The sequence below is a fragment of the Haemorhous mexicanus genome, chromosome 3, assembly GCF_027477595.1.
Source record: "Haemorhous mexicanus isolate bHaeMex1 chromosome 3, bHaeMex1.pri, whole genome shotgun sequence".
Taxonomy (NCBI): Eukaryota; Metazoa; Chordata; class Aves; order Passeriformes; family Fringillidae; genus Haemorhous; species Haemorhous mexicanus.
The window spans coordinates 94,697,205-94,812,160 of NC_082343.1; the positions used below are offsets into that span (position 1 = coordinate 94,697,205).

Sequence of the window (114,956 nt, forward strand, 5' to 3'; positions counted from 1 at the left end):
CTCAGCTCACCTACCAGAAATAAGAGCTTTATGAAAATAAAATTTTAAAAAAATCTGTAGCTTTGTAGTTATTTAAGTGCATTTCTTCCTTTAAAATAAATGGCATCTCAATGCTTCAGTGCCTTTCTAAGTCTAACACCTTTCTGTATATTTAGAAAGGTTCTCTCTGAAAGGCCTTCTGTTAATTTATCAAGTTGCTTTGTTCCCCACAGCACTTGGGGTTGGAAGGGAGTGTGAGACCAGCTCTTGGTGTGCTGGGCTATTAGGGACTTGAGACATCTTTCATGCAAATGCACTTTTGCTCAGTAGAATAGTGATGAGTTTGTGAGAAAGACCAGGAAATGCATCCCATGCATATAGATGGCATAACTATTATAATCTAACTATTATCAGCTGTGCTTCCTTTTAAAATTGTTTGCACAGATTTTTTCAAATCATCATGAAAAAGACTCTTCTGTTCTCAGAAGTTTTAATAATAAGGTAAGAAGAAGTCTTTACATCTGACTCTGGTTTCCATGCTAAGTAGATGTGAAGAATTGCTGACTAGTCCTACTGTATAAAGCTGTACAAGTAAATTTTTAAATGAGTGGGAACTCCTGAAACCAGACCAGGCAATTTGCTGGTGGATGCTCTGCTTGGTTTCCTGGTATTTTTTCAATATGCAGTAGTTGCCAAAAGTTCCTTGCAACATAGGAAAATAGGAATAATTAACAACTAACTCTCTCTCAGAAAGGAGCAACATACAAGGTTTCAGAAACCTCCAAAACTATGGGGCCAACTACTTGGCTCCATCCATCCAGAGCACTTAGAAAAAAATTATAGTCAATGTGTGATTTTACTTTTTGAAGTAAAAGTAAAAAAGTCCCAAAAACAACTAGACAAATACCCACCCCCACCCGCTCACAACCAAACCCCATTCATCTCACCTCGCAAGGATAATACTAAAAATAAACAAACAAACAAAAAACCACAACTATGTTCAGTTTTGTCTTCTGGCCTGGAAATTGGAGAGAGTAGATCTAAACAGCATCTGCAGAGGTGTTTTGTCTCTTAGGCAGATGATTTTAAGGAAGTTCAAGAATGGTGTAAGCAAGCACTGGGGTTTTAAACCTAATTCTCCAACAGTCAGGACTGGTTAAACCCAGGGCTGATGTCAGCCTGGCTGGCTGAGAGGGGGAAGTGGAGGAGGTGGCATCGGGACCCGGTAAGTACGGGAGCATCCAGGGCCAGAAGGGGTGTGGGGGATGCCCGGGGGATGCGCTGTGAGCCGATGCCCTCTCCTGGCGGCACCTGAGAGGGGACAGCTGGGGACACGCTGCTGCTCCTGTACCCGGAATCAGGAGACTTTCATAGCAAGATGTAGCTGACACCAGTGACAAATAGGCCAGCATTTAGTACAGGCAAGGATGGCAGATCACTATCTCTATAGACAGACAGAGATTTCACAGCCAGAGACTTTTTCCTTGCGACTACACTGTAGTGTGTTCTTCAAAGATCATGTTTAGCCCCTTCTTAAAAGAGGAGGGCTGGGCAGAGAGGTAAGTGTTAAATAAACAGAGCTCCTGACCTGTATTGGAAACATCTACACAGTAGTTCCTGGTAGTAGTACAGATGATCAGATTGCTTTTGAATACCACATACAAGAATAAACCACTGTGTTGTCTTTTATTTCACAGTTGCAAAGACTTTGTAATCAAGAGCATTTCCTAGTGTGGAAACAGGGGTCATAAAGGGAGAGGAAATTAAAAGCAAGCATATCCTACATAATGGCCTTTATAATGCACCTGACCTTGATTGCACAAATAACCTTGGGAGCTTTGGCTTCATGGAAAAGCAGGAAGTGTTTTGTTTTGAATTATCAGAATACTGATCTGTGCATCCTGATACCCAGGAATATTTCAGAGCATTTTATATGTAGAGGTGAATTTATGTATTTAAGCAGGGAAGAAAAAAAGAACAAATTCATTAAACTCAGGCCAAATCTCAAATCAAATGTACTTTCTCTTTAAAGCTTACCCTGTAATGGTTATTAACATAATACATCACCAGCTGTCCTGTACATACAAGTGCCTGGTAATTATTTAAGAGCACTCAGTATTTATCATGCTTTATAGTAGATAAATTTAGGTGAGCAAACCCCAAAATGTCTGGCCTTGTAGGAAGACCATTGAAGGCTGGTGCTAGGACAGCAGCTCCTCTGCATTACAGAAGACAGCATCCTCCCAGCTCTGACACCTCAGTAACAGAAGGCTAGTTTGGAAAAAAATGAGGAAAGGAAAACATATACACGAAGCAGAAAACACACAAAATGCCAGGGAAAAAAGCTAATGGGGAGAGAGGCTCTACCAGGCAAGGAAGAAGAATGTCCTCATGGCAGTTTTGAGAAGAGGGACAGGAAGAGAAAGTGAAGAATATGAGCTGAATTGCTCTCATTTTCAGCAAGGTGAGGGAGATTGTGCAGAGATGAGAATGTGACACCAGATCAGTTTTCTGACTGGCCGCAGTTCCTGTCTCTCTCAGCAGTAGGTGTTTGAGGAATACCCAGGGAATATCACATCCATTGCCTGAACACCAGGTGTCACTGAGGCCCATTTCCTTGCTTTTAATTTCAGATGGTATTTTTCAGTTATTTTGTTGAAAATATCATGCTTTTTTTCCCTATGAAAAAAACACGTCTCCATTTCTGTCAAAGTGATTTATATAAAAATACAACACAAAAAATACTCTCCACAAGCAGTTCTGAAACATAACTTGAAAGAGAGCACACAGCCTTCAGTGTCCAGAAGTCTGCTTGATATTTGTCATACTAAAGCAGCCATCTATAAAAGCAAGCCTTGTCCCAGCAGCTGCTGAAAGAGCAATTCACTTCTGTGGAGCAACTTTTTCTCAGAATAACAATCAGAAATATATTTATGATTGGACCAGAAGTGCACTTTTGTTGCAGAAATGTAATAAATTTTTTGACTATTGAGATGCAGGATCCTCTCAAGGGAAAGGTTATACATTAATCATTTAAAGTATTACATGAAGAAATGAGGTCATAAGGAGACTGAACATGTTCTAAAAATAATCTGGTGGAGAAATGAAGAAGTCTGCAAGATGCAAAATTAGAGGACACTCTGACTTGACTCTTTTGTCCTTTGAAACTTGAAGATCCCAGATCAAATCCTGACTGGGTATTTAGGAGTACAAGAACTGAATATGTAAAGGTAGCATCCCAAGTGTAACTTTTAATTGAGTAAGGCTGTGTACCCTGCCCACCAATGTTCAGTAAGGATGACCTTTTTTACTAACTCCACTGGGCTTTTAGGCAAAATGAGATATTTGGAAGTGACTTGTCTATACCTAAGATATCTGAAGTCTTTCAATTGTCCTCACTTCTGGCAAAGCACCTGTGTTTCTGGGTCCTTTGTCTGCCAAAGAGCACTGAGATTCAGGGAGCTGCAGAGTAAAGAGGGAGACACCTCACTGCTGTTGTCAGCTGCCTGAGGGTTATAAGGAGGAGGATGGGCAGAGTCTTCTTGGCAGGGCACAGAAGAAGAGCAAGAGGTGCAAAGGAAGGACAAATGCATAAGTTGCAGCAAAGGAAATTATGATTAAATGTATGGAAAAAAAAATCCTTCACAATGAGAGCAGTCAAAGACTGGCACAGGCTTTCCAGGAAGGCTGATCTCCATCCCTGGAGATGTTCAATGGGTCAGGACCCGAGCATCCTACTATAACTTTGAAATTAGCTTTGCTGTGAGGTGGGTGCTCTCCAGAGGGACCGTTTATCCCAAATTACTCTGTGATTGTGTCCGTGCAGAGAGACAGAGACGGACATCTGAGATTTAGTTTACAGGGGGGAAGCAACTTTGATAAAATCACTACTCTAAAAAAAGTGGAAACGCAATGCCTTGGACTCAGCCCAAGCTAGGCATGCCTGAACAGAAGTGGAAGGCTGGTGACAGCTTTGTAGCATATGAACTTTGCATAGATGAACTCTGAGAGTGACTGAGAAAGAGCTTGGTTTGTAACCAGCACTACTGAACTGCCCATTAGTAACCCAGTGGTGCCTATTTGTTCCTCCCTCCTATAAGGATTCAGTCAAATAGAAGAACAAGACTTAAAGAAAGGCAAGTTATAAAGATAAAAGAGCAAAGCTGGAAGAGAAATATGTTGCACACTTGGGGATAAGGAGAGACAATAACGCCAAGGGCTTGCAGCTGATGTTTTCTGGAATTTGTTTCACCAAGGGAACAGCCTGGGCTCTCCTATTGACAGAAATAAAGGCATTTATCAAAGATATGTTGGTCTTCTTCATCGGTGTTCTCTTGGATTGCATCTGGGAGATGGTGCTGCTCTCTGTGACAGAATGGTGGCTGATGGCACCTACAATTCCCTCTGTTACTGATTACACGGTGTGCTAAAGCATGCATGTCAGCTACCCTTACACTGGCATGCCTCTCAGTGTCCTGACTGTCAGTGCTCGCTGGCTCCAGGCTTTCAGTGGTGCGGAAGACAGCTTTGTTCCTGCCCTGGGACACTTTGTTCTCCTGCTCTGCCAGAGCCCCACAGGAACATTGCTGACTCCTTCCTGTAACTACCTTCACGTGGCAAAGACTCCCAAGATTAGGGTGCCCAAATCATGTTTGGTGCGGTTTTGCTTTTTTTTTTTTTTTCTTTCCCCCCTCTTTTTTGGTCTGTGTTCTCATTTTGTACACGGACAGTAAAAGACACAGATCTCTATCAGCTCGATACTGTTAGGAGAGTAAGAGCACATGAAGGAGGAGAAGGAGAGGAGAAAGCCGGGGGAGGGGCGGGTTGGGTGCGGTGCGAGCTCACCCGTGAGCGGGCAGTGACTCACTGATAGGCAGCGCTGAGCCTCTCCAACATTTCCAGCTAGCCACATCATTTATTGTAGTGAAATGATTCAGTGACCTTAAGAAGCAGCCAGAGGCTTTCTCTGGAGACTGCTGGAGAGGCAAAGTAATCTAATAGATGGGAAACTGCACTGAATACATTTTTTCTTGGTCTTGTTAATGATCTCAGTATGCACATCTCATTTCAGTACTCTGAAAATGGTTGGCAAGTTGTTCCTGAGATTTTCCAATCATTTTAGGGGTGGTATTCAGTTACTGCTGAAGATTATAAGAGATCTTGTGGCTGTGTAGTGTTAGCTTCCCAAAGTGATTTTTGAGACCTTTTGTAACATAGGTGTCCATCTCATACTTACCAAGGTCACTACAGAGCACTTTCTTCTAACAAAATAAAAATCAAAATCTGCCCTAAGGCATCATTTGGGTGCAAACTGCACACAGCTTGGAGCAGAAAGAAACAATTCAGACAAGCAGTGGGTTTAGGTGACTCTTGAAATTTGTTACTCCCAACTTTACAATTCTGGAACATTTTTTTAATTTCATGCAACTGTGCTAAATATGAAGGCACAGTACATTAAATAGGAGCTAGTAACATACAGGACAAAGAGACAGTGTCTGTCCAGAGAACAATTTCAGCACCTTATACATGTTCCTTTCGAACTTGTGCTTAGGAATGGTTGCCTCAAGTTCCCACATGATTCAAATGGGAACTTGCCCTTTGAGGAGCTCAGGTGACATAGTGATTCCTGGAGTTATACTGGAGCACCCACAGCATAGTGGTGATGGTTCTCTGTTCCATATCTGTAGAAACTGCTGATTTCTCAATAACCTGAAAGTCAGGCCAAGTCTTCTGCTGTCTGTAGACTATAGCAAAGCTCTGGTTTCTTACCAACAAGGAGCCAGTAGCAGGAAACGAACGCAGGAAAACTGACACAGGCAGCTGACTGCCCTATAGCCTTTCACCTGGGGATACTTTGGGGCTGTTCAACCAAGGAAGGGTTGGAAAGTGGCTGGAAGTCTCTTCACTTTGTGAATTATTTCCCTAGTTTGTCAAAGACAGGGACAGAAAATGGATGAGAGCAATGTGTAAGGGCATTGTGCATCCTGCACCTGCACAAAGCCCTTTCCCATCTTGTCCTCTGTTTTCCCTCTGTGTTTCATTACATGGTCGGTATGATATAAACAATAGATGTTTATCCCAAATCCAGCCATTTTTAAAATCATTTTCCCTTAGAAGTTGTTTGTTCTGAATAAGATGACTAATTCAACTTTTTTTTTCTTTGAAGAGTTTGTTGAATAGGAGTGAAAGAGGCAGCTTAAACTTTGTATTCCAAGTAGTTTCATGTTTCTACTTTTATTTTCTGCTGTTATGTGACTAATAGATGTTGTCATGGTTGCTATAGTCATGGCTGAAAAGTCCCTTTGCACAAGTTCTTTGTATATAGATAAGTAAATTTTATGGCTTAAAAAAAAAAAAAAAGCCTTGGTGAGTTCAGCTATTGCTGTCAGCAGCAGTCTCCACCTCTGGGACGGTCACTCATTAAAGTGATACTCAATTCTCACTTTTCCATATGTCTCAGAGAAACTGCATGACCAAGTCTTAATGCCAGTAGCCAGTATTGCCCCTTTTGTTGATGTTGCTTTTCTCTATTTTCCTGTGCAAAATCTTCTAAGGATTAATTTCTGTGATTTGGCTGCCTAAAGGGATCAATAGATACTAGTAATTTTGTGCAGCCAAATATGCACAATAGCAGGACAGGTAGAAGATACCTTTTTTATGTCCAAGGTCATTTATAAGAGCATCTCTTGCTTATACTTACTTAAAACTTACATTGTTCAAATATTTTACATTTTAAATGAGGAGGAGGAACAGCAAAATTAAACAGCAGCTATGAATGGAAATCATCATTGCAAAGCCAGAGGACTAAACCATAGTTGATACATGTGGAAAGGAGAGAAGGCTCACCAGGTGAAGAGGAGATAGTAGGAATTTGTTTCTGAGCAGAGTGCAGGCAGTGAGCTTTTGAAGAAGGCATGAAAACTGCTGCCAGTTAGAGCACTGGGACACTATTTTAGAAGCCCTCTTCAAGTTGTAGTTCTTCATATGGACCTTTCCAGATCAATTTGCTGCCTTTGTCAAGGTGGAGTCATGCACATACTGTGGAAGGAATGGACAAGAACATTCCGACTTTCTTTGTCTTTCTCACTTTGCAAGAACTGCTTAGCAGCTTTGAAGGTAATTGGAAAGGTTGTAAAAACCAATTTTAACTTGTTTATCAACAACAATTAAAACCAGACATTTTTGCCACAAAATTAGATGATTCCCAGAGAAGCAAGGAGCTAAAAGGCAGGTAGAAAAAAAGGTAATTCAGAAAACAGCAGTAAAATTATTCTGGTCTCAGTGCTTTGAAGTGAGTTGTACAGCACCACGGGTCCATTGTTTCCAGAAGGTTAAGATGTATAAGTAACACCATAAAATAAGTAGGAGTTCCTGCCATGGGTTGCGGGGGTCCCTGCAGGATTCTGCCCAAACACACGGGTTCCCTGTCTGCTGCTGCCTCTCATTTGTTGCCTTCCTGTTTCTGGCGGCCCCACAAAAACAAGGTCTGGGTTTTCAGGACAGACAACTTGCTTCTAGTTAATGGACACCGTGCTGTAACTTCTGTCCTTGGTCTCTGCTTTCCCATGTTGATGCCAGTAGCAAGGTCCCTGGTCTGTGGCACCAGGACCACATTGCACAGTGCCCTCCCTCGCTGCTGTGACAGATCCAAGTCCAGAGACTTCAGTGCAGTGCAGTGCAAAAAAGCTGCTGGGCTTCTTCTTCATGAAGGACAAATGGACAAGAAAAATGAAGAGAAAAAAAAAGACAGGCTTGTCCTTCTGTGCTGAGAGGAACACGAGGTGTAAGGAAACCCAGTGGTGCTTGCAGACTCCTGCTGCAGTTTGTGCCACAGCACGACAGCAGATACGTAGGCAGTCACTGGAGTGTGTCATCAGGTTACCTGAACATTGCTGCACCGTGTTATTAGATATGCTGAAAACTGTACTGTATCTAGTTTCAAATGCACAGTCCATCTCCTGAGAGGGCAGTGGTTTCTTTGGAGCAGTCTCAGAACAACCTGCAATACCATGCCACTCATGTGGTTGGGCTTTTGCAGCAAGGCTATAAAAACTAGAGCCAGCAGAGCTAAGTAACCTCGGCAGAGCAGCTGGTAATGCTGCTGCACAGCTTCCAGTACCTGACCAGCTACCTTGTTTTGTGGAGACATACCCACTTTTGGTGGAGTGGGGGATCAGGTTGCAGGAGTACCTGGCAGGTCAGTCAGTCATTCTGCAAACATGATTCAATCAAGGCAAGAGCGGAGGTCAGTCTCAGAGCTAAAGAACAAACCAGGCATGCTGGGCTACTAGTTTTGCTGCCTAATATTCTGTACTAAAAAAACTACTTAAAAAATTTGTAGGTATTGTTGATTGTAGATCATTGTAGTGCACTTTACTGTGCACTCTCCAGATAGCTGGGGAATAGGTGAGTTGGAATGGAGAAATAAAGTGAGGCAAGGAACATGACGTGGAGAACAACAATGCTGTTGTCATCACTTCTAGGAAATTATTCTGTTAGCATGTGAGGACCTTAGCTGCAGTAGAGAGTCCACCATATTTTCAGAGAACTAGGTGTTGTCTTGTGCCATTGGATTGCATTACTGGAGTTACAGGTATCCTAATATGAATCCATGCTGCCAGTGAGACAAGGTCTGCAACGTGGCTACCACAGATAGAACCAGGAGAAAATACAGGGAGGGTGCACAGGAAAAAGTGGTGGTGAAGTCCTACCTACAGGGGTATTGTAGGTGTCAGACCAGCTCACAAGCCTGAGAAACTCAGTTGTGTTCCTTCTCCTGGAAGAGATACAATAGCAGAGACAGGCAAAACTTATGAGAGATTTTTCTCAAGCCAGTCTCGAGAAAGAAATAGCTTAGATGTGATATCTATCACTAGTGTGATAGATAGGCACCAAATGAGAAAAGGGCATGCTGACCATGATATTGACAAAGAAAGATGAAATAATTATCAGCTGATCAGTAAAAGCAGGGACTGCCCATGTGGGTGGACACATCTGTCTGGATTTGGCTTCTTACCAGTTTCCGTAAGGCAGAAGTGCAGCTGGCCTTTACAAGTTTTGTGAAGGATCTACAGAAATAGTTGCTGGGAACTGCTATGAAGGCCAAGAAGAAAATTTTTATAGAATATAATAGAGGGTATTGGAGCAGCTTTTGTTGGGCTGCAGCAGGTGAGAACAGTGGCATGGAGGGAGCTGAGAAATTCCAGGGTGTGACAATGTCAGGAAGCTATACCAGACTGGCAAACCTAGGCTTATAGCTGGGATTCTTCTCTCCTAAAACCAACAGAGATAGAACCTGGAACTAAATAGATAATCAAGTATAATCTGGCACTCCTCAAATTGAAAAAGATCTGATCTTGTGTCTCTGTTAACATTTCCACCAGCCTGCTGCATACTGAACCCAGCCCGATAGGAAGAGTAGCTGTGATTTCTCAGGAGTAAAGAAAGCTGTGCTGTGTTGCAAAGCAAGTGACCAAAACAAAGCTCAGTTTTCCCCACACAGTACTCCTTCCAGTGCTCAGGCTGTGGAAAAGTTCCTCTCATTCTTGAAAGTATGGCAGACCAAATTAGTTAAACTTTTACAGTTCTGCCTGAACAGTTGAATCTGTGAGATAACATGGTCAGTAGAAAGAGGAACACACACAGGATCTCCACAGCAGCTGATTATACCAGAATCTGGATATTTGAAGCTAGGGCATGGTTAACTGATAGGAATTTATTTTGGAATTACCTGCAGCTGAGGATGGATTTGGTAGATATGATACTCTACCTGACCATGGAGAAAAGCAGAGCATGCTGTCAGAGATATCAGAAATTAGTCAGCTCCAACAACTCAAAAATTAGAATGCATATTGCAGCAACAGAGTGGGAACAAGGACAACAGCAATCATAGTGACATACCAAATTCCTGTTCTGAAGCAGAGGGACATGAAAGGCAACTCATTTAGCAATTACACATTCTCTAAATCCCAAAAGGGAAAATCACAGAATTCTAAGGAAAAGAAAAGCACTGCATTCAGTAAGTGAGCGTCAATCCATGAAATGAGATTTTGCATGCCGGTGGTGTTCATGCCAGGCAGAACTGCAAAATTAAATGTATTTATACCAGATACAGAGGCAAGATAAGAAATGGAATATCAGATCAAGAGACAAAAGGACTGAATGCCTTAGTCTTTGAAACTAGCAAAATAAGAATTCAGAATGTCCATGAACTAAGGTAATTTTAAATTGCATCATAATGCTGTCATAATACAGTCAAGAGATTGTAATTGTAATTTTTAAACATGACCCACAAAAAGCATTCCAACTAAAATTTTAGATCCATAGAAACCAGTTATTCCAGCTAAAGCATGTGAATTTATGATCTTAGTGAAAAAAACCCACAAAAACAAACAGACAAACCCCACAAAAGAGGACAGGTAGTTTATATGGTCAGAAAAATTAACAAGTTAAACCAAAATTTTACCCAGACCTACATTTTTTACAGCATCAAAACATTAATTCTGATATATTGCCCAGGTGGTTTTGCATCTGTGGCATAGCTACCATGAATTTTGCCCCAGTAAGTTAATATGATGTCTAGAGCATCACACATTTTGCAGAATGTCTGATATGTTAAGACAGAAAAATTAAAGAGGTCAATAAAGTAAATAAAAACCTAGACTTCACCGCCAAAGAATTATAGGTCACACCTTTAATAAAGAGATACCAAGAAATAAAATGAAATATGTATTTTTATATACTCAAGCATTACAAACACTGATTAAAAAAAGCTCAGGCCTCAAATCTTTCACTTGGAGCTATGTTCTTCACATGGCAGAAAAAGACACATTCCTAGAATTTGATAGTAAAACACTGTCCTGGAGAAAAAGAATAAAAAATTAACGGAGTATTGATACTATCCTGTTCAATAGTAAGCATTCAGCTACCAGGCTCTCAGCTGAGAACACAGCTTGGAAGCTAATTCAAATGTGGATGGATATAAGTTTCCTCAAAAAGAGGGATTGAGAGGCCTGGCAAAAATATTTACCCTATGCAATACAAGTGTTTGGACATGAACCTCATGTGACTGAGCCTCTGAAATATCATGCCCCCATCTGCATCTCTCTGCTGGAAATAGCCAGAAAAGTAAAATAGAAAATGGAAAATGAGAATATTGCAGCCAAATGACTGTTAAATTGACACAGAGGAAAAACTAAGATGGTTGCAGGCAGTTGAGTAAGAGCTTTTCAAGAAATTACCATCCCAAGAGCAGGATTTGAATATCCCCTCAGAAGATGGTCCATGTGTCCATCCTTGGTCTGTGCAGTACAGGCAGGAACACACAGCACCTCCCAAGTGCTCTGGCAGAGACACCATGAGTGTCTGTACTGAGCAGTGGCCTGAGCCCATGAGGGCAGGAGTGATGTAAGAAAAAAAAGGCGAAGACATGAATCAGTGTTTGAGCTTTGAGATGAAGTCTGTGCTAATTTGTCTGGTTTACAATCTGTGGTGTAGATATGTCTGTGTTACGTGATGCGACAACCAGAGAAACCTGCAGACTATGTCACCTGAGACAGTGCTCTAGGAAGAGAATGTTTGGAAAAGGTAGGAAACCAAACTTTCTTTTAAAAGGCATTTTTAAAAAATTGTTCGCTGAATGTGACTGAAGCAGCAAAGCCAGGAGGACTACAACTGACTTTTTATCCTGAGCAGTCCAGAATTCAGAAGTATGATAACTGAACAAAAATATGAGCTCATTAGCTGTTACAGATCTCAAGGGCCATTAAAATAACAGTTTTGAGAAAAGAATTAAAGAGAAACAAAGTATAAACAAAACCAACCAAGGACTTAAAAGTATTTGTATCTCAAAATATGTCCATCTTCCTTCTAAGACCTAGATCACAGGGAAGAAGCTTCCACTTTTGGATACTGAACGGTGAAGATAGCATAAGCATTTCAAATTATGTTGAATATAGTGGCAGCCAACTTGAGGATATGTCAGGACAATCTGAAAACAAAAGTTTGTCTCATTGCTTATTGAAAATACATAGCATCCCCAGTGCATTTTTCCACAGGCAGAAACTGTCTTCTCATTATAAATGACACATCTATTTGCAGTGAGTTTATGTTCTGCATCTGGGGATAATTGTATTGCTTCATCCTGCTGCTGCAGTTATCAAACAGAAAGGCTGAACTGGAAGATAAACTTGTTGTTATTTTTAAGTTAACAGAATGTATTTGAAAAAAAATTTAAAAAAAGGCAGGGCAGTCTGGAGCAATATTCCTCAAGGAGTATCAGTAGCATCTTGGTATAAACATGCACATTCCTTGGTTCCTGTGGAGCAGCACCATGAAACTGCAGTAATAGAAGTGGGACAAGAAGCATGCAGAGGCAAACAGCAGCAGTGGAGCAGAGGCAGGAGAGCTCCCACAGCAGGGTGAAACTTTTAGTGTCAGGGGAAATCATGAACTTGAGGCAAGGCACAAAGGCAGCCATGGAAGACAGTGCAACATAGGCTGCTGGTGGGACAGGTAGCTCAACCCAGGTAAAGCTCCACTGACTGCACCTGACGTCACTTAAAGGTTGTCATCACTGAAAGATGACACCAAAGAGCAAAAGGGAGACTGGTGGAAGCACTGACTAAAGAACCCTCTTTGTGTGCCAGTGAAATGATGCAAGAAAGGAGCCTGACCTGGAGACTGCCCTGTGACAGGTGACATCCACGTGTTCCTGCTGCCAGCCAGCGCCCTGCGGCAGAGCCTGGCAGCTGGACAGCAGTGGGCAGCCCCTGCAGGGACAGCTGCTTTCCTCAGGTGCTGCTCTGCCGGGTTTGCACAGCCCTCTCCAGAGCAGGAGCCTGAGTGTGAGAAGCCTTTTACAGCTCCAGGCCTTTTCCAGTCCTCAGTCACTTGTTGTAGACGGTTGCTGAAGAGCTGCTGAAATCAATCTGTGCTTATGGTCTGCCAGACTGTTCTTCGCAGATGATATTGAATTAATTTAACCTATAGGCTCGTGAGAATTGGTCATATACATAATTTATTTTAAAAATTCATAATCCTTTTTCCTAAGTGGTCAACACCAAGTACTTGTAGGGAAAATAGAGGAAATTTTCCAAATCCTTGCTAGTTAAGTCATAAAATATATGGCTTAAATTTCTTTCTAAATGTATTGTACCCTATCTCAGATGTATATAGAAATAAGAATTAAATAACAGATCTTCAAATATTATTTCTTTCCTATGTTTTTGACTTTGTCTTGCCCAGTGTTCAACTTCCATGACATATCACAGCAACAATAGTAGTAATGCTGTAGCACAAGAGTCTAGAGAAATAAGTAGTGGAAGACTTTGCCTGCAAGTAAGTTAAATATGTATGATTCTCTTGAACTTCATTTTTTATGTGCATTATGATGAAATTATCTGTCTTTTGTTAATCTTTAAGGTAGTATTTCATTATTGTTTTAGCCCTATTAATACAGTATAAAGAAGAAATATTCCATTTTCTCTAATGAAGAAAATTAAAAATCAATTTCCAAGCCATCTCATTTAGAAAAGTAATTTTAAAAGCAATGAGAGTATAATTTTGAATTGTGTAACAAATCAATTCATGTTTTAGAGCACACAGTAGTCAAGGGTGATTTGTTTAGCAAATTCAACTCAGTTTTCTAATGCAGCTCATCATTTGTTTGTCCTGACCTTACTATCTCCACTTTCATTGTAGCACAGTAGGAAAATACACGGAGACCTAATGTTTCTTACAGAGGTTTTTATTTCTGATTTACTGTGTTCCCTTCTCCTCTGTACTAACATCTCATTTGAACCTGTTGGTTGCCCTCCCAGTACAGTGCCCTCAGTTCAGATCCCTGAGTCTGGTGCTGACTACCAGGCCCCCTCTTGCAGTTTGTTTCCATGGAGGATGTTTTGCTTCTTTTCCCCCCACAATTTGAATCACAACATGGGGCAATGGTGCTCTGACTATGCTGCCAGAGAACCACACAGCCAAACATCTCAAGTGCTCTGCAAAAATCCACAGAGTCTTCCTTTAGAGGTGATAATATAACACGAGAAAATAAGATCACAGGTATTTTATAAATAAGTAAACTAAGGGTGTGGAGGCTAAATCACTTTCTGAGGGCCATACATATATGCAGAGCCAGAAATAATAATGAACTACATGATGCTTTTGAAAGCCTATGTACTAGACTATCAGGTAGACTTTACTTCTCTCACCACTCAGTAGTCTTTAATAAATCCTTAATTGGCATAACTATAGTGACCTTCCTGAAAGCACGGAAACTTCCCAGCCTCCAGAAAGAAAACTGATTCACCTTTTCTCTCCTTAGCAAAGGCAACAAAGTTTTTCATGCATGGGATCCCTGAGGATCAAACTCAAAAACATCTCTACATTATCAACCCTGTGTTCAGAACAAATCCAAACCCACCCTATATCAGCCGCTGTGAAGAAAATTAGCTCTACCCCAGACAAAACCAACACAATATTTTATTAAGCTTGGCTGGTACTGAAATTCAGAGTAGGGCAGCCACATACTTTAAAAAATGTCAGGGAAAAAATGTTGGTTTTAACAAACATACCTTGGTGGGGTTTTTTTTCAGTCTGCCATTGAAATAGGAAAATGCAGATAGCCCAAACACCTTTTCTATACTTCCTTGGTGCAACTGGTAAGCTCTCAGAGATACCAGCAATATTTGAAATGGTAGAGCACCATTTCTTCTGAAGTGGTGGAGCAGACCCCTCTCTTGCCTCCTTTGCCACATGCAGAGTGAGAAATATCTAATAGGTAAGGAGCGATTCAAAGACCCCTCAACAGCTGCTGAGCTGTTCAGTCAGATCAGTTCAGTCAGGTTGGCTCTGGGAATACAGAGCCAGTGTTGGATCAGATGTATGAAGAGCCTGTGAGCAGAGTTACATGGCTAGAAACCTGGCACGAGAGGAGATTGAGCAAAGCAAACCAGATGCCACAAGCACGATTTGCTTGCTGCTAATGATGTCTCTGTAACATCACAGGCTATCTCTAAGCTATATTTTCCACTGCCTTGCTGGCTTGCAAAACTTTTAATGGAACAAGTTTTTCTGGCAGAAGAACACTGATTTTTATCTTTAATGAGCAGCCTCTCTATCATTTAGCTTCAGGAAACAGCTTCCTGGTTGTAAACTCCTTGAGACTGCTGACAGCCAGGCAACTTCAAAAGCAGCCAGGAGCAACTTTCTTGCTAACTTTGGGAAGGAATTCAAAAATGCTGAAAGGTGCAGATGATTCTGTTATGGAGCAGGAGGACTCTGCTTCCCAACATGGAGAAATGATGAGCTGGGATATCAATGACATCAAACTTCCTCAGGTATGTGCCTCTGTTGTAGAAATTTATTTAGTTCTACCAGTCATCTCCACCACTGATCTTAAATGCTTTCTCAGTCATCTATGACTCATTGCCTTTATTCTCATTGTCACCTTGAGGTATGGGGGAGTTTTGCTAGAAAATATTGAGAAAATATTGACATTTCCATGCGCTTCTCCTTAAATGTATTATTGGAAGACCTGTTGATGGATGAAATATAGCAACGCTGCAAAGGCATTAGTTTTCACGGGTGGATTAGGTGCAGAGAAAGCAGAGGAAAAAGAGGTGCCTCCTGCTGTGGGCACTTAATTAGAGCTGTCCAGGACTTGCTTTTTGCCCTGGGTAGTGTTTTTTGAGAAGGGAGCACAGCACTCACCACTGCCTTGCTACTGTGGGTATTCAGCCTCGTTGAAGATTGGGCTCCAGCTCCAGAGCTGTCTTCCCACATAGAGGCAAGTCTTTTCACGTGCACCTAGGGAAACCTTGCTTCATGTTTGCAGAGGTTTGCTGGGACACACAAGAGTGATCTTCCCCTCCCTCTGTCCTTTTCTATTTCTCTAAGCTAAAAGTTTCAACCATGCTCTCCACTGAAAGCCCACACACCATGCACACCAATGTCACCTCCCTGTCCCTCAGCTCTGCATATTTCTGCCAGATTTCTCCTGCTGCAGTGCTTCAGCATCCAGTTCTGCCTTTCAGCTCCCAGCCCTGCCTTCTTCCTGGATCCCAGCCTCCTCCCTACTATAACAGTGCTGTTTGCTCAAAGCCTCCTTGTTCCATGATGTCCCCTTCCCTGTCCTTCAGCCCAAGGTCACCTTCACCTGCACTTCAGTCTGGAGGTGTCATGGACACCCTTCCCTACACTATCCAGTGGTTACCAGGGGAGCATGGGAATTTTTCTCTTCTTGGTTGATGTTCTTACTGCTATCATGGCTCTCAGTTCTGGGAGTAGCAATTTAAAGGAAATTTCTACTAAGCTTTTGTATCCCTTACAATAACTTTTCTCTCAAAATCATAATCAGGTAAGGTAGATGCTTCACAGTTTACTGCATTTTACTGTATTGACTGTACCCACTGATGTACACTGATGTGATGTGTACATCACATCACATTTGTAATGGTCTTTGATCACATCACATCACATTTGATTTGGGTCTTTGGAGTTTTTTTCCCAGTTTCATTTTTATTGCTCCTTACTCTGTTATCCTTGAGGCATGGTGTTTGTTTAGAGGTGGTTTTTTGTGTTTTTTATTCTGGTTGGTTGGTTGGGTGAATGAGAACAAGCCCCTGGCCAGGCCTTCCCGATGCTCTGGGGCCTGCGGGGAGCCACAAAGATCTGTGTTTTTCCTGCTTTTTCTCCACTTCTCCCTCCTGACAACCAGCATCACCTGCTGGGGTGCTGGAGTAACCTAGGCTACAGGAAACCCAGCAGAGGACCAACTCTGCTCAGCTCCCAGACAAGCTTTTCTCTTCCCCAGCCTAAAATGTTGCTTGCTTTGCTTTTTCCACAGCATGTGAGCCAGACAGACTGGTTTCAAGAATGGCCAGATTCCTATGTAAAACATATCTATAGCTCAGAGGATAAAAACGCTCAGAGGCACCACAGCAGCTGGGCAATGAGAAACACCAACAACCACAACTCTCGCATCTTAAAAAAGTCCTGCCTTGGGGTGGTGGTTTGTGATAACAACTGCTCTACCTTGGATGGGAGGAAGATCTACCTAAGACCAGCCATATGTGATAAAGCCAGGCAAAAACAACAGCGTGAGTACAAACATAGCTATTCATTGTATGGCAGTTCATAAGTGAACACAACATAGCAGAAATCCAAGTATAGGATACCCAGCCTTCCTTCTGCCATTCCTTATATTCCAATGGAATTCTTCATTTGGAACACTGCATTTTACACTTGTTATTGTTGGGGCGTAGTCATCTGCTTGTTTATTTTCCTTTTTTATCTAATCATTTTTTGATCTCTGTTTCTGCTGGTTAGGGATTGGTTCCCAGCCTTCTCAGGCCCATGAGTGAGGGTACTGAGAAAGCTGTGCAGTGCAGGCAGTTCCTGTACTGCCCTGCTGTTCTTGCCCACCAGAGTGTTGACTTCATTATTGCACTGGCCCAAGAGTAACTCAGGAGGGAAGTATTGCAGGAAAGAAGTTGCTCATAAACTGTGATGACTGGAAAATAGGCCCCACAGTTGCGTCACTGGAGCCAGACAATGCAAACAGAGAACATGATCTGCACACACATTTTTAACAAGACCATTCCAAACAATTGTGATTGCTCAGTAGAGCCAGCACATACTGATTTCTGGATCTGATGTACATTTTAGCTAAAGAAAGGTATTACTCAGGTGCTCACTGAGGCCAGAACAATGTTCTCTAAAAACACATATGACATTCCAAACACTGACAAGAGAAAAAATAAAACTGACCATGATAATATATGATAAAATTGTAATAACATTGTAATAGAAATAATTTTTGAAGGTTATATTTAATAACGGACAGAATAAAGGCAATGATCAGTTTATTTATATTGATTTTTGCTCATGTTTGGAAGTTTTTCACATAGTTTTTCTCAGTGTAATTTCTAAGCACCAAACCAGAAGTGGCAATCTGCCACCAATGAACCATTGAATCACATGGGATTCATCTAACTGGTGTTGTATAGAAAATGTTTCCCTCTACCCTTGCTCCAGGAAAATGCTGTCCAAACTGCAATGGACCACTGCGGCTCCTTTCCTGCCGAGGCCATGGTGGTTATCCAGTTACCAACTTCTGGAGGCATGAAGGCCAATTCATATTTTTCCAGGTTGGTATAAAATTACTTAACATTATGCAAGTTAATTTTAAGGACTGGTATTTTAAGTTTTATTTCGCAATTTTTTTTTCCCCAACAAATAGGGGTTATTGAATATGACAAGGTCAAATGACTGTAAGGAGAAAAAATTTTCACAAGGTCCTAAGCAACCTGATCTAACTCTGAAGCTGGTCCTGCCTTTGCAGGAGGTTGAGCTAGAGGGCCCTTCCAGCCTAAATTAGCCTATGCTACTATGATTTAACAGCACAGTGCATTTTTTATATAGGCTTCTGTGAAAACTTGTTGATTTTGAAGTGTTTTGCCTCAGGTACATAGGAACAAACAAATCCTCAGAAATACCATATTATGTCTTCTCCAAGGCACTACACGTAATCATGAGGGAATCTTGGAAGAGGAAATGGTTGTACCCAAGGGACTGTCTATGGAAAATACCATCTATGTATTATTTGTAACTTATATCTGGAACACTGTGTATGCAAGTGTTTAAATCATGGGCACTACTTCTGGAACCTGTAGTCCTGGTTTAGTAACATTACCTCTTTCCTGCTTTCCACTCTTTCACTTATGTGCAGGCTAAATAAAATTAATTCTCTGTGGAAGCTTATAGAAATTAATGTTCAGATAAATATGTCTAAACTGTAAGAAGAACTGAAGTGACTGCAGGGACACTGTAGCCAAGCTGCAGAAGACCCCTGGCTTCAGCTGGGGCTCTGTTGGGGGGACTGTCTTCTACAAATAAATGTGGTGCACTGATTTTATTATTTCAAAGGGTTTCTACCCCATCCCACTTCATATGGGATATGCTTACTATTTGAGCTCACAGTAACTAAATCCTATTAAATACAAAGAATTAAATTAGGCCATAATATGTGATTTTGTATAAATTCTATTCCCTTAAGATTATTAACAAGGTTGCTTCTACCTTTACTATACCATAATTACTTTCTAAAGTCCAAAGGAGCTCACGACCACCCACGTCCAGAAACAAAATTAGAAGCAGAAGCAAGAAGATCAATCCAAAAAGCAAAGACAGCGTTTTCTCCATCTTCTCTAAGACTAAAAAGAATCCAGGAGATTGAGGTAACTCTTGCTATTGGTAGATGAAGTTTTGGTCAAGCGATCTGTGGTTCAAGGCATGGTGGAGGCTATCTGGGCTTTGGGTCTGGGTGGGAGCAGGCTTTACATCTCCACATTCTGCATGCCCATGATCAGGCCAAGAAGGACCAGGGCAGTCCTGAGCATCCTGCTCTCTCTCCTTAGCGGTGTCATCCACTGCCAGCACCTCCTCTCCAGAGGAAATTTGCACCTGGTGGCAGCAGGAGATTGCATCTATGCTGATAAACAAAGCAGGGCTGTAGGGCAGGCTAAGTTTCACCACCATTCATGTGGAACCTCCTGTGCATAAGTTTCTGCCCGTTGCCTCTTGTCCTATTTCTTGGCATTTCCGAGAAAGGTGAAGGCATGCTCCACCTCTGCTTGTTCCCCTTGAGTTTTGGCAAAGAAGGGGAAGGTGTACCTGGTTTGCCTGGTTTGAAGGCAGAAGAGCGCTTTGAAGGACTTTGTGAAGCATTGATGTTCAAACGTCTGCTCTGATGGGTGTGGAAACACTTGTGAAAGTATCTCCAGAGATCCTTGTGACTGCCGCATGACTGATGAAGGGAATCCCAGTGACTTTCATTGCAAAGGCTGTGTTAAACTCAGTTGTCATCACCAGTATTCACATGTAGTTTGTCTTTTGATATGTTAGGGGTGGTGCATTCCCCCAACCTGGTATTAGAGATAGTAATCCATGCCCTTTCAGCCAGAGACAGAAGGGATGATTTGCTCTGGGTAGGGACAGATTTCTTGAGTGGACATGGAGAAGCAAGGGGATCTGGGAACCCAAGAAGCAGAGAAAATGTGCACAAAGGAAGTTAACCCATTTGAATAGAATGTGAATTTAGAAGCTGCAGCTATTTCTACTGGAAATACTCAGGAGGACACTAAAAACCAGAACCTCTTGACACAAGTTCCTGGGAACAAAAGAATAAGAAAAAACAGCTGATCTGTCTAATTGTCTAACAAATACAGCAACAATGCTATTCTACCACTGATTTAGTTCTGTCTCCATGAACACTGAAATAGTTTAAACCTAGGAAATATGACTGAGCCACGGTGGCTTTCTTTCTTTTATAACTGAGCCTACTGGTCAGCCTACTTGCTTAGGTCAAGTTTCCTGTAGACACGCCTGCATCTTTCCCTTCCTAAAATGTCTTCCTGAGGCTTTCACTTTCAATTGTGTGTGATTAGAAACAGACTAAATATGTCACAAATGTATAATAGTAGAGCCTGCTTTTCGGCTGTTCTGACTCCGTACAGTCAGACCACTTATCCTCATTGGTCTTCCAGTTCATGGCTTTCCATGGGAATACCCCATCATATTCGTGTTTTGCCAAACTAGCTATGGTACAACTAACTCAGGAGTCCGATTTGTCACATAGAACTTGTGTCGCTCAATCTGCAAAAATATATTCTGAAAAGATTCAGTTTTAATGTGTCCAGTCTGGAAAATGTATTCTGAAAAGATTCAGTTTTAATGTGTTTACAAGAAATCAGGGAGGAGAACTTCAGAAAAAGGTATGAGCCCAAAACAGAGCAAGAGATTTATAGGATGGTCTCTCTATGGCATCTATGGCAGGTCTGTAGCTGAAGATGGGCTGGGTCCTACACCAGATTGTTGGAATTTTTTCTCATGGTGAGTGGAGAACAACTGAAAGGCGCTTTGCTGCTCCAGCAGTCTGCAAAATCACTATAATTAAATTGATGAAAAAGCAGAATTATAAAGAAGAAAGACCTGCAAGCACTCATTAGAAATGAGCGCTCTGAAAGAAATTAAAGTTTGCATAATTATAATCCAATAATTGGAGCAATTAAAGAAGTTGTGAAATATCCAGAACAGAAGACTCAGAAGAATAATTCTTGTGTGCTGATCCCTACCTGAATGAAATTTCTGTTTGTGGGGTAAAAAAAATGTAAAGATAGGAAAATTTATTAGTATGAAATAGACTCTAGTAAAGCTGAAGAAGAATATTTTTGTAGTGAAAAGATCCCTTCAAAGCAATCAGCATTAAAAAAATCATATTTAGCTTTTCCAATCTCCATAAAAAAAAAATCTGTGGTGTCAAATGTATTAGCATAATTTAATTTTTAGGCCCTTCTTTAGTATATTCTGGCAGTGGACGCTAAGGGCTGTGAATGCAAGGTCTAAACAACTCTTTCAGTGTTAAACAGGCTTTGGGCCAAAACTGGTGAAACAAACGCAGAGCCAAGAGCTGGGAGCTGTTCAGTTTGACCCCACAGCCCATGGGCACCCCCCCTATGGTGGGGGAGGCTCTGCTATGCCATCTGCTTTGTTACCTCTGTTCACAGAACCACAGAATGGTCAAGGTTGGAAGAGACACCTAAAGCCATCAAACCCAACCATCGTGTTAGTAGAGTGGCTTTGTAAGCAGCTCACAGAGGAGAGGGGCTACGCCACACCTTGTTTTACTAACCCATGCCTTGCTTTCCCAAGTCTCTGACAGGTGCAGTGCCGACACAGGAGCCTTTGCTTCTTCCCATCCGGGATGTTCACATGCCACCTGCTATTTTAAGGGGCATGCTTTTAAGCAAAAGCTCCCAGAAGCCAATGCTGAGCAGCTGCTCTGGACATCTTCCATACCTGAGGACAGCTGGGGAGGACGGGGCCTCCAGAGAGGCACCCACCTGGAGCCGAAGCCTGTCCCTCAGGGGGACCCCCAGAGCCGAGAGGCTGCGCAGTGTCCCTGCCCTGCCCAGCACAGCCCCTTCTCCCCAGCAGTGCACCCACCTCAGCACCCAGCACGTCCTGCCCATGGCAGAGGGTGGCCATGACCCCTTCAGGTCCGACACAGGCCCTTTGGGAGATGGATCCTGTGGGAAGCAATCCCCGCTGGCCTACAGAGACGCCTGCCTCTGTGTGCCGCCCCAGGCCGCGCCTCAGGGAGGGCCCTGCCCCATGGCCAGTGGGGCACAGCCTCACACACAGCTCTCGCTGCCTCCAAGGGGAAGCCAAGGAGACAGGGGTGGGGGAGGGCACCAAGTCTGTCTCAAGTACTGCAACAACGATGTGTTTTTTAACCTGAACCTGTTACAGTGACTGGATTCAAACTTCCCTGCTCGCCCCTCCTCTGGCAATGGGTCTAGTTCTCCACCCCTGTGGCAACACAGACATGAAAGTGCTACCACAACAGGTCTCACTTTAGCTCCTCTTGCAGGCCCCAGAAGGCGCTTTCATACCTGAAGTCTTGTCTTTGTTCCTTTTTATTTAACGGTCTTATTTCCAGCCACTGTTTCATGGATCTAATAAAAGCTATCAGCTCCTCTTACAGACTGCCTCACTACCATTCTGGTTTGGTAGCATTTCAACCCTCCTCGATACACAGCTTGTTCAAGCCTGTGGGATGTGGAAGGCGTGGATGGATGATCTCAAGGACCACAACTGTCATGTGCAACCTACTGCACTCTTCCAGCTTCTTCAGGCAGTCCCTCTTCAGACCTAAGTGCCTGCACTGTACCAGCCTTGGACACGTGTTATATAGAGCTGGACACAGGACTTCATATGGGATCTCATGAGAATGGAGTAGATGAGGAGAATCCTCCTCTTCCACCTGTGGCCATATTTGATGCAGCCCAGGATACATTTGGGCTTCTGAGCTGCATATGCACATTGCCAGATCATGTCCAATACACCAACTGCCCTAAGTCCTTGTCTGCCGGGCTGGACCCAGTTTCATGTATGTATATATTCAAGGTGCCTTGCTGCTTTTTCCAGGCACTTTTAATTTCTTTCATTGCAGACTGTAAAGATCCCTTCAGCATCGTTCCATACATCATCTCTTTGTTTTCCCATAACTGACATCTGCATGGCTTTGCTGCATGACTGGCCTTTGCTGCTCTCTGGACTGGGTTTCAGGGACCACCAACCTCCCCTGCAGAGGCAGGCACTGACACACAGCCCTGCTGCCACCTCTGCAAGAAAGAGCTGAGGGATGTCATCTACGACATATGGAGCCACATTGTCTAGGAGGGTAGTATTACAAAACAAGTGGCAATAAAAACTTCACAATAACTCAGAATGGGATGTATAACGTGTTCATCAGATAGGTTCAGTCTTAGCTTTTTTTTTTCCGCCCCTAGTTTTTATATTAGTTGCTAGGGTAACCACTCTCCTGGTGACGGGTGTAGTTCAGAGACATTTACAAGACAAGAATGAATTGTATTTATAGAGTGTTTCAAAATGTTTATTGGAATTTGTGAAATAAATGCGCAGCAATTTAAGTGGAAAAAGATCTAAATGTAGATCACAAAATAACAGTGTACTATTATACATGAAGGTCAACTCACCAAACTTTTTTTTTTTTAGTCATTGAGTTACTCCCACACTAATTCCAAACATGGCATGTTTTATGATTTTTCAGATCATTAACTCAAAGAAGGAAACTTTGATCAACATTTATAACAACCTCTAAGACACAAAAAGAGAAATTAATAGGAGCCATGAACACTTGTGCTTCAGGAGGTGAACTGCAGGATTGGGGACAGGCAAGGCTGCCAGGGCTGGTGTCCCATTGCTGGGATTCCTCAATCCAGTCACAGAGGTGAGGGACTGCACAGGGCATGACCCCTGCCACAGCCATCTGGCTCTGTCTCATCTCTCCTCTGAATTCCTCGCCTCTCCACTGCAATGCTGCCAGCATCACCTCTCAGCAGTAGTGCCATTCAGATGCGTGGCTGGGAGGCTCCTTGTTTCCAAACCAAAGTTCTGTCAGTTCCCCTTACACTCACCAACCACTTCCTCTATTTTTAGAAACTTCCAGCAAAGGGGTTTTGATAACCAATCCTCTTCCATGGCTTCTCTGTTCTAATCCCAGCTGTTAGCATTTTTTCACTCATCTGATTTTCTTTCCTGCAAATCAACCATTTCTTCAAGTCTTTTAAGATGAGTAGAATCCAGTTAATAAGTTTCACAGGCTTCCTAAAGGTCTATTACAACCAAACCTCCCTAAAAGATAATTACTACCAACCTTTCTCCCTGCCTGAGAAAGAAGAGCCTTTTTGTTGGCTTGTCTTTGAGTCTGAATCAAAAGGTTTCCAAAATGAAACCTATTCCAGTGATCTCAGCTCCCCTGAGTAGCTCCCTGCCAGAGAAAAGCCATGCCTTCTTGCAGCTTCCATGATTGTAATCCTGCATAGGCAGGACTGTCCTGCAGTTTGAGGGGACCTAAAATTCATGCAGCATTCATGCAGTGTTTGTCATGCCTAGCCTCTTTCCAACAGAAACACATTTCAGGCTCAAAGAGGACAGGTTATTAATTTTTAAAAAGGAGGAACTAAGCCTTTTTGATTTTTCTAAGGTTAGACACAGTAAGTCTTTCCAGATTTATAATCTGCCAGCGTCATTTCCAAGCTCTTGAAGCAACTTCTGTGCTGCCAGCAACTCCCTCCACTTCAGGTACATTCAGCACGGTGGGTCAATATAGCACCAAATTTATTTCTGTTTACAAAGATACCAATCCCATCTCTGACCTTCACAAAAATTAATTTTCAAAGGGGATTTAAATTAATTTTTCAATTTGGGATATGTGAAAAGAAACATATATATATCATTGCTTTAAGCCTCTTTTACCAGTTCTAAGGTACTTTGCCCAGCTGGGCAGTGATAAGAATAGTCAAATCATAGAATGGTTTGTGTGGGAAGACACCTTAAAGGTCATTTAGCTCCAAACCCCACTGCCATAGGCCAGGACACCTTCCACTAGAGCAGATTACTTCGAGGCTCATCCAGGCCCACTCTAGGTACTGAAAGGTGCTATAATGTCATCCCAGAGCTTCCTCTCCTCCAGGCTGAACAGCCTCAGCTCTCTGAGCTTGTCTTCATAGAAAAGGGGTTCCAGCCCTGTGATCAACTTAGTGGCCTCCTATGGACTCATTCCAACAGGTCCATCTTTCTTGTGTTGGGAGCCCTAGACCTGGAAGCAGCACTCCATTCTAGGTGAAGTCTCATGGGAGCATAGTAGAAGAGAGAATCAGAAGTGAAAGGGTACTGGAGGCATGATCCTCTGATCCTATATTTAAGAAAATATAATGAACACTCAGGTTATTCAGATTAACTTAATGCAGAATCGCCAGTTGATCTGTGAGGATCCACCCATAGGTAACCCTGTGACCTTGCTGTCTCCTGCAGAAAATGGTTTTCTGCTATGCCCAGGTGCAGCAAAGCATTAGAAAGACAGCAGAGATGCAAGGAGGTCAGGATATGGATGATTACAAAGGCAAAATTATTTTTTCTGGCTTATTGCTGTTTCTGATGGCTGTAGCTACTGCCAAAGCTAACACAAATCCCCATACATGGCATGGATGATCTACACTGCATTCCTGAGGTCTTAGCTCTGAAAGCATTGGCCTAAGTATCTAAGGGCTATTTCTTTGGGTGCAATCTCCGTGCTTGCGCTGAAGCAAGATTTTTATATATAAGGGCTCTTTTGAGGCCCTCAGAGCATTACAATGTTCCTCAGAATCCTACATTAGCCAGGCTGTATCTTACAGAAACCTAACTTTGATGTTTGGAGAATTTTGACTCCTGCAGCATTTAAAGGTGAAATAGACATATAATGATAAGGAACCACCTAAATAGAACAAGGCAGCAACTGCACACCTGAATTTATTAGTGCATTTATCCTGAAAACATCAGATTAGGAAAGGGTAATGTTTTTGTATCAGTCACAGCAAAGGGGAAATTACTATTTTCTACAATATGGTCCTAAATGCATACTCTATATTTTTAAATGAAACAAGGTTGTCAAATTTCTGGTGGTAGAAAAACCTCCCACTGAGGAAGCTTTAGGAGATACATCTCCATTCATTGTAGAGAGCTTTTCTTTCCTTGCGGTCTTTGGGATATTTAATAATCTCTGTGTCTGGTATTCCTGGCAATTTTGCTCTGCTTTCCCTCAGGGTAGTAATTTGGGGCTTTTTAATAACCATGGTCAAGGAGTCAATGTTTTACTTCATTGCAAGCAATATGTAGAAGTCACCCATCTGGTGGATCTCAGCAGGGATATGACTGGGAAAAGACACTGTAATGGATCAGGATCAGTCAGCATAGATTGCATGAGTCAGGTTCAACTGCTTCAGGTGTTTAGATGTGCAATTCCAATTGCTATTCATGCTCTGCTTTGATTACTGATTGCATCTATTTTACCCTCACCCAAGCTGACTTCCTTAATTTTTCTTTTTAAATGAACTGCATCATTTTCCCATCCTCCTCTGCCTCTCCTGGGTCCCCATGCCATGTAAATCCTCTTCCTCCCTGAGCTGCTGCAGTCTCCAGGCACTGAGGGGTTTTTGTCATTCACAAGGTGAACTTCCCCAACATTCTTCATCTCCTGAACCAGGAGGACTCACCATCAATGCAGGGGAAGCAGGTTAGGGAACACTTAAACAAACCCAACATATATAAGTCCATGGGCCCTGATGGGTTGCACCCATGAGCACAGAGGAAGCTGGCAGGTGTTATTGTGAGGTCACTCTCAATAATCATTAAAAAGTCATGGTGATTGGGAGGGTCTGAAGACTGGAAGAAAGCAATGTAACTTTTGTCTTCAAGGAGAACAAGAAGGAGCATCTGGGAAACTACACACTGCCCAGCTACACCCTGAAATGTGCAAAGGTAATGAAAGAAATCCTCTTAATAACTTTCCAAACACACAGAAGATTAACAAGTGATTATAGCCCGTCAGCCTGGATTTATGAAAGGGAAATTGAGCTTAACCAACCTCAGAAAAGTCTACAGTGACAGGACTGGCTTGGTGGATGAGGAGAAAGCAGTGGATATTTTTTATCCTGTCGTTAGCCTGCCTTTCAGCACAGTCTTCAAAAACATCCTCAGAAACAAGCTGATCAAGTATGGGACTGTTAAGTGGACAGTGAGGTGGACCGAAACCTCTGCTATTTTGTGATTCTGGTAACACTTGGGATCAGCCATAGCTCTTCTCATACCAGAGAGCTGCAGTCTCCAGAGTTTCTGTTTGAATTATCCATGTGGAGTGTGGCATATCCAGAAAGTATCTGAAATATGGCGTATGAAAGACACCCTGGGGCAGACTTTGTGGCCCTGAAGACAGCAGCAGCAGCAATGTGGTTGCCACAAGCATGCTTTGCTCTCCTTGTTGGATCATTTGATTTCTGTGAGCAATGTGAGATGATCTGTACAGCACAGATAATCTCTTGAGGGACAAGACAAGCAAGGAAGGTCTTTGGCCAGCCTTTCACTCTGAGATCATTTCTGCTGTTTCCAGTTAGTAAGTGAGGAAGCAGATCTGCCTTGGGGGGCATGTCCCAGATGAGTGTTTTTCATTTTGACAAATCAGTTGTGTCAAGATTTAAACTTCACATCTTTTGGCAATTGTGTCATCAGTGATGTGGCTTAAGTATTTTGTTTCCAAGGGCTGCCCCATCTGTTTGTTCTTCTGAAGACAGACAGCATAGAGAATTCAAACCACAGCACAAGAGTGTCCTCTTTGCTCAGTGCTTTCTGTGACTGGTGGAAACTGTTAAGCAAAGGTCAAAGCCACATGGCAACGGGGCATCCACCTCCTTTTTGCTTCTAGTGGAGATAGCAATTTCCTGTGGCAGAATCAGGTCCCTCACTCCTTCACCCCCAGCAGAATGTCCCTGCCAGGACATGGCATGGACCAGTTGGTGGGGCCTTCTGCCCCAAACACCAGGTGAGCAGTGGAGGCACAAGGACATGCTGCTGACCTCATGTTTACAGCCTTTCCTCTGGCACCTGCAGGAGGTGGCAGCCTTACACTGGACTCTGGCACCTACAGCAATGAGTAATGACTGCCACAAGAACAGCTGTGACCAACCTAATATCTGTGGATGCTATAAACATTAAGTGTCATGAAAAGCTGTTTGCCAAACATCCAGATTTTCTCTGCTCAAGTCACAGCAAGGACAGGAGGTAACAACCGTGATCTTCAGCGCAGACCAGCAGTGGCTGTGGGCACAGCAGGATCCCTGGGGGCAGGGCCCTCCGAGCTGACAGCAAAAGCAGCAGCACATTTCAGGGTGGAGAACGGCTGGTTCATGTTCATTGCCGATAGACTTCCCTGATTCCCCACAGAGAGGAGTGGGATTCCCTGCCTGAGAGGCTGGAGATGGTAGGACAAGGGGTACACGTGGCATGACTAGAGACTCACTGACTCCTGTACTCAGAGGAAAATCCAGGGGTAGGAGGAGAGCAAGAGAAAAAAGAATGAATGTCTGGTCTTAGGATGGGTGAATACTGGATAAACAAACAGACCTTGTCCAAAGTGAGTTAAAATAAAAAGTAAATGGATGGTGTCTTGCCAGTTTACTCTACAGGAGTCAATGATACACATTGGTCTCTGTATGCACAGAAGAAAACTTCAGGTCAGTCTGTAATCCTGCTCTGACTCTCCTGCACTTTAATGTATTTAATCACTCCACCAAGAAGGACAAAACTTTCCAGAAGCCCCAGATACTTGCCAAGAGTCAGCCCCGGAGAAATGAAACCCAAAACCTGTTCCTCTTTGCACAGATGAGTTACTGCTTGGGACTCCAAGGCAGGGAAGCAGTGGACATCCTCAGCCAGCAGAGCAGGTATGGCAGCCCCTGCTGATGGGGGATTCCTGCAGAGTGCAGGGTTACCAGCACAGACCACCATCACACCACCAGCATTATGGCGAGTGACAGATCAAAGCAGTGAAACACGCAAAGCTCACCTGAGGAGCATCACTCAGCAGGTTACTCTGCTCCCCTCTCTTCCTCTTGCACAACACACAATGCCCCACTGGGAATGGGCAGAGGGAAATTTTTTCCTCCAGTTCAAGCAAGGTGTGTTCTGGGGTTTCATTGTTTTATAGCTTAATAGTTAATAATAGTTGTCTAGCTAATTTAACAGGGCTTCTGGTGTTACTTGACTTGCTCTAACTTAACTGAAGCACTTAGTCTGAGTACTTCATTGAAATAATACTAAAACTCTCGTCATGGACAAGCCTCCTCTTGTGAACTTCCAGAAAATGCTCCTTCAAAGATAATGAATTATTTACAGATTAGCCCTGCTCCCTCCCAGTGCCTTGTGGAGCCCTTCCTTGGGGACCAGAGGAGTCTGCCTCACTAGTTAAATTCGCTGTTAACAGTGACCATTAATGCCTTTATGCACAGCAGTACTGACAAAGGTGAGAAAGAAAGGTTGGTGTCCAGCCAGAGGGAACTAATCTCCATAACAACGATTTGCACGAGGAGATCATTCACAAGCATGTCAGTGTCCTTCCTGCAGCATGGCAGTGTGTCCCAGAGCCACAGCACTGGCTCCCAGCACTGGCAGCAGGAGGAGAGTGCTGCTCCACGGCACCCAGCAGCTGGGCTGGGGTGGCCTCGGCAGCTTGGTGAGGTTGCAGACTCTCCACACAGCAGATCTTGCCTGACCCCACGAAAAAGGTCTGGTTTGCTCTTTCCTGTAAAACTAATGCTTTCTCAGAAGGTCCTTTCTAGATGCCCAAGGGAATGCTTCAGTGTTTTTAAAAAGTTGGTCTTTTGAGGGCCCTATTCTTGTAAGAGAAAAAAAATCTCATTATTCAGAAAGAAGCTTAAAGTTTTTCTAAGTAGATCTTTCCATCTTGTCAGTGGGTTTTTCTTGGCCACCCACACCCTCTCAAAAAACATATAGCTGTTCTTCTCCAAGACCTGAAGAAAACTTCAGGTCAGTCTGTAATCCTGCTCTGACCCTCCTGCACTTTAATGTATTTAATCACTCCACCAAGAAGAACAAAACTTTCCAGAAGCCCCAGATACCTGCCAAGAGTCAGCCCCGGAGAAATGAAACCCAAAACCTGTTCCACTCCTTCATACTGGAAGCCTGGTGTCCGGAACTCCAGACAGCCTTCTCCCTCTCTCCTGTCATTGCACAGAGTCGATTTATGGTTTTCCACACTTATTCTTGAAGTTTAATTTCACTTGTAGAAGCCCATGCAAAATTTTACCTGCTTGATTAAAATCTTGGTCTTACATAGCAGAAATTGTGAAGCTGGGTTTGGCTTCCTCTACCAAACTCTCCCTTGTGAATTCTTTGGGTTCTAGTAATGGAACTGTATTAAAGTATTATAAAGATCATTTGTGATTATATAAATAAGACCTGAAAATAGATGCTGTATAACAGGCTTTCTTCCCATGCAGAGACCATAAATGTGTCTCTTTTCCCCCATTGCCTACTTTCATCATAGGAACTTGGTGCAACTGAATCTTTGGTCCATCTGTCAAATTTATTTCAAAATTGGTCAGCAAGTTCAAAAGCTTTTGGTGGAATCTGTCAGGTATGACAAAATGACTGGTTAACATTAGTTTTGTTAGAGAACTGTATAAAAGGCTCTACAGAGGCATCTGGACAGGCTGAATTGATGGCCCAAGACCAGTTGTCTGAGGCTCAACAAGGCCAAGTGCTGGGTCCTGCACTGGGGTCACAACCACCCCGTGCAGAGCTACAGGCTGGGGGCAGAGTGGCTGGTTCTGTTGGGTCTTTTGGAAAATTTTAACTTAGGCTTACTGTAAACCTGGGGTCACCTCTTCTCTGTTCAGGTGCCATAAATTTAAACTTCGTTTAGGTTACAATTTTCTGTAGCAAACCATCCTCAAGCTTGAAGAGAAGCTGAACGGCAATTTTAGGATGAGATGATCAGGAATGCTGCTGTGCTGAAGCTCAGTGATCACCAGTTGATAACAGTGCGCTTCATTGTTATTTTTAAAAATTCCTGGGGACATTAGTAATGACATGCTGACAATACACTATATGATTATGGTTTCATAAAAAACTCTTGAGTCCTTCAAGAAGAAAGAAGAAAAACTTGATTCACTGTGTTGCACACACCCAGGCAAATATTCATCTTATCATCAGACTACTTTTCGTGGTAGTTTTTCAGGTTCTACAGACTTTGGTGAGCTGTTATGGGAAATGTTTAAAAAGGCACACATTTTAAAGAGGGAGTAGGTTTCAAACAAAATTGCTGGCAACTGTGTTAGCCCCCCACAATCTTCCCCCTCTATTACCATTGGGAAATGTGGCTGACTTTAATATCTCTAAGTTTATTTTTCTCAGACCTTGCCAGATCACCCTCTGTCTAGACACTGTCAATTACTAATATGTGTACTCAAGGCAAGTGTAAGGGTACTCAGTATTTTCTTTCTAAATATTTTTATGATTAAATTTACAGGGAGAACGGATCTAACCCACTATATTCATGTTTGTCATTTAAGGCAAATGCCAAATTGTCTAAAAGAAATTGAAGACCTTTGCATTGATTCAAAGTACAGAAGTTGTGATAAGTACTCTGAACCTCACAGGTCTTCCTGAAGTTTGTATAATAGGAACAATATTTTCCTTGGGTATCCCCTGTACTCCCCATAAAAATCAGTGCGGTGTGGGATGGCCATACCCATTTGGATAAATCAGCTAGTAAAAAAACCCTGAAGCCCCTGATATATATATACTCTTAATGATAACTGGTTGTAACTGATTAGTACTTTCATACATATTTGTCAGTTTTCCTTTATATGAAGACATTTGTGTATTTTACTCTACACTAAGCCACTGAATCCTATTCCTCAACCCTCAGATGCCTGCTCCTCCAGTTGTCTTGAAAGCAAAAGTTAGTTCTTTGTGTGAACACTGAGTCAGGAGGCAACAGAAAATGGGTTCTAGGGAAAAAGGAGAAAAAAAAATATTTGTAGGATTTTTTCTTTGAAATATGCAACTGAGAGCTAATAAAACATAATGCCCCTATAAAATATCTTAACTGGCCATCCCAGGTTAATAAACTCTGAAGTGTGAAATACTAGACCTAAACCAAATCTCTATCCAGCGTAGATAAAAAGGTGCTGCCTGAACGCTGACTGCCTTGCAGTAAGAAATCCCTACAGTATCCTCTTAAAAATATGAGAAAGGATTGCTCCTTTTTGCTCCCCAAAGACAGCAGGTGATGCAATATCAAACTTTGGTGGAGATACACACCTTCAGCTCAGGGGTTCACCTCTCTGCTGTCACTGAGGCACCTCATTTATATCCATGTTTACCAGTTTTACAGGGTTTCTGGGGAGATATTTGTTATTCCTTATTAAAGCTGTTCTATAACAAGTAGATTACTTGCACATACTGCAGAGCAGGATGTCCAAAACCCCCAAAAGCATGTCTGCTTGACCTTGGCTGGGGCCACCAACCTTGCCCCAGAAAACTTTGACTGACCAGAAATGTTTAGAGCAGGGCAGGGACTAAAATGATGACTCCTGCTTAGGGAATGTACACTCTCTAAGCGGCACTTCTTTTCAGTGCATCACCCTTCATCATACAACTTTTCATATTGGCTGCCTCAGATCCCATTTGGAAGCCATGATTCTGTGATTCAGATAATTAAAATCCTTTCTAAGAACTGGCCTTCCTGTTTATTTCCCATTCAGTTGTGTTATTGTGAATGTCTTCCTAGTGCAGAAACATCAGGAGATGAAGGCTTCCCAGGCTAAATGTAATGTGTACCGATTGCTTGGTCCATTTCCTCTATTTTTCCTGGAATGTTCTCAAACTTTAAGTTGTAGGGGAAAATAAATATACTTAGTTTATGAAGTACAAAGGAAAGCTTCACACTGTGGCAGACCACCTCATGGCACAACAGCAACAGTGCACACCACCCAGGAAACACAGGAAACTGCATCCAAAGCTCTTGCTTACTACTAATCTGCAAGAACCTGCAGGGGCAGCACTACTTTGGGAATTAAATTAAATTTAAAAGAGGAAAAAATCAAGCTGGTAAATTCCTTTGCAAAAAAATACAAAAAAAACCCCCAAAACTTTGCAAACTAAATCTGGCAGATTTGTTTTAGCAACTTCAGCAATCTCTTACCCTCATGGGAGTAGAATTAAAAGAGGTTTACTTAGTGTGTAAATTTAGTATGGAAACACAGGGGTCACGGTGCTCGTACGTAAGGGCAAATTCATTCCTTCAGAAATAAAATGTGTGGAAAAAACGTCTACTCATCTTGGCCTTTCACATTAAAGAAGTATTTAATTTGGCAGGATTTAATAGTCTTAGTTTCCTTACCTCTGCATCATATCCAGCTGCTCCTCACAGAGCATTCTGAGGCTAAATTAATAAACATCCGACAAGTATCTTCAAAAGATGCCAAAAAACTTGCAGTTGCCAAGGAAGGATGCCAATCCCCAAAGATGCAGGAATGTTGTCTTCAGAAGCAGTCATGTCCCATGATTTTTTTCCTATTCATACTCTGAACATGTGTTCCATGGAGTTGCTGTGCACTGTAAAGTTAACACTTGTCTTTTACAGCCTTGAATGATAGGTACACACCAGCACGGTGCACCTTTCAAATGGGCTACACGACCAGAGCTGAAAGCCGTTCTAGCTAAAAGAGAATGCCACTTTTATAATGGACCTTCCTCAGAAGGTCCATTTGATAAGAGTCCTGTTTTTCTTCCCAGTCCTTTGTTTCAGTCAGTTTTAGATAGGACTTCTGGCTCTAACAGTTATTTTAAGGACTCAGGAACTAGAGCAAGGCAAAGGTGTGAACTGTTCCTTTTAAGCAAACAATTAGGCAAATCATTTTAAGAAGCAAGCTGCTAGTCTTAGCATAAAGGACAAAGCTTGAATCCAGACTGACCAACAATTAAATGGAAATCTTTGATTTCTCTACAGGTGTTAGTAATACTAAGTAGCATAGGTAACAGTAATTTCTGAAATCCAAATTTCACAAATATATAGCAGCTTTGATGTTTTTCTCATATTGGACTGTAGAAAAAATGGTGACGCACCTCAGTACATCAGCCATTTTAAAGCCAACAAAAGTTTCCAAATACCCTGGCACACATTCCAAGGGAATTCTTTTGAATTAAAAAAAAACCCCAAACAAAACAGATTCTATTGTTCTCTTCCATTAAAGAACCTCATGTAAACACATGTTTTTTATATCCTGACCAGACCGGCTCAGGGCTATCAGTGACTCAGGAGCTGAACTAGCAGCTGGACAATGTCTACCTGCTGGTCCCTTGCTCAGGGCACTGAATTAGAGTCTCTTTACACAGAAGGTTTAACTGATGCTAATCTCCAATCAGACTGAGACAAATCAGTTTAACACTTGATCACCTCAGCATCTTCTCTACACGAAACAGTGCACCCTGCTGTCTTTAATTCAATGCATACAAGAGATCTACAGCTCCAAGAATTGCTTCTGTCACCTTTTGTAGTCCCCCTTCAATTTTTGTAAGTTAACTTGTCTCAATGCCTTCAGTAAACTCTTGAAAAAAAGGGCTGTATAGGTGCACACCTTATTCTTTTAGTCAAGTTACTAAAACAATTAGTAAAGAACAATTTCACAGCAGTAAACTAGTTATACCAACTAATGTCATTATATGGTAATTACAAGGACAATAAAACTAAATTATAAAAACATAGAGCCTCTAGTAGTTAGAGCCTTGGACTACTGGAAAACACTATACAGAATGAAGGAAAAGCAACTAGTCACCAATTCTTTGCTGAAGCAGGTGCTATTTTAATAGCTGCACAAGAACAAACAGTAATAGTATCTGCTCATTAACCATTTCAAAACACAAAACTAGCTTGACTCTTAAATTGCTTAATGCAAGCATATTCATCACATCTTAGTCTCACAGATAGAAGGCTCACATAATTTTCTTGAAGGAATATTTAATATAATCTCAAAATAATCATTGCTTGAGACTTCTGTTGAATCAACATCTTTGTTTGTAACTAGCTATCTTTTCCTTACGCCCAGACTACTACATGGCCAAAGCAAGGAAAAAAAAGGTGAGAAGAAGCAACTAAGTCTTGGTATGAAAAGAGCTCTGAGTTAAAAGGCTCCTCTATTATATCCAACTTACTTACTGGACAAGACTGTACCTAAACTAATAATCACTATCATCAGCTGACTCTTGTGGCAAAACTTTGACACTTCTCAGCAGGCAGAATCAGACCTTTACCTTTCACCCTCAACAAAATGTGTAGCTAATTAACAGATTTTCCTGTTTACAAACTTTGCAATATTTCAGAACCTCAAGCAGATATTCTAAGCAGTTGCTTTTCCTTGGAGCAACACAACAGACTCCTTATTAACATTCTGTTTATAAAGTGGTAAGTGAAACTGCAGTCTAAGGACACAGACCAAAGTCTTGTAGGCAGAGTCTTAGAGTAGCTAGAAACATCATCAACTTTCAGATATACATATCCTTATTGAGAACTCATGCACCTGAAAACATCTATTTTTCTCAGATAATCTGTAAGCAGTGTAATAAAAAGTCATTAAGAGGTTAATTCTACCTGTCAATCTTGCCTGGCATGTAGTTTACGCATGGATGCTCATAACTAATCACCATTAACTGTATGACAATAAGAATTTCTTGGGAAAATAAGAAATTGCAAGGGATTGCATGTTCAAAATCATAATTTATTGATGTATTTTTTAATCACGTAGCTCCTTGCAAAGATACAGTTTATAAATTATAGAACAAGTATAGTTCTTTCCACAGCTTCCATATTTTAGTCCCCAAGTCCAGGTCAGTATTTTGAAACAAGACGGTCAAAGGTAAATTATGCAAAATGGCTTAAAAAAAAACCTACAGTAAAAAGCTTCAGTTCTTCCAGGATCCAAGATACACACATAATAAGCAGCATTACAATGTCTGCACTACACCCCCAAGCGATATATGCAGGAGAAGCAGCGTACAGTACCTGTACCAGATCTCAAGGAACACTTCATGATTAGCAGTACACAGCACCTGAACATCTACAGCAGCCTCAAAATTTATTTAGTTAAACAAATGCTCAAAGGGTTTACAGCATGTGTGGCAAGGTTAGAGGATGGGTGGTAGCAGGTGACAATCGTGTCCAAGTGAGCCCTGCCTAGCTGTGTACTCACACCAGGCCAGTGCACAAGCAGTACACATCACCATTTCACCCCTGCACTGTGACACTGCCCAAGCAGGGCCATGTACCTGCAAACTCATCCTACAGTACAAGGGAACAACTCACTGCCTGTACCTCTCTCCCCTCCATGCACATCCTGCGGAGAAGGCAGGCTCCACTGAACTTCTACCAAGATCAAATTACACTGACGACCAACTGACACCACTGCATTGGTGGGAATGTACCTCTGCAGTTAAATTTTATATTTTGTGCTTGCTCGCCATTGACGGTTTTTCCTTAAGGTTGATGTCAACAAAATGCCAGATCTTAAAGGCAAACAAAATAAGTTTAATTTAAAGAAAACATTTATTTGAAGTTCTTTTAAGTCACAGATGACAACTTTCTCCCTTTTCACATTTCAAGTCTTCAGGAGAGACCATACACACTGTCCCATGGACAGTGAGATTTCCTTTTGATTCCTTTTGAACGAACTGGTGTCTAGGCAGATGAAGAGACATTTTAAGCAAACTGATTTAAAAATATTTTTTTAAAAAAACCCAACACAACAAAACTTTGTTTATCAAATTCTTAGCACAGATAAAAGGTGTTTAACACTCATAAACTTCTCAAAACAAAAATCAAAACAAAATCTCAAAACAAAATCCCAGCAATTCACAATCAAATAGAACATACTGCCTTCAAGACATTTCCCAGAAATTTAAAATGCTCCAAATATATACACATTTATAACTTAAGTGCTTATTAGCTACAACCTTTTACTCATGCAAAAGTTGTGAGAGGAGAAGGTGTTTCTTAGAGCGGCTTTTCTGAATATGCAGTAAAACTCTTCACTCGTGCAAAGAACAAAGGGGTGTACATTTTGTCAATGTCGAAAGTAGTAACAGCTGTCTCACCAGTCGATCTGCAAAGAGCATTGTAAAAGTTAAATGAGACACAAGTTGCTGTTTGAGTCCCTCATGCAATCATCTTCCATAGTACAGTGTGTGCATCAAACTACAGTTGGAATAAAGTGTCTTTTGTAATGCCTTGTTCTGAAAGCATTTGACTTTTAGCTGAATCACACTATACAGAATCCACTTTTACATTCATACCTAAGAAACCACTTTCCTTTTCCACTCTTATTATGAGCTCCAAGACCTGAGCAGTACAGAAACTTCATACTGAGATGAATATCTGCAATATAAATTAGGTATGACAACACTAGCTTTTACAAAAGCAATTTTTCTGTTTATGGAAGTTACCTATACTCCCAATCCCCAAGAAGTTTATTTCCTGCATTTTATATTCTCACAGCTCAATAGCTGAGCTACATTCGTATAAAAACACTGAATATTAAGAACACTGAAAGACAAGGACTAAATCCACCCTAACTGCCAACATCCAGCATCTGGAAAGCCAACTTGACAGTAATTTGAAGTGTCAGGTGCAAGAACAGTGGCCATGGCTCCTGCCTGGCAAGTGATCAGAACAGCTGGTCACATGCCCATATTCTGCATTGCTGAATTATATAGTTAGTAACATTGCTGAATTATATAGTTAGTAACACTAAGAGTTCTCACATGAAAAGTACAGACATCTTTAGTCTGCACATCCCCAGTGGAAAAGATATATATCTTAATGAATACCCACTTTCCATACGCCCTCACTAACACCACATTAAGTCACTCAACCCTGATTCAGTTCTGAAATCAAACACTATGCATAAATCTTTAAAAAAGTTAAAAAACTATAATTAGACTACTTAGGAAACTTCCTATTATCATTAAAACAGGTTTAAAAAATATTGGGATTTCTTTACATAAAAGTTCATTCTGTATTTCAAGTCAGGACCAGTTACCATTTTCATTACATTCTGTTAAAGCCACCTAAGTCTCAGACTCTTCACATTTTCTGTACTTAGTACTGGACAAATTAACATCACCTTTAATTCTACAGTTTAGTATCTTTCTTGGCTCTTGTTCTCCCTTTACTCACCTGCAAGTGATGTGACAAGAATGATGTATCCACACAAGTTTGTTGAACCTCTGGCGCCCACTGGAGCACAACTGTAGTCCTACATGGAAACTGTGATCCGTTTCTTGAGCAGGAACTCGGCGGAAATACCTGTATTTGTGGTAATCAACTGGTTTCTGTACAGAGAAATAAGAAGTTTCATGACCTACAAAGAACACACTGTGCAACTATTTATCCTAAGTAACTGTGAGACCAGATTGGTAAAGCTCTATATTTAAAAACAAGTACTACTGTTCCTTCAAAATACATAAATGTGTATGCTAACAATGGAAGAAGTTTTCACAGAAAGCAAAAGAAGCATGGAGGACACCACGAACTGTGCACAGTCACTGTAACACTTCTTACTCTTCACAAGTTTCTCTTGACTAGCACTTTGGTCATCAGAAGAATTTGTAAGTAAGTTGATCAAATCATTCAGAGTTCAAGTAACAAATACTGCTTATCTAGTTTTATTAAATGCTGTGGAAAGTAACTGCACACAGTCAAATCTGTTCTCAGAAAATGACCTGTTTGTCCTTCTTTCCTGTTAACGATGTTGACACCAAATAGCACCATAAATAAAAACTAGGGGTGAGAACAACTGTTTCAATTTGAACCAGGTATTTATTTGCCTTAATAAATTATTACAGATTTGGGGACAAATGTAAGTGACATCACCATGCTTATTTATTTATATTTTATTTTTAAACAGTTTAAAAATTAATTTGACTTTTAAATCTTTTGGTGTAAGGCAAATCTTTGGGTCCCTTTAAACACTTAGTCTGAGTAAAATCTTGTAAATCTATTTCTTCTCTATTCTGTTTTTCTACCTACCTCTTCCTTTTTCTTCATTATTACAGCAAATACTTTGGTTTGATTGTCTGTTTCCTGGGAAAGGCGATAATGGCCAAGCAAGATTGCATCCGTTCTGGAAGGTTAAAAGGAGGATAATGTCAAGGACATGAAAATATTCTGTGTCTCAAAAGTGTGCTGTTCTTTTAATACAAGCATCAGCAATGAAACAAAGACTGACTACACAGCATTATGATACAAACTATTTCTTACTTGCAGGCAATAAAGCCTAATCATTTATATTAAATGGTGAAAACGTTTCAGAAACTTGCTTCTAATTTTCCCAAACAGGACAGTAAATGTAAGCTGGTTGGTTCTACCTAGCCTACTGCTAAATATTTATAGATTTCTGGTGAACAGCTCAAACCTGTTTTGAAGTTCCAAACAATTTTCTATGTATTTATGTCCAAATATCAGAAAGTACTAATTGCAACATATCTCACTGAAATCTTCACTTTCCTTCAAGTTAAGGAAGTGTGAGAAGGCAGGCAGTAACAAAATAGTATCTTTAAAAGGACTGTTCTGTTTACTTGCCTTAAACATTTCAAATCATGTAACCCATAAAGAAAATCTAATTACAATATCAGGACCCTAAAATTAAAGATATCTTTGAATAAAGATCAAAATTTTTTGTAGTTCTTAGGAGACAATTATAAACATCTATAACACAATATAAATAACACTGTTTTGCTAAGACAGGATATAGAATCTGAGACAAAAGTAAATAGAAATTGCTAGGTAAAAGCAAAATGAAAACTGTAGAGCCAGATACTTTATTTCAATAACCTTGTGTTTTTAGTCCGTAAGCGAGGAACTATAGATTGAGGATCTTCAGGAGTTGTCAGCATCATAACTTGACCATCTGGAAAGAATCTCAAATACCTGCAAAAACATAATTACACAATGCAAACCTAGAAAATATATCCTTTTCCTGTTTTTTTTCCCTGTTTGCTGGCTTTTAAAATCACAGGATGTTACCCGGAAGGATTTAGAACTTAATAGGTAATAGCATTTGAAAACACATATCTTCACACATAACAGAAAAAAAGATCAGAAATCAGAAGAGAGTTATGAATATTGAAAGAGGAAGTTATGAAGAGTTATGAAGTTTTGTCACCTCTACCAAAGCAAGGTGGCTACTCTGCGATCAAAACTGACCTCAAGTTTCTCCATTCCTATCCACTGATACCAATGCAACAAAATCTAAATTACAGTATCAGTACAAAAGTAGTAATGTCATACGGACTTTTTCAGGTTCTGGAACCTGATTTTTACAGTACTCAAGTTCTGTGCTAATGTTTGAGAGCACAGCAACAGCCATCAGGTTCAATGCTTTCTATGAACAGTTTCCAGCCTCAGAAGAGACAGCAGAATGAAACAATAAATGCTGGGAGCAGCAAGATGAACAACAGCAAAAAATCAGGCTGAGGAAACAAATGGCAAGGCATTTACAGCAAGATGAGAAAGCTCAGTCTCTTGATTTTTACAACTGATTACACATATGCTAAATGACTGATCTTGCATAATCACATGTATTCTCTTTGCTGAATTGTATCATGTGTTGTATCAGACATGGAGAGCAAATGTCATTTAGGGAAAGAAATCTGTAGGTAAGTATTAATTGTTATAAGCCTTCAAGCTTTCGCCACATGACACGGTTTAAGTAAGGATGAAACGTGTTTCTAAGCTACTTTCTAATTATCATAGAATTATATTATTAGATCTATTATTAGATTGTATTTCAAAAACCTATTCTCAAAAATACATATTGCTTTACACACACACTGCAGCAGTCCCATTCACTTTTACAGAATGATTATTGTCTGTGGTGGCCGGGGCGGATTTAAAGAACTTAAGAGAGAGAAACATTTCACTCACTCATTGTACTACAGCTCTACCTGTAATATTCCACTTGGTGCCATGCTCTATAGAAACCATCAAGAGACTGTTCTCCTTGACGTATGTATTTTGTCTTGCTGACATATACACCTACAGAAAAGGAAAAAATATGAACAAAAACTAAGAATGTAAAATATTTACCATGAAAAAGCCAATTATCTAAAACTTCTGATTATGGTTTTGTTACTTAAATACATGGAAGTTTTTATTTTCATCCCTTGCACCTTTCCCTTCTCTTTGCAGATATTCTACAAATTGCAATGCACAAACAAATTCAGATTAGGTCTACCAACATCACAAACATCAAACCCACCAGACTGTTTTTGTCACACAGTTACAATTATTTCCAAAAGTACAGCTTACCATCAAATCGAACGCGAGGCCTTTCCAAAAACATGTCCCTCCAAGACGCATATGGAACAAGTTTATTGCAGCTCCTGCCCCATATTTTCAAACAGACTTGATGCCAGATTTCAGGATCTCTAGTGAAAACAAGAAAAAAACAAACCCCATAACTTCCCTACAAACCCTGTTTAGCTTTTATATATCAAAGTAACGCTCTCTTACTTAGCTTGGATGCAATTAAAAGAAACTTTCTTGGACAAAAATAGCTCATAATTTAAAACCCTTGACAAATTTACTTAATCCTGGATTGTTTGAAAGCCTTTTCCTCTTCCCAGTGAAACTGAAGAACAGAGTGTCATTTTCATCCAAGTACAGAACCACAACACTGCAGCTCCCTTGCACATCTCTGTGTGGCTACTTGAGCATGACAACATTATTCTGGAGACCTTAAACGCTAATTTACAAACAAGGCAGAACAAGTAATACTTTCTGCTAGATTTTTATTGCAGTAAAGTCATCTATCTCACATTTCATTTAGTAGTGTATTCAGAAGCTGATTAGCACTGTGAGGAGCTCATCGTGAAAATGTCCATGGGAAGGAAAAGCAGGACATACTAGTGCAAAAAAAGAAGTTTCACTCTAGATAAATTAGTTACAATACCTGGCACAAATGTAAAATCCTCGACAAACAAGAGATAATTGCTCCAATGATCTCAGATCCAAGTCACTTGAAACCACCCATCGGAAAATGTACATTAGTACTTCCATAGGCAACGCTAGAAAGAGACAAGAAATCCTTGTTAGATGCAACCTGTAAATCAACAGGTTATTCATAATCCCAGGTTTGGCTTTTGACTTTCCATTAAAAAATCCTACATTTCACATTGTAGCCCAATGCCAGAGAACAAAAAAAAAAAAAAAAAAAAAAAAAAAAAAAAAATTTAAAAGGTCACTATAGATAAGATGTGATGTCCATAAAGGATCCTTTCAATCCTTTTTGGCTTACTAACTTCTGAAGCTGATGTGATTTTTTAAAAGTTTTCCTTCTGCCATAAAGAAAGTCAGAAAAAAGATACTAGAACACAGGACTGGCTGGAAAGTAGAATATTAATCTAGAAAGACCAACACTGCTGCTCCAAGGACACATCTCCTGAGATCATTTTAGAGTAACGTCTGCAACATCTTGTCTTTACTGGTAAAAAAAGGAAATACATTTTCCCAAGTGTACAATGCACCAGTTATTAAAATAAAATAATGCTTAAAACCCTGTTTTCTTTATGTTCTGATTTGCTTCACTTACTTTATTTTCTTTTCTTGACCACAACAAAGGATATAAGGCCAAGATTTCAAAGTGCAACTGATAATTTAGGATGCAGAACTAAGCCATCTGTTTTTAAGAGAGATCATAGCTCATATACACTCTCTACAATTTAGATCTCATAAGAAAGTCTCAAGATAACTGTCCTAGAACTGAAGCACTGAAAGTCATTAACCTTCAAAAGACTTTCTAGCTTTGTTATACAGTCTTTCTGACTCTGAAAACACACTTGTTGAAAAATCTTACACACAGTCAGATAAAATCAAGAAATATAAAGATGCATAGTCTATAAAACAATTGTCTCTTACTCACACTTAAATATTGTAGTAATAACTGTATTTGCAAACCAAACCAAAAGAACTGGAAGGAAAACTGGAATATACTTACTTCAGCAAGTCCATTCCTAGAAGTTGCTACTTTTAAGTATGCCTCTGATCCTGAAAATTCTGCTCAGAAATACTACATGGAAAAAGCTTGTGTGATAAAGACAAGATCTGGTATGAGAAGAAGATCTGTTTACCTAGCTGATAATTTTTTCTCCTTTGTATCTAACTACAGAAGTAAATAAAGAGACAATGTATGCACTTCTTCAAAGATGGCTTTTGAATGAAGGAGACAAATGTTTTAATAAAGTGGAACGTCAATATAAATTCTTCCTCTCAACTCTTACAGCGTATCTTAACTCTTACCTGAGATGTGTGTCTGGCTGACATAAACTTCAGGCTGACAAAGTTTGACTGAAGATTCCTGAAGAGTTAACTGCTGCTGGAAATCCGTCAGGAGATCTGCCATTTTGTCATCCTCTTTGCTATCCTCAACGCTAGAAAAGGGGCAATGCCAACACTGTTGGTATGTTTTGTATTGGACAAAACATACCAACAGATGTCCTCATCTTGGCATCAATCCACTGCCATACTCCTATTCAAAAGAGTTGTTTCCTGTACATTTTTAAAGCAATCACATTTCATCATACAATAAAACAACTACTGAAATATGATCAACATCATTAAGACACTGTTGGAATGCCTCTTACAGTAACAACTGGGGCTTTTTCATTAAATTCCCACCCCAGTTTTTATTTAATTTACTGAAGAATTTCTTGACCTCATGAAAAGAAAAATCTCATCTTTTACTTTGTCTAAGATATGGCATATGCGGGAAATAAAGTGTTGTTAAATTAAGTTGTATTTTGTAATTCCACTCATGATGTAAGATACTGGAAACAATATAGGATTATTTTTCATGCTCATGTTACTCATTAAAGAGTGATCCTTGGTGGGTGTATTCAACAGTAATGAAGGAAAACTATTTTTGTACCTATTCTGTAAATAGGCAGAAATAATCAATTTCAGGAGCCAGAAGAAGATAGCAGAATGGAAACAACAAGCTTGCTACTCATCAGTAAGTCTGAAGGATTACTAAGTAATAAAAGAACATTACCACATTAATAAAAGAAATCTAAATTTAAATTGTATATCATGATATGATTTTTTGATAGCTGCCTACTTGCTTGCCCCAAATAACCAGAAACGCCACAGAACTCCTTGAGCACATCACAAACCACCTTTTCTTCCCTGATTTGGTATACAGGCTAATTAAGAAATCTTATAGTACTTTTTAATACTGTTCAATTCTACTCTAAACAAGGTACTAGAATGAGTTGAGAATATAAGCAAGCAACTGGTAGACCTACCAATGGGTTTTGAAGTATCATACAGAAGACAATTATGTTTGGGCCTATCCTAACTAAGACTACAGTAAGAAGTTGCACTGAACATACCTTCCTTTATTTTGATGAGTATGATGGTCAGTCCCAATACCTACAGGCCACACTGTAAACTGTTTTTTCAAATCTAATTGTGTAATTTGTTTTTTCTCATCAAGATTGTATGAAACACCTACAACAGTAATTCAGAAAGCACAAACTGAAACCTCTTCCAAGAAATACATCTCTATAAATACTGCTTTTAAACAGTAGAGTAACAGCTGAGACTACTCATTGTTTTTCCCTCACTGCCACAAAGTGCTTGGAACAGTACAGCAACATTTAAAAAAACAAATAAAAATCCACGCAATTGTAGAATTACTTAGGTTGGAAAAAACCTCTGAGATCATCAGGCCCAACCATTCACACGGCACTAAACCAAGTCCCTAACTGCCACATGTCACATCTTTTAAATACCTCCAGGCATGATGACTCAACCTCTTCTCTGTGCACCCTGCTCAAGCACTTGACAACCCTCTCTGTGAAGACTTTTTCCCAATATTCACTCCAAAGCACACCCCGAGGCCATTTCTTCTTGTCCTGTCGCTTTTTATTTGGGAGAAGAGACCAACCCCTACCTGAATACAAACTCCTTTCAGTTAGTTGTAGAGAACTTAAGATGTCCCCTGAGCCTCCTTCTCCCCAGGCTAAACACCCCCAGCTCCCTCAGCTGCTCCTCACAGCACTTGGGCTCCAGACCCTTCACCAGCTCCACTGCCCTTCCCTAGACTGGCTTCAGCCCCTCAGTGTCTTTCTCACAGCGAGGGGCCCAGAACCGGAGCTGTGGCCTCAGCAGTGCTGAGTGCAGGGGGACAATCCCTGCCTGCTCCTGATGGCCACACTATTGCTGGTACAGGCCAGGATGCCACTGGCCTTCATGGGCACCTGGGCACACACTGGCTCATGCTCAGCCAACTATCAACCAGGACCCCACAATCCTTTTCCAACAGGCAGCTTTCCAGCCACACTGCCCCCAGCCTGGAGCTCTGTATGGGGTTGTTGTGATTCAAGCACAGGATCCAGTACTTGGCCTTGCTGAAATTCACACAATTGGCATTGACTCATTGATCCAGCATGTCCAGATCTCTCTGCAGAGCCTTCTCACCCTCCAGAAGGGCCACTCCTGCCCAACTTCAGGTCAGAGAGTCTTAATGGAGTGGAGAAAATGATGCTGAAGTAAGAAAATAATCCTATAAAAACCAAGGTTTTTACATGATTATAGTGCATGATCCAGCAGTTTTCCTAGTGCACAAATGCACAGCAAAGATGTCATGCCAGCAACACATTCAGATATAAACCTAATGGATGGAAATAAAGCACTTAGACCATCCTGCACTCTTTTATATTAAGTCAACAGCTGCATTGGAGCTGTACTGTCCTGGGGCAACAAGACTGAGCTAGTAATACCACAGTGACACGGTTGTGCTTTCCTTTTTCATAAAAATCTGGATTTTTTGATGCAGCTATCAGGAGCACCAAGAGCTGCTATGAGTAAGCAAGAATTTGGGAAGCTGTTCCATAAGCTTGTCTGTGTTAGGCTGCAGGGGCTGGAACAGAAGTTTTGGCCCTCCTTAGACATGAGTCTTGGGCTCAAGTTACGGCAGCCCTAAGTCACTGCACATCTTCTGCACTGAGGTTAGGTATTCTGATGTGTATCCTGATGAAAGACTAGATCACTCAGACTGCAGTCTCTGAGCTTCTAAATGTATTGCTCTACTGAAAATGCTCTCGTTTGGCAGTGTTGGCGCAAGAAGAGATTATTCCTTTGCTTAATTAAGATGCTTATTTTATTAGTATGAAGCTTTAACTAATTCTTTTTTTTGCCATCTACAACTTTGTATATCATCCTAGATCTGAAAAACAAAAATCAAAATAGTGACTGATGCTTTTTTAAAATTAAGTAACAGCATAACTATTTGTAATCCTTCCCCCTGAAATTAGCTAGCTCCAAACAAGCCTGTTACTGTCTTTGGAAAATATAGTCTACTCCAGTGAGAGTAGGTAAGTTTTGCAGATACTAAGAGACAACTGCATATTACAGCCGAATATTGATATCCTTCAGGAAAAAAAAATAGTCATATTTCAGTACTCCTATGCACTTAATTTGTAAAATTTCATACTCACCACCTCTTTCCAACTCCATCACCGTCTGCAGACCGTGTATAGGTGATCTTAAACTCTATATCAGGTACAAGCTGCATGGCTAGACGATAAAACTTGATGGCTGAAAATAAAGGTTTGATGTTCAAACATATCCGATGTCCATACTAGCTTATCAAAGCAAAGACTGTTTTCAGAGATAGTTTCACCTAAAAACACTAAAAACATGGAAAGTGCCCTTGCCTAGGAAAGCTTGTTTAGTTTAAACTGCAGGTTTCAATTCAATGCAGAAGAGAGGAACATTAAAGACCTGTTTTCGAAACTAAAAAACTCATGTATTTTTTCAGAACAAACAGTTAGCTCAGATGTGTTTCAGCTTTTACAGATTTACCTTAATTACCACAAATTCAGCTATGGAGTAGAAAATTTTACACTAGAACATTACAAACTCCTGATGTTGTTTGGTGCCTGGCACTGGCAAAGATTTCCCAGAGAAAGAGGTTCAGGAACATCACTGTGGCAACAAACTGTTATTTAAGCTGCAGTATGTTTTCCTCCTGAGTCAGCTCTGTGAATGCTTCTTAATTTAAATTAATTCAATGTATGCACATTCTATCTATTAATACCAGCAGTAAAATCATGTATGCATGTATATGTTTCTTTGTATTCCACCATAGTGATACCAAGATCAGAGGACAATTCTTCTTCAGCTTGGACTCTTAAAACCAAAACTCAAATAAAACATCAGTGAGTGTGGAGCTCAGAACCTGACTGATGAGTCTGAGAAACTTGAGTTTGGGACTAGTAAATGTTCCTATTTCCTTGAGTTCATGTCAGGGCCAGTGACTGACAAATAGTATCCTCTGGCTGTTGAGGATTGAAAATACCAGGAACCAGCTAAATAGAGATCAGTCTCAACTTTAGCATTTAATCTTACAGACAAGGCCTCTACTATACTTAAGCAAGAACAAGCTGCAGCACATAACTGTCTCACAAACATCAGGTATCAGCAGATTTCAGAAGCAGGCTTGGATTCTGGTGACCTGGGCCAGGTCAGCAAATAAAAGCCTGGTCTGAAAACAGATGTCCCAGCATATGCTCAGTAATATATCTGTGTCTGGCATAGGACTGTGCCTCTAAGGTCTCATACAGATCTATGTGTAGAAATAGTTCAGTTTAGTTTCTCTAAGTTCCAAATCAAATTCAATTGAGGAAGATGAATTCACATTTATGCAATCCAGATGTCTGAAATGCTTTTGTGAATGAACTGTTTGATATTAGTATTTCTTTCCTGCTATGTTTAACATACAAGGAGAGCACTGAAGCAGATGAAGCCACAGCTTTCATTTTATACACACAATGTTTAAATAGACTGCTTTCCTCACCTTTTTTTTTAATTTATTCAGAAATAACCTTCACAATCTACTGCATTATTTCCTAAATATGTACCAGGTTTTTACTGACATATTTTTTATATTTTTTACTGTGCACTTAATCCTTTACCAAACATTCATCATATCTTAGCCTAAAATAATTTTGCTCTGTAAAAACAGGTAACTAATTAGAAACTGAGATAACTGATTCTATTAACTACAAGGGACTCATATTTCTCTCAGTTAATATGAGATATGAAACAACAACCAGAAATCCCTTGAAAATGAAGGAAAAATTCCCATGGTGAAGTGAAAATTTTGTATTCAGCAGGTGGCTGAGTTCAGGAGCTTCTAGAATTCTCCCAGATTTCTGTATTTTATCTTATTTTGCACCTGCACTATAAACACAGTGGCCAAGCCCTCTGGTGGATGAGCAGGATGGCACATACATTCTGCTTTGCATTCTTTCACACATGAAAGAAAGAGAAAATTAGTATCTCCACTACTGACCTACAGGACTTGGAAGTTAGAATAGCCTTCTTACTCTCTAGATTCTGAAAACTAAATATAAGGAAAAAAACTTTGAATTTCCATTTTTACTACTGCTGATAGCAAGAGTGCAGGTAAGCAGGCAAAGCACCTTAAATATTTTATGACACACCTCAAAGACTACCAGATTTGAATGTTCATTGCAGGAATTCTTGAAAAAGCTATTTAGCATGCTGCGTTAATCAAAAAAACAAACAAAAACCCCCAAACCCAAAGAGCCCTCTCCAAAAAAAGAAAAAAAAAGCACCAAAAATCTCCCACAACCAAACAAAAAAGCACTAAAGCAGTAGATTTGTTTACAGTAGAATGATGAGAACTGTGAGCACAGGAAATAGTTTATTGCCTTGATTAATTATTATGCTAATTTCAAGTTGCAGAAGTCACATAAAGAGGCATTCTAAGATACTGTTATATTGCCTGAAAGTCAGAAATTCCTTCCTTGATGTCATTTTAACTTTACCTCAACCTTAGAACTGATATGATGGTTCCTTCTATAGCATGTCTGTTTGCTTCTCTGAATGACACAGCTCTCAAACCACCGTTAGCCCATAGTTTATGTTCACTGGCACCATGAATATTTGCCCATAAATCACAGGTGTTAAATTTCTCTACAATAAGGGTGTCCATTGTAGACTTTCATTTTACCTTCATAAAGGGCCCCATTTTGTTCTTCTTCCACTGCCTTCAGGAAAAGTTCTTTTGCCTGCACAATAAATTACACAGAGCAGTTCTTTAATTCCTTATAAATACAAGTGCAATGACACTTGACTTAGAATTATTTTTGATCTTACCTACTGTACCTATGACAGAGATACCAAAATAAGTCCATAGAGAAGACATACCCATGTGCTACAAGACATAAGATGACTGAAATTCCCAGTTAACAAACTATCTGTATTCCTGCGGCTCACCCCTTACATACAGCCTTTCAGAAAGCAGATTGTGAAGGTGACACCAAGGCAAACATAAAGACTAGAAAAATCACTGCAGTATTATGCAGACATTAGTATGGAGATAACGAGATAATAACCTCTGTTGTTTCTCCAGATATAATTCAGCATTGCTTTTAGAAAAGTTATAGTGGAACAGTAATACAGACAAATAAAACCTCAATATTATGCATATTTTTCTGTACCTTTTCCTCTTTTGCTATCTCCTGTTTTCCCCTGGCATCGACAGACTTTAGTCCAGGTTCTCTTGACGACGCCCTGCATGGCAGAGGTTCCAACCCACTAGAACTCACACCTGGGGCAAGCTCAAACATCCACTGAGCTCTGAACATCTGGAGCTCTGCCTAAAAAACATGATTAATTCTACATAGTATCACATATTCAGACAGTGTATCATCTGAGGAGAAATTATAAAGTACAAACACAAAAAAGAATTTCAAAACTATGCTTTACGTTTCCAAGTCTTAGATGGCTTCAGTAAATTTAGGCACAGAGAGCTAGCAATTGTTTAGTGGTAAATTAAAACAAAAAAGTGCACAAGTACTTGTTCAGTCTCATTCAATAACAAAAGTGCTTTTTTCTGGACTGTTCACCTCAGAAGAAAAACTGATGTTTCAAGAAGTGCTTGTTAGTATTATGGCTATGACTTAAGATTCCACAGAAAAGTGATCTTTCCAGACGTGATCATGTTTGTTCTTGTTCATGCAGAATTTTCATAAGCAATAAATCAATTAGCTCTTAATATTCAAATTTAGAAAATCCAGGTTTTTGTTCACAAGCATTCTAAGTTATCTAACATTCAAGATGGCAATTTATAAAATATACAAATAAGACCTTACTCCTTTCTCTTTTAAAAGTATGGACTATGCTCTGTGAAATAATACAAGTTGCAATTCCTGTCATGCCTTTTTTTAGAGCATCTTGGAAGTTACACTTTACAGGTCTCTTGCAATCATCAGAACTTCTGGGGAGCAACTAAACAGAAATCTAGTCTTGTAGGAGAACACACTTTTCTACTACACTGCTTTTATCAGCTTTCTGGTCCAGTAGAAAGCGACAAGTTAAACTGGAATTTGATCACAGAAACTGCTGTCCAAGTTTTACAGCTCTTCAAAGAAATTCCAGATCTGTCACAAGCTTTCTTTTCATCTACACCGATAGCTAAAGACTGAATCTGACACTTGGAACACAATGTAAAATTTATCTCACTTTTGGAGGGGCAGGAAGATTAAGCATTTGTCAGATCAACAAATGTGTGGTAAATAAATGAAGATAAGTGATGCAGTTTAAATAACAGCAGTACTATGTTTGTAAAAACCCACTAGCATGAGAGACATACCTGAAGATTTGCTTCACCAGATCTTTCACTGTCATCGGTTCTTACCAAATCAGCGTGACAATCATCTTCAGCTTCTGCCTAGTAGAGAGCAGTCAAATGTGATTATAGGGTCTGCATAAGTCCCTACAGCACAGTCACAAAGAGCAACTGTCACAGACACATATTAAAATAAAAATTAGGCATACTTCCCTTTTGATGATAAAAATTAATTTTCAAACTAATGAGATCAGTTGTACTTCCATATTAATGAAGTTCATATTCAATGAAGATGGGTTTTGCATTTTAATCCAACACAGATTAGTTGTGTATCACTTGAAGGCTTCCATGCTGCAATACACCAGCATACCTGACTAAATACACTGTGTCTGTGCCAAAGCACAGAGCAAAAGCTTCAGTATTAAACAATAATGTCCTTTGTCCAACAAATTAAAATTTAATCACTATCTTCCCATTGTGAAGATAACCAGTAGTTTTGATTTGTTTAATATTTGCAAGACCACAAAAGTGCTTTGAATTAACAATAGATACTTTACATATACATGTGAAACTAAAAAAGAATGTACTGGAAAATAAAGTAAAAAGCTAGCATGAGAGCTTGACAGTTGGTTTTATTTACAGTACAGCTGTGAGACAGGTTAAACAAATAAAACCTGAAATAAGACCTTTGACTAAACCTAACATGGCTCTACATAGAAAATTAAACTGGCTAGTTTAAGAGAAAACTTTAAAATAAGCAAATTAATTATTATAGTGAAATATACTGAGATTTATGGAGTCTGTACTAAAACAAAGGAAAACTCATTCTGAGCATTAGTCAGAAGCCACTACAATACCAACAACAGGAAGATGCCAGTAAGGGGGGAAAAAACACCCCAAAATCTCAACTAAGACATTTGTTTAAGGTTCTTCCTGCAGCTGAAGCAAACCAGTTTTTCTGCCATTCTGCACTGAAATTCACATCTATAGTTCGGCAAGTAGATAATGCAAAGTGAGATTACAAGCAGGCAAACCTAACATTATCACAACTACTTAAAAAGTTTTATTTCCCACTCCTTCCTATTGTACTCAGTACTCGGAGACTTGAAGTGACATTCTGTCAGCGAGATTCTACCAAGCTCTCAAAGAGAAATCTCTACCTCCTGCATAATCAAAGTGCAGAAATCAAAGCATTCTTGTACTCAGAAAACTTATACCATTTTTAGAGCACCTGGAAGTTCTGATCTAACTACAGAATACTAGCAAGCGTGATAGGAAGGCAACCTGTAATGTCTCTTCTTGGTGACAAGCACCTCCTTGGAATTAGCACATGTCTTCATATTCCCCAACAACCATAAACATAAGTGGGTTGCCAGCTGTAAAAGTGTTTTCACTGAGGTTTCAGATAATTTATCATTAACATTTGATAGACATGGTTGGTTGGCTGAAGATAAACAGATATTGCATCTATTTCTACATTCTCATTTTTAATTTCCCAGTAGAGGAAACAGGTGAGCCAGAACACTATAAAACAGTAGTGGCTTTAAATCTCAGCAAGAAGTAAATAACTTGGAAATTTCATGGGCTTTGATTCCAGAATTTAATTGCAGGCAGTTAATGCCCTATGAGTACGACAGTCTTACCACATTATTAGCACTCAGGAATATTTTGTTGGCCAAGCAGAGCTAGCCTAGGAATGAGCTAGCTCTGAAATGGGTGTCTGAAAGTGCATTATTATGGCAGTGGGTGACAGAAATAAGGCCTAATTCTGTCTGTGCAGAGTGCAAGTCTTCTGGTTTGCAGCTGAATTATGTCCAGGCAGCTCTCCAGTCTGGGCAGAATAAGCCTGGTTTTATCTGCAAAATGCAGAAATTAGCAATTTCTAAACTAAATCAACACACTATCATCTTGTGCATAAAGCCACGCCCATTAAAACCTTTAACTCCTGAAGTCTGTAAACAAACTCATTTATGCTCTGAAACTACTTAGAAGGTTAGGAAGCTGGATGAAGTTTACCTCATTCAAAAACTTTATATTTCACTAATCTGTTCAACTCTTGATTTTCAACCCCTCCTTTCCATCCACCTGCCCTACTTCTTCATTTCTGAGTCACAGTCAGACATCGTAGTGGACCAACTGCATCCAAAATGTTATGTGAGGCTCTTTGAAACTTAAATATGCTCTCAACTCAAACCAAAAGTAATATGAAAACCTGGCCTACAGTCTAAAAGTTGTCAAAAACCATCATGAATTTGATTACAACCGAAGTGTTGTCATTACCTTCTCTATACCGTAGGCATGTGTGATGTGCAATCTCTCATATGAAAGGCCTGTCTTGTGGCAGCAGTAGCAGCCTAAGAGCCCAGCCCTCTGAACTTACCGGTAAAGTAATTAATTCATTGCTACTGCATAGGAATGAACTGGAAAACTGATGTCTATTAACAACCTTCAGCTATTTATCTGACCTGCTGAAACCCAATGGTTTTGCTGGGACAAGTGAGTAAACACAGGTACTGTGAAGCAAGGACCTTTACCAGCAGACAGCTCATGAGATCACACCTAAAGCACTTCCCAACATGCACAAATGGGCCCCTTGCCCCCACTCCGAGAATGCTTGTGTCGTACTTACAGTACACTGTAAGTACACAGTGAAAATTCACTAAAATTCACAGAACACTGTGCTCTAACTGCTACTTTGGGGATAAATCTAGATAGTTCATCATTGTGCTGCTGGCCTTTCTCCTGATAAAAGTCAGCTGTCACATGGAACAGTGACTTCATCCTGATTGAAAGGAAGACATCGTATTGTGTACTGGCTGACTGGCTTGATTAATTTTCCATGAGGAAAGTAGTAGTCTATCAAGCCACCAAAAGGTAACATGTCAAAAGTAAATATCTGATTTAGGCAGCAACTCATAAAAAAAGAAGTCAGCTGAGTAGATTCAATTCTGATTTGCTTGCAAAGCTTTAGAAACCATTTGCCAAATGCAGAACTAGTTTATTTGCATAGTTCAGTTTTGTCTTGCAATCAATAATTGCATGCTGATTTCCCCAGAGTACATTAACCGCTCACTAAACTATCTGGAACGTCAGGACCTTTAATAGCTCTGATCTGTGTTTCAGCAAAATAAAACCAAGATCAGAAACAGTTCGAAGCTTAGTGTCACCAGTTGAACAGGGCTGCGTTATGTGTGAACCATACAGAACTCAGGGAGGAGCAAGCATGGCAAAGCAAAACAGTGACTGCCAGCTAACATTCCTCTTGGTTTTATTAAAAAAAAATGAGAAAGCCACCCTGTTTTTCTGTAAATGTGGTAGAAACAACACTGCGTTCAAAACCAAGGGTTTTTACAACCGTGGTGAGACATTTTAACAGCTCCTGTGTGACAGAAATGGTTTAACTTTGAATGATCGAGTTCTCATCATGGATACTTGAATCCATATTGAGGCGCAGTCAATAAAGCAATGCCGAACCAGAGTATTTCTGATATGTTAAACGACAAACTCAACTCGAGTCCCTGGCCCACAGAGTCCTTTAAATTACTGAGTGACTTTATGCCACCACATTTTTGAGGGAATAGAGGGAAAGGAAGGGCACGCGCCCCTGTAATGACACAGGAATTTTGTTCACGCGTTCCTACGGAGGGCTACATCGCTCCAGAACCAAGCAGCCCCACTCATCAAAATCCTCTGCGGGAGGCGGCCGTGTCAAGCCGCGGTTGGGCGGGATCACGGCACGTTTCCCACAAGCATCGCTCGGTGCCCGGAGGTGGGCAGGGCAGGGCTGCCTGCCAGCAATTCGGCCAGGGGGCCGCTCCCACACACACACCCCTTGTCTCGGTCCGGCCCGGCCGTCCCTGCACGGCAGCTGAGCCCCCGCCGCCCGGGCCCGCTCACCATGCTGCCGACGCTCGGGCGGCGCTGTCCCGTCCCGGGGGCTCTGCTCCCCCGGTTGGTCCGTGTGTCCTCCCTGCCCGCGAGGGGCACTTAGCAGAGTTCTCGGTCAGAGAAGCGCACCACGCAGCGGGAGTCCCTGCGGGCCCTGCGGACGGCAGCCATCTTCCCGGCGAGCAGGGCCGGCGGCGGGAGCGGCGGGACACGGCCCGGGCAAACCCGCCAGGTCAGAGCGCCGCCTCCCGCGCGGGCCGCTACGACGCGCGACCGCACATACTCCGCGTCCCAGTGCGCACCGCGGCCCGTGCCGCTTCTGCCGCCCGCGGCGGCGCGGTGCAAGGCCTGCTGGGGAACGTAGTCCGCGGCGGCACACCAGGGGAAGGGTGGCAGAGCAAAGGCTGCTGGGAACTGTAGTGAGTGGGAATCCCGGGAGGAGCGATTCCAGGAGTGGGAACCGAGGTAAAGTAGCGATGTCCGGGAGCCGCGATTTTCGCTGCGACTGCGGTCAGGCCGGGACCTTGGCACAGGCAAATTGCCGATGAGGTAACGGGAGAGCGCTCGGTGCCGCGCTGTAGAGATAACAGCGGTGCCGAGGCCATTGAATCTCGTGGCCATGGTAATTTGCCCGTCCAGTTCAGTGAGCACAGTTATCCCCTGCTGTCAGTACACGCCTTGTCAGGTTTTCTAAAACTGGACGAAACCTGTTTTTTTAAAGCGTATCACAGTCTTTTTGTTCCAGAAGAAAACCACGTGTATGGATCTGTGAACCTTTGTGCACGTCTCCTGCCCTGAGCGGTTTCAGGAGGAGGATGAGGAGGCGTGTGTCTTCTCTGGAGGGGCAGGTGAGTGCTCAGGCTTGCGCAGCGGGGGCGGGAAATGGGGCTGCATGGGCTGTGGGAGCCGGCATCCACTGTGGGTTTCAGATCCAGATGACTGTAGAGCTGCTCTGTGGAGAGGAGAGAGTGAGAGGCAAGGGAGCTGCCGATTCCTGGCCGGCAGCCGAGCGTGGTGGGGGAGCGGGGGGACTGGGTGCTGGTGGTGGGCTGTGTGAGCAGTTGAGATGGCACAGCATGGCCACCTGAGGTTTTGAGATTGGGTGCTCGTGGCTACAACTGGTTATCATTAGAGCCGCTTCTCGTTTGGACTCAAATTTGATTTTCTCCCACCTGGGTGTGCCTCTTCTTAGATATTAAACGTTACATATTAGTAAAAAATCCTTTACTGTGAGGACCGTGGGCACTTACGTGTGAGGCACTGGCACAGGTTGCGCTGAGAAGCTGTGGATCTCCCATCCCCGGCAGTGTTCACGGCCAGTTTGGGTGGGGGTCAGAGCGGCCTGGTGTAGTGAAAGGGGCAGGGGGCTTGAAACTAGATGATATTTAAGGTCACTTCAAATCCAAGTAATTCTATTAGTCTACTGGGAATGAAAAAGCCTTGCCTGTAACAACAGCAAAACGGCATCCTGTGGCAGTTGCAGGGCTGAGTGCAAATACGTGATTTGCACGTGGGATGTAATATAGGTGGCTTAAAGAAGAGATCTCATATAAGTGTACACTGCTCCTCCTGGCTTCACTGAGAATCATGCCCTGTGTGTTGGAGGGAATTTGAGTCTTTATGATATATTCGTGTAAATATAAAGATTAGCCTCCGACTAGATGGGGTGGGGGAGGCACCCAGAGCTTTGTTTTTCCCCACACCTGTTTTTTAGCAAGGTCTTGTCCTACACTGTATTTCTGAATTACAGCACTAGCTCATCCTGTCTTTCCAAACCCTGGGAATTAACTCTATGATTTACTTTTAAAAACTAAAGGATGAAGTGTAAAAAGAAGCTGACATTTCCTGAATCACTATTACAGTCCTTATAATCAATTGTTTTAGAACAATTTTTTGTTCCTCCTTTTCCTTTTACTGCTCTTCCCATTATATCTTAGGCTGACTCTGTCCGAGCCAGGGTGAGCTGCTGGTGCTTGGGTGAGGAAGGCACAGGCCCCCACTTAAAATGTCAATATTCTTCCCACTTGTTCACAGTTTGGTATTTCCGCATTCTAGTTTTGTTGTTTAAACTCTTCTCTGAGATGTGAGAGGCTGTGATGACTGTGTTCATCTTTGTTCGGCTGGGTTTTGTTTTCACAAGAATCACAGAACTGTTAGGCTTGGTTAGGTCCTCTGGAAGTCATCTAGACCAACCCCCCTGCCAAGGCAGGGTCACCTAGAGCTCGTTACACAGGGATGCGCTCAGGGTGGGTTTTCAGTGTCTCTGGAGAGGGACTCTAGACTTCCCTGTGCAGCCTGTCCCAGTGCTCTGCTACCCTCAGTGTAAAAAAGTTCTTCCTCACGGTTGATGGAAGCTCATGTGTTTCAGTTTATGTCTATTGCTCTCGTCTTGTCACTGGGCACCCCGGAAAAGAGTCTGGCATCATCTTTCTTGGTACCCACCTCTGAGATAAATCTACGCATTAACGAAATCCCCTCCCAGTCTTCTCCAGACTGAACAGGCTCAGCTCCCGCAGTCTCTCATAAGAGTGCTGCTCCAGAGATGGTTTGGTTTGTTTTTTTCTCGTTAACACTCAGCTCAGCGCCCTCTCTGCGGGGGGCCCGGCGCGGCTGCCCCGGCCGCGGTCGTGGGGCGCTGTCCCCCCGCGGGGAGCCCTGGCGGGCCGGGCCGGGCCGGGCCGGAGGCGCGGGGGGCCGGGCCGGGCCGGGGCCGGGGCCGCGCCATGGGCCGAGCGAGGCCGGCGCGGGGCCGCTCTGGGCCGCAGCTGCTCCGCGGGGCGGCGGGGCCGCGGCGCCGCCATTCCGGGCCTGTCCGCAGGCCGGGCCCGAGCCGGGGAGACGCGTCCGCGGTGAGTCCTGCCGGGCACGGGCACGGGCACGGCGGGCCGGGGGACCCGCGGTCCCGTACAGTGAGGAACGGGAGCGGGGGCACTCGAGTGTACCGGGGCCGAGGCTGGGCGGGCGCGGAGGCCGGGCAGGAGCCGGGACCTGGCCTGAGCGGCGGACCCGCCATCGCACGTCCGTCCCTGCTAGGCTGTGCAGCTGATGGGGCACCCTCACAGCTCTCTGACAAACGCGGAAGCCGCTGGGACCGCACCCATGGACACCCACGGCTTTGAACCGCGGCTTTCTCACTGCTTCCTGCTAGTAATACCTTCGAGTATTTGCCACAGCGCAGGACAAGTTTAAAAAGGCACATGCTGTTTGTTTACTGTCTGCGTTTCTCAGCTGTGGCAGAACGAGCCAGTTTCGCTTTCAGTTCTCAGTGCTTCGGCACTTCAAACAGGAGTGGATACGTATTTAAAGGGTTCATGAGCGACAACAGTAGATTTGAGTTGTACTTAGTTAGAAAGCACTCTCGATGTATTGAATTAGGCTTGGTATTAAAGGCGTTTTGCTGTCCGATTTCTGCGGAGAAAAAAGTATAGGTGAGGTAGAGTTTGTACACGGTGTTAAAACATGGTGGAAATAAGGGGTTTACGTTTTACTCTTTAGTAACAACACACGTTTTGCTCTAAGATATTTTTGCAGTTTATATTTACATCCTCTGACGACGTGACTTTTTGTGGATTGTACTTTAAGATTAGATGATACGTATTGTACCTCTGCAGACTGCTTGTCGGAGACTCATGCTCTTTTCAGTAATTTGAGTGGGACTCAGGTGAAACAGTCTGAAGGCCGAGTAAAGTAGATTTTTAAAACAACCTCATTGTTAACAGGAAGAAACGGTGCTGATCGAGTTAACAGGAGAAGACTTCATTGAGGTTTTGTCAGTGGGTTTTCATACAGGTGGATTTGTGCTTCCAGGAGACCTGGGTTAACTGTGCATCCTGGCATGTTTTTTAGCGTTAATTCCTCACTGAAATATGTGTTTTCTGACTGGATTGGGTTTTTTTGTTGTTTCTGATTTCATTGGGGTTGTTTGTTTGTTTGTTTTGTGGTTTTTTTGTTGTTGATTGGGGGTTTGGGGGTTTTTTGTTTGTTTTTGGGGGGCTTTATTTCGTTTGGGTGGGGGTTAGTTTTTTTGTGTTTTAGTTTTTTGGTTTTGGATTTGGGGGGTTTTGAGGTTTTTTTGATTTTTTTATGTTTGGGGTTTTTGTTGTTTTTGGGGGTTTTTGTTTGGTTGGTTTTGTTGTTTTTTTTTCTCTACTCACTTATTCCTCAAAAATACTTCAGTTAGTCTGTTTTGGTCACATTTGACGATTGCAAAGATAATTTCATATACGTTTTTTGAAAACTGGTGGCTGTGGGAAGGAGAGGCAATTTAGTATCTTCAGTAAGCAATAAATAGGCTCACCACTTGTATCTGTTCAAGAGACATCAAACGACCAATCTATTCAGCCATTGGTGATTTTTGCTAGTAATGTTAAACATCTTTAGTTTTGCTGTGGTTATTAAATATGAGGCAAGGGTGCTCCTCCACTCTTCAGTCACAGTTCTTTGAAAGGGATATGTGAATGGTAAATCAGGGACAGCATGGGAGTCTGAATTTTAAGACATCACAGCTGTTAGAACTCTGTCAGAACTCTATCATCAGGGCAGTATGTGCAGAAGAGTCCCAGCTGTGTTGATTTGAAATTACTGTATAAAATTTCTTGGATATTAGTAAATTTTAGATTTTCAGACTAGGAAAACGTGTAAGACAATGTCTTTGTTTGAAATCTTGTTGCCAAGGTTATGAATGAAGGCTTCTGAGCTGCCATGCAGTCAACGACCAGTTGGAGTAAGCAGGTTAAAGCTTTTTAACTTGGATGCAGACCACTAAACATAGCTTTGTGCTATTCACGTGCACAATCTGAAAACAGCCAAAAAGGAACTGGTACTTGAAACTGCTGTTGTTAGAGACAGGCTCTGTGTTCCTTGGCAAGTAATACAAAATGTGGGATTAGGTCTCTAATGTAAGGTGCTCCGTCCTGGTTCTCTGTAGTAGTGAGTGTGTGGAAAGAAACAGGTACTGCTAGAGGGCAGTTCCTCCTGCCTGTCTGAGACACTGACCAGTGTCTGAGATAGATTTAGAGACTTTCTGCACAAAGGGTAGATTGCCAAAAGGTCTTCTGACTTAAAACCTCCTGGTCTTTAATCCTGTACCAGTATTAGTAGGGCTAGTAGGCTTAGACAATAGAAAATAAAGGATGTTCACAACATCCTGCATCTGTTCACAACATCCTGCATCTGCAGGATTGTGGCTCTGCATTGATGTCAGTTCAGAGTTCCAGTAACATAATCCCATTACCTCTAAAATTGTAATACAGCTTTGTGAAATAAGGGAGATAAAATGCTACTACAGAAAAAAATTGTGAAAATGTAGTTAAAATACACGTTACTGAAGGCAAAAGTCATTAGCCATGAATAATGTTGTCTTTTTAAGAGGTGAAGAATAAGAGAATGCAAGTGACCAAAACTTCATTGCAGGGAAATTATGTTTTATTTCAAATGTATGATTAGTTTACATAGAATAGATTACATTTTTTCTAAACTGCAGTTGAGGAAATACCAGCAACAATTACATTAAACTAGAAACAATATGTTTTTTGCTTTATTATCCAGCAGAGTTTCTGTGGATGCCCCATCCCTGGAAGGATTCAAGGCCAGACTGGGTCAGGCTTTGAGCAGCCTGGGTACTGGAAGGTGTCTCAGCCCACGGCACAGGGGTTGGAACTAGGTTATTTTTAAGGTGCCTTGCAATTCAAACTGTTCTGTGGGGTTTTTTTGCTCATGCAATGTTACAGCAAAATGCTGGGAAGATAAGCTGATGTTGCCACTACTTCTAGAGACTGATTCATGCTTAGAGTTACTGTAGTGAAATATATTTGGTCTTACCTGACATGAATGTCATATTCCTCCTCTGCACACTTTGTTTAAAGGAATGCGTACGTGTGTGCTCTCTCACATAGGATCATATGGAAATTCAGGATATTGTTTTAACTGATGGCAGTGTAACTTGTAAGATGGTGACTTACATGCCTAAAAATTTGGCTAGAACAGATCACCTTCTATTGTATTGTAAAACTTCATTTTTTCTGGTAGCAGACTGTTTTCTCCAGGCTGTGAGACTTTATCTGTGACTTTAGTAATAGTGTCTCCCATCAGGGCTGCCTGCAAGCTTTCTCTAAGATACCTTTAGCTTTAGCATGGGACTGGCTTTAGGGATTTTACCCAGTTATATCCAGATACAGGCTGGCCCTGTGCTGGTGAGGCACCAGCACAGCTGTTCGTATATGGCTGACAGGGACTGTTCTCTTGAAGGAGAGTGCAGTCCGCGAACAAGCAATCTCAGAAGGGTACAGAAATCAATTGGATTATGTTCTGTGCTTTCAGACCAAAGGCTAAGTCTTGAAAACATGATTCCTGCAACTGTTCACACTGTCCTGAGTGCTCTATATTTATGCTGCCGCAGAAAGAACTGGTTACACTCGAAGGAGAAAAAACACGGGAAACGCCAAGGACTGAAATGCGCTTGCAGCTGAAGTATCCTCATCATGAATAGGTACAAAACTATCAGACAGCTTGGTGATGGGACCTACGGCTCTGTTCTCCTAGGGAGAAGCATTGAATCTGGAGAGCTAATAGCCATTAAAAAGTAAGTGTTCTCATACATTACTTAATAATGCCTAGTCCAGGTTTTTCCTTTCTAGGTCCGCATCAACTTGGTCATGCTGGTTTGAGTACTTCACATTCCATGCAGCTTTTTAATATGGAGTTGTATTTGGGCAGTATGAAAAAGTTCCTTGTATTCTCCAAAGCCTCATCAGGGAATAAAGAGGGTGAGATACATAGGCTTATTGTGTAACAGCACTCTGCTGCTATGTGCAGTCAAACGTGTTTTACGTATTACTTAGAGTATTCTGCAATGCTGCTTTGGAATCTACAGCCCTTTTGGTGCTGCATATATGGAACATATCTTTTGTAGTCTAATTTTCAATAGAATATTAATACTGCAGTGATAATTAACACAACTGATCTCTTTGTCCATTATCTGTATCTTTTATGCTATGACATATTGGTCTTTTCAGCTTAAGATTTTCTTGAAATCCTTTGAGAAGTTGGCTTGATTTTCTCTTCTGCTTCAGTAGCCACTTTAGTTTGTAAATGGCTTATTTGTCCTAGCTATGGTAAGAGACAGCTGTAAAGCATTGCAAGCACCTTCCTGAAAAAGTGACCATGACAAGGGACAGACTTGTCAAAAGAGCTTTTAGTACAATGCTGTTTTGTATGAGGAGTCAATAGCTGGCTTTATCAACTTTCTAAATCCCCTTTGCTGAGGGTATTTTGTCTGTATCAGACCTTGCTTAGAAGGTCTTGCTTTAATTTTCAATTTGCAATATGGGAAAAACTCAGAAAAATCAGACCAAGCCAGAAGTATTCTCTTAGCTTAGGTGTTAATGCTCTTCCTTTGTTAAAAACAGAAGTGGCCTGCTAAATGAGTGCACAAGAGACTAACTGCAAAAACACTGCTAAGACCCCTTCATGACATGAAGGGCTTGTAGTTCTTAAACTGCTCTAATTGTGAGAGCCAATTTCAAACTGGAAACTTGCTACAATAATGAGTAGTACTGAATTATCATTAAAGGCAAAGGCTCAGATCTTCAGAGAGTGCCTAACTCGCTCTGAAATCCAGACTGTACACAGTTGAGTATTTTTGTAAGTTTTAGTCTGTGATCTTCTGTGTGCATGTTTGTGTGAGCCTTCATCCTTTTGGTCCTGAAGCATAGAGGTACATCTCAAAGAACTGAATGGTAATCAAAATGTGTATGAACACACAGGACCATACATTACACACAAATATTGTGTTCAGAGTTACAGTCTGGCTTGGGAGAAACTGCCACACAGTTTGTTTCTGTTAGAGCAGAGTTGCTTATAAGCTCGAAGGGGAAAGCAGAATTCGAAAGGCAGTTGGCATGATAGATGCACCTTTCAAGGGAAGGAGAAACATGGGGAGTAGTGGACGAAGGAAAATGTAGAAATACAGCAAAATACTAAAATCACAGAGAAATCAAAAATAGAGAAGATGGGCAAGGAGTATATGATAAAATTGGAGACCCAGTGAAGTGATTGGATCTTCATTTGATTTGTGTCAAAACTGTTAAAACTACCCTTGTTCTTTTCACAGTTAGACTCTATTCCACTGCATTATAAGACCAGAAAGAAAAATAGCATGCCTGAGCTTGTTGAAGGCTCTGAATTATTTTCAGCAATATATATATATACAGAAAAATGCAGTCCTGTGTAAGAGTAACTGTTATTTGACTGTAATTCTATTTGAGTGTGTACTCTAGTAAATCAACTTGACTATACCTTGTCTAGAGATGTAAAGTTTTTTGACAAAGGAGCTGGCATCTTACATTTTCATGAAAGAACTGAATTGTTAAGATGCAGTGAGGCTTTTGGTTCTAAGAACAGCTGATGTTTTCAATGCATTATTAGTTATTCTTTTCCCCTCTACTTTTGTAGAATGAAGAGAAAGTTTTATTCCTGGGAGGAGTGCATGAACCTTCGAGAGGTTAAGGTACTTGTTTTGTTCAATGGTTGACTTCAAATTAAGTGATCACTGTCACATATGGGGGTTACATCAAATTATTTACAACTCTTGTGTCAAAACACTACTCCCTAAGTGAACTGTAGCATATGATATTTCGGTTCTGTTTCCTGACTGTGCATTGGAAGGGACTGTCAGTCATCTTAAAAAACCACTTACTGAAATTCTGTAGTCTTACAGAAATTATTTGGTTGTAGAGAGCTGCTTCCTCCCTGCAGTGAGGCGTGTGTGAGTGAGAGCTTTCCTGTCACAACACCTGGAGTTGATTGGTGTTTGTTTTTCAGAGCTTGAGAATACATACCCTTTGTGCAGCGTTAACTTTTGTACGTGCAGTTGTTTCTCTATAGTTGGCTTGGGGACAGACAGTATGAAATTCTGATGCTGATGAAACTTTGGGGGTAGGCTCTAGGGGCCTCCTTAATTTATAGTCAGCGCAGAAAACATGCAGAAAACCTAGGTCATTTTTCTTATGGTACCCTGTAAAAATGGGCATTGAATACACTGAAAATCTAAAAAAAAAAGGAAGACCCAAGTTTACTAGTTTTAGCTAGGGTGGAGTTAGTTTTCTTCGTAGCAGCTTCTGGGGCTCTGTGTTTTTTATTTCTGACCGAAACAGTCTTGACAACACAGGTATGTTTTAGTTAGTGTTGAGCAGTGCTTTCACAACCTCAGGCCCTCTCTGTTTTTTGTGCTTCCCTGTCAGTGGGTAGGCTCAAGGTGGGCAAAAGGCTGGGAGGGAACATAGCTAAGACCGCTGACCAAAGGGACGTGCCATGTGACATTGTGCTGAGCAACAAAAGGTGGGAAAAGGAGGAGGAAGCAGGAGACCTTCAGAGTGATGGCATTTGATTCCCAAGTAACCATTATATGTGATGGAGCCCTGCTGTACTGGATGTGGCTGAGCGCCTACCTGCCCATGGGAGGCAGTGAATCCCTTAGTTTGCTTTGCTTGCATGCTTGACTTTTGCTTTACCCACTGAACTCTGTATCTCAGCCTATGAGTTGTCTCACTTTCTGCCCTTCTGATTATTTCCCCCATCTCACCTGGGGGGCTGAACAAGCTCAGCTGCCTGCAAAAGTTAATCCACAGTACCAAGGAAGACTTTCCAGGGTTTTTTTTGGTCTTGACTCTAACCCGACTGTTGCTAGTGCAGGTGTAAGAAGAGTGTGAATTCTGCCATTAGAAAGTTTCTTACAGAGAAAATGCAATTGTTTTGGTGCTTACAGTGATAGCAGATAGCTGCCTTTTGAATGAGCAGCACTTTAAATTGCTGTATAGACTGTATATGCATGTGTTAATACTTGGAGATCTGGTCTTGGTTCTCAGAGCTGTCTGATTATTTAAGACAGCTAGGAGTTTTTGAAGTTAATCCTTCTGCAACAGTGAAATAATTTGGGTTGGTTCTTTTTCCTTCTTCACTATATTAAGACCCTTGTAAAATCCTGTTTGTATTTTCTGTTTCTAGTCTTTGAAGAAATTAAACCATGCCAATGTGGTAAAGCTGAAAGAAGTTATCAGGGAAAATGATCATCTGTATTTTGTGTTTGAATACATGAAGGAAAATCTTTATCAGTTAATGAAAGAGAGGTATGTAACAGCATCACCCATCCTGATATAAATTAATTACTTTGCTTTTTGTAATGTGCTTTGCTTTGTAATGTGCTTTTAACACCACTGATACTGTTCAAAGGACTTCCTATTATTTGTTTAGGCTTGGATCACTATAGCTTAAAGCTGTAGGCTTCAGCAGGACCTGTGACTGTCTCCTTTGAGCATATCTCAGCCAGTCTAGTGAGAGTTTCCAGTGTCTTGTCCCACATTAGTGTGGTAGGGTGTTCTTTTCAGAGGTAGGAACTATGGGTTTTAATAGTCCTTACACTGAGGAGACATTGGACCTAGAACTTCTGATTTCTATGTAAGTACTCCAGTGGTGCTTTTTAATAAGAGATTGGTTTCACCATCTCTTCTTTTATGGCTTCCTCAAATAAATGAATAAATAAAAAGTAGTTGGAACAGTAATCAAGAGGTGTCAAATTTTGGATTGCTTCCAATAATTATTTTTCCTTGCTGTTTGAACTGACATGATCAAAGACTGCTTATTTCATTTGTCAGCATTCTGAATAAAATGTAGCTTTTTGGTATTTGCTGGAGCATTAAGAAAGTCATAATTTTAGCCTTTGAGCCATGGTAACATCCACCAGAGGATAACTGACAGCAAAATTTTGTGCTTTGAATTGTTTTTTTCTATGGACCATAGTGTCAGCCTGGCAGATGACAAGAATCTTCCTTGATTTAACAAAGTAAGGTTATTATTATAATAGATCTATGTGAATGCCACATTAAATACCTTTTTAAGCATAAAACCACTATTTGTGCACTGGTATAAAAAACTGTAATTTAATTGGGCACATACATATGGATATATTTTATATGAAATAATAAACTTTGAAGAAATGGTTCAAGTCCATAACAGAAATCAATTATCCTTGGGAATTTCACGGAAATGCTTGATATCCTGCCTTCTTATGAAAACAAAAAGCCCAGATGTCTCTAAAAGTATGCTTTGCATCATACTCTACAGTTTAGCTAGGCCATGGACTTGTTAAGCATTGTGTAAGTCAGACCTTTAAGAATGTGAATTATTTCCTTAATTCGTAGTTAATTGCCAGTTTTGTGCCAAGGGACCATAGAATAAGAATTAAGAATTTCTTCTGTAACAAGAAAAGAAAGTAGGCAAATATAAAAAGCTGACTAGCAGTTTTATTTGTCATTGCTACCTTTTATCTTTGATTCATTAGATAGCATAAGCTAATGTATGAATTTAGTCATTAATATTTATTTCTTCCCTTTTATTCCACAGAAACAAACTGTTCCCTGAGTCTACAGTTAGGAATATTATGTATCAGATCCTGCAAGGGCTTGCATTTATTCATAAGCATGGTAGGTTATGTTTTAGCTATAAACCTTCTGAATTAGAAACAGATAGTGTTTGTGTAAGTTTTTTGATTAATGGAAAAGCAATTACATTACGAACTTGAGCAGAAAGAATGATCAAAAGAGTGGCTGTGTATGAGAGATTCAGATGATTGAAAACACCTGTATTTTATAGTTGCCTAATACTTCGTTCTGGAGGTTTTCTCAGTTGTTTCTCTGTAGATTTTCACTTTCTCAGTCTGGCAGCTGGCCATTCAGACTTGCTGGGTGTTAATGAACACATTTCTTGATAGTTTTAAAGGTCTCCTGAGACTGAAATAAAGAAGAAATTACTCTTTTCTCCAGGTACACACAGATACCTGAATAAAACACACATTTTCTATAGGATACATTTGAAGTAATAAAGTCTGAGTGATAAACAACTAATAAAAAAAGCTCAAAACAAACACCTTATTTTAACAAAAGCTTCCACACCTGCTGACCTCTGCAATTCTGTCTGCTAGATACACTGAAGGGTCTGTTGCTGGGCAGCTCTCTGGGTTATCAGAAGAGAACTGACATCGCTGGCCAGAGTGCTGGAAGCTAAATGCTTGTAAGGACCAGCATTGCAGTTCACTTGAAGAACACATTTAACTGTGGTTTGCAAAATACTTTCCAGCTAATGACTTTATTCACTCTTCTAATGGGGCTTGGATACTCATCTGAAACCTAGCGATAAATTCCAGTCTGTTTCAGTGACATAGATAATACGTAAACACAGAAAAATATCATGCTTGATTTGCAAAAATCTAAGCCAGCTTTTTTCAATGAATTGTCAAATGGATCACAGCCTTTCAGAACAGCTTTTATTGGTATTTAACTTACTGTAGCTGTTAAGGCTGAACAATTCTATGTCGAAACTGCCTTCTTCACTGACTTGCTGCCACACTAGACTTGTGTTTCTGCCAAGATGTTTCAAATCTGTAGTTAAGAACACCTGGAAATATTTGGCAAATGCAAGAGGATGATTGTGATGATATTGTGGCTCACAGTGTAAGAATGAGTGTCCCAAGATTCCTTCCACAACAGTTTTGGAAAAAATCTCATGACCATTTTTTTCCCCTCTCTTTCTCCATTCTGCTCCTGTGTGGCATAGAAATGCTTGTCAAGTAAACTTCTTACATTCTTTGTCCATCCAAAGTCTTAAGCATCTTTTTTTATTTGAGTACACGACGGATTGCTCTTTCTACAAGTTTTGTCATGAAATAAATTGCCTCACGAGCATTCTGTTGGTGCATGTCTGTGCAGCAGAATACAGAAGTGATTGTACTAAATGCTAAGAACAGCCTTGATTGTTTTGCCTGGTACCTTTCACAAAGAAGCAGTAATTCAGGCTAGTACTAGAATATCGACTCAACATCCCTAGGAAGGATGCAGTCTCCTGGTTAGTAGATACCTACAGCACTATGTCTTCAGGCTGTTATACATTAATCTAATGAACAAAAGCTAATCTAGTTATACTGGACAATGTAGACATATCCTGTGTCAATGTTTAGTTCATTCTCTGTGGGAACATATTCATAGCCATGGAAGAAGTAAGCATATTGAATGAAGTCTCTGGAAAGGAGCTGGGAGAGCTTCAGTTAGGTACTGCAGAGGGAGCTGTATCTCGGAATGGTGGTTCAGGTGCTTGCAGGAAAGAAGCAAAAGGACAAGATTTCTGGGCTAATGGTGGAAACAAATTTCAGACAGTAGTCAGTGATACACCAGCCCTCTTCTCTAATTTGTATTAAAAGAGCTCTTGCCTAGCACTCATTCATGATCAGTTTTTGCTGAATGCAGGGAACACTAAAAAGATACACTGAGATCCTCTTACGTGGTGTTGAGTAGCTCAGTGCTTGCAGATTATGTTCTCAGATTTAAAAAGAAGTTTGAAGAGCAAAAAACTTCCTCATTTAAATTTATATTCTGTTTAAAATAACATTTTATATTGATAACTTCATTGGTCAGTTTCCAGTTAGAAGGAAACTAGCATTAAAATGGCAGAATTTTATTTGTTAGAGAAGTGTCACTTGAAAGAGAGCTGTCTGAATAAATGCTCTGAATTGTTACAAGATAGCCAACTTGTGTATACTGTTCTTCACAACAACACTGTACTGATCAGCTCTGCTGATCACATAGGACTTTGATGTCTGTGTGGTGCTATTCCAGCTTCAATGCTAATAACTAAAGCGAAACTATCAGTTGGGAAGTAAAGGATACAGCTCTGAGTGACATTGCAATCCACATCAATATTTCATTTGAATTTCAGGGTTCTTTCACAGGGACTTGAAACCTGAAAACCTGCTTTGCATGGGACCAGAACTTGTGAAAATTGCAGATTTTGGCTTAGCCCGAGAAATCAGATCTCGACCTCCTTACACAGATTATGTATCCACGAGGTGGTAAGTGCTAGTACTCACTTACATTGTAGGAAGTTGCAATCAACACTTGAAAGTAGTACAGTACTGAATTCATGCTGATTGTTATGCTACTTTTGATACCTTCTCATTATGAAACTTTTATTTAAGCTTGGTGTAATTTGAAAAGCTTCAGTTAGTGCAAGATAGTTTACAGATGGCAACAGCACAGGAGCAGAGTGGGAGTGTAGTAAGTCAGGTGGGAATGTGCTAGGATTGCTGTGTGCCAGGTGTGAGCGTTTACAGAAGATTTTGTAGTTTTAATCAAAAAAAGAAAAAGTCTGTGTACAGGAGAGGAGAGGAGGTTTTAAAAGAATGTTTGCTCTTAATAGCAAAGAATAAAGAGGTGAGCAATTTCATGTATGTTTGAATTGTGTTGATTGTTGGGATTTCCTTTTCTTTCTTTCCTCTACAGGTACAGGGCTCCTGAAGTACTTCTGAGATCCACCTGCTATAGCTCTCCCATAGATATTTGGGCTGTTGGGTGCATAATGGCAGAAGTTTACACGCTGAGGCCTCTCTTCCCAGGCGCCAGTGAAATTGATACTATATTCAAAATTTGCCAAGTCTTAGGGACGCCAAAAAAGGTAACTGAAGTGATATTCCAGACTGCAGTAATCCTGGAGCTCTTCTACAATACACAATGGCACAGTAGAAGTAAAAATAAAAATAGTAATTTTTCCTCCTTACTGTTAATTTATGGTATTAATCTCAGATATAATAAACTAAATTAAGACTTATTTTCTGTGCAGTAATTATGCTATACCTGACACATAGTGGAGGAAAAATAGACCCCTACACAGCAAACAAAGTCCTTAGACTGTGATTTCATTAGGTGGGAATTTAATTTTCTCTTGTACATTGCATAAAAACCTATGGTTTAAGAGGTTAGAAACTGGGATCATGGCAAGATTCCTACTTCCTCATTCCATTTGTGCCCTTGACTCTGTCAGATGTGCAGCAGGACTCACCTCTCACCAGGTGTTTGGGGTGAAGATTTGTAGTGAAATTTTCAATGCAAGACCATAGTAAGCTGGACACGGTCTGTTACTGGTAGAATATGTGCTAGTGTGCTTAGGCACTGATACTTGTTTGAAAATCTCATCCTTGCAGAACGACTGGCCTGAAGGCTACCAGCTTTCAGCTTCCATGAATTTTCGCTGGCCTCAGTGTGTACCTAACAACCTAAAAACTCTCATACCTAATGCTAGCAGTGAAGCAGTGCAGCTCATGAGAGACATGCTGCAGTGGGACCCCAAAAAGCGACCAACAGCTAGTCAGGTTTGATTTTATTTTCTTTTTGTCTGCTTGTGATTTTTTCCTTTTACTGCAAGGAACAATCATTTAGCAGTTGCTCAAGGGTGGGGTTCTTAGAAGGGAGGAAAATCCAAGAACAGTTTGAAAGACAAAGGAGGGTAATTGAGAGTAATTAATCTTTTGCATGAAACATCAACTGCTTGGGGGATGTGCTTAATAATCAAATGTGTAAATACACTTGAATTAAGTGTAATCCAATCACTGTGAATAGCAGCAGAGTGAAGGTAGGATGTGTGGCTGAAGGCTGTGATGCTCTTCTTTCATTGTGGTATGCCACAGAATGACTGGAATCTGGTTCAGTCACCTTGCCCTAGGCAGCCTGTGCTAGTGCTCAGTTACTCTGAGAGTAAAAAACTGTTTCTTGATGTTCAGAAGGAGCTTCCCGTGTTTCAGTTTGTGCCCGCTGTCACTGGGCACACCTGAAAAGAGACTCATTCAGTCTCCTTTGCACTTTCCCTTCTGTTTTTTTGCATACTTTGATAAGGTCCTCAAGAACCTTCTCTTCTCCAGGCTGAACAGTCCCTGCTCACTATCTTTGCTCATATGTGAGATGCTCCAGTCCCTTAATCACCTTTGTGGCCCTTTGCTGGACTCTCTCTGCTATGTCCATGTCTCTCTTCTTCTGGGGAGGCCAAAACTGGACACAGCAGTCCAGGCATGGCGTCACCCATGCTGAAGAGAGGGGAAGGATCACTGCTCTTGACCTGCTGGCAACACTCCTGCTCAGGCAGCCCAGGACTTAGTCTTACTTGCAGCAAGGGCGTATTTGGTAGCTGTTCCATGTTCAGCTCAGTGTCTACCAGGTCCTCCCCTGCAAAGCTACTTTCCAGGTGGTTGACCCCAGCATGGACTGGTGCATGTGGTTATTCCTTCCCAGGACTTGGTATTTGTCCTTGTTAAATTGTTGAGGTTCCTGTGAGCCCGTTTCATCAGCCTGTGGAAATCCTGCAGGGTGGCAGCACAACCAACCAGTGTGTCAGCCCCTCCTACTTGTGTCATCAGCAGACTTGCTGAGGATGCACTCTGCACCACCAGCAACATCATAAATGGAGGTTTTGGAACAGTATTTGTCCAGTAATGACCTCTGGGGAACACAGATACTTCCTGGCCTCCAGCCAAGACTTTGTTGCACTGACTGCTGCCCTTTGGGCTTGACCTTTCAGCCAGCTGTTAGTCCACCTTGCTCTCTGTTCCTCCAGCCAAGTGTTGCCTGGATAAGGCATGCTTTTGCTGGGCAGTCTCAGCTCAAGTGCATTGCAGTTATGTTCCGACATCCTGTACGTAAGCATTCCCCAAGTCATCAGTATTGCACGTACAGGTGGTGGTAGCTGCTGGTTTTGGGTAGTACTCAACTAATACAATGAGCAGGGCACCTTTTGGAAAACAGATGGGATTCTTGACACTTGACTTCAAGGGCCATAGCTGAACCTTTGTGATTTAATTAGACTTTCAGTACAAAGTGCAATTAAAATCTTGAAATTTAATGAAAACTGTTAAAAAGTGAAATAGATTATGAACTCTCAAAGAACAAAAGAATGAAGAACAAAAAATCACCGTAACAGTATTAAAAATATTAACAAATGTTTTACAGTAAAGTACAAATAGAGTGAGGAATCTGAGCTTTTAGAAGCTTTTTGCAGTAAGAAGTCTTTGGGAAGGGAAGATGAGTGTGCCTGAAACAGCAGGATAGATTAATTGCCTTTACTGACAACTTCCTAATTACTTGTAAGGCAGATAAAAGTATTTTTACTAACTAACTTTACTAACTTTTCAGAAAAGGTAGATGCTAATTTCCATAAGGGTTGTATTTCTTTCACTTAATTCAGTCTCAGAAATGGAGAATCGAGGAGATATCTCTGGGGTCATTAAGTTTTGCTGGCTGAATATGTAATGATGAGGGGGATGTGTTTCACACACACACACATGGAGAGACAGCATGCAATGAAACATGCCTTTAGCTGCCATACACCTGGGTAACTATCTCAATTCTAGAGAACCTTTCCTTCTGTAGTAGCCCACAGAGGATTTGATAACTCATATCTTTTGAAAATTCCCTACTATTGCAACATTTTTTTTTTTAAGTGGACTGTACTCACTAGAATCTAGTGTTGAGAGATGGGTCTTCTACTGTTTCCTACCCCACAAAAAAAAGGAAATGAAATTTGTGCTGACACATAGGACTGGGGTAGATGAAAAACTTTGGTTTTCTAAGCCTAACATTTTTATTACTTTTTAGGCACTTCGATACGCATACTTCCAGGTTGGGCATGCTCTGGGCATTCAGGAACTAGGAAAACAAAAGGAGCTGCATAATAAATTATCTCTGCATATTAAGCCTGTCCCTCCAGCACAACCCCCTCTGAAACCTCATGCCCGAATTTCATCAAGGCCTTTTCAACAAAGCCAGTCTTCTCAGCACATGGTGTATGCATGTAAGACAGACAACTCTGGGGCTGAGCACAGTAACTATTTACAGGAGGACAAGTCTAACCAGGTTCTTCTGCCTGCAATACCCAATAAGGTTCCTCAGCAGGTAAAGGTCCATCTAGCATAACATAAGCTTTCTGATATTGTGCCTGAGTTTTTTTCCTTGTGTTTCTTTTTCTTGTTCTTTTTCACGGTTCTTGTACTTCACTAAAAGGACAAGTGGAACTGAAAAATGGTTCCAATGTTCCAACGTTCTGCTAGAAACTGGAAGTTCCTCTATTGAAATCTAAATCCAGTTGCTCTAAAACAAGGAGGTCAATTTCTCGTTTTAGGGCCATTTTGTGGTATCCTTTACACCTGCACCACTTACAGGATGACACTGATTTCATATGAATAAAACTGATGTACAGTGTTCAAAATTTTAATGGGATTGATGCCAGAGAGAATAGTATGAAACTAAATAGGACTGAAATGAGGGAGACTATTGCCTTCACCCATTTAAGGCATCCAATTTATTGACTGGGAATAATAGTCCCTTTGGTCTTCCAAACTGGAAATGGAAACCAGCAGATTCTTCTTGCAGCATGAGAATGTGCCCTTTCTGTCTACTAATGAGGAGACTGGATTCATAACATAGGTGATGGGAGCAGACAGTGTGAATGCTGCTGCTACAGGGTCAGTCATAAGCAGGGTCTGTACTGACCGGTGTCACATGAAGTCAAAATGTACTGCTGAGTCTGAATGACTGAAGAGACACAAATTTGTGCCTGTGATGTCCTGCAAGAGAAAAAAGAAATTAAATGTCTAGATACAGGCTTGTGGAAACATAAGCATTCATGCAGTTTTATATTCCCAACATGGGTCTAGAAGTAAAAATTGAGCATAAGGTAATGGTTTGGGAGGTGCATACTGGAACATGAATAGTATTGGAATTGAGACCCAAGAAATTTCTTCTTCTGTAAATTCAAGACGCTTTATTGCAGGACAAAATGCAGAAGATATGTAATAATGTCAGCAGGCTATAGTTTGTGTTTTTAGGATGTTTAATGGAAGTTGAAGATTGTATTGTTACACCTCTACTACCACTATTACTCTTTGAGATAGAGGAAAAAAAAGTCCTCTTTGTTCCTGTCACCTAGATTGTGGTCTAAGCATGTGGGTTGGTTTCTTTTCAATCTTTGTAACAGAAAACATCTGCTGGATCTGGGAATATAAATGGTGAACTTAAACCAAAACCTAGGCGAAGATGGGGACATGTTCCCAGGACAGTTAAGAGTTCTGAAGACTGGGATGATTTGGAAGACCTTGATTTCAGCTCTTCCATCATGGGAACGGACTTGAAAAACAAAAAGAGGCAGAATGATGAAACTCTCTGTAGGTAAGGTGGTTTTTATGTGTACATGCTATTTGGTCTATTTCTTTGCCCTTTTCCTCTTTCTTAGTAATGTTGCTCTTCATGCTTTCTTTGTATCCAGAAATGTATATCTATACAATTTCGTGTTCTTTTTTTTCCCCACTGAAAATTATAACTGGCTTAAGTCTCCCCAAATTAATTTTTGAATATATACTTTCGATTTTACATGTGGACCATTTTGACATATTCAATGCTTATAAACTGTTTCGGACAAATCTGAGCTGCAGTTTCCATGGATGGTATACAGAAGAGAGAAACTTACTGATTGACATATAAAAACTTTAAAAGCAGTATATAAGGGAACTAGAAGCACAAATCTGGTTTTCAGGGGCACTTGCATTACTTCGGCTTGATAATATTCCCAGTTGCCTGTGTGTTTATGGCATAGCAAACGCATTACAAGGAAATGATTCCTGGAGATGGGGTGTAGTTGAGAAAGTCAGCTGTGAATAATATACATGTGCTATAAAAATTGAATTTTTGAATTTTTGAATTACAGATTTGAAAGCATTTTGGACCTGAAGCCTTTGGATGCTGTAGGCTCTGGCAGCAGTGCACGAACTTCCCATGCAACCTTTTTGCGGCAGGACACTCCTACATTACGAGTTTCTGCAGCAAAGCAACACTACTTAAACCATTCTAGGTATCGACCTGGTTAGTAAAATACTTTCCTTTTCTTCCTGAAATTCCAACAGGAATATGAAATAGTTATTGGTGTGTTAGCTCTTATCCTTTGAACTTGTGGAGGCAGGCTACTGCTCAAAGAACACGAGGACAGAAAGAGCTTGTAGTGTAGATGGCTACGACACAACTACACTCTAGTAGTTCAGCAGTACAAACAAGGGGACAGGGCTGTTGGTACTTCTTCCTCCTGATGGATACTTAGAAGTGCATTAGAAAATGTCTGTATGCCAAACTGTTCCCTGTCTCCCTAAAAAGTATGAGACTGTTCTTCTAGACTGGAAAAGAAAGTGCCATGTATTTATCTCATGAGCGCATAGTGCTCAACAGGCAAACTAGTAGTGGGAATATGCTTTACTGTAGTTTGGAGTTACGTAAAACGCAGATCTGTGTCTCTGTAGAGAATTACATGCCTGTCTTCATGATAACCTCTGCTATACTGACACCAGTGCTGAGGCAGGATGAAGTACAGGAGGCAGACAGCATGTCTTGCCAGTATTTAAATTAGACAAAGTATATTCTTTCTCATAATTTCTATTCATAAAGGTAGTGTTAGCTATTTATTCATTTGTAGTATTACTACTTCAAAATTAATTAAGTAAACTAGAAGGTATTGTGACAGCAAACTCAGTCTTTTTTCCTGAAATAATAATTGACTTCAAATTGTCTCAGTTAGATAGAGTTTTGGTAGCTAAAACTTGTTTTACTAGAGGACATTGTAAAACACATGGATCCTAATCTGCTTTAGCCATATCCTAAATTGTGAGTGCATCCTTGAATGTTAGGCACCCTGCTTAAATATGGGAGCTATATTAAATACAATAATAGGTGTCATCTGAACTGTAGTGCAAACTGTTTGCATAATCTGAGGTTTCAGAAGAGACGAAGAAGAGTACAGTACTATAAGAAATGGAATTTCCATTATTGCCTCTCAAGTTTTATCTTGTTGCTGTTAGGCTTTTATTGGAAACACAGATTTCATGTACGTAGCAAGGTTCACTTTCTGTGACATGAGAATATTTGTGACCTTGATGTAAGGACCCTGTCCTATGATACAAGCAACCATTGATGCTAGTGGAACTACTTATATTGTGATGTCTGCAGGATTAGGGCCTGTGGCTAGTTCCAGCATTCCTGTATAATAAGAGGATGGAGAATGACTCAGAGAGTTACTGAGAGGGGGGAGGTATTGGCTAAGTTGAACCAGAGATCTTCTCTAAGATTGTGCATTCAGGTGGAATTAATGCAGGCCTGTGTGGCAACAGGGATTTTAATCTTTGCATTTTTGCAATATAGGAATAAGCACCAGAAATAGCACAGTCTCCACTTCAAACAAAGAGTCTGCTCCATCTAATCACTGGCCCAGTTCTGGTTTGTCTGGGAAAACCTCTGGTCTGGGAGGAAGTACTACCAACAGGATGAATTCAGGTAAGAAGGTGTGCTTAAGACTCTGAGGAATGGTAGTGAGTGATGTCTGTGCAGTTCCCCACCATTGTATTTTGGAGTCATCCATTTCCAGAACATTGTCAGCTCTTAAGACACCTGCTTACCCTGTGTGTTCTTGAGTTAAAATCTGTGATGAGCGCTCTTTAGGGGACTGCCTTAAAGTGAAACTTTATTTCTTCTAAGGAATCTTCACGAGGCTGAAGTACCCCATGCATGGAAGGCTGGACAGCTTAGATCTGTTCAACCTGAAATACTTCCTTCTGCTTTCAGTTTCTCTCTTCAGTTTCTTTAAATCATGTTTTCTTGTTTCCAAACTGTTTAGTCTACCTGGTACATAAATGGCTGTCATTACCAGAGGAAGCTGGTATAAATGGAACTAGCCATACACACCACTCTTGTTACATGAACTAAGCAAGAAAATCTATCATTGTGTCTTTAAATTGATGTTGTTTAAAATAATGTAGTAATTATAGTTTAAAAATTCATACAAAAAACAAAACTCTTCAATCTTTCTTCTTCAGGTTTTTTTTTTGGCATTTGGTATTTCAGGTATTTAATCACAGTTGTTTGAGTTGAAGTAATTGTAGATTTTTTACATTAGTTTTTATTAGATATTACATGTTAATAACATGTTGATGTTTTTAGATTGTACCTATGTATTTCCTCTCTAAACCATGGCTTCGGGTTTTCATGTGATACAGTTCTGCAGTGCCATACTTCTTTTGCATATGTTGTTTTGAAAGTTTTTGTATTGCCAAAGTTTGCGTTGAATCTTGCCCCAAAGAAGCATTTTGGGCCTCTAGAAACTGAGGTTAAAAACCCACAAAACAACAACTTAAAGTTTTGGATGTAATTTAATCGGAAAATTGCTCTTTAAAGATTCAAGATGGGAGGACATTGTAAATAGCAAAACTACATGAGAACCTTTATATACGTTGCACGTCTTCTTCCTGGCTCTTTTACAAGTTTTTGCTTCTTTTGTAGCAGCATAGGATGTCATTAGATTTTTTTTTTTTAAATTTATTACCATCATTTCCCAAATAGGGGAAATTTGCCGCCGCTCTAGTACAGTGTAGGCACACACGTGATGGCACTGCTCTGTGCATGATTTCTTGTTTAGTGCCCCTCTGTGCTATAACTCTAGACTGTTTTGTTCCATTTCTATGGCTTATCCTACAGATCAGTCAAATCTGTTCCTGCTCATCTTAGGGACAAGTTTTGTAGCTGGATTTCAAAATCTGAAATGTGAATCTTTACCACATTTTTAAGTTGTGCTCTCACAGGCTTCACTTGAGCTTTTCACAGCTCTTCACTAAGAGCTTTGTGCAGCACCAAAACCTCAGACTCACTACATAGAAACCATGAGTCAATATATTCTTAGCACATAGTTGCTGAAAGTCAAGCAAAATAATTCCAATTGAAATGCTAAGTTTTGAAAGCTTTGAGAAACCTTGAAAAAGCTGAGATGTCAGAGAAAACTGCCATTCTCTCTGACAGGTACAATTTGTACATGTTTTCCATTCATCTCTAATGCAGTCTGATGCTGACACTGTCCTGAATGCAGGTGTTTATATAGGAGCTGTGGATTTCAAGTGTCTTCATTCAATTAAGTTCTTGTTTTGATCAGTCCGTGATCTTGAAAATGATCCCTCAGGGCATCCCTTTGTCTCCTGTTGACGGTATGGGAGATCCATTGTGTTCAGGTGTTCCATGCCATTTCTTTCAGGGCCCATAGGATCAAGCGGTCCAACGGATGCTTATGTCCCTTCATTTCTGAAGAAGGAAGTAGGCTCTGCTGGGCAGAGGGTTCAGTTAGCACCAGTTGTGGACCCATCTTCTGGTAAGTCCAGTACTAAAATTCTCTTGGTCCCTTTTTCAGTACTCCAGTAATGCTGTATGCATGTAGCACTGAACTACTTATCTTTGCTTTATTTTATTTGTCAGTATATGACTGACTAGAAGTATTGTTTGTAACCTTGCAGAACTTCATATGGGGAAGGATTTGATTTGTGTTTACTTTTGTTTATTAAATATGTGGGTTTATCTACATCTTATTTCAATGGAACCTATAGGTTGGTGTGAGAGCTGCCACACAATTCACGCTTGCCAAATCAGTGATGTAAATACTCTTTGACTGCTAAGGTTTTAGGGATTGGATCCACTACTGTTTCACATCAGCAAACTTTGTCAAAAAAGGAGACTTACCTCCTGAAGAAGTAAGGATCTGGACCTGTACCCAGTTGTTGTTCAGTATGGACAGCTCTCACTGAATCTTTATATCACCGAATTTTTTGTCCTTTAGATTTTGCATCTCTGACATCGGTCAGACCCCTTCTTGGATGGCCATCGTTCAGTTCACCTACCAAGAGCTCGCCGCGGTTAATGCCCCTGCCGCCGGCAGCGGAGCCCATCCACGGCCGCGTTGACTGGTCTGCCAAGTATGGCGCTCCCCGGTGACCTGGGAAATACCCTCTGAGCAGGGCGTGCTTCCCCGGAAAGGGGGTCCAACGTGGGACATTTCATACTGCTTTATATACCCGTACATTTAAAAGGAGCAGGTCTTCCATCAGTCAGACATTTTGAAGGAGTTTTTTTACTTACTTGCATTAATCTGAATGCAATCTTATACCTTTTTGTATAAAAATGTTTTGTTATATACTTGGGTCCAGTTATTTTCATAAAAGTGATGCATTTTGTATATAAGGCTTAGGGTATTTGGCATTTTTATACAGTAAATTTTTATAATGAAGCTTAAAAAAATTTAAATTTTTTTATTAGACTCAACTTTTTTATAGAAGTGGATAAAAAAATGTGGTGCAATATTGCAGTGAAGGAGAAGTACTGAGGAAGGGGCATTCATTAGACATTTTCTGAAGTTTTATGTGCTAATAGAGGCTGTGTAATTTCAAGTGATGCCATGTCTCAGTGCCACACTTCTGTTGTCCTATGCTCATTGCTTCATACTCACATCAGAGGAGCGAGTGACTTAACAGTCTAAATTCTCCTTCACAGTCACAGTCACTGAGAGACTGCTAAAAGATACTGGGAGGCACCTTTTTTTAACTTATTTTTGCCTTTGAAAGGTTTTTTTGTTGGACTCCTATTGAACTTTACCAAATCTGAGGACTCTTGTTTGGTGAAGGGTGAACACTCTTCTGTAGATCCGTTTTCTGACACAGTGTTCCTTTTTCCTGCTTAAAAGTTGTTCTTTGGCATTGCTCACAATGAAATAGAAAGTGGACCTACCTCTGTTAAATTCATGTAAATGGTCTAATGATTTCTAAGGAGAAAAAAGAGATTCTATTTCTTCTTTTTCTTTTGTTGCAAATATAAGAGCTGAAGATATATTAAAGAACATATTAACAATAAATTAATAGAACTAATAAAACTGGTTTCAGAGTAACAAAATATTAATGATATGCCAGCAACATAGTTTAAGGAAACAAGATCTATGCAGCTGACTTACTTCTCAAAACTGTTCTAAATCACTGCTATTCTAAATCACTTAAGGAAAGAGAACTCCAAAAAACCAACCCAGAGGAAATGAGTCGGTCTAACCTTACTTATGTTTATACTCAGTTCTTCTTCACTCAATATATCTTCTTTTACAATGTGAAGAATATGTCAGCTTCCATAAATTAGGCCCAGAGGCTTTACAAGAAAAAATAGGATCTTATGTGGTCCTGTTAATAAAAGGTTATAAAACTGTGGTTGATTTCACCAAAATTGATACAGTTCATTGAAGAGCAGTTTAACTCAGTTTATGGGAGTATGATTTATATCAAGGTATAGAGAGAAGGAAGTAGCCCCATAATCTGGTTTAGTTCTACTCAGGAAAGGAGTGCCAGATTCCAGCCATCAGAAGAAGATTCTTTTAGAGCACAGTCAGCATTTGTCTGTTCTGCACCTCCTTCTACAGAAGAAAGATAAAATTGTTCAGTGCTGTGGGAGAAGACCTTCCATAGCTGTGTTCTGGAGCAGTGCTGCCGAAGTTGAAGTGTGCTGAGAAAATGCATCTCCCTGCAAAAGTGTGCAGAAATGCTGATCTTTCTGAGCTCATTGTGTGATCAGCTCAGGAAAATAGTTTATTTCTGAGACTTAAATCCAGCCTGAAGGGATCAGAGTAGGTGCAGTTCTCAGCTTCCAGCCATTCCACAGGAATTGAATAGCTTGTGTGTTAGTGAGATCCTCTCCATGGGATCTGCCAGGACACATAAGGGGCAGCTGCTGTGGTCGAGACTGAGAATTGATTCTGGCCTTTTCGGTGCTTTCCATGCTAAAAGTGTGGGATTTTGAGGAAACTACCCTAGGGTAGGCTGCTGGCTCAGTGCTACAGGGGGAACCACAGGGAGCACTGGTCACTGTTGGCTTTTGTAAGTTCAGCCCACAGTGAGACAGTACAAGACAAAGAGGGAGCAAAAGTGTGCATGAAAGACTTACACATGCCAAAGACATCTTGTGTGTCCTGCTGCCCTGTTATCTGGGCATAGCAAGTACTAACTCCAAACCATACCTAACTGCTTCCACAGCAGTGATGCCAATGCTTAGCAGTAAAGCAGCCATTTGATTTCTAAAGTGCACGCTGATGGGTGTCTGTGGGTAAGTGGAAAGGGAAATACGTATATTTGTGGTAGAACTGGAAAGATACTTGTTTTTCTTGGAAATAAATATCTGTATTTATGTCTACATATCATTTAATTTATTTTATCACCAGGTAATTTGTCTCAAGAATGAGCACCCTGAACCTATCCCAGTATCCCTAGACCTAAGTAGGCTATGTAAGTAGTCTAGTCTGTACACTTAGTTCCTACGAGTGGAAGGACACAACTCATGAGAACAGCCAGCTGAGGCTTGGATTCACCATACCTAAGTGTGAGCTCCTTTGTTGTGAGGTGACTCACCTCTGGTGAGTGAGAATCATGTCAAAAGAAATCTGTCTCATCTGAGAGCATACTAACATTCTGGAGATACTTGAATCTCTCCACTGAGGAGGGGTACAACTCTGTGAGATTCAAATAGCACAGTATGAATCTGAACCTTTATCAGACCATCAGTCATTCTTTTGGCTATAGCATTCAGGCTTTAGTCCAGTCAAAAGATTAGAAAAGTAAGTTGTACTTAAAATTTTCTTTTTTTATATATCTCCTCCTTTCCTAAGTTAAAGCCTTTTATTTTTGGGGAAAAAGCTAATAATCTTGACATTGAGAATCACAGCTAATTTTAACTTAGTGAGACAGAAAATTAGCTAGATATAATGGCTGTATCCTTTACTCAAGCACATTCTTACTGAAGCTGGAAAAGTTATTTTTGAGCAGGACAGAGCTGAGTTTATGTATTTTACTGTGCTGTCTCTGTGCAATACAGATATGGAAAAGATGGAGGTCTTTATATACTAAAATCTGGACAAGCAGCATACCTGAGAATTTATGATATGTAACCTACTACTTTGTGCTTTAATATTTAGCAGTATCTTTGTGGAAAATGTTTTTAGAATTGTACTGTTTACATTTTCTCAGGCTTAGAATTATAAAGGAATCTGACAGTCATTTACCCCTGTAATCCAGATATTCCAAAATGTAGTGTGTAAGTGCTATGATGTTAACAATAAGAAAAAAAAAGCCAGAAAATCCACTCCCTTGGTGTTCTTGTATCTGATATGGCAGTTGATGTGAGCAGGATGTTCCATAATGTGAGGAGGAAAACGTGTACTGAAAGAACATTTTAAAACTTATATGGAAGGAGGGGGTGGAATTGTCAGAGATACGGAGAAATAATGGTTTTTGTTTATTCAGTGTTTTTGTTCAGAAACATTGTAAATGCTTGTTTCATCCCTTCTGTGTCAAATGTCCTGCCCAGAATAAAGTTATCCTTGAGGGAGCACTGACTGACTGACTTGCTTTTTTATTCGGCTTTTAATGAAAGCACTTTAGTTTGTTTTTTGTTTGGTTGGGTTTTTTTAGTTGGGGTTTGTTTTTTGTTTTTTGTTTTTTTTTAATAAGCCACCTTGAAGGGGCACTGGCACATTCACTGGCCACATGGTTTGAGTCTAAGCATGTAATTTCTGCAATACACTGTGAACTCCCTGTAAAACTGATCGCTTAGTCTTCCTTGGTTGTCAGCTCCTCTGAAACTACCTGCAAGACTGAATTACAATATGCATAACACTTCAGGAGGACAGGCAGCTGAACTAGATTGTTGTGGGTCCCTTTCCAAGGGAAATGATTCTGTTCTGTTACGTCCCTGTTCTCTTGTACTTGTGTCACCTCTTTAGCCTTCTCCCTGGCTTTCAGTAGAAGCTGAAAACAGTTTACATCTTGCAAGCCCAGCCCTTTTGTACCTGTTGAAGTGGGCTGGCACTTGCATAGGTGAAGAACTAGGTGAAAAATACATTTACATTTGCAAGGATTTTAGTTTTATGTGGTGGGGTGTGTGGGGGAGGTGTGACATGAGTAACTCGCGTTTTTGTAGGTGAGTGGGGAACTGAAGAAGTGATAAAGTGAAATAAAAGAATTTGCATATGCATGCCCTGTGCATGTAAAGCACAAAACAATGGCAGACTGCCCCATGCAGCGCCTCACTTGGATGTGTCTGCAGTCTTGGAAGCTTGACTACCCTACGTTCTCCTACAAATGGACCTTGAGAGCTTGTTTGGAGGTTCTAGCAGGGGAGCGCAGCTACCGTATACCCTTGACCGATGAACGGTACCGTCTCTATCGGGGAGGTCGTCCTCTTCGACCGAGCGCGCAGCTTCGGGAGGGACGCACATGGAGCGTTGAGGGAGGAAGGGGACACCCGCCTAGCCAGCCAGATCAGCCGAATCAACCCTGGCGATCAATGGGGTGACAGATGTCGCAGCCAGATCGCCCTCACATCCAGACAACAACGGTTCCCTAGGAAGTATTTATAGCTCAGTACTGCCGGTTGCCTAAAAGTCATGGTTTGTAAGATGGTTGAAAACCCAGTGACACAGCGCACGGAATCAGCACTTTGCAGCGAGGAAACCACCCGAGAGAAACCGGTTCTTAACCCAGATAAAAAATTTTAACGAAATTCTTTGGTGCGAGATGTCCTTCCAGAAGGCTTTGCGAAACTTGCAAATTTACGGCTTCCCATTGGCGGCTGCTCCGCTCGTCGCCGTCCCGCGGCCTGGGCGGGGAGGGCTGCAGGCGGGGCCGGTGGCTGCGGGCTGCAGCTGATCGCGGCTGCGGGCGGGGCCGGCTAGAGTGCCCTGCCTTGGGGTGTCGTGTGCTCGCTCGGTGTCACCGCTTAACCCTCCGTGTGTGTGAGTAATGTGGGCCCCTGGGATTTCCCTCTTCCTGTTCCCCCCACCAAGCGGTGCCCGTGGTCTCTTGGCTCAGGTGAGGCGGGGAACCGGGAGTCTGTGGTGGTCTCGGGCCCGAGCCGTGGATCCGCTCCCGGTCACGGGCTCCCCGTGTCACAGCACAGACCGTTCGTCATCTCCTGCCTGCCAAGGGCTTGTCCCCGGGAGGGGTGGGAGCTGCTGCCTGTCCCACGCTGGGCACCGGACGTGCCCCGGGCTGGTGTTGCGGGTGCAGAGTGGAAGCGATGTTGGGCTGCTGAATGCACGCAGGGAAAATCGGGCCCTAGAGCCCTGGATCTGCGGGACGTGCGAAGCACAGCTGCTCCCCCGGCCCTCTTCACCGATGTTCTTCTGGTCCGTGTTCTCCTTGCGTGGGAGCAACCGCTTCTTGCACTAATATTCATGTTCCCTCATTCCGCCGTTAGCCCAGATAGCCTTCATCAATCACAGCAAGGGAACAAATATTTCACAAAGCCCATTTTCCTGTTGAGGAGTCTGGCTGAGGGGAATGGACAAGAACCTACCAGTAATTGCAGCTCCTGGCTGCAAATTGCCACTTTACCTCTTTCTGATGAAGGGCAGAGAAGAGAGAAGCTCTTTGCCCATCACCAGGGTGCTCCTTCCATCCGATTTTAGTTCACAAGTTGGACTTTCTCTTCCAGTATGGCATAACAGGCTTAGTCCTAGGAACCTAGAATGCTACAGCTCATTTAAAAGTTTGTTGATTCCCCCAGTATTTAAGAAGATATTATTTATAAAGTATTGTAAAAGAAGCACCCACCATGCCTTTTCCTTGAGGTGTGTTGGGCATCAGTGACTTGCTTATGTCCTGTGACCTGTTGACTGGCCTGCTAAGAGCAGGTTTCCAGAAGTGGCACTGAGGAAGAGTGACTCTTTTGTTTCTTTAGTTTTTTAAACTACAACTTAAAAATCACCTTTGGCTTTTTTCTTCTTTCTCCGTGAATGTAACTGCATTACAAGTAGCACCTGTTTAATTCTGTTTTGTGTAGTTCACAGTGATACTTTTCTGATTCACTGCTATATTTATCAGCAATAGAGATAGTATTTTTCAGTGTTTTAGTTGCCTGTCACTTCCCTAAGAGCAGTCGGAGCCCCCGAGCAGGCGGGGGTGGAATAGCCTGGCTCGTTTGAATTCCCATGGCCTGATGCACTCTCATGTTTTGTGCTCTCTTTTCATGCCTGTTGGCTGACAAGCGGATCACTTTGTGCATGCTCAAGGTCTTTTTCCCCTCTGCTTATGAAGGAGCTCTTGGAACACTGGAAACTGGAGGTTATTGTTCGCATGCCAAGAGCCTCTTTTCCAGAATTACATGAGCTGTGGACTGAAGTGACAATAAATCACCTTACAGAGGGAAAACAGCTCTCAGTTGCAGCAAGGACTTGCTATAAGGGAGTTCTGCATGTGAAATGCCAGTGTGATTAAATTGGATTGCTCTTTTGGCTTATGGCTCTACAGCGGAATCCAGTTCTTGCTGAGGCCTAAACAGTAGTCTATTCTAAAAATAACAATTAATAGCCTCATTTATGAAGTCATTAAAGAACTAAAATGCTGCTTGCAAAGCAGCATTGGATCATCTGAAAAGTCCATAAAGTTTTGCATAGCAACAGGGTTTATTAATAGAAAGAAATGCAGCCTGTAGAAGGATAAGTAGTGCAGCACTGTGAAACTCTGGATTTTAATCTGGATTATTACAAAAGAAACAGGCCATTCTTCTGAAGTTTCTACTGATCGTCATATTGTGATATTTTTGAAGTTTCTGCTGATTGCTGGATTACCACAGCTAGGGGAATAAAAGTGAGAGGCTAAAAAGTACATTCCCATGCTTCACCCAAACGTGTAGAATTAATGTTTAGATACTTATGGCATTCCTTGATACAAGGTCTGCCAGTTTTGGAAACTTGGTTTACTGCCTCTTCTCTTTGATCAAGACTTGACTTTTAGTGGTGTCTGCATAACTTCAGTGCTAAAACTTCTATTTTCTAAATGTTTTAAGGTTTTTCTTCGTGGTGATTTAAAATTTTATTTCTGTTATCTCCTACTTAGCAACTTGATGCTTACTTTTCCTGAATTTCAGGGGGATGAAAAGTCTATGAAATAGTTTGACTTGACTGTGCAGCAAGAAAATCAAATCAGTTTAGACTGAACTTTGCTAAAATATTTCGTCAATAATTAATTTAAATTATTGTTGTGTGAGTGACCTGTGAACCATTATTCCAGCTGCAATCAGATTTCTGTATATTTAATAACTTACTATCTGTTATAACTCTTTTAGGTAACAGAAAGTTTGAAGTCATGTCCACAAAACCAAAACTTTACTACTTTAATGGAAGAGGCAAGATGGAATCGATTCGTTGGTTGTTGGCTGCAGCTGGGGTCGAGGTTTGTCTTAGAGTTTTAAAACTTTTTAGAGTTTTTAACTTCTAGCTGCACATTGGTAAGCTTGTCTTTGGGGCAGATCACATGTTTTTAGTCAAAAAAGAAAAGGCATACGGAGATGCAATAGGAAATGAAGGTTGGCTATTCCGTGTAATTAAATACTTTTACTTCAGGCACACAAAAGCATGGCTTCAAGTTACTTGTTTTCTGAGCAGTGACACTGTAAGCAGTGACACTTGCTTAACACAAGAATGTGCAGTCCTTAATTAAGCACTTGATTAATGAGCCAGAGCTGCTGAGCTGATAGATGTGTTGCTTGCATAACAAGTGTTATCTGTGCCTGGTAAAACAGCGATTTACTTTCTCTAGTCTACCTGTTTTCAGTTAAATGCTCACACAGAGATTTTTGTTTTATTTTTCACTCCACTGGTTGAGTCCTTCATAAGCTGTAACACAAAATATGTTGTGTCTAGCATCATTTAGATGAAACTTAGCAGGGTGAAGTCAGCAAATTGACCAACATGTGTAGGGAAATCAGAATCTCTAAGTACTTGGGTAAAACAGGTAAAGCAGCCTTTACTTTTTTCTGATGGTATATCATTTACTTACACATTTGCTGGCCATCTTGGTGGTAAACTGGTAATACAGTTTGAGGACACAAAGAAATAGTATTTGCTCTGAGTGTCCTCTTTTACACAATAAGCTGTTACAGTACATACAGTTACTTGTGTACTGAGCCAAGGAATACAAGTTTTTTTCACCAGTCTTTTTTTGAAGGTCTTGCAGAAGACAGAACTGTCTGCTTCCCTCCATCATTTGTTCCTATGTTTTAAGTCACTCTCTCTTCTTTTTTCTTTTTTAAGTTTAAAAAAAGCTGTCGATAAGTGCCAATTACTACATTTTTTCCATGGAATATTATTTTCTCGGCTTCTCATCAGCAGAAACCTGGGTTCTGAATTTTAGACTGTGATCATACTTGCTATGGTTGAGCATTGGCAGTGTGTTAATGTGCCTCATCTTCTGGGGTTTCTCTAGTATAGCAAATCCTAATTACTGAGTGGCACAGAAGTTATGAGGGGCTGACTGAGCAAGGCATTTAGGGATTGGTAGCATCAACCATTTTCTAGTCTCCATGTTGTGCACTGGTCACAGACATTGATGGCACATGCAAACACATACATGTAGATGTCTAACTTTGGTGTCTTAATCTTGAAATCAGTTTCTCCATAATAACACTGATTGGACTGGCTATCCTCAGCCATATCGAGTACAACTACATCCATCTAATCAGCAGCAATTCTGTATCTTTTTTTTTTTCTCATCTTATGAATATTTAATCTTCAGGTATCTGAAACATGCATCTGTATCAAACTTCATGCAGGGCTTGATACTTGTACACTATTTTGTAAAAGCTTTGTTTTAACTTCTGTTCCTGTCCAGCTCCCAAATCAAAATATTGCACAGCAGATTTTTTCCACATTCCAGAAAGCATCTTAAGGACAGCCTAGACTGTATTGTTGATTGTTACACATTACATTGCCTGTTTAATACCAAACAAACCATCTTCATTCCAATTCTTCTGCTAGAGTTGCCCTTAGGAGCATTTATCAAGTGTCACAGCCCAGGAGATATTGCCAGGACTTCTGTCCTTGGTGTGTTGTCCCTTAGAGCCATATCTGAAATGAAAAGAACCATGATGCATATTCTTTTCCTTTTATGGTGCTTTAAAAATTTATCTCTTCTAGAAATGTGAAAAGATTCTTATTTCCTCTTCTTCCTCAATCTCTTTTGTCAGTTTGAAGAAGAATTTTTGGAAACCCGAGACCAGTATGAGAAACTTCTGCAAGGTGAGTCCATGTGAAACCTCAAGAAAAGTGTAACCAGACTTAGAGAAAATGTGTGAAGTCTTTGAAGACTTTGTGTCTTTCTTTCCACATAGAAGAGTAAAGCTGAGAGCTGTGAGCAGCTGCAGAGGCTGTTTTTTTCTACATGTGGACAGATGAAATTGCAAACTGAGTATCTTTCCAACCTGCAGGGTTTCCCAGGCCTCTGGATTCTTCTGTTCTCCATTTGTCTGTGCATCCCACCTGGTCCCACAAACTTAACCATGGGCTTCAGTAACCAGAAAATATGTATCCCAAAATTTCATGTTATATCCTGATAAAGCCTAAAGATTGGTCATAAGAGAGAAATCTATGAATCTCACGTTTGCTTCAAATAGTGTTTGAATAATGGAACAGAGGGTTTTTTTACATTGTTTAGAACTAGACACTTTTTTACTCAGTTGAGATGTTTAGTTAAGTGATTGTCTCTACTGCATTTCAATTTCATTTCAAAAGCTGCTGTACACAGTCCTGACTGAAACTTCAGTGAAAATTTTTTAAAGGAAGGATGGTAACCCACAATAATTGTGCTTTTCAGTTTAATTTGTCTGCACCACTGTAGTTTATTTTTTGCATGGAAGATCTCCAGTTTAATACAATGGCTACCCTCACCATAAAAGCCATGTTCCTCTGAAGACAGCAAGAAATCCGACATGGAGTTATTAGATCAGTCACATAACGTGTGTGTGTCCTTTCAGGTGGATCCCTGCTGTTTCAGCAGGTGCCCATGGTGGAGATAGATGGGATGAGGATGGTGCAGACCAGAGCCATCCTCAGCTACATTGCAGCAAAGTACAACCTCTATGGGAAGGACCTGAAGGAAAGAGCTTTGTATGTAAGAGTATTACTCTTCCTGAATTTAGTATAATAGTTCAGATGCATCTAGAGTTAATTGCATAGTTGCCTCGGTGATACACAACTTGCAGTGAGCCTGAGAAGCCACAGTTAGATGCAAGCCAACTGATTTGTCTAACTCAGTTACTTTTCACATAAAAATATTTGAGTCACGGCTTTATTGTGCCTTACTGAAAGATTAATACAGCCTGACACAGGTATTCAAGAGGTGACTGGCATGTAGATGCTGAACTACTTTTGTAACCAGAAAACTCTGGAAAGAAACGGTTCGTTTCTAACTTGGCTGCAAAATAAGAGCTGTCATTGACATCATCTGTGGTTGCATGATGTCCTACTGCACTGTAAAAAGTGTGTGGTTTTGATCTTTGGGAGCTGGGGAAAGAATAGCTAAAAGCTGTTGAAAAATAATGGTTTCATGTGAAATAACATCCGTGTGAAATTACATCTTGATGTTGTGTCTGTGGAGGGAAAAAAAGTATGATGGGGCTGCTGTCTCAGTATGTAGCATTTTAAAGGTCCATCTACAGTACAAAACCTGCTCCAATAGCTCTGGAAAAGGGACAATCTGAAGAACTGCTGTACTGATAATTTAGCTGGTTGAAGAACCTGGTATACTACGGACTTCCAACCCCATTATTTATCTATTTGGCACTACTTGGACTTTGGATGAAATTCTGAAGATGGGATACATCCAGACAATTAAGTCACTTGGGAATGACTCCTTGTGGTGCTGTGTGTTTCTCTGGTGATTTTGAAGTGATCTGTAACACCAAAGGTACACACTTAATGTCTGTGCAATCCTATTTTAAACCTGCACAATGAAGCTAGTAAAGAGCCAAAATCACTACAAATACAAATAAGACTCCCACTGTGACATATTTTTTTAATTGCAGAACTATTTTCCATGAGAGGGCGTGTTTGAGATTGCTTAAAAAAGCATTTCTCAGATCACACTGCAGCCTGGAAAGGAGTGGCAGGGGGTGGGGGGGAGGGGGGGGGAGAAGGCACCATGACAGGGGGATGGGTAATTCAATGTTTACTATCCTAAAACAAATATAAGGTGATTCGGCTTGTGAAGGTGCTTTCTATTTAAGGTTTCTGTTTGCTTTTGTTATAAGGATTGATATGTATGTTGGAGGAACTGATGACCTTATGGGCTTCATTATGATGTTCCCTTTCTTATCAGCAGAGGATAAAGAGAAACAACATGTTTTAATAGTTCAAAAGGCAACAAGCAGGTATTTCCCAGTGTATGAAAAGGTATGGAAGAGGATCATTTTCTTCCCTGATTCTGGAGGGATAACAATGGGAACTCTGGGTATTTCACCACAACTAGAAGCAGAAGTGTCAGTGCAGTACTTTACACCAGAACATCCATACTGTCCGTTGGCTGGAGGGGGATCAGAACAGTATCAGATACATTGGGGTGGGTGAACCCAAGAGACTTTCAATGTATTTTTTTCCCCATGGCCAGGTGAGGAAGGGCGTGGCAGAGCAGCTTTGATGGACTTCTGGTACCGAGCCAGGGTCAACTCCACCACAGTAATTTGCATTGCAAAAGCAGTGCTAATTGTCTTCTTTGTTTAACATTTCAAATACATCTCAGTTGGGTTTTTGGAAACACAGTAAAACACTGCTATCACTGCTGCATTTTAGCCATACTGGAATCTTGGTGTTTCTCTAACTGAAGTTTGAGAGGTAGGACCCAAGAGGTACTCTCAATGGAAATTAATATGCATGGACAGGATGATCTAGCAGAAATAGCTCCTCTCCATTTTAAAGACTAAAGAGAAAACAGTTTTTCACTTTGCAAGGTCTCCTATAAGTGGTTGCCAGGATGCATTCTGCCCTATATTCCACTTGTTGCATCTTAGCCCTTATGCTTTAGGTCGAACACCTCTCTTTTATACTCTCTATTTTCCCATTGAAGGTGTAAAAATGTATAGAAAAAAATCCAGATAAATTAGACTTGAAAGATGTGAATACCAAGAAGGTATCTAACCCTATAGTCTAGTACACAAGGTTACCTAGAGCTGTAGGAAAAAAGGATTGATAAGAAAAACCCTGGGATTCTGGATTTCTGCTGTAATATGATCAGTGACTGCTGGCATATCCCCTGTTCCCCCTGTAAGCTGCATGGGAGAGAAGAATGAAAAGGAGACAGTACTGTTGTCAAAGAAGGTGTGCCTATGAATTTTGAAAACATGAACCTCAGCTGGCTATCCACACCTGAATGTTTTTATCTATAACATTTCTAGGTTTTGAAAGACCATGGGCAGGACTTCCTTGTTGGCAACAATTTTAGCTGGGCAGATGTTCATCTTCTTGAAGCCATTTTAATGGTAGAAGAGAAGAAGTCAGATGTGCTCTCAGGCTTTCCTCAGTTACAGGTACCTTGCACTAACAAGATGCTCATATGGCTATAAATGTGATAAATTATATTTCAAAGTCTGTTCCGTGTAAATAATTCCACAAACATTTGTTACTTTTTCATTGTAGTCTTGCTTTTCCTGCTTTAGGAAGAGCCTTGTAAGATGTTTCATCTAGAGAAACTTATTTTTTCTGGAGTAACCCCTGTACATATCTGAAGAAATGCACCCTCCCTTTTTTTGACTCTCACCAGTTCTGTGATACTGAGTGGAAGATATTTTCTGGATCACAAGAACGATCTGAGCGACGTACATATTAGAAACCACAGATACCTTAACACTTCATCCCATATCAATACAAGACAGATGGCTCATCTGTTACTGTGGAAAATAAAAGGGTTGAAGTGAGTGGGAGTAAAATTCATCCACACTTAAAACCATATTTCCTGTCTTGTCTCCACATACAGCTTGTTAAAGGATGTTACACAAATCAGTAAAATAGGGTTTTTTCTTGTGTTACTTTCTGTTCTTTAAATACCATGTAGTTACTGTTTATATTTTAGGCATTTAAAGCAAGGATAAGCAGCATCCCTGCAATCAAGAAATTTCTTGAGCCAGGAAGCCAGAGGAAACCTGTTCCTGATGATAAATATGTGGAGACTGTCAGGAGAGTTCTCCGTATGTATTATGATGTAAAAGCAAATTAGTTTGCCTGGCTGCAAGCTGTAAGAGAGCTGCCAGATTGCACACATCCAATAACAATGTGAAGGAGGGCAAAGGGGTGTTCCAGAGGTGTTTCAATGGGCAAGAGGTCATGCCCTCACACAAAATACTGTAGGCAGGTGTCTTTTATAACACTTCAATACTAGCCTGTTTTCTCCTTCATCCATCTTGAGATTTTTTTCTAGTAATTTTAAGCAAGTGAAATGGCAGCAAGCACACTGTCTTCCTAGAGACTTTGTGGAACAGCAGAAAAGAGAAATGTGAGTTGCTGACTGATAGCTTCATTATGTCGTGCTATTTTTGAGGACTTTTTCCTAGATCCAGATCAGATTTTTATATGATGATTGTTCCCAGTGTAGGCCTTTATTCTTCTTTAATATCACTGTTGGCAAATGAAACAAGTAGTTTTTAAAGAAAGTAGGAGTGAGGTCTTTCTCCTGCCAGTTCTACTGTACATCAGTGACTTGTCTAAATGTCAACACTGTGCCTTTATAACTAAGCTGTACTTTTATTACTGAATTAGGAAATTAACTGACTGACAAATGATGTTTTTGTTTAACTGCTGTATCTAGAAGACCTGTACTAATCAAATAAACTTTTTATAAAGTCACATTGTCCTGTTGTCTTGTGAATGAAAGCTGGGGCTTAAAAACATAATTTTTACTTTTCTTGGAGGATAAATTCTTTGTATTTGATATGAGGAGGGTCACTGTTAACTCACATGCCTCATGGAAAGGTGTATTTTGTTTGTGTTTATGAACAAGAGAATGGAGATGTGAAGGAGAGGTAGTAAACAATCACACAAACCTGATATAGCTCCATTCTAGAACCAATGAAACTCAATGTTTCTTGTCCTTTTTTTAAAAAAAATCGATGGTTTCCACAGCCAGCTAGACAAAGGAATTTTAAATTATTTTAATCACCTAAAAAAATGGCACTTAAGTTATGGAAAGCTGCTCTGCAGAATGTTACCTTGATGTTTCATATTTGTCATTTATGGTTCTACATTAATGACACAGTTTACAAGAAAAGGCTTATGCTCAATCTCTAATGGCCCTGGTTTATTCCTGTGTTTGCTGTGGGTTAAGAAATAAGATGTTGCTTGACACTGGGATGTTGTAAGATAAGTACACGCATCTGATATCTGATGAACAAATTTCCCACTTGAGAGCTCATCAGACTCCCCAGCTTCAGCATGATTGAAGTTTTCAGTGCTACAAACACTTTCCCCTCATTGCTAGGTATACAAAGTTTGTATTGACCTATAGTAATTTATCAGCTAATGTAATGTCATTGCAGTTACAGTTCAGTCCTTGGTTTAATCTCAGATTAATTCATTAGAAAAGTTTGGAAAACACTGTAGTTGTGGATCATAATTCCTTTGCTACTTTTTCTCCACAAAAGGAGGAAAGTTGTTGTGTAATTCTGTTCAAGAGTTCCACAAGCAAAGATGCAGCAGATGTAGGAGATGCCTCTGCCAGTACTTGTTGGTGATAAGCCTAACAGCTGATGGTTATTCCTATTAGTAAATAGAATGGTATGGCAGCCATGAGTGTGAGCAGAAGAATAGCTGGCACTGAAGCCTTGTCATCAACACTGCATGTGTTTGGGACAGGGTTAACTTCAGCATAGCTCAAGAGTAGTTGTGTGGACTGAATGACAGTTAAACAGCATTTGGTGCACTCTTGGAGCACATTTCTCAGTTTAATTTCATCCAGAAAGAATCCAGTTTGTACACTCCAAGATCACACTATGATGGGAGCCAAAGCACAGTTAAGAAATTAATTTTAAAACATCCTCCTGTTCCAGACCACTAATGTAGACATACCCTGTAAGGCTCCAGGTCTGGCCCAGGTGAGGGTTCATTTCCTGATATTTCAGGAAATTGTTGATAAGAACTTCCAATTTTGTTTCATTATTTTTTACTTATCTTGAAAGTTTTGAAATGAAAAATACCTAAAGGTGTTTATACATTGTGAGGACTTTTCCATACAAAATTTACAGGCATGTTTGCTTATGCAAGGCTGCACAGTGCTGTGGGTTAACTCTGATAACCTCCTTATTTTTATATTCCTATGCAGGTTTGTCAATTTACTTTCTAAACTGTAAAGAGCAGCAGGTTTGCAAACTGTTAGTGTAATCTTCCATATTCTGGGCAAACTAGGAATGAAATCAGCTTACATCTAAGTCTTTTACAGAATACCTTTTTTTACTGAGCAACCTTGAGTCCTGGTAAGCACTCTAGCAGTAATTATTTAGGGTGCTAGCTGACTTCAGTAATGCTTTTGCAACACATAAGAGCTCTTCAGTTCTATTACCAACCTTCAAGACAGTGGTAAACAAGTAAAATGTACAGATGTTTGTTGCTGTTTCTCCTATGTCTCTTAATGTTGCCAGCCCAATAATTCCTGGCTAAATGTTACTTAATGCCCAGTAACCTCAGGATTTGTTTCACTCTTACCTGTCACAAATCACTTAGGTGTTAGACAAGCAGTTTTGATGTGTTCTCCAAGAAGGACTAGGGGTTCTCTTCAACTCTTGCTCTGGTAAGACCTACGTATGTACAAATCAGCCTGAGCATCATTCTGATAGCCAAGTTAATTATGCTTAGTAGGGGTAAGGGTTGTGATCCTATGCAACCATTTTTGGTTTAAAACACTCTGCCAATGGAATGACAAGTTCATTTCCACTGAAAACACTGGGATAGTTCTCTCTGATTTACTAGCAAGTACAGGATATTTGCTTTTGTACAAGTTATGGTTTCTGATGACAGTATGGGATCTTTACTTGTGCTTGCATTGTGCTTGCTGATGTTTTGATAGATTGCAGTTAATTCCAGTGGAACTCTACTATTTGTTTAAACACATCTGAACGTGCAAAAGAAGCATCAGCTTTTCATAGGAGTTCTTCAAGTCTCCTGCATGCTTGTGGCACTTCTTCTCACCTGACTATAGCAACACGAACCATAGGAAAACAAACAAACAAACAAACAAAAAACAAGCAAACAAAAAACCTCAACAAGATGCCAGATTCAGGAAAAACTAGCCAGGTCGACTGGAGGGTTTCTAACACTGCTTCTAGCAGGTACTTGGCAGATATTCATTCCTATGTTTAGTATCACTTGCCAACTGCCACCATAGGCAAAATAGACTTGATGTGGGGAAAATTTATTTATTACCAATTAATATAGTTGGTGAAAAAGAAAAACAAAAACGTGAACACCTTCCTCCCACTCCTTTTCTTCCCAGACTCATCCTCCCTCCTTTGTTCCTGACACCTCTGCCTTCTCCCCTCGTTCTCTTCTTGTGTTCGCCCGCACTTTCTCCTCTGTTTTCCCCAGGCACTCTGTCCTGCAGTGTTTTGCCGCTTCTTAAACACATTCCCCACTCCCGCCCCGGCCGTGGCCAGCCGCGCCCTGCGGGGTGCGGTGGGAACCGGCTGAACCGGCCGCGACCGGCTGGGGCAGCCCTGGCCTCCCCTCACCGAGATGCCGCTGGAGCCAACGCCCCGTACAGCCGTGCCTGCTTTAGTGCCTGGTTAAAAAGGCTGGTCCCTCAGCGGGTTTCCAAGCAGGTCGCGGGCAACACTGGGACCTGCTGGTGCTGGCCAGACCTTTGAGGTCCAAGAGGGCCAAGTTCGCGTTCCAGCGGCGTGTAGGACCTGGACACCAGGACGCCTGGACGCTGCTGCTGCAGAGTTTTCAGAAGGCTGCACTCTGAACCCAGCCTTGCTCCTAGGAAAGGCTATTTTATTTGCTCCTGAGGGAAAATTTGAGTCGTAGGCAACTCCTCGGCGTGTCCCCGGGTTCCCTTTAAACAGCTGGGAGCTCTGGGCATGGAATTAGCTTGACATTACTTTTCCTGCCCCCAGATGGGGCCCTGCGCTTTCCTCAGGGGCCCTCGGTGGGGTCTGGCTGGAGCGAGGCGGTGCAGCCCGGAGCCATCCTCAGCCACAGAGCCCCAAAAGTACACCCGCCTGAGGGACAGACCCTGGTGCAGCGACTTCAAACCTCTACCAGATGCTCGGTTTTAACATGTGACACTTACGGAGTCAGTGGCAACAAATAATATTATCAGAATGCAACTGATCTGTAAGGTATGGTTAACCTCTGAGCGCCTGAGTGGAAGCATGTCTGCAAGCCACTTTGGAGTGCAGGGCAGAGAGAAGAGTATAAACGCACATTTCCAGCAGCTCCTTCCAGGATTTGTTTCAGTGCAGATGTCTGTTGGAATTTCTCGTGCTGCAGCCTGTGCCTGTTATCTGTTCTACTTTCACTATGGTCCTCTGAGGAGAGCCTGGTCCTGGCCCCTCCACAACTACAATATTAGGTAGGTGAAGAGAGAAACCAGATCCTTGGCACTTCACTATTTCACATTTTTGTCAAAGGGCTAAAAGAAAAAATTGCACATTTCATAGCAGATAAAGCAATAATAGGTAGAAAAGTTGAAACTCAGGGATCTAAATCAGTATTCCATACATAGGAATTAATCACCAGAGGCATTTAGTCTAGTTAAATGCACTTTGCCTAAATTCCCACTGATGTGAGAAGCAGGAACTCAGAGGAGGAGGAGCTGAATACGGTGGATAATCAGCCATATGCCAGCTCCCAGTGTGCCACTGACATCTGAAAATGCTAATGTGACCTTGGCGTATAGTGGAAATTTTCAAATAGCATCATTGTATGTCTGACTGTGACACTGACCCAAGAGCTACCTAGCTGTAGGCACCACTTAATCCTAATGCAGAACAAGGGGTGATTTTGTAGTTATGCTGCAGATTTGTGTTGCTTACCCTACAAGCACTATTTTTCATTTCAGACCAATTTCAACACTGCAGCTCTACCATTTAATCTCACACCTGGAAACATCATCAAGAGAAGATGGAATGGAATGTTACCCTTTCTGGCAAGAGAAGGGGAGCTTCCCTTCATCATTCAGCCTCAGATACCAGAGCTTGGTACATAGGGCCCCAGCCATGCCAGTCTACTTGGATACACATTAGTTCAAGTAGAGAATATTCTTCCACTCACTTTCTCAAGGATGTAGTTATCTTATTTAATTCTTGCTATTATTCAGCAGACAGTTTTGTGCAGAACGTTAGTCAAGGGGTGCTCTGGGAGACACCTGGATTCCTTTGAAAACCTGATTTGAACAATTATTTCTGAGAAGTTTCAGAACGGGTTGCGCAGAGACAGCTTTGAAATAAGCAATGTAACTCTGATACTTCTCAGAGCATCTTGTTGTTCTATGTACTCCCAAAATATGCCCACACAGCAAAACAGAGCTGTGACAGGAGTGTTTGTGTTTTAATTAAACAGGCACACTATTTTTCTAGCGCCATGGTGCTTTTTTGCTAATAGTAACAGGTGCTAAAATTAAGGCAGTGTAGGGCTGAGGCTGGAGAACGTGTATCTGCAGGATCTGGGGATCATTTTTACCCTTATTTTACCCTTACCATGTAAGACTTCACTAGTTGGATGGTGTCCTGGCTCTCCTTGAAGCAAGAGGGATGCCTCTTCAAAACTGGCAAATGAACTGTATAGGTAAGGACCCCAAAGATTTTTGTGTCTTTTCTGCTCATTCTAATATAGAAGATTAGGAATCTCCACTTTCAGCAGTGAAACATATCCCTACCAACACTTTTCAAACTTGAGTGTATGTCCTGTATTTTATTATTACAACTTCATTACCTTGCGTATAAAGACCACAGGCGTTTCAGCATGGGTGATCTTAAGCACACCCAAGCGATCTTTCAGTATTGGTGCTATTGTAAGGACAGTTCAGGTCTCTGTGTACATCCATTTAGTTTAACTTCTCACCATGCAGGCTGATGCAAAGAGGCCTGTGTATGTGTAAGGGAGCTGTTGCCTTTGTGAACTGGGCACTGAGGTCTGTAGTGCTGCTAACTAGCTGGGCAAGATGAACCAGATTCCTATTCCATTATCAAACTTGCATTGAGAACTTCCCTTTGAGAACAAGAGAACAAAAGCACGTGAAGGTTTGTATCTGATCTAATGCACTTATCTTTCCCTTCACTTTTTATGTATCTTGTACCATATTGCAGATTTCTTCTGATATTTTTTCATTTGTAGTTTTTATGGAAATGTAACAACTGTTGGACATGTGCAATCTACAGAATTGACTAAGGATGCAGAAATAAACCTGAAATGAAGGTTTAGATTGTTAATAACCTCATTGCCTCTGCTCTGGAGCTAAACTCAGAAAAGTCATTAGGTTTTTAATTCCTGTAAACATTTTTCCTATTGAATCAAGCTGGTTACAGTCTTTCATATCTGTCAGACTTCTGTGGACACCAGTCCAGCAACTGATGGAAGCTGTCCTGATGGTAGAAGAGAAAGTGCCCTCCATTCTCTCCAAGTTTCCTTTTCTGTGGGAAATTAAATCAAAGAGTTATGCACACATATTCATTTCAAATTTTGAGGAAGACAGAATGTTTGGCAGTTTCTTGCACTCTTACAGAATGCAGATGTAATCAAGAGAGAATCAGGAAATACAACCAATAGAGTAAAATACAAAGAATAAAGAAGGAAAAAAGCAGAGCTGAGAAATGTATGTGAAAAGAGAATTACAAATCAATTAGTTCCAAAAATTATTAGATAAATTATTTTTTATGCATGTGATTTTGGTATGAGAGAAAGAGAAAGGCTTTCATCTCTCCTATCTTATAATAAAAGTGGAAGAACACAATTAAATAAAAGCATCAAAATACAAGTAAATCAAAGCAACATTTTCACACTAAGACAGTGGATCTCATTGTTAGAGGATGTCATTGAGGCCAGGAATTTAAATGGATGAAAGTAATGTGAAGGATATAATGAACGCAGTGAAATCTTGAAAGATATTGAACATTCAGGGGCTAAGCAGCTCTCTGGTGCAAAAAGATTAAACTGTGAAAGGCAGGTTATCCCAGTATTGATCACTGTGTGGTTTTAAACCTTGTGTTGTAGGCTTGTACCATCTGACTCGCATTTGCTTTTCTCTGAAGTTGGACCATCTGCTCTTAGGAAATTGCCTTCTCCCTCATCATCAGCCCCGAGCCACCATCTGATGAAGCTGATTTCACAGGCTTTTGCTGGCTTTGTTAAAGGTTTTCTCAACCCTATTCTTAGTAGTAAAAACTAGAAGCATTCTTTAAACCTAAGTTTAGGTTATTAGTAGTTTTAGTTGTCATAATGCACATAAAGTGAGAGTCTTAGAAAGAACACAACAGATACCAAATAGAGGAAACAAACACTAATACAAGTTTCTATCAAAATATGATGTAATTACAATACATTAATATTTAAGTTAAATATTTTACAGTTTGTAAATTTGTAAAATATACTAAAGGTAAGTTTCAGTTGTGTTTGAAACCTTGATCTTGCCTATCTCGTGTCTTGATAAAGCAGCCCTTTGACCATGTTGAGATAGCTAAATCAATAAAGACTATGCAATCCAAATAACAATGTACTGAAAATCGGGTGTCCATTGAAACTCCTCACAGCACTACAGTGGGTGTAAATCAGAATCAGGGTTATTGTTTTCAGACTTTCCTATGCCAGTGGTCCAGCTGAGAGTCAAAGAGCTCCACAAAATATGTGAGCATTACTACAGGCTTGGATAACCTTGCTTTGGGCAGTCAGTAAAGCTTCCTGCACAGAACCAGAGCAGTCACTGAAGGTTTGCAACAAGGCTTAAGTGATGTATGATTTGTTTGAACTATTCATGTGGACTCAAATTATGTTTATCACAGTGGTGTTGTGTGTTAGTTTAGTGCCACGGCGGCTACGACAACAGGGGCTCCACAGATCCCCCTTGCAAGCTCCTCCGCAAATCCCAGCTACCAGCAGTGATTCGACGCAGGAACAAAAGGCAGCAGCATGGGTCTTGGGGGTCAAACAGGGATGGCTTTATTTACCCATAACGAGAACACAAGATGCTAAGGCCCTAAGACCCAAGACAAGCACTTGGGGCAAACAAGAGCTTTTATAACTTCACTCAGAAGGAGGGGTTTAGGATAACGAGCCAATAGGGGTATGGTTGGGGAGGGGTTGAAGGCAGGACATTTTACACATAAACCAATAAGGGAGCAATAGGGAGGAACCTAACTTGGGTAAACCAATAGGGTGCTAAAAGACACAGGATAGACAGGGAGTTTTCCAGAAGGGAGGGCAGGTTCAAGGGAGGATTGACACTCTGGGGGAGGAAGGGACAAGAGGGATTGACAACTGGGGAGACTGGGGATTAACACTTGATAGGGAGTGGCTGGGTGGCAAACAAAGAGATTGACATCTAACTGAATTGAATAACAATAAGGGAGCAGGTCTAATTTTAGAAACACAAGATACAAAATGAAGAGCCTGTGCCACTCCAAAGGCAGGGGGAGGACAATACAGGGGGATAACAAAACCCACAGATCAAACAATGAACAAAACCACAAATTAAGAAGTGAACCTGTCAAACAAAGAAAACACACTACAACAGTTTAGGAGTGTGCATGTTTAGGAGTGCAATAAGCAGTATGGAGAGAATCCTCCTACCCTTCTATATTTAATTCTTTGGTGGCATTTAGTGATGTACCCTGTGCTCACCTCTGAGAGGATGCTGCAATCAGGCATCATTCCACAGACCAGATGCTTTGTGAGGATTGCAGGTAGGTACATTTTGAGAAGGCTTTGAATTTACTTCATCTACAGCACAAGGAGGTGTGTCTGCAGCGCACAGTGGGAAGGTGACATGCCAGGGCATGGTATACTCACTAGTTAAAATCTGTCTTTGCCCAAGCCCAGATCACTTCAGTGGTTCCTGGGCCCCATGCCTGCTTCTTGAATACTCAAGGGTGTGGCTTGACAAATCATGTATAAAAGAAACTTATTTTCTTTTCTGCTCTAGAGGTTTTCAGAACACCTATTCAAGTTGTAGATAACAGCAACCTCCTTGATATCATTACCTTCAGGTTCCAAAGGAGCTTTGTAATTACATTATGAAAGGCTGTGCTGAAAGCAAAATAAAAAGAGAACAAGGGAGAAAGTCTTTCTGCCAAACAAGAATGGGTAGAAGAAAAAAAAAAATCATCATTTATTTAATCTTTGAGTATTAGCCATGTACATTCAATTTCAAAAATTAGTGCTATTTCCTTGAGACATAGGGTGGGTTGTGACATAAACTGCTCATCCATTTTTATATCAAGTAAGCTTGATACTGTATTTCAAAGTAATTGAACCCTGTTATTCCGTACTTTGAGTAACTTCTCTATGCCAAACAGCAGCAAAACAAAAAACCTGCCAAATAATTGAATAAGCCTAGAAACTTTTGTGATTTTTCTTTAAATGATTACTATTACCTTAAATATGACCCAGGAAAAATCCATAATTTTCTCAGTGTTTTCTAATGTCTTGCTCTTGTATTTGGGTAAAATGCCCCCAAAATTCCAAGAGAACAGTTCAAATAGATGGCTACCTTAGAAACTGAGGTTAGTATCATGGTGTAGTCAAATCAGCAAGACTGTTTGCATGGGTGTCAATTTTCATAACCATGTGTCTTTAAACTGGATAGTGTCAGTGTAAGAGCATTGGGAGGCTTTTTTCTCTTATTGGGTATGGCTGGAAACTCCCCCAGGCTGCAGAGTTTAAACGGCCCTGGGGAACATGCCTGTGCTGGGTGGAGTCTGAGTTAAGGTCGGAAGGTAAGAACTTAAAAATTCTTTTTTCTTAAAGCATTTGCATGACTATTTTAAAGTGCAACAACTAAGTTTTTTAGGGCATCTGCTGGTCTAATGTAAATTCTCTTCTTTCCTTAGTTGGTCTGTGTGCCAGGTGGACTAAAAATGGCTTGATAATTATTCACCAGTGGAAGCTGCAGGAGAGAAAATGCCAGAGAAAGATGTGTTTTAATTAGGAAATTAATTCTGTGGTGCAGTCTAGAGCTGACCAAGGCAGCCATGAAACAACTGAGGGTACAAAGTGCAAGTCTTGAGCACTGTGTTGTTTCTTCTGGGTTTGAGCAGGAAGGCTGGCCCGTGGGATATGCTGGAGTCTAATCTCAGCTCCAGGGCTAAACAGCACTTCATGCTGAGTGTTCCTGTTTTTGCAAGATTATGATCTTTTACATTGTTCTTGCATCCCTGAGATGTATGCTCAGTGAAATTCTGGACAGGCATGTTACTGAGGCTCACAAGGCAATAGGAAATAGGATAGAAATACAGATTTTAGAAAAGAACAATTTTAAAAATTGTACATAGTCAAATTTCATGTTGAGGCTTTTGCTAGATGTCAGGGCAGTATATGCAAGATGCAATTATTTATTTTGCTGCAGCATAAATTCATGACATGAACCAGTTCTTCAGCAGTGTCTGGATTAGTGCAGTAGTCCCCAAATGTCCTGAGTAGTGAGGTATTTTGGCTATAGGAATCAGATATTACCTAATTAAAATTAGAAGGTTTTCCATGCCTGTTCTCAACAGTACCTGGACATTTGGCTGTTTGTACCTTTTGCAAGAGTCAATTTTCTTCAGCAGGAGCAGTCAGACATAGCTTTTCAGGAGCAAGAAACACTAGCTCATACCATGGACTACTTGTAAGCCTGGTGGTTTGTACTGTTGTTATGCAATATATGTTAGACCATTTCCTATCTCTTTTTTTGTCCTTCTGCCATGTGGTCTGGCTGATGAATGATAACACATTTCTCTGGCAATTGTATAACTTAAACAGTTCAGTAATTCATGGAGCATTTGATAGTTTACTTCCACTAGGACTCATAAATCCACACCGCTTCCATAGCTGCCCAGTGGCACGGCACACTCCAAATGCATACTGAGAATCAGCATAAATATTTACAGACTCAGAGCAGCTGATAGATCTTTGTTAATGCATTTAATTCAGCTGCTTGTGTACTCAGCTTTGGACTGAGTGGTGGAGCTTCTGCTGCTTCATTCACAGTAGTTAGTCAATAACCTGTATTCCAGTTGCTGCTCTTGTAATGTGACCACCACAAATAACAATTCCAGATTTGTATTTAGAAACAGCGTATCTGTTACATCTGCTTGAACCTTTTAAGCTTTATGGGTGGTTACTACACAGCTGTGATGTCATTCCTTCCCCAGGTGGAAGGAGTAGTATAGTGGGGTTTGGCATATCAGTTACTATCCCAGAGGCTTTTCCTTGCCCTTTTTGTGAAAACAAGGTGAATGATTTACTGTGACGGTGTGCGCAGGGGTCCCAGGATGAGGGAAGAGATGAGAAAGTTGACTCCATGTTTCAGAAGGCTTGATTTATTATTTTATTATATATATTATATTAAAAACTATACTGAAAGAATAGAAGACAGGATTTCAGCAGTAGGCTTGCTAAGAATAGAAAAGGAATGAATAACAAAGGCTTGTCTCTGACCGAGACAGTCTGGACAGATGGACTGTGATTGGCCACTAATTAGAAACAACCACATGAGACCAATCACAGATCCACCTATTGCATTCCACAGCAGCAGATAATCATTGTTTACATTTTGTTCCTGAGGCCTCTCAGGAGGTAAAAATCCTAAGGAAAGGATTTTTCATAAAACATGTCAGTGACAATTTACCACAGTCTGGCAGTCCCAGGACAAGTGCAGCTAGCTTCAAAATCCTGAATGTCTACTTTGTGTGTTGCCCAGTGAATGGGTTCTTCATCACCTTAGGTTATCAGTATCAGGGGTTTTTCTCTTTCCTTGAAAGAGCTGTCTGGCACTGGCAGAATCCTACAACTTCTGAAAAGTGTTAGTTTTTAGTACCTAGTCTTGGAAGATTTTGAGTTATTTTAATATGATTTTCGGATAATAGCTACTCATCTTGCTGAAGAATGTAACACAGATATTCTATACTTCTCTTATACAAATTGTAACTTATATAGAAAGGCCCAATGACCATTTTTAATTAAGGCAAACAGTAAGGAATGGGTGACAGCTATACAAGATTACTGGGCTACTAATAAAGCATCAACATATTCTATCAAAAATGGGTCAACTTTTTTAAACAGTACATCCTGAAAGTCTCTTAGTAAAACTAGAAAAATAGTGGAGGTCTGAGTGTAATCCTGAGGCCTTGGCTTTGTAGGCTGTATCTTTCCCCAGATAAATGAAAAAGGTGTTGAGAGTCTGGATGAATAGGTTTGCTTTTTAACGTAGAAGTTGCCAAGTTTCTAGTTAGTCGAGGGTTCTATCTTCTGATCTTTAGGGAATCTCAGGTGTCAGTACTCACAGGGGAATGAGAAACTAAACTGAGCCCACCAGAGAAAACTCAGGTCCAGACCCACTAACTGAAAGTAGCTGCCTGTATGTGAGCTACACGTGTCAGCTCCTGTATAGTCAATGGAGATGCATTCAGCAGATCTAAAGATTAAGGTGACTTTTAACCAAGACTCAAGAGGCGTTTTTTGTTTGGTTTTTTTTGTTTGGTTGGTTTTGGTTTTTGGTTGGTTGGTTTTGGTTTTTAGTTTTTTTGTGGTTTTTTTTATTGGTGGTGTTTTTGGGTGGTTTGGGGTTTTTTGTGGGTTTTTTTTTTTTTGGTGTGTGTGGGAAGGTTAAGGTAACTAAAATCCACTCAGAGCTGACAGAGTTTTTTAATTTAAAAACTTAAAAAAATTTAATTTTATGTTTGTCATTGTTCTTCTCTCATAATTCAATGCCACATAAAATCTCTTGTTATGTGAAATGATAAAATGATACCTGAGGCTTCTTACTCCTACTCTTCTTCTGCAAACAAAAGATAATGTTTCCAGGAGGATTGAGGTTTGCATACTTGATATTTCATTCGTTGGCTTTTTTAGTTAAAGGAAAAGTCTTATTTTCTGTAAGTTTCTGTGCGTTACATGTTGGGGCAATGTGTGTTGACATGATAGAGATGTAACGAAGCTGAAAAGTATGATAATGAAAGAAGCACTAGCTAGTTGTGAACTATATTGAGAAACTGCCTTTCAGTGAAAAATAGTCACATAAGATGCAGAAACTAATAAAACACTGTCTCTAGAGCCAAACACTGTAATTAGGAACAGCTATTCGCACTTTAAAACTGAACACGCTTTTTTTCATAGTGTGTATTTGGATTATATTTATTAAATTACCCTAAATATCCCTATTTATTTTAGTACCATGACTTGGTTCTTACTGGAATTGCTCAAGGGAGAACTCTCAATCTTGTTTTTATTTAAGTGAAGTTTGGGCAAAATATGGTCCAAATGTACTTTAAGTACAAGTACAAGTACTTTGTTTTAGTACACCTACAAAGCACTGTGGCTTGAAGAAAACACCACTGGAGTGTACTGAGCCTGATTCAAATAAGAAATGTCAAATGGATGCAAGGTGTGACAGATGTAATGTTGCAGCTGTGGCTTTAACTCTAGGAAAACTAGGAGTCATCTGGAAATTTTTTTAAGTGAGGCACTCTGAGCTGTTAGGATATGATTAGGAGGTCTGTTTTAAAGGGGTTTTTTTCCTTCTGATCATCAGTGTATGATACAAGCATCTTTGTGAAGGGGAATGCTGTTCATGTTCTTTCAGTAATTAGGGTGCGAAGCACAGAGGAATTAAGGCCTGGATGTAGAAATGCTTACGCTCACCTCTGAGCACTGCCATCCAGCTGGTTGCCCCGTGTATGCAGCAGCTCGGTACGAATGCGCTGTCTGTGCTGTGCTCTGGGAGAGGTGCAGTTACAGCAAAGCATCGACAGCCTCCATGTGCCAGGCCCCCTGGAAACACAGGGCCCCCATGCCCGGGGGCTGCTTCTCAGGGCACATGAAGCCGATGCAGCTAGGTTCCACGTCTGGCTTTGAGGGACACCTCAAGGCTGCCGTAAGCAGCAAGGAAATGGGTTGTAGCCATGCAGGATGGCCAAGGAAGCTCATCTTGTTTCATGGAATAAAGGGGATTTCAACAATTTGTTCACCCCTATTTGAGGAAAGAAATGGACTGCATATGAAGCTGCAAAATGCACATATGGCAAAAAAAGCTAGACAAATTTCAGCCTACTGGTAAAACATGTTTTCCTTTCTTTCTTTTCTTCTTTTCAATGATGATGATGGGCAATGAAGCTGAGTAATTTCCCTAAGGATGTGGCAGGATTTTCAGTAGCTTTTTATAATTGTCATAGGCAGCAGTGTTCCTGCTGTAGCTAGGGACTCATATCACTTGTTTAAACAGGTCTGTGTTTGCTTGCAGTCATAAGAAACCTCCCCAACAGCACTGGGGAAGGGTTTACAGAGTCAGACATCTTGCCTTTCCTAGCACTGGCTGTGTGGTGTCACTGGCCTGACTCTCATTTTATGTTTTGAACCAAATGAAGTTTAAACTTCAACACTTACAGCAAGAATAAAAGGTGCTATCTCCCCTCAAAAAATAACGGTGCTTAAAACACCAGTTTTATGAGATACTGTTTTCTGCTTAGTATCTTTCAGGGAACCAGAAGCTCAGGAAAATGTCGGGGAAGCCCAAGCTTACCTACTTGAATGGAAGGGGCCGGATGGAGTCCATACGATGGCTGTTGGGAGCAGCTGGTGTAGAGGTTGGTTGACATTTCCAGTAGAGTGTTACAGACTGGTGTTCTCTACTTTCCTCTGTGAGGGAGAATTTAACATGCATGTGGCAAATAAAAGCTGCATGAGGGTGGCTAAATTCTTTTGTCCGGTGGCACTGCATATTTGTTAACTACCTTGTTCTGTGAGTGATACTTGGGATGCAAACTTAGTGGCATTTAGAGTTTATTAGGAGTGGTAGCAATCCACTGAAGTGATTAATCATAAGGGGACAAAATGGGGATTTATTTAAAGGGCCTTTATTAATCATAAGTTATCTAGCTGTGCTAGCAGTCTTATTAAGTTTGCAATTGCAATGTGTGTAAGCTGGGGTGGGGTTAGAAATACTTGATGTACCTTGTGCTTCCCTTGGCACTGGCTCCATCCTGTCTTGTTTCTGTAGATGCCTGCACTCTGCTTGTGCTTGGTCTTCAGTTATTTCTTAATCAGTGCACTGATGCAGAAGTGTCTGCGCCCTCCTTCTGCTCCCCATCAGCTACCAGGGTGTGTGAGGGATCCTTGGGACATCTGCACTTAAACAGTGCAGTTGCAGATCTGGCCCATTACCTTTTGCTTGACTCAGTAATTCTGGGCATGGTTATGTGCTATCCCTTAACAGAAGAAAAATGTTCAAATACAGCAGCGTAACACAATTCTCACTCCTTTTTCAGTTTGAAGAAGTTTATATGGAAACAAAAGAGCAGTATGAAAAGTTAATCAAAGGTAAGAATCCTGGCACCTGAGACTTCAAAGGTGCTTCAAAATAATTGTCCAGCCTTGCTAACCTTATGGTTTGAAGTAGTTTATTTAAACCAGTGGAAACTTCTGGGTGCACACCTTGAATAGTGTGATACTAGTTTTGAGTAACCTGCTATTTCCAGTGCCAAATAACTGGTCTAAGCTAAAAGCCAGAGCTTCTGTGATTGTGTTTATTGTAGTATATTAAACAGGCAAACACTTCTACTTAATACAACTTACCTATGCTGTTGAATTGTTATCATGGTACCTGGAACATTTTTGGTCCAGGACAAATAGAACTCCTTGAGCCTGAGATGTGGAGCTTTCACTAGTTAAAACACATGGAGCCAGCAGGGACACCTGTGGAAAGCCTGGCATGGTCAAAGCAGCATGCCACAAAGGCTTCAGGCCAAGCTTGGGAGCAAGACCAGTTCTTCCCACACATCAGTGCAGACCCCTAGCCACTGCCCTTGATATCTGGTCAGAAGAAATCCAGCAATGAACCCCTCTACAGACACCCTGGAAAGAGAAGACCTTCCTGCCGGAGTGGGGAAGGAGTTGGGGCAGTGAGGAGCAGAAGAGAGTGCATATGCCACACAGTTTACCTGCTGCCTAAGACATGTGAAAGAAACCTTGGAGCAGGCTGGGCTTGCCAAGCCATATAATGAGACTTGGAAGAGGTCTTGCCTGCATTGTGGCTGAACTCAGAAAGAAAAAGCCGTGTCTAAAGTAATTCTGTTAGGGAAAACTAAAGTGAAGAAAAATAAGACAGAAGTGGCATTAAGTAGATCAGAATTAAATTTGCAGGTCCAATTTGCTGGGACTCTTACAGTCTGGGAGGATAGTGCAGTGTGCACAAACCAATTATAGCTCCAAATGTAAGAGCGTAGGTACTGAAAGCCCAAATCTGTATATCCTTCACAAGAGTAGGTTATCTAGAAAGAGTGATACTGTAACCAGGATTGTATCTGAGTTTATTGATATCAAGAGAGAAGAATTAAATGGTGTTAAAAGGATAGGGAAGTTTTATAAAGAAGATCAAGTGTTTTATGTCTGTATGTTGAGCTTAAGATGGTGAGAACACAAAGAAAAAAGGTGTGGTTTAATAGAATGGGTTGAAGAAAGATAGATAAATTAGTCATCCTGATAAAGGGGCCTCTGGAATGTTGCCAGTTGTGCAGGGCAGGACTCAACAGGAGTAAATCCGCACAACTACTCTCTTCAACTTTTTTCTCTCCCTACCGGTATGGTTTTTGACAGTTTCCTGTGTTTAGACTCTACCACATTGTTAGACTGGCCCAGGCATGACTTTGGCTTGTGCAAGCTGATGGTCCTCCAGGCAATGCCCCAGCAGTGTCAGGATGATGCCTGAGCCAGGGACTGTTCCCAACAGGCAGCTTGCAGAGAGACAGTTGTTTTGCAGGCAAAGAGAGTTAAATACCCTTGGCCTGTGCAGACCTGTACCTGTTGGCTTGCAGGATGACTAACCTGGCTCAATCTGTGCAGCCAAAGGTTGCCCAGTAGGTACCTGGGTATCAGTGAGCTCTGCCGGTTGGTTACAAATAGCAGGTGATTGTTTTTTGTGTGCTGCACAGACCATGTTTGGACAGCACAACCCAATCGGTGGAATTACTGGTAAACTCCTTTTAATCCTGCATATGTATTCTGTGCTGCGGTTATGTGAAGTGGTTCTCCCTAAAAAATGAGGGGGGAGAGGCAGTCCATTACTGATTTTAAGAGGGATTCCTCTTTTCTGTAGCTAAGAAACAAATGAAACAAATTCAGTCATATTTGCTGTGTTGCTTTCTGTCAAGGGCCAGAAAGACAAATGTTATTTTTCACTTCACATCTTTCTGCTGAAAAATATCCTTCCAGATCTTTTAGTTTTCCTATTCTGTTGTTTCTGCTAGATAGATACCAAGTAATGTTTCTTCCTTAAGATGCAGAGGTGTCTTCTGGAAACATGAGAACACACATGATCTTTCTGTGAATGCTTACAAGAAGCAAATACAAGGTATTTGTTGCTGCAGAGATAACTACTCTGAATTTCAACTGTAAATTAATAATGTAGAATGAGTGAGGAATATGAATTCTAGCCTAGCAAGGTATTTTAACAGCTCTGGAGAAAAAGGCAGGCAGATGTGCCTGTTGAAATGAACCTTCATATCTGAAAGAAGGATTCACCAAACAGATACAAATTTAGCAATTAAAAGAAATAATTTACTTTGAGCAATGCAAGTGGCAGCTGCCTATTTGAATTTGGAGTTCTGCTGTGATTATAAACAGGGCAGGATTGTTCTATAGATGCCATTAGTGTGTAGATGGAGGAGGGAGTGTCTCCGAAAACAGTGAATCAGTCCAGCAGAAAACTGGTCTAGAATAAAATGACTTTGCAATGCTAAATCTCTGTGTGTACTTAGCTGTCGGAGCTGCCTCACTGAAAGCTCAGACAATTGCTCCTACCAGCACCAGCAGAAAATGGGACTATAAAGATGTTTTTATGTATGCCTAAATTGCTGTAGAATGGCACTGAGACTAGGCCTGTAAAATCAATGGGGACACTCAAACTCTGGTCTTGAAGTGACTATGTGAAGCTTATTCAAGCACCAACAGCTGTCACAGGCTCTGCCTTTAGTTCTATAGCTTCAGCATGTTTAAAGTGGCCTGATCCCTTCCTGTATTCCTGCAGCTTGGTCTTGCTGCAGTACTACCCATATATGTCCCTGACAGGGAATTGATCTGCATTCAAAAGAATTGGATTTTTTTTAAATTTCAGATTTACCAGGTATCTTTATTCTTCTCCTATTCCTTGGGTTGGAAGTGCTGGTTCAGGCTTTTCCTGCCAGCATGAGGCAGCCTCCAGAAGTGCAGAGGTACAGGCAGGGCCAACTCCCACCAGCCAGTGAAGCTCTGTCAATGCTATGAAGCCCAGGGCCCAGCTGTGCTGTGGTAACTTTGCTACAGGAGTGTGATGCAGGCTGTTTGATCTTCCCCACAATATTAGTTGAATGCTGTGAGTTGGACAGTTAGAGCAAGACATCAGTGGTCTCCTACACTGCAAGAGAAGTGTGCTCAGTGTCTCACTCTCCTGTACACCTTGCAGGAGGAGCTAACAGACTTTCCTTCACCTCTCCACCCTAGATGGATTCCTGCTCTTCCAGCAAGTGCCCCTGGTTGAGATTGATGGGATGAAGATGGTGCAGACCAGAGCCATCATGAGCTACATAGCAGGGAAATACAATCTCTATGGGAAAGACTTGAAGGAGAGAGCCCTGTAAGTAACACCTCCTTTCACTAACAGAGCAGTCTGTTATTTGATAGCTACATTATATAAACCAAATTCAATCCTGCCAATCCCATATAAAGGCATCAAAAAGGCTAACAATAAGGTTTAACCACTGCTTCTGAAATGTTCCTAACAGAAACAGGCTTCTATTCTTTTAGAAAAATATTCAGGTTTCGTTCATGCTTAGCTTTGGCTGTGAAAATTGGCACTATGTTGGTGATATAAAATTCCTGTAAGTTGCCTTAGTTAATTGGAAAACAGATGAAATAACTTCTGTGCTTTTTTCTACCATCTTCCCCTGACCAATAGGATTGACATGTATGTGGAGGGAATATCAGATCTGATGCAAATGATTTTGATGTTTCCTTTCTCTCCACCTGATGCAAAGGAGAAAAATCTTGAGTCAATTAAGGAGAGAGCTACTAGCAGGTACTTTCCAGTCTTTGAAAAGGTAAGTGACAGCAAGTATGTGTCTATCAAACTTGCAATTATCCAAAAAGTTTCTGCAAAATAAGAATGTGTTTGTAGTGTAGGTCAGTTCCCAATCCTCAGCTTTTTTGACTATCCTCAGTTTTTTTAACTATGTATTTCCCCTAACAAGGGGAAATACAGCAGCACATCTTCCTCTCTTTGTTTGCATGTGTTGTCAGGGCTGTGGTATTTGAACATCTGCGAAACAATATGTTCTCAGCTGTACAGAAAAAATTTTCACTAAAAGTTTTGTGATTATTTTTCTTGAAGGAGTAGTTCTATACTTATATTTGTTTGAAGCCCATCTCTCTGCCATACTTAAATTTAATTTGGAAAAGTTTCACTGGAGGAATGCAAAAATCCCTTGTACACAAATACTGTAGAGAGGAGTACTTTAGTAAAACTACAGTCACGGATTTATAAAACAATAAAACCAACCCATACGATTTGTGCATCTGGCAATATTTCCTGCTTTTGTAATATTGATCTAGTTTTCTTGCAAAACAATAACAAAGGCTGAACATCACACAAATTCTTAGCAATAAAATAATCTGTTCCCAAAGGCAGGGATTTTCTTTAGTTAGTTGTTGCATTTCTAAGTTTGCTTCCTGATATCAGCATTGGGCATCACTTCACATGAAACATCTAAATGGGGGTACTATGAATTCCTTAAATTGCTTGTTGCTTCCTTCATTGTCCCTATTTCTAATTCTAGGACTGTTACTAGTCTACTTAAGCATATGGTTTTGTTTCTGTTCCTGGTGCCTGTCATCATTCGTTATTACTTAGTGACCAAAGTTTGTAGTCTGTGTACTAGAACATGAAATGAACAAAACTTCATTTTTTTCCCAGCAATAATGAAATTTAGGCTCAGCTTCAGCTGAAAAATTCACCCTGAAATTTCAGATAGAATTGCTGCTCAGCTCTGCAGCTGTGCTGTAAGGTTTAGCTGCCAAGGATGCCCGAATGCCCCACTCTCATCTGCAGCCCATGTTTTCTTGTCTTCTCCAGGTTTTGAAACAACATGGCCAAGACTTTCTTGTGGGCAACAAATTCAGCTGGGCAGATGTTCAGCTAATGGAAGCCATTTTGGCAGTGGAGGAGAAAGTTCCTGATGTGCTCTCAGGGTTTCCTCAGTTGCAGGTAATTTAATTACTGAGCATGCTGTATTCAGGAGCTAGAGGTCAGTCCTGGAGTAATCATCTCCTCATGCTGGGTAAATCACATTTTTGTGGCTAGAATTCCTCTCTTGCTCTTTTTTTTAATGATTTAAATTTTTTTTTTTAGGTGTTTAAAAGCAAAATGAGCAATATGCCTACAATTAAGAAGTTCCTGCAGCCTGGCAGCCCAAGGAAACCCCCACCAGATGCCCATTATGTAGAAACTGTGTTGAAGATTTTTAAGAAATGAAAGCCTTGCCACCTTTGGTGAGACCCAAAATGCTGGGAGAGCGGGGAAAGCAGAGCAGCAACCCCAAACCCTAAACCAAAGGAGAAGGAAGCTCAGCAAATTAGTGTTGTTTTAGTTAAAACCAGTGCTAGAGGAAAAAATTAACCCATACCAGAAATAAAGCATTCTGTTACACTGGCAATGTGACAGCAGCTTTGTCTTTATTGATATCAAATACTTGGCAAAACATGAAAACAAAGGAGTATGGAGGCAAAGAACTGTTTGTAGGGTTGGGAATTTATTATTTTGGAAAAAGAACAATGCAGTGTTAGTATTGTCAGAATGTAACTTGTTGGAGAAGATATTTTCTACATGAAAAGAAGCTCAGAGTAAGAGCTGTGGAAGAGACGAAAGACAAGACTCACAGCCCTGCTTACCCTTTAAAGAAGTAGACTTGTTTCAAATTTCCATTCTCAAATTTAAAGCTTGTGGGTGAATTGGATTTTTAAGGTCTCTCAAAGTTTTTGCAAAAATGATTACTTTTGTCTATAAATCAGCTATTTCAAACCTGTATGATCATACCAGCTACTCACAAGCTGCTTACAAATATATTAACTCGTGAGAGCAAAGTGTTGTGAAAGCAAGGTGAAGTCTGCTTTCCAGACACTGGCAAGGCAGAGGGCAGTTTATTTCTACACATTTAGGACAGAACACAGAGCAACAGATACTCACCGTCCATTTATTTTCAAATAAAAGTATTTACACCAGACAATAAACGGCCTTGTGAAGTGGTCTGATGCAACAGAGAAGCAGCTGCTTAGAAGGAAACTGTTCCAACTGTCAGTAACCAGATGTGATGCTTAATAGTCTATGACACGAGTGAAGAAAAAAAGAAATTAGAAAAAATATGGGAAAATGAACCTGAGGGAGAAAACAGAAGAATACTATTTCCCAAAATAGCTCAGTGAAGTGACATTTCTGAAAGTCAAGTTACGAGACAGACTATATTGGACTTAGTTGCCTGAAATCTCAATGAATACTTGTGACAGAACAAGCAATGTCAGTGTTGGTGTTAAATCACCCTCTGAAGAGGGTGCTCCTTTCCCCTACCTCTAAGGAAAGGCTGAAGGGACTGGCTTCATCAAAACTTTTAACTCTCTCAGTTGAGACACAATCATTTTGAGTAGTTCAGCTGTAACTGAAGAGCATGGTGAGGGATTCCTCCTGAATGTGGACCTATTGGAAGGAGACTAGACAGCTAGACCAGATGCAGGTGTCTACAAAGTTAGGTGAGATGGGTTTTCCTAAGTTGTTTACACTATCATTAACTTTTAGGCTTGAACTCGTGTTTCCCTACCAGGTGATTGCTAGACTCAGGATGTCTCCTAGAGTTTATCGGGGCAGGCCTACAAATAGTGAATCCAGACAAGTTACCTGAGAGGGAGTTTGGGTTTGTCAAACAGACAGATGCACCTTGGTGCACATGTCACTGTGTGGGAGAGCTTCAATCTCCTACATTATCCTAGATTCTGTGTCATAAGTCATATGTGTCCAAAAATGTGGAAAACACTGTTTCCAGAAGTGTCAGAGGCTGGATGGAAGACCTTCCCAAAATGTAAGGAGAGGACAGAGGGACATAGAGCCCTAACCAGAATGGGGAGCTACAAGAGGTGCTCTCAGTCAGGGGTCCTCTTTTGTGAAGCCTGGCTCTCCTTATGTGCCATATTGGATACAGAATGTTCCACCTGGGGACTAGGCACCTCCTAAAAGACAATACACTGCAGTGGTGACTCTTGATGCCTTGTCCTTCTGTGATTCTAGCTCTAAATAAATTATTAAGCCTATTTTATTGTCAAGCAAGGAACACAATGATGTAACAGGTACCAAGAGTAAGGATTGACAGGATGAGGATCATTTTCAGCTACCATGTAATGAAGTATGCATACAGGAAGGACATGAAGGAGGCTGCCTGCTGTACTGTAACTGCAGGTGATGGCTAAAACAATATTAACCAGGTAGGTTAGATAGGCAGGAAGGTTCATGGGAATGTATGCTGTATTATGAATGTATGACTTTTTGAAATCTATTCAGTTGTCCAAAGAAAGCAGTCAGGAGTGCAGAGTACAGTCTGCCTTCTGATGCCACACGTCATTTACTGTCTCTTTCAGCTGTCTTTGGTGTATATTTTCACTGAGTCAAGGTCAGGGAAACCTTCTTCACAGGAAAAATGAAAAAAACCCCAACCCAGATGTCCAGAGAGGATTCAACACAAGTGACCTGAAGGAATATACGCTAAGCAAGGCATTGAAGCTTGTGAAACATTCGAGCTGAATTAGTTGATGTGATTTATGTAAAACGGCAATGTGTAAAAAGTAAACAAACAAAAAACCCCAAAACTAGAATAGAAGTGAGATTGCCATAGCAGTATTCTTTTAACCTGAGTGAGCATTTCAGCTGTTAAAATTATTTTTAGCTAGCACGGTACCAAGCAACAACAATAGGAGGCATATAACCATTTTGTGCCAGCACAGATTCCAATGACCACGACCTCTGGTTTATTTTACATTTTTACACTGTCAGCATTATTCAGGAATTTATTTTCTGAAGGTGGGAAGAAACATAACAGAGCTAATTGGTTTTGTTTGCTTAAGAGAGAGAAGTTTCCGGTTTGTAGAGAGCTGTTTGGAATGCCCAGTGTAGGAGGGGCTCCACAGTTATATAATCTTAAGGCAGAATTGCTGAGAGCGTAGAGTTACATTGTGCACAAGGTAAGTGGATTTTTTGTTTTATTCTTCCCTAAAACAGCAGGGACTTGTACATAAAAGTCATTCTGTGGGTTTTATAGATTAAATGTGTGTATGTACTTTCTTTACTAACATGGTTATGTGTACAAAAGGTTAAACTCTTAGTCAGCTGCTTTTGGGGTGTTCAGAATTAAGAAATAGAAAAGTATAGCCCACAAGTGGGGAGGGTTTCCTCTCACCTCATCCCTCCCACTGTAGAGAAGCTGACATATTATTTACAAGGGGAATATGGTGGTGCTTTGGCCGTTTTCCTTTTGCTGCTGTTAAAGCTTCAGCCTTGTTGCTGACAGGGTGTCAATAGCTGTGAGGCTGGTACAGGCTGAGCACTGCTTGTGTGTTTGTGGCTGATGTGCACGCGTGGTTCTGAGTGGGGTGGGTGGGTGACAGTCTGCCTAGAAACTGTTGTTGGTGTAAGTTTCTGCCTAGAAACTGCTGTTGTTTGAAATTCCGGCAGAGTTGGAACTGGGCCAAGCAAGCATT

General features: G+C 40.9%; 6 protein-coding genes across 23 annotated transcripts in view; 5 read left to right on the top strand and 1 right to left on the bottom strand.

The window, feature by feature from the left end:
• Positions 1-14,293: 14,293 nt before the first annotated feature.
• GCM1 (glial cells missing transcription factor 1) lies at positions 14,294-22,522 on the top strand. Its single transcript, XM_059843400.1, has 5 exons — positions 14,294-15,317; positions 16,826-17,078; positions 18,016-18,128; positions 19,089-19,217; positions 21,691-22,522. The coding sequence occupies exons 1-5, from the start codon at positions 15,216-15,218 to the stop codon at positions 22,291-22,293; spliced, it is 1,200 nt and encodes a 399-aa protein (XP_059699383.1). The 5' UTR covers positions 14,294-15,215; the 3' UTR covers positions 22,294-22,522.
• Positions 22,523-36,486: 13,964 nt separating this feature from the next.
• Positions 36,487-54,657, bottom strand: FBXO9 (F-box protein 9). Its single transcript, XM_059842755.1, has 13 exons — positions 54,516-54,657; positions 50,643-50,720; positions 49,489-49,647; positions 48,999-49,056; positions 46,456-46,555; positions 43,256-43,386; positions 41,910-42,024; positions 41,267-41,385; positions 40,903-40,993; positions 39,791-39,886; positions 38,987-39,080; positions 38,135-38,289; positions 36,487-37,061 (listed from the first exon to the last, which is right to left on the bottom strand). The coding sequence occupies exons 1-13, from the start codon at positions 54,516-54,518 to the stop codon at positions 36,953-36,955; spliced, it is 1,308 nt and encodes a 435-aa protein (XP_059698738.1). The 5' UTR covers positions 54,519-54,657; the 3' UTR covers positions 36,487-36,952.
• Positions 54,601-81,577, top strand: CILK1 (ciliogenesis associated kinase 1). 15 transcript variants are annotated; one of them, XM_059842743.1, is made up of 15 exons: positions 54,601-54,738; positions 55,252-55,354; positions 60,825-61,086; positions 62,958-63,012; positions 64,509-64,630; positions 65,904-65,983; positions 68,268-68,400; positions 68,831-69,002; positions 69,529-69,696; positions 71,969-72,265; positions 73,347-73,537; positions 74,073-74,227; positions 75,551-75,682; positions 77,427-77,540; positions 78,003-81,577. In XM_059842743.1, the coding sequence occupies exons 3-15, from the start codon at positions 60,986-60,988 to the stop codon at positions 78,155-78,157; spliced, it is 1,875 nt and encodes a 624-aa protein (XP_059698726.1). In that variant the 5' UTR covers positions 54,601-54,738; positions 55,252-55,354; positions 60,825-60,985; the 3' UTR covers positions 78,158-81,577. The 15 variants fall into 15 exon arrangements, with proteins under 15 accessions (XP_059698726.1, XP_059698734.1, XP_059698722.1 ...); XM_059842751.1 differs by having other exon boundaries at positions 60,904-61,086; XM_059842739.1 differs by lacking the exon at positions 54,601-54,738 and adding an exon at positions 54,849-54,971.
• A 1,251-nt stretch (positions 81,578-82,828) lies between these two features.
• Positions 82,829-91,859, top strand: LOC132325440 (glutathione S-transferase 3). 2 transcript variants are annotated; one of them, XM_059842781.1, is made up of 7 exons: positions 82,829-82,982; positions 85,316-85,422; positions 87,215-87,266; positions 88,001-88,133; positions 89,276-89,417; positions 90,416-90,547; positions 91,090-91,859. In XM_059842781.1, the coding sequence occupies exons 2-7, from the start codon at positions 85,336-85,338 to the stop codon at positions 91,231-91,233; spliced, it is 690 nt and encodes a 229-aa protein (XP_059698764.1). In that variant the 5' UTR covers positions 82,829-82,982; positions 85,316-85,335; the 3' UTR covers positions 91,234-91,859. The 2 variants fall into 2 exon arrangements, with proteins under 2 accessions (XP_059698764.1, XP_059698763.1); XM_059842780.1 differs by lacking the exon at positions 82,829-82,982 and adding an exon at positions 83,409-83,547.
• An 8,927-nt stretch (positions 91,860-100,786) lies between these two features.
• On the top strand, positions 100,787-111,874 carry LOC132325443 (glutathione S-transferase-like). Its single transcript, XM_059842786.1, has 7 exons — positions 100,787-100,933; positions 105,662-105,778; positions 106,460-106,511; positions 109,668-109,800; positions 110,122-110,263; positions 111,295-111,426; positions 111,571-111,874. Exons 2-7 carry the CDS (start codon positions 105,692-105,694, stop codon positions 111,691-111,693), a joined length of 669 nt encoding a protein of 222 aa, XP_059698769.1. The 5' UTR covers positions 100,787-100,933; positions 105,662-105,691; the 3' UTR covers positions 111,694-111,874.
• A 2,406-nt stretch (positions 111,875-114,280) lies between these two features.
• The window catches only part of LOC132325442 (glutathione S-transferase-like), a 6,599-nt gene continuing 5,923 nt past the window's right edge, over positions 114,281-114,956 (top strand). For 2 of the 3 annotated variants that reach the window (XM_059842782.1, XM_059842783.1), the window contains exon 1: positions 114,281-114,440. The gene's annotated coding sequence lies outside the window, so the exon portion shown is untranslated. The remainder of the gene's footprint in view (positions 114,441-114,956) is intronic. The other variant, XM_059842784.1, reaches the window with a different exon arrangement.

Coding starts and splice junctions, on each gene's coding strand:
- GCM1 (XM_059843400.1), top strand. CDS start 15,216: ATGCTGAAAGGTGCAGATGATTCTGTTATGGAGCAGGAGGACTCTGCT. Junction 15,318..16,825: donor ATGACATCAAACTTCCTCAG/GTATGTGCCTCT, acceptor CTTTTTCCACAG/CATGTGAGCCAGACAGACTG. Junction 19,218..21,690: donor AAAGAATCCAGGAGATTGAG/GTAACTCTTGCT, acceptor TGCTTTCCCAAG/TCTCTGACAGGTGCAGTGCC.
- CILK1 (XM_059842743.1), top strand. CDS start 60,986: ATGAATAGGTACAAAACTATCAGACAGCTTGGTGATGGGACCTACGGC. Junction 68,401..68,830: donor GATTATGTATCCACGAGGTG/GTAAGTGCTAGT, acceptor TTTCCTCTACAG/GTACAGGGCTCCTGAAGTAC. Junction 69,697..71,968: donor AGCGACCAACAGCTAGTCAG/GTTTGATTTTAT, acceptor ATTACTTTTTAG/GCACTTCGATACGCATACTT.
- LOC132325440 (XM_059842780.1), top strand. CDS start 83,424: ATGTTCCCTCATTCCGCCGTTAGCCCAGATAGCCTTCATCAATCACAG. Junction 85,423..87,214: donor TGGCTGCAGCTGGGGTCGAG/GTTTGTCTTAGA, acceptor CTCTTTTGTCAG/TTTGAAGAAGAATTTTTGGA. Junction 89,418..90,415: donor ATTTCCCAGTGTATGAAAAG/GTATGGAAGAGG, acceptor TAACATTTCTAG/GTTTTGAAAGACCATGGGCA.
- FBXO9 (XM_059842755.1), bottom strand. Junction 43,387..46,455: donor GATGGAGTTGGAAAGAGGTG/GTGAGTATGAAA, acceptor CCCCTTTTCTAG/CGTTGAGGATAGCAAAGAGG. Junction 39,887..40,902: donor CACCAAGTGGAATATTACAG/GTAGAGCTGTAG, acceptor ATGTTTTTGCAG/GTATTTGAGATTCTTTCCAG.
- LOC132325443 (XM_059842786.1), top strand. CDS start 105,692: ATGTCGGGGAAGCCCAAGCTTACCTACTTGAATGGAAGGGGCCGGATG. Junction 110,264..111,294: donor ACTTTCCAGTCTTTGAAAAG/GTAAGTGACAGC, acceptor TGTCTTCTCCAG/GTTTTGAAACAACATGGCCA. Junction 111,427..111,570: donor CAGGGTTTCCTCAGTTGCAG/GTAATTTAATTA, acceptor TTTTTTTTTTAG/GTGTTTAAAAGCAAAATGAG.